This window comes from Diadema antillarum, unplaced genomic scaffold, assembly GCF_040938485.1.
Source record: "Diadema antillarum isolate AM-2024a unplaced genomic scaffold, OU_Dant_1.0 seq00000160_RagTag, whole genome shotgun sequence".
NCBI lineage: Eukaryota > Metazoa > Echinodermata > Echinoidea > Diadematoida > Diadematidae > Diadema > Diadema antillarum.
In genome coordinates this window covers 1,910,601-2,054,779 of record NW_027271231.1, presented here as the reverse complement: position 1 = coordinate 2,054,779, position 144,179 = coordinate 1,910,601, and the positions used below count along the sequence as shown (strand labels likewise).

Sequence of the window (144,179 nt, the reverse complement as noted above, 5' to 3'; positions counted from 1 at the left end):
CTCGGGCCCCATACCATCTGGTACCCGGGGCACCGGGGCCGGGGCTCCGTGGGGACCGTCCAGCGCTGCAGCAGCCTCCGACTCGCTGATGCGGCCGTTCTCGTGGGGCGGGGCTACGTCCAGGGACTGCTGGCTGGAGACAGATCGTGGGGCATCCTGGGCAAAGTGGAATGATGGCATTATGATGATCACCACATAGCAACAAAGTTCACTTCCAAACTCATCATTCACTCACGGTCTGTCTTCTGGAAAGAATGATTCTTCCTTTGAGAATCAAACTCTAAACATTTATATCGTGTTAACATTTTTTCAGATCAGAGTTAACAGTGTTAACACCAGCTAAACTCACCGCTGATTCTTATTTGATCACTATGCTTGTGTTTGAATGTCATTAAGTAACCTCCACTTCATGATATATATTTCTGGTGTCTTTCAATGTTTTGCTTAAATGGTTTTCTTATTTGTAGTAACATAATTTCCCCATTTCAAACAGTAAAAGCATTGGCAGCTGCTTGTCCAGCACCCTACAGAATCATGATCACACACAATGTCTGTACATCTAATAAAGTCCACACTGGACTACCTGCCAACAAGTCTCCTTCCTTCCTTGTAAACCTTCCCATGCCAAACCAAAACAAAATAAAATAGAGAATGATGGCGTATTACATTTAGAAATGTCTGCTGTAAATATTACACAAATAGTGAAGGTTTATGAGTGCAATGGACAGAATATTTCATGAGGTGAAAGATGAAATGATCAGTCATTTCATCCTTTACTGAATGAAATGTTCCGTCCATTGCATGAATGAAAAACATTTATTATTTGTTTTATATAATGTCTAAAATAGATCCTTGTCATTTGATGTTTTATAAATTTAGAAACAAGAGAGAATGCTGTGTGGGATCTGAGATTGAGAGAGTGCTCACTGAGCTCTTTTATGCTGGCGCACTGGATCGCATACACACTGCAAACGCAAGCGGTTTACATGCGTAGTGTGCCGAGCTCTCGGTGTGCGTACAATGGAACAATGGAGCCACAATTGCACAAATAATGACATAACAGTAACATGAGACGAATGATCAATAGCAAATTGTTGTACCAATCAAATGACAAGGATCTATCTAGGTGTTATATAAACACTTATAATTTGTTGGGGGGGGGGAGGGGATGGGGAGGTAATACAAGCTCAAATGCTTGATCAATCAAACATAAAGACTGTCCATAAGTATACAGCAATTTAACAGGAAGTTCAACAATTTGACAGGAAGCACAACCCCAGTCTTCACCTCCTCATCATCCAGGTTAATATCAATGCCATCCAGGCCACTGGGCACTCTGCCTAGAGGGCGCTCTCTGGGTTCGTTGAATGGGGCTCCCTCTATTGACGCTGCAGCAGCGGCTGCTGAGCCGTTGTGCTGAGCCTGCTGCTGTGCATGCATGGATGCCTCTGCCTGTGTCACGAGGAATAGTCGTAAAACAGAGAAAAAATGAAAGCTCATTAGCAAGAAATTTGATATCACTCTCCAAAAAGAAAGAAAAATATTGAATGAATATTGGTGTTTGTGCATAGTGTTGGCAAGATCTATCCTTGTATGCTAACAGTAGCTATTCCGTATAATCCATGCTTGCTGGAAAGAAGTTTATTCTACCAAGAACGTTGTTATATGGGTATGACAGCTGATGAACAGATTTCTTCATCCTATCACTCATACTTATTGCAAATGAAGTGACTATGTGTGTATAAGGTTGGTACATTTAAATAATTGATTGTTCTTTTGCTCATTCCTTTACTGTAATCATTGATCGTGATTTCAGCCACTCATGAATCTGTCTTTCAAGTCCTAATTCACAAAATGTTGCAATTGCCAAAAAATATAAGGCATACAGAGTTTGTTATGATCAATACAAAAACATCAATTGTTCTAATAGACAGCATCACAGCACTGACTTCATGAATGAAACTAACCTGAGAGGCCAGCTCGGGTGGCGGTCCCTTGGGGACGGGGTCGGCAAAGGGAGGGTCAAGGGCCGGCTGTGGCTGGGGCTGTGGCTGGCGAGACTGGGCTATCAGGAGGTCAGGTTGACTAGCAGCACCTGGGTCACAAGAGGAAGAAAATGGGCATGTCCGCAACCTTCCAATTAATGGCTTTGTCGTACGATGGTACATCTATTTGAAATATACTCAGCAGAGGTGAGGTGAAGCATATTCTGATACCGAGTCAACAGCCTCTAATTACGATGCAGGGGAAATACATCACCAGCTGCAGTCATAGCACTTCATAAATTTACAAGATTTAGCATGAAAATATGTGTCCAAATGCAAAGCAATAACCTTTTTTTTTAGTTCATTTTCTATGACCAGTTACTTTTCACTGAAATTACTATAGGAATCGTTAATATCAGCAAAGGGTTGAAATAACTTTGTAGAAATTGGTTGAGAGTATTTATTCAAATTTCAAAGTCTTAGCCCGTTGAGGACGGGCTGATTTTGCTACAACACATATTTCCCATAGACACTTGCCCAAGAATACTTGGGACTCATCCTCAACGAGTTTAAAGATCCAGTAGCATGGGGAGGCTGTGCGGTGGGAAGGTTGGCTGAATCTATCTTCATTCGCTGTCCATTGGGGTATATTCATAATAACAACACTTGCACAGGCCTGCTGGGATAAAAGTGCCGGTCAGCAAATATGTACATTGAAGCGCACATTCATCGGTAACATTCGACTCCAGTTTAGATTCTCCAGCTGCGTGTGGGCAGTGTACAATTTGTTACGGAGATTCCCAAATATATCCAAGTCAGGCCAGCCTTCCAATTTGGTGGTATCCCACACTACTGGGTCTTTGATTCTCATCAGTGCACTTTGTTTGTGAAGGGCAGCAAATTCTCCCGGCAGTAAAATATCAAAAAAGCATCATGGAAATCATAAAGCTACAATTCAAGCTACAAGAAACCATTGGAGCAAATCCACCCAAATTAAAAGTGCATATAGTCATCACACAAATTGTACATGTACATAGAAATGACATCCAAATCTCCTCTAGTTACAGTCCTCACCCATGGAGAACGTTGCCCATGGCGACGGACTCGCCTCCACACCAGCTCCTGGTAGTTGTTGGCTGAGCTCAGGTGGGGCGGGCGTGGCACCCTCAAACCCCCCAAAGTCATCCCAATCATCCTCTTCTACTCCTCCAGCTACTCCACCCTGGTTGTTGTTGGCAGCTCCACCCTGAGAATCAATATGGCAAGAAAAATGAAATGTTGATTCAAAGACATGCAGTAACTACAATGCCTGTCTGCCTGCCTGCCTTGCCTTTTAGTACAGTTGAACCTCTCTTATCCGGCCTCCCTTTATCCGGATCTCTCTATTATACGGACGCAATCTCGCCGTGATTTTTTAAAATAATTACGGGAGGAAAGGGGGATTCCCAACTCCTTGAGAACTCCTACACAAACACACATGAATTACATATTAATTCCAACATGATTACACATTACATCAAATTTCCCTCCAAATCGCTTACCTTCAGACATTTTAACACCCCCAAACATCCCCAAATCATCGCAAGAACATGGACAGATTATGTGCTCGAGTCCTGTCATATCGCATTGCCACATATATGTCCATACACGGCCGTTGATATGACTAGATAGACATGCATTGTTTCGAGTCATTGGCTGAGCAACGAATGACATTGAACACTCAAAAATTGTTCACACACAGTACACACACAAAGAGAGAGAGGGAGACCATCTAACAATGGCGACCTACAGTCGACTTTGCCGAGCCGTGATGATCAAATTTTGAAGCGTAGTTTCGTCGACTCGTACTGTTTATTTTCAAGATCTACTTGATACATTTCTTAATAATTATTTAGGTAAATCATCCCAAGAATTTATAAAAGAAAACAATTTCATTCTTGCAAACACGAACCTCTATTTTGGGGTCTGTTACTGAGTGTAACAATGAAAAGGTTGCAGTATACACATTACTACATGTGGTACTACAATGGGCTACATTAGTACATGTGTATGTATATGTACATGTATAAAGCATTGAGTCTCCCGTATCCGGCCAAATCCCTTATCCGGATGAGCCCCGGTCCCGACTTGTCCGGATACGAGGTTCAACTGTAGTTACATTTTTCTTTTTCTTTTTGGACTGTAGAACCCTCTACCAATAAAGTGGGATGAAAGTGACAAATGAGAGGATAGACCTGGAAGCCCAGATGTTGCTACACATCAATCTTTTAGAATCTTTGGTAAAGGTATGGGTAAAAGAGTTTGGACAAAATTCTCTGTGCATAGAAGTATTAAAGTAAAAACATAATGGGAGTGTAGACAGGAGCATAGAACACATGACATATTATCATCCCCATGCCATAGGCCATTGATTCAAATTTTGAAGACAGGTTGCAGCTTTGTATCAAAAAATAAAGTAGACTTTCAACTGCTTGACCCATTAACGTGTAACAATGAAAAGCACATGACAGTGCAGTGACTACAATAAACATTACAGTGTAATGTTGAGTGACTTTTGGGAGAGGTTGCTTGTTTCTCTTCAGAACTATTAGTATTAGGTGGGGTTCTACTAAACTCACTCCCTCAACCTGGACTAGATTATGAAGGTGTTCAGCCTAGATTCTGATTTGTTTCCCTTCCTCTATCGTACATAGAATAGAGCTTATAGGCCTGACACAGACATGACGCAGTGGTAGATCTAAACTTTTCAGCCGCCCCTGTGCCTGCCATGCAGGGCAAGGGCCCTGCACGATTAAATCTGTCTGGATCTGGATCTGGATGGTTTTGTCAGCAAAATGTCCTCAGCAGACACATCCATGCTAACTTGCCCTTGATGATAATATGATGTGAGATTTAGAACTAAATGTAGTTAATTTTTGTTGACTTTGATCTGCTGTAGGGCCTAAATTGAATACTTCCAAAAAAGGGAGGGAAGATAGTTCCAGTCCTTCACAGTGATTATGAAGTCCCGGCCGGCAGGCCCACGCCCAGCGACCATGGCCCATGCAAGTTATTAATGGTCAGGCGCTAGTGTACTTTTGCACCCGTTTGTCAAATGATCTCCAAACATGCACAAACTCACTCTAAATATCCAACAGCCTTGAATACTTGCATCTGAGTGATATCCAAGTGCAGTAGAAAAGGAATTTTCACCGTTTTGACACTTTATCACTTGTCGGATTATGTTGATCGCAGCTAGTTCCCTCCATAACTGCATTGCACAGGCAGGAGCAGACAGCACAGCACGGTGTACAAATCACGTTTACGCACGGCAGTGAGCTGCGATTGATCTGAATGTAGCTACATATAGCAATTACAGAGCAAGTTCTCCTATGGTATCTTTAAAAAGATAATACTTTTTCCGCCTTTCTCTCATCTTGTACCGAGTCGCGGTCTAGCGATTGATGATTGGGGTTGTTCGTGCTGAGTGAGTGTGTGTGTGTGTGTGTGTGTGTGTGTGCGTGTGTGTGTGCGTGTTTGTATATGTGAATGAAAGAAGATTGTGAAAAATGTGGTTATAGGACAAGGGTGAAATAATATAAAGCCCATAAGGCTAGGAAAAAGGGGAAAAAGGAAATAAAAAATATTTAAAAAACTGGGAAAAAATGAAACAAAAGATTCACAATACAGAGAGTACACTGAAAGATAATGGAAGGAATGAAGAGAAACTTGAATTATAAAGGAAGGCAAGGGAGAGATGGATATGTTTGAAAAGAAAAGAGGAAAGCAAAGAGAAAACTACAGGGGACAGAAAAAGCACTGGGTGAGTAATGAGAGATGAATCAAAACTGGATGAAGGCAAAGATGAATAGGAAGGAAAGAGAGAATTATACAGGCTGAAAAGGAAATAATGAAAAAATTCATTAGAACGACACAAAAGACAGAGATATTGTAGAGGATAGAAAGGAAAGACCCTTGTAGTTGGAGGGAAAAACAACCCATGAAGTAAACAAAGAACAGTTGGGCAGAAGCTAGTACAATAGAGAGGAAATTGAGAAAGTTAAACAAGAGGAAAACCACAAAGAAATGATTGACAGGGAGGAAAGACAAATTTAGCTGTAGCTTCTAACTAAAATTGAAAGAAAAGATAGGAAAAAAAAAGCAAGATATAAGTGGTAGCACACACTCGCGTGCACGCGCTCGCCCGTTTTGAAGCTCCAACCGGGCCAATGCAAGATTTGGCCAAGGAAAAGAGAAAAACAAATTCTAGCTTTTCAACGGCACCATAGAAAAACCCGCTGTGTGGCTATATTCAGACCAAATGATCAACCCTAAGTGCAAGCGCTGAACGTATTCATACTGTGCTTGTGTACAGAGCAGCATTTCAAGCAATCAAGATTTTCCAATGATTTTCCAACATTTGTAGATACTAAAAGCGTTAAAACTTAACTTCTATTCGACTTTGGAAACCCCGATGCATGCATTTTAGGTTACTGAATAACAAGGGTGAGTTTGTGCATGTTTGGAGATCATTTGACAAACAGGTGCGACAGTACACTAGCGCCAATGGCTATGGATCCATTACTATATGCAGGCTTTTTCAGCCACCGTATTCAGATGAAGTATCTCAGTGTTTCTGTCGACGTTAGTTGGCTGGATGGGATCATCGTAATCATGGATGACTACGTTGAATACCGGGTTCGTGTGCATGGTGCGTCAGTTTGTAGACATCACATAGATCTAGAGATCTAGAGGTCTAGATCTATCTATTTTGTGAAAAGGACCGGTCATCTTTAACAGTTTATATTAGCACTGTAATAATTGTGTGGTCTTCGGGTTTTCTGATTTTCTGTACGTCAGACTCCTAACTACCAAGGTCGGGTCCCACTCTAACATGTTGGACTACTTGTATGCTCTGCAATCTTCATGTACAATGGTATGTTACGAGAGACACAGTGAAATGTGGCTGTGTTTGGATGAGAGATTTACATTGTGATGTAGGCCTGCACGATAAATCTGACAAGTTTTAACCTGTGCGCAGAGAAACTTTGAAAATCAGGTGCATTTGGTTGGAGCAGAAACCAAACACCGTTGACTCAAATGTTCACTAGAATATCTAATTTAGTCAAGTGTTTACCATGGGGGAGGGGGGGGGGGGGTTGAAGGAAGATTGAGCAAATTTGATTTGAAGTTTGGACCTTGTGTCTCTGTTCATACATGGTTCCGACGGGACACACATCAGCAACAGATACCCAGTAGTGACAGATGTACATTGCACTATATGATACAGTTTGCAGTGTGAGAGATGGAGAGCGGAGCGGCGCGGTGAATAATAAATAGAACCCTACTCATAGTCCCATACACGCTTTGTCCTGTTTGTGAATTTTTACTTCACGGCAACTCACCTCTGCTCCACCACCAGGAAAGTGTGCCCAATTATCTGCCATAATGTGTACGTAGCTTGGTCTTTCACAGCTAAAACTAATGCCTCCTGAGCAAACTGTGGAACACACTAATGGTCATTTCTGTCAAAACATGAATTTGGGCGAGATGTCAACATACACAGTCCGTAGACAAGACACGACAGCCGCGGCACAGCTTCTAGATGGTCCTGTTCAATAGAGGGCGCCCTAGGAGTGCGCTTTGCAGGCACTTTGATGGACGAAGTGTAAAATCTCCGTCGCCAGAAAAAATGAGGCACACATTTATTTTCTTACCTCAGACTACCTACGACAAAATAATATGAATTTTCGAGCCACCTAACCATGAATTACAGTGATCCATTAAAATGTGTGACAATTCAATAAAAACTCTTTATCTTTCAAGTTTATTGTAGCAGGACACGTATTGATCGCGGGCCAAATACCTCGCTAATGTGTACCAGCAATGAAAATAATCGATTAGGCGATTGTTATTTGAATACTAGGGATAAATGGTCAGAAAAATTATTGAGAATATTTTTGCCCCAGACCTATCAATTAGATCTGAGTCTCGGAAGTGATTTTTTATTTGAACAAGCCTCACATACCTGTAATCTTTTTTGGAAAGAAGTATTCACAGCTTACGGTGATTTACTTTCAGTTTATTGTAATCATTTTCACTGCCAACCTTTGTGAAAAAATGATATAATTACTGTAAAGAATGTGTCGTTTTTTAAACGAAAATGTTATGAAAAAGGAATTCGCTTTGTTAATGATTTGTTAGATGAAAAAGGAAATGTATTATCATTTACTGCTTTTGTGAGGAAATAGGATGTTAATGTTAATTTTTTAGATTATTTTGGAATATGTCAAGTGGTTATGAAAAGCAGGTTGTGATAGAGGTATGAGTCATATGGAAAAGTTTTGTCAACCAATATACCCGATATTTTAGATTTGGTTATTAAACAACGTAAAGGATGTTTGCATATTTATGCTGTTTTGTTAGAGAATAGGGTACATGCATATCAATGTAAAGGATCTTTAAAATGGCAACAATTAATACAACATGAGGAAAAGAAATGACAATCTTTCTCGTTGGCCCCGTTCACGAGCATGACCTATATATGGTAATTTACGATGGTTTCAGTATAGTTAATAGAATTTTATATACAAATAAGATGTTGAATAGAATTGGGCTGGTTGAAAGATAAGAATGTTCGTTTTGTAATGTGTATGTTGAGACTCTAATACATTTTTTGAGTGAATGTCAATATGTCGATAGATTGTGGGTTGAAGTAAGAGAATGGATTAATGATAACGCTGGGTTAGAAATAACATTTACGACGGAAAATAAATTATTTCGTTTTTGGGTATTAACAATTTGGCATTGAATTGTATTACTATGCTTGTGAGATACGAAATATATTTGTTAAATGAAAAGAATAATACCTCGTTTTGGTTTATGTTAAGATAGTATAAGGGAATATTATGATAAGGAAAAATTTATTGCAAAAAATAATCTTAAGTTGCAAGGGTTTCAGAAAAAAATGGTGTCTGTTTAGACACCTGTTCTCTTGATATGTATTATATGATTGTCTGAGTCACGATATTTAATTCTCTGTTTTTCAAAGTATTTCATTTGAAATATCATGATGTATTATGTGTTCAGATGAATATATATTTGATGTAGAGTAATAGATATCAAAGTGGAAACCCTCCCCCCCCCAAAAAAAAAAAAATAATAAAAAATAAAAAATACCTCGCTCCCGACCCCGCAGCAGCTGTGGAACGTTGGTTCTAAAAAGAAAAAAAAAATGAGACAAAACATGAAACAAAAACAAAAGCAAAAACAAAAAAAGTAGAGAACATAAATGGATTCGAACAGATCTGTGCGGCGCAAATTAGATAATTTCTGCTTTGGGTTAAAACAGGCAGCCATAGGTTTATTGTATTCTAACTTTATCAAAACATTGCGTGAATGCAGTGTCTTATATGACGTGATATCAGGAAAATGATACCACCCGGCTACATAATGCTTGTAGCTTCAAGTGAGTATGTTTTATTTTGGCCTATGGGCATGTTGGCAAATCTTGAAATTTCCGGAACGGAAGAGTCAAAACCTTTTGCAAGCCTAATTGTTTTGTTGGAGGGTCCACGTCAAGTTCAAATCAACTTTATAAAACTATACACTACAAAAAGTCTAGGCACATACTTGAAATTTCATTTCATTCCTTTATTTGTCCAAATTATGTATTTTAAAAAATGGCATGGAAAATTGGTTTTGTCACATATTTTTCATGGACACATCTTGACAACAGATTTATACACAACAAATCACATTACATGCAACAGCGAATGAATACAGAAAAAGATGTCTTCAAACTCAGACAAAGAATAAAAGAAAATGACACTGGATGTATAGGGGCCTACGTATATTGCTGATTTATAACAATTCTCCAATAAGTGACGGGAAAGACATAATTATCATTAATTTTGTTTATTTCAAAAAGGGATATTCGATATTCATTTGCACACTAAAACAGGTCAATGATAGACATGTGAGGCGATGAAATAACCACAATACCCTTACATTTGCCCAGAGACTGGATTTGAACAAAATAATTAGGCTTTCATCAATGTCACGTTTCTCAGGCGTGGTTAATCGAATCAACATGCAACATCACGACTATTGTATTGCAGGATTAATCATTATGCAGTCATTTTATTTCAAACATATTTTAACATGCAAGTCACTGTAAGCTTTAACAAATAGATAAAACTTAGGCAAACACAATGACAGATATTTCATTAAAATCAGACCTGAATGAGAAGTTGTGGAACTTTTAAGTTTCACACGTTTTCAAAAATTGGTGATACAACCCTTGTATCACTTTTGTCATAAGACATAATCATAATATATATCACACTGTCCAAGTCAGAGGTCTTACAATGTCATCTTATACCTGAAGTTTCCCATTGGAAAGTGAATACACATTCTTTTTTTCTTCTTACACGAAATCAAGCGATAGAAATAAGACGTATAAGACCAAAGCATCAAATTATGCTATCTTTTTAAAAAACCATTTTAAAAACCTTGACTTTGAGGAAGAAGGGTCTTCAATATCATGTCATATTCATGTGCAAGTACAATAAAAGAGTTATGACGTCATCGCCTCTGCATGTTTGCACTTATTATATCCAGTAGGCCAACATGATCAAGGCGATTTCAGAGTTAGTGATAGTTCATGTGTGTGACAAAGGAAAGGACCTATACTTTTGAAAATCGAATACATTTTTGTTGGGTATCTAATGAATCTCATAAAGCAGAGAGTTTCTTTTTCTTTGGTGGGTGTGGATTGAGGTGGTAAAATGCGTAGCTAAAGCGCTTTGATACAATGTCATTGGTGAGAAACACACACAGCATCGACAATCTAGTCATCATTACACTGTTATCATCATTGTCATTATCATAATGAATATATTTTTCCCGTCCAATTTCACGGGTTTGTCATTCACTTTCATAATAACAAGGCAGACTTCATGCATTTTCGTCAAAATACTCATGCATCGGAATACTTGTAGTGTCACTCAAAATTGTTTTTGTTCTTCAAACCGATTTCGCTTACGCATTCTCATTTTCTACAGAGGTTATTATTCAGATTGATTCGTCTCTATATACCATCAAAACTGTCGCCAGCTTGTTGATTACGTTTTAAAATCGGATATATATGGACAGACCAGTTCATAATAGCATTCACTTAAGATATGTGAATGTGTCCATTGAAAATGACATTACCTACTTGTATTGTATAAATGTTGAAACATATACGAGACGTACAAGAGTATTTATGTCAACATCACCCATTATACTGTGACCAATATAGTGTCGTCATACCAATGCAGGGCCTATACACGGCGAGGTGCTTGAACATGCCAAACCCATAGACGGAATTGAATATCAAATTCAGAACTATTTGTAATGTATAAGATCAAGCTATTCAGCACCCCCCCCCCTGCTTTGATGAGAACAATCTCGGGCGGAACTTTCAGAGAATCAAGAGTTTTGTGATTTTTTTTCCTCCGATTCCCCCCCCCCCCATATTTTCTTTGAAGAGCCCAAAACAACTCCAGCCCCGGTTCCGCGGCCCCTATAATGATCACGATTATAAAAAGTTGAAATTCAACAAAGATCACAACTTACAGCGTGATGATCATGATGAACAGAATGATTCATATTGAAGATCATCCCAAATGTTGAACGAAAAGAAAGATTTTCAGATTAAAAAAAGAAAGAAAGAAAATGATGGTGATGAAATTAAAGATAAAGAGTATAAAAGTTTCATTCAATGTTTAAATGGGTAAAATCACTCTTGTTTACAATGCAACGTAATGCATGTGCCTATATTTCAACATCAAAATGCACAAAATTGTGACATGGGATTTTTCGAAAACGAAACTGAAAGTTGAAGGTCCAAAGATTAGTCGGAAAGCACAGGGTGGAAATCCATGCCAAAAAACACGAATGCTTAGGTATATCTAAAATTGAACGATTTGTAACCTAAGACTGACTGAGTTTGAAGAGAGTATAGTTTGACCAAAGTCATTCCGTCGCGATTGGCAAACACATGGTTTATGTCACTAGTACTATTATTGTTATCATCATGCTTTCTTTTTTGATACTATCATTGTCATTTAAATCATTATCATTATGATGATATGCTGTTAATATTATGAATATACTTCAAGATTACAATCAACTGAAAGGGAAGAGATATATTCCACTGCTGACTATCAAATATTTGCATTTTGGGAGACCTATTGAAAAGTATAGACACCTATATGAATACAAAAGATAAATAAGGAAAAAAAGTAGCGAAAAGTAGACAGAATAAAGGAGCAAAAAAACAAAATAAAACAACTTGTGACCACAAAGATTGTGGAATGAAAGCTAAACAGAGTGAGTGTGACGTGATCAACCGAACTGAGCTCCCATAGACTCTTTCATGGACTCCTACTATACCATGGAGAAGACGTGGCGCAGATAATCAGAATGATTGAAAAGCGCCAATAAACACCACCACCACCAACAACAACAACTAAACAAAAACGTTAACAACAACAAAAATACTTATTTGGTAACATTAATTTATCCAAAAAACCTTTATCCCATAACCATTCTTTTGTTTGTTACTCCAAAATTCAGTGCTAAGAATAGGGGTATATATGGTGTTTTTTTTAAATCATTTTTATTTCCGACTCACCACGTAAATTAAGAGAAGATCAGTGTGCATTATTGCAGACTTGGGGTTTATGATGTTGTGTTAGCATCATCTCTGAAATTTGCTTTGTATAGGTGCCACTTTAAAATGACCTCAGTCTGTGTGTGCAACTTTGAGAAAATTTGAAATATTAATACTTTTCTCATGTTACATGTCCGATATTGACGAAACTTTTATCATTCGTTGAGTTTAGATTTTACAGCACTCATTCAAAAGCCTTCGTGAACATGGGGTCGACTTATCCCTGTAAACACGGGATAAGTGTATATAACCGGGAATGCGGAAAATGACAGTACTACAATGTATATCTTTATATATGCTACTTTGCATGATATGTTTAGTACACGTACATTCTTTGTTGAAAATGAAATGAAATGAAAAATATCGCAACCATTTTATCTACATGAAAAAAACCCCAGATATATCTATTTTACCAACTTGAGATATATGAGATGGAATCTGCTGAAAAACGAAGAAAATATGTCTATAATTTTGATATCTTCAAAAATATTTATAATCAGGTAGCGTCTGTAGTATCATAGAAAAGATGTTATTTTTCTCTATCTGTTGGAGACCTTATACTTAAAAAGCCTTCACAATGACGGTTTTTTCGCATTTAAAGGATCTTCTGTACAAGTGCTACTTTGAAAACCAAGAATACCATACACTTTTAGTTGCAGATCGTTATTGCCATTGTTCATACGTGATGCATGAACCGGAGATCAGTGGCATGAACGTTTTTCTGTAGATAAAGTAGTTTGTAAGAATTTCAACAGCTATGGGATAATCACCGCGATTACTTTTATTCTTTCTCTCCTTTTTTTTTTCTATATCGTTTGGTTTTTCCGAAAATGTTATTTGGCAGTTCATCTGTGACACATAATGACGAAATAATGATTACTGAGTACAGTACTACCGACAGTAACAATCGTATTACATATTCCGACCGGTGGTTCACGCACGCATGAAGCACGCATGCATGCCTTGGAAAGAGAAAAGGGCGTGGAAACACGTGTGTCGAACGACGATTCAATCGGTCAAAGTTCAGTTTTGCTATGAATATTCATAAAAGTCTAATTCAATATGGCTATCAATTTGGTGTAGCTTCATTTTTAGAATAAATTTTACCTTTAAAAAATTTTAAATAAATAAGTTGATATTGATAATGTCAAAATTTATTCAAAGTATTTATATTTTTGTTATAAAAACTGTAAAAAGATATTATTTGTGTCCTAAACATGTTAAAAAACGCACTCTTAGTACACGTATGGTTATTATAATTATATGCTAATGTAGCTATCTGGTTAAAAAAAAAAGAAAAAAAAAGACGTCCAAGGGAAAGCAGTCTTCTCGGGAAATTTCACTGGGATTTTGGATGTTGAGGACTATCAAAACATTTTACATCATCCTTTCGTTCCGAGAATAACTTACCTCTAGTATTCACCAGAAAAGGTTCTGTTTACGGCCGTGGAGAAAGCAGCGTTCACCAAATCCGGTAAGCGTTACCAGGGGGACTGCACTGCACTGGCAGTGGTACGGTAACCCGGGGAAGGGCAAGTAGCGCATAGCGGGACAGTGACCAACCGTCTCAGACAATGAGCTGAGCCGTACTTCGTGTGTAGCTACTAGCTACAATTGTACAACTGTAGCTAGCTACACATGTAGGCCTACCAAATACTAGTAGCAGACAGACAGACCTGGCCCTGCGTCTGCTGCTGTCGACCTGTCTGACATGAAAAAAAAAAAAAGAAAGAAAGAAAGGCCTAGTAATAGAGACAAAAGTTTACATGTTGCCCATGTGTCCTCTCTATTGTCTGTATTGACAAAGTCAGATTTCATGTAATCTGTGACGTGTGTTGAACATTGAATTGTTGATACCATTTGCCATTGAATCATGCCAACTTAAATTACTGTCACTGTCACTTCACTGTCAGTGCAGTGTCAATGACATTGTCAAACATAGGGCCATGCCCATCATAGCCAGTCTGATTGACTGATGTGATGTCACCATGGTCACTGATGATGTGTAAACCTGAAGTGTTCTACTACACTACTGTCACTAGCTACGAGGTCGGAGGTCTCTAGACTCTAGTCTAGGCCGGTCTCTCTGGACACTATAGTATATGTACCACTACTTTTGTAGCCATGTTAATAGATCTCAATTGATTCCTCAGTGATAACCAAATTGCACCAAAGAGCAGTAGCAGCACTGCAACAGTTAACAGGTTACTCTAGCAGGAGACGCTAAACTAGCTAGTTAGTAGTAAGCCTGCCAGTAAAGTTTATAAATTCGGTCACCGACCGGAATTCGGTCACTTATCACTAATCACAAGCCAGCAAGTTCTACTGTCACAACACACGCAAATCACATCATTTCACTGTGACTTACCCGCACTCTCATTCACAACAGGAAAGTCCCTAAGTATTGCTAAGTCCCCTCCAAAAATCCATCCAGAATCCCAAATTCCACCGTCAAAAGTGCAGAATCGGCGCGACTTTTCCAAAGCGCGCGCGAATGGAAGCCCAGTTAATGGGTCGCCAGAAAAGCACTAAAAACTGAGAAATAGATAATTTTTTTGCTTATCGCACACTCAGAGTGTGATGGTATCTGCAAAAACGCAAAAGAAAAAAAACATTTCCGTATGTGCCGATGCCGTGACTCGATGTACAAGGGTTGAACAGGCCCGGCTATACGGTGCAATTAACTCCACGAAAAGGGGTGTAAGCTTCTGACTTCGTATACAGTCATCGAAGCACCGTGTGGAGCGAAGGACAAAAAAATCTTAAAAGTTCACCTCCTCGTATCTCCCTCATTTTACCACATTAAACTTCACACATACATGTACATGCAGGGTTCGAAATTGGCGATGGTCCGCTGGCCATTGGCCACCCAAATCACGTCAGACTAGCTAAAAATCATAAAATTCTGAAGTTACTAGTCCGTCTGGCTAGCCAAAATATTGCTTCAGTGTCAAAATTGATTCTAAGTAGTCCGCCTGGCTAGTTAAAAAAAGTGCGACCCCTGACATGTATATCTGATGGATATATCATCCTTCATATGATTTTGGGGCGAAAATACCGAGTATCTTTTGAGATATGTGTATTTCTCTGTTTGAGTCGACCATAGGAAAGGGTTATGATTCATTTCCCGACATAAGTCTGCACCTGCATGAATGTGCATTTGATTAACATATTGCTAGTCTGTATACACCAGACTCACTACCTGCGAAGTTTTGTGTTTGCGCAATTAGTAGTTAGGTGAAAATGAGAGCAAAAAAAAAAAACAACCTAATTTTTTAGAGAAAATACTGATGGACATTCATAACTAGATCATCATCCTACGCATGCGTTTTCTACTGGTTAGCACACGCTTAGCCAATCAGCGGTGTCAAGTTCGGCACACAGTGACAGGTTCGGTTTTCGGTCCACAGGGTGGTGAGTGGGCAATTAGAGACAAACCCTGCAATGTGCTTCAACTGCTTCATGCAGCACGAAAACCAATACATCGGACTGCGTACTGATTACGCTATGGATTCTACGTAGGTCAAAAGTGACAGTGATCTCGTTTTTTTTTCCCGACATAACCATGCGCCAAATGATACAGAAAAGATATTTTGAACACAGTATGGATATACTACCATAAGTTACTACCATAAGTCATATACCGAAGTTTCATTTTTGGGCAGTGAAGGAAAATGTGAGAAAATAACACTTGTTTAGAAACCAAATTTTCCGTTTTGGAAGCTAAGTTTCGATGTTATTTTCACAGGGTCATCCTTAAAAAATCCAAAATAACTAACATTGCAAGTTAGAGAATAGTTTCTCCTTCAATTTACTGTATAATATTTGGTGGCTTCTGAGGTGAGATATTGCGATTGTCCTGCAACACTTCCACAGCGGTTTTGCGTACACAAGCTGTTTACTTTATGCGAATGAGGCTTCGAGGTCATATGCTTTTGGCAAGTTAATTGCACCGTATCGCATTTTTGTGCCAACAAGGTAGTGCACGGCGCATTTTGTAGCGGCCTTGAAAACGCATTGACTTCGTATGCACATATCGTTTGACCGAATTCTGATCGCTGTGACTGTATTCTGGGGGATTTTCAAGGTGATATATTTTGCGATTTTGTGAAAATCTATGAGACATTTATCAAAATGAAAATTGCGATTAAAGAAATTTGATATATTTCACATATCGCTGTATACATAATGTACCAAGGTATGTATGTATTATTTTAGTTTTAGGAATATTGCAGAAAAGCTTAAATGACCGAATGCTAGGGGTTTTACCCTGCACTCATGTAAATTTGAAATGAACCAAATCGGTTTCTGGGAAGCATTGCCATTGATATCCATGTCAACTTGCATGTCGTTCAAAATAATTTACTCTTCGCGAGCTTTTCGGTGTACATAAAATCTGAAACTAAAACATTGTACGAATGTAGATTTACATTGCAGTACGTGTATTTACTATAAAAACCAGGAATGTTCGTGTGCATTGGTAAAATACTTTTAAAGTCTATTTTGCTTCACAAGTTATTACCCTTCCAGGGCAGTGTGACCCATTACTTTTTCTGCACATACTAGAACTATAGAAACTGATGTATCTGGTAAGTTGCTGGCTTCACGAGTAGCAAAAACCACTTGTTACAATGCACACTTATCATGTCTTACTTCCTTAGTATAAAGACCTTAAAGATTATCTCCTGATGAAAATCAGTGAGTTGCTGCTTACCCTCTGGCAGCAAGATGACACACAAGTTTCTATATAAAACTATTTGATTTTTCAAGTACACATTCATGAGTGACCAAGACATGACAACAGAATATTCAATAACGACAATGATAAAAATAAGATTGTGTGGCCCTGTTGTTCATCTTCATCATCAAGGTACATAAACTAGTTCACAGTTCCATTTTGCGAGTAACATGTGCAGAAAAGGTTATTTAAGTCACTGAGATACTCTATTGCATCCATGATGTAATGATCATTTACTGTAAAAGTGGAAATTTTTGTGGTTTGGAAATTTTCGCACATTTTGTGCAACCAGACGCTAACGCGAAAATAAAGGCACATGAATACTTTTGCATGCCATACAACTGTATGTTCCAATTGTGTCCTGATTCCGCGGAATTAAGAAATTCATCTAACCTTGCTGGGCGTGAAAAATTACGCGCTCGAAAATATCTACCTTTACATTGCTTGCTAGCACATCCACCTTACAGCAAACCTTGTGTGCCCCTTTTTTGGCAATATTGGTAGAAAAAAGTACTTGTAAAATGCATGAATTCAGTGCACATCAATGGAATGGATGCCTGCTGGACCATTCTGGTCACCTAGGCACTGTTTCATGAAAGTTGTTAGACCTGATAAGTTGTCATTCTCTGACAGTCATCATATTAACAGTTAGTGACCAGAGCTCCTCAGCCAGTCAAACCAAGGATTTTACTAAAATTATCAGAGAGTGACAACTTGTCAGGGTTGACAACTTTCATGAAATGGTGCCCTGGCTTTTATGGAAGTTCATTCTTTCTTTGAACATGAATTCCAAAATTAGTTTCCATGGGCAAGCTTATGAGTTATAGGGTACAATATGCTGCTTTGAAAACAAGTGACGTGCCTAACCAGCTGAGGAAAAATAGAGGTAATTTTACCTTCAAGTGATGTACACATGAGCTGATTGTGAACTGGCATACATACTGTTGTATTGCTTTAAAAAATTCTGTTCAGTGTCGTTGATGTATTATTATTATATCTGTGTTTTTTGTCAAAATTTGTTGCTGGATCTCTGCAGCACATTTCTTTGACATGTGCAGGGGATTCTTCTGGTAGCTTATTGTTTCTCTGTATAGTGAATCAAGAGAACAGAAGAGATACAAAATATGTTTTACACTCAGTTTGTGCTCAGTATGTGCATTGATAATTCTAAGAACATTTGTACATGTAATCACTATTTTAAAGAGATGCACTGAATTTTCATTGCAATGTGTAAAGCTTGAATTACACTTGTATGCATTCTCTGAAGAGAAACATTGAAAGAGAAAGTGCAACAATAAAAAAAAAAAATGTCTAAGTGCTACAGGCATCCCCTACTCTTTGGAGTACACTATTCCAAAGGTCATATAAAAAAGGTCATAAAATGCACAGAAGGACATTTCTCTTTAAAGTCCACACCACTGTTTACTAAATGCTAGTTTATATTTAATGCACCTGTAAGCTTATTGCATATACTGTAAGAGTTGACATTTTTGTGGTGTGGAAATTTTTGTGCATTTTGCTCGACCATAGGCTACAGTTGCGCAAAAACAAAAGCACACAAATATCCTTTTGCTTGTTATGTACCACTATGTGTATGTAATGTCTTGATTCCGTTGAATGAAAAACATGTGAAAATCTTCTTACTCGCAGCAGAGCACAAAAAAATAACTCACATGAAAATATCCACCTTTGCAGTATAGTGTGCTAGTTATGCACTCTTCACTAGCAAATGGTTATCAAACAGCAACAAAAAGGAACCTACTCTCCATATAATTTGTATGCACTGGACTTGTGCTGTTGCTGCCTGGTTATTTGTATGTATTTTATCTCTTATGGCAAACAGACGTGACATCTCTTAGCGCTTTGTATTCAGTGGAAATGGCACTCTAAGCATATCAATCTATACACTATATGAAAGTACCATTGCTGTAAATGTGCCTGGATTGTAATCCATTATTTTTTTAATTTTTTTTTTATTCAAGTTCCATATTCCACATTCCATATTCAGGTTTCATATTCCATTTGATTTTGGAGTAAAATATGTATAACACAACATTCAATTTTAGACATAATTTCACAAATGTATAAGGACATGTAATAAAATTATGTGTAAGTATGAGGAACCTACTAAAAAATTATTGGATTGCATTCATGCTTCTGTTTTTCCATTTGGAAAATCTTGTTTAACAGATTTTGTTGTCCTGCTCAAGGGTTTTTGTTTTTCTAATCAAGTTTTACTTGATTTTACAAGTAGATGCATGTTAGTCCTCTAAATGGCGAGGCCTTTAAAACACAAATCAATTTGAAAACATGAGCTTTAGATTGACCTTGCTTTCAATTTTCTTTGCAATCAATGATGTCGGGATACATTAAGAGCCATCATAGGTAACATGAAGTGCATGGCGATATCAAGTATGAGATCAAAGTCCATTCAGTAGAAAATGAATCTTGCTGCCTATTGCATTGTAATTAGCAAAATTTTGTTTCTAAATCCATGTCATGTACAGTAAGGTTTAATACAAATGTTGGACAGCTACAGAAAGTCGTTCTTTATACTTTGTGATGCCAGGAAGGCGTACTTGTAGTAGTGCTATATTTTAAAAATGAAAGAAAAGTAAGGATGCAGAGTAAAATATCAAAATCTTTGAAGACAGTTTGGTCCATGCAATTTACAATTGTACAATAGACTATGTGTACAATTTGCCAGTACAGATCATATTTTGTGTGGCTGTGTTCATTTCATTGAAGGAAAAAGAGAAATATGAGGGAAGCATTGTTAGCAGATGCTATGTAGCTTCTTACAGGAAACAAATATAATGACATCTTTTATATCCTGTGTCCACTATTTTCTTGTTTGAACTGCATACATGCACTTTGTCATTTCTACCCAACCTTCTTTTTTTTAAAAAAAAAAAGCAAAGATATTGATTCTTTTAGATACTTTTAGTATCTGTTATTTCCCGAAAGAAGTTGTTTTACTCTTCCAGTATACACAGTGTCGGGGCAATTAAATTCAGATTTTAAATTTCTTTAAAATATTTTAGAGTTACCTTTGTCAACAGATAGAAAATTCCTGCTTCTTTTGGTGATAAGTATGCAACAAATTCACTGCATATTTCTACAAAATTGTTGCAATTAAAAATTTATGCTAATACTAATGATAGTAAAAATGTCTATTCATAGAAATCAGCAAACTTGAGGATGTAAGAGCTAGATTATGCACATATCATATATGCCAGGTACTTGTCAAGAGTATAAGTGCTGGTAGTGGTACACAAGCAATTCTGTTTTTTTTTCCCCTTCTTCTAACAGACAAGGATATTGCAAGGCTAAGCCTACGATGATGAAGCAGCCAGACTTTGAGGTTTCTGATTACTCTGTGTACGGTTTATTGTCAGCTCACACAACACTAGATTTTAGCCTAATTTCAAGACTCTCTCATAAGATATTGCAGCATTTTGATTTTTCTCTTTTAAAAAAAAGTAAGATTAGATTTAAAAAAAGAAATTGGAATCATTAAAAAAAATCATAAAAAACAGACTTGGAGTGGTAAGAAAGTTACTGAATCTGAAATTTTCACATTTAACACTGAATAGTGATGATGGCCTTAAAGATAATAAAAAGTTTTGGTACCTCAAAAGCTTCCCTGAATTTCCTTGTCTTGGTCTGTGTTTCAGGTTAAAGTACGTTGTCTGTGAGAATTACTCGCCCAAAAGTGCTCTCATGTCTTAGTAATCATGCAATAATGGTTTCGTACCAGAGCCGACGCTGACCAGCGTCGATAAATATTGTACGAAACCACTGACTGCGACCAGCAGCGTGCAGCCCATTGTACGCATAGCTAACTGCGACCAGCAGCCCCATACGCATAGCGTAATGGGGCTTCGCATTGTAGCATTCAGGATCATGACAGAATTAGTATCGCGGGTAAATGTCAACTTAAAATCCACAAATTTCTTCGATTTGAAGACTTACCAATTAAGTTGAAGTATTGAAAACAGGCTTCGAACAACGTTTGTTTCTGCCAATAGTCCCTTTCTGTTCGAATTGATGACTGAATGTGACTCGGTCGAGAGGACCTTGGGAGAGCTACATACACTGGATACCATGGCCAGCGCATGCGCACACAAACATCTTATCCGTTCATGGATTTGAAATTTGTGTGCACAGATGTGTTCGCATGCAATGGCTGTAGTATTCAGTGTACTGTATGTAGCTCTCCTAAGGTCCTGTCGACCGAGTCACATTCAGTCATCAATTCGAACAGAAAGGGACTATAGGCAGAACCAAACGTTGCCCGAAGCCTGTTTTCAATACTTCAAGTTAATTGGTAAGTCTTCAAATTGAAGAATTTATGGGATTTTAAGTTGACATTTACCCTGCGATACTAAATCTGTCATGATCCTGAATGCTACAATGCGAAGCTCGATTACGCTATGCGTATGGGACTGCTGGTCGCTATGCGTATGGGGCTGCTGATCGCAGTTAATTGCATGATTACTAAGACATGAGAGCACTTTGGGGCGAGTAAGTCTCACAGTGTTAGTTATATGAAAGGTACTTTAACCTGAAACACAAACTAAGACAAGGAAATTCAAGGACACTTTTGAGGTACCAAAACGTTTTATTATCTTTAACCCCATGTTGTGTACATCAAGTGAGCTGATGATGTCATCACCTCGACTCTTCACTCCACCCTGAACTATCTTAAAGGTCTTGTTTACCTTTGGGAGCAGTGATTTAAAAAATGTTCAAGATATCACTTTTGCTGCATATGTGTAGATCAGTTGTATCGCAAAACATCCTACCATATATATAGTTTTTTTCTTTTGGAATAAAGCCTAACTGTATAAGGAGATATCGCTATTTTTCTCATTAAACTATATATAACTTTAGATGGTTTAGTCTGGAAGCATTTTTGTTTTAATTATTCACATTTTGTATGTTTAACAATACTTAACATTGGTTGTTTCCATCCCTAACTCACATTTTAGAACTATTTTGAAGCACTAGTGCTGGGTTTTTGTTTCATCTGCAATGATATATCATATGGTAAATTAATGATATGGTAAATTATGCCTAAACTCTCACACTGTAGAGGTAGAAGCAAGGCCACTTATACATAGATCTATGACTGAAGGATGACACCTAGGCCTTGATACCATTAGTAAACAGAGGACAGCTAGCTGAATAAACAAGTCTGAAGGTGCAACTATATTAATGGGACCTGTGTAATGATGGTATAGGCTAAAGCATGCCCTCGAATTAGTAGATAAGAATATGTTGTTAAAAAAAATAGCAACAGCAACCCTTTCCCCTTGTAAGCAAAAGTATCACAACAAACCTGTGATGTACACTGTAAGGTCACTTAAATCTATAACGGAAGAATGATACAAGCCTTGAGAGCATTAGTAAACAGAGAACAACCATGCTGGATAGACACGTCTGCGATAGGACCCATGATATAGTATAGGCTAAAGCATGCCCTCGAATAAGTAGTAGTAAGAGTATGGTCAAAAAGTCTTGCCTGTCACAGAGGAATACCAAAGATACATGATACAAATCACTGGGAGACTCGTTGGGGTGTTCACTTGTTACATAACCTCATCTTATTTGTATGTTGGTGCTGTTACATAGCATCACCATTTGTAAGAAAGGGTGAAACATTGGGATAACCACAACTTTGTTATTGTACGTCTGATTCTGATGAACCTTTTGTCATTTGGTAGCTTTGTTTTTATTAGACTGTTTATTAAAGTGAGCTTAAATGCTGTGTGGATTTGCACTTTCAAGTATACTCAGTAGTTATGCAAAGATGATACAGCTTGTATCCTGTATGGCTGTTCTGTTTCGTAGCTCTCAAAGAAAACAGTTTACTATATCAAATATCAAACTAGTGTAGTAGCTTTCAAGTGAGGCGAAATAGGGTTCCACAGAGATTGATTATCAGAGGAATATAAACAATTGAAAAATAAAAACAACAACTAAGCATGTCATTGAAGTTCAGAAGTTGGCATTCCATATCCCATAGAAACTGGTCACATCTCTCTGATGATTACTATTAGACCTTAACGTCACGCTTTTCTGCTGCCAAATTTTACAGAGATATGAAAAAAAAAACCAGCCCCAAAACAGAGTGACGCAAGACAGTTTAAGAAACTGACAAATAAACAAAGCTTGGTTGTGAGGATATTATTATTATTCATTATCTAAATCCTCTATCTTGACCATAGACATGTTTTCAGTTCGTACTTGATAATGAAGACCAAAATAGTTCCAGGTGCCTATTCTTGGCCATACGCAAACAGACAGGTCTTCATTTAATAGAAAATTAAGCACACATTTGGACTATTTTTATCCTTCTCAAGCTATTTGTGGCTTTTTTAACTGGAACAGATATGTGTAATCCTGCTTTAATTTCCACTGAAATCTTCTTAGTCTGTTATTAAGTCTGTCTCCTGTGACTCAAACCTATTGGTACCAGTTTACTCTTGTGTTTACCTTACCCAAACATTCCCCTGTGGATTTCACAAGGAATTAGTGTAAACCACAAAGGTGTGAGAAGCGTTTCCATTGGTCAGCATCTACCCACACATCAGTGTGGCCATTTGATTGGTCGAAATGACCGGAATTCAATGATATGGATACGATGAGTTTTTTTTTTCTTGTTCATTTTCATAGCAACTGCATTTAATCGGCAATGAATCGGATATGGAGTATTTGTTTTGCTTAAAAAAGATCCACTATGCAAAACTCCTGTGCCCCTACCCCCCCCCCCCCCCCCCCCCCCGAAGAAAAAAAAAATCCTTGTAAATAACACATGGCGGGTAACTTGCTTAAATACTGCTCCAGGTTCAGCTTGTATCAGATGTGAATGCCACTGCATTGCTTGACGGATAATAATCGTTGTATGTGAAGATTTCTGTCAACTGAGGCATTATTGTGCCACAAATCCCTTTTGTGGAAACAATTTGACTGTTCTTCGAGGAAGTCAAGTGCTGAAATATTTTGCTTGTGCTACATCAATACGAGAGACTCTTAACTGACAACGCTGCATATCACCCATCTCCTCTTGCTTGCTATTTGTGGAAATAGTCTATTCTTGAGCTTGTAGATCAAAATGCCGTGCTTTGATGACAATACTCCTGTCTGTGCCCCCCTAGATGGGGACCGCACATCAGGGGCTCCTGGTATGGTTCAGGTCTCCAGTGAGGAGTTTGCTATGGTAAGCAGCCAGAAAATGGTGAATTGCTGAAAGTTGTTTATTTCTTGTGTTCTTTTTCATGGCCAGTTCTTGTTGCCATAGTTTGGTCTGTTCATATGTGATATTAACCACTGTAATAAAAAACCCACACCAAGATTCAACCTCCCATGCCAAAATTTGACTGCACGCAAAAGCATAGGTTTTACATGTACATCTGTAGCCGGCAGTTTAATTTTGGATGGTGTTACAGTTGAATATGGGTGGATTGCTTTACTCTTTCTGTTGTATCTCATTCCCATCTTATATTTGCACTTTTTACACAAAGGATATTCATACTATATAGCAACCTTGAAGCTTGTCTGTGGTTTGCCTTGGTGCTTGAAATTTCAGACACACTGATTTACTCTTGAGAAACAGTCCTTCTTTTTAAGATTGTCAAGAGAAATTAAAGATGCTGAAAAATTATCTACTATACAAAAAGGCTTAAAATGGAGCTCCTTACTAGTTGTCGTCAGTTTCGTTGAAACAAACCTCCATATTGGCTGGTTTATTGTTTCTTTGATTCCAGTGCATAGGTAATACTAACACTGTCAAAAGAATACACTTGAGATATTACACACATTATTAGCCATGCGTTTCGTTGTTTATGCACTTGGGGCTTGTCAATGTGCTGTGGTGCATGCCTGAAGCATATAACATCATCGATCTTTATAAAGGTCATACATTGAATACATCTCAAAGCATGTACATTGTACCCAGGTGATTTTGTGTATTGTGTAATCAGGAGACCCCCAAGACATATATTTGATCACACATTATATCTCACATCAGAAGAGACACAGTGTAGAGAAAGAGAGAGAGAGAGAGAGAACACAAAAAAATGATAGCCAGTCTCTTTGCTATTTGCCAAGAAATATGTTCTGCTGCGCAGCACGTTACCACTTACTATTGTTGCATCATAAAACTTATATATCTTTATACTGACACTGGACACTAATGGTAAAGAAAGCAATTGTAAAGCAATCAATGGTTTGTAATGAAAATTACATTTTAGATGTTATTTCAGCATTACTTCAAATATTTCTTATAATCCTTTTAATACCTCAAACGATATTGTATATTTGCATTCCTGAAACAGACAACTCTTCAGAGCAACTATCCCAACTGGAACAGGTTCCAAAGAGTGTGTGTGTTATAGTCAACATGTGTCATATTCTTATTTCCTGACTATTTTTATTCCCCTCTGCTGTTCTGTACCTCGAGTAACAGAGACCATGCATTTTCTGGCAATTTTTTGCAGAAGCTAAGCGCCCCAACCACCACCGGCGGCATGGCCCACTGCTCCATTGCCGACTTCTACGCTGGCAAGACCCTAATGGTCACCGGCTCCACAGGTTTCATTGGCAAGGTGATGCTGGAGAAGCTAATGAGATGCTGTCCTGACATCAAGAAGGTTTTCCTCCTCATCCGGCCCAAGTCTGGCCAACGAGCGGCAGCTCGCATTGACGAGATTACCTCAGGCATGGTATGCATCCAAATTATTAGTGTGGCATGAGTAGAAATCAAAACATTTTTTATCATGACCAATCTTATTTTGTTGTCAATTGCTCAGAACTAGACACAAATGAAATAAAATCTTGGTTACTTTTGAATATTTGAAAAATATTTGCCCTTCAAACCTCATTGAGAACATTTGAATATTCAGCATGTTGATTCAGATGAAAACGTTAATGAAATTTGATGCACATTTTTTTTTGTCCTGGCATATGTATAACTTTGATAGTGCCAATGACACTAGCCATCTGTCAGTGATCATCTGCAAAAGAAAGAAAAGTTAAAAAAAAAGGATGTACACAGTCCATTTCTTATAATTTGTTCTTATATCTGGGGTGTTAAACCCTTTCTGTCTGGAACTTTACAGTTGTTTGACAATGTCCGAGCTGCCCAGCCAAACTTCAAGTCCAAACTAGTCCCCATTGAGAGTGATCTGACTGAACCAGATCTGTTGCTCAGTGAAGCGGACGTCAAACTTCTACAAGAAGAGGTGGAACTTGTGTTCCATGTCGCTGCAACCGTCAGATTTGATGAGAAGCTGTCGTAAGTCCATCTTTACTCACTTGTTTTATAGGAGAAGTAAAACTTACAAAATATGGAATAGGATGGTCACACATTTAAATTCCATGTATTTTCATTAGTGCTGTCTTCGCACTTGGAATAAATTCCATGTGTTCTGTGAAACTTTGAAAAAATTTCTGTAATTTGATGTATCTGGCAAATAATAGCAAGAATCTCATTCAGTGTATAATTTATCTACCAAAAAATCAATTAAAATGACACAAACTTTAAACATATCAAACTTCCAATTAAATGTAAAGTAAGATTAATGATAGCATGAACTCATATGGGAAAAAAAAAACAAATTTCTTCGAAAAACTCTTTGTGAGCAGCTAGGTAGTAAAGGTAACCTCCAGTACGGAGAATATCATTCTATTGAAACAGTTTAAAGTCCAAAAATCTTTCCATTTCTTTGATCGTATGTTTTGTAGACACTTTCCAATCATATGTCTGGCTCGGGCTATAACACGCAAAAGATATAATGTCAAATATTTGCACACTCTTGAACTGTGATACCGGCTTTGACATTGCCGAAAATGAAGTGACAAGCAACCTAAGTTTGTGACTGTAAAATCGGAGAATCAGTGCCAAAGCAATTTCAGAATGTAATATAAAGTTCGTTCCACCTCCATGCACTTCACACCCACTCATAAATGCGGTAATGATCATACTATGTACTATATAAACCAGGCTGATTTCGTCTTTTGAGGAGATATAACGTTGAAGTCAGTGACATAATTTGAGGCAGCAGTGTACAGAGGTTGTAAAAAGAAGCAATTGAAGGACTCTGGTCATATTCTGGTCTATTACTTTATTTCCACGGTTATGTTTCTCCAATAATTTCAGTATAGGTACAGCTGTAGGATGTCAGTGAACCTCTTCCACTCCCAATACAGTCTGCTCTATCATTGCCATGCCAGGCAAGGCTGAATATACACTAAAACAAAAGAAAAGGAAAAAAAAGATGTTAGTGTTTTAATACCCATGTAAATCAACTCTCATTCAATGCAAGGATTCTGAATGCTGCTTCTAAATATCTGTACCCCTACAATCTTAAATCTGAAATCAATGATTAACTGCTGAGATGAGATAGGCAGTTATTCTGTAATCTGTGGATTTGTGCAGAACTCATACCATCATGCCAAAGTAGAGTTCACACAGAATGCGGACACAGGTAAATGTCTATGGACAATAATGTCAGAGGTCTGTCTTTCATCCACTCTGTTAAAGGCACAGATCAAAGACCACTGTTGGAGGAAAAAGAAGAAAGGAAAGGTTGAATAATGGAAAGGTTCATTATCTTTTTACACTTATCGATGACTGTAGATGACCTTCAGAAAAGCTAAGAAAGGGTCAAGAATCTCGAGTGATTCAATCGTGCAGCTATGGAATCACAAAGGGAACAAAGTCTGATTTTCTGTTATTTGCTTTTCAGCTATGTGTATGTGTAGTGCTAATATGACTTACATAATCATGGATAAATTCGGAGAGATTAGAAAACCTTTAGTGTGCCTATTTCAAGCCATCGTGCAAGTGCATGTGTTCACAGATACTGTAACTGGTAGATAGTACTACACCTACTGTATATGCCATATATTTAGCGAGTCAGAATTTTCGCGAATCGGGACCTCCCGACGATTTTGCGAGTGGTTAAATTGGCGATTGTGGAGTACAATGCTGAAGAGAAAAATGTATGTAAATACGTGCCCGTCACATTCATATCGGGATCAGAGTCAATATTTTCGCGTGTCTTTAAATTTGTGAATAGTGTCCGACTCACGAAATTACAAAAATAAAAACCTCGCAAAATATTTGGCGTATACAGTACATTGGAATGATCCCCGGAAGTGTGACATGGAAGGTTGAAAGAGAAAGGAAAAGAAATACCCCCTTCCCATTAGGATTGTATCTTTTGTGCATACATTTTAGAATAAAAGACAGCAAATTTAGTTCTGTAGAATTGATAATGACTCAAACTTGTTTTTTGTGTGTTTATTGTCTTGAAGGTTGTCGTTGAGACTCAACGTTCATGCTACAAGGAAAGTCATTCAGCTGTGCAGGGGAATGAAGAAATTGCAGGTAACAAAATTGGCAAGTTTAGCATTGACAGGGATATTTGCACCGAGGAGAAAGTATTTTTCCATGGAAACTTATGTTCAGGCAACATATTGGTGAAATTCTGGACAAATTCTAATGAAAGGGATGAGTTTTTGCTGTCTTGATGTCAGTGGCTATGAAAATAAATCTCTCTAGGTCATGACATTTTGGCAATTGAGTAGTTTTTCCTCTATCTACTCTGCCCTGAGAGTTTATTATCAGAGATTTATTCTAATTTACAAGTGTACATGATGGAATAGACTTACAATTCTACATTTGAGAATGAGCAAGAATGCAGTGTATGCTTGTATGTATAAACATTCATTTCAAGTGTTCCCACCACAATAAGGAGGATGTCATACCCCCTACTGAACGGACATAAAATGTTTTCTTGCTAGGTAGTGTAACAACTTCAGTGGGTTGGAAAATGGATATAAACTATGGACTGCTTGTGCCATCGTGAGTGTTAGTGAAAACAGTATTAAGGACAAACCTTTACTGCCGTATGGCGGACTTGAACGGGCCCTGGGATGATCTCCAGTGGAAGTTTTACTGGTATGGTTACTACATGTAAGTTTACTCTAAAGTGAGGGGCATTGTGAAAACTCACAATCTTGACAAATTTTGTACGGATTAGGTTTGATATAAGTATGAATAGTGATTTTAGATTTGTACGCTCTTGTGAAATTTTTCTTTCAAGGTACTGCAACATGTCTCGACTGCCTACGCCAACTGTGACAGATCAAAGATTGACGAGGTTGTGTACCCACCACCTGTCGACCCATACAAGATTCTAGATGCTGTCGAGTAAGTCTTCCAGAGATTGTTGCCTCTGTAGTCCTCTTCCTCCTCTTTTTTGTACTTCTGTTCCTTGTCCTTGTCCTCCTTGTCCTTCTTCTCCTCCTCCCCTTCCTCTTCCTTCTCTTTCCTCCTTCCTCCCTCCTCATCCTCTACTATAGAAGTAATAGCTGACACAGATGTCAGAAATATGGAGAATCAAATTTATGCAATATTGTTGATGCTGTTTAAGTACTACAGGTAAGTACAATGATTTGTGGAAAAAATACTATCATCTTCTCCTCAGTTGTGCTCAAATGGAAGAATAAAGTCAACATAAGTTTCAACATGGAGGGTATCAAAGTTTGTGCTTGCTAATTGACATCTTTTATATTGCTTTTACAAAGGCTTGCATAAGTTTAAATGAAGAAAAGTTCTTCCTTTTAGGAAATTATGTTTAAATGATTAAAAAAGAAAGGTCATATGATCTATGGCATTACATTTAAGAGATTTTGATGTGTCATAATATTTACAATTTTGTGTAAAAGATATTGTGCAAGTTCAGGTATTATGCTTCTTTTTGGCAGCAGTGTAATGTTGTATATGGTTTCTCTTGTCTTTTGTGATGAAATGTGAGACTACATCAAAAGTCCTGTCATTTCTCAAAAGCTGTATGTATAAAGTACAAGAACGGTGCTTTTGTTATTATAAACCAGAAATGCATGCGAAAGTTCTTGTCTACACTATATGTGTTGAATGCCAGTGGCCATTCATGTAAATGTCATGCTGCAAAAATATCTTGCTTTACAGCATTTCTTTGTGGCGGAATGGTTTGTTTGTGCTAGAAACTTTAAAAGTGCATTTTGTCTGTTTGCTCCTGATGTACCAGATGGATGTCAGAGGACATGATACAAACATTAACGCCCAAGCTGCTGGGGAAGCGGCCCAACACATACACCTTCACCAAGGCCCTGGCTGAATACATTGTGGTGGAGGAGGGCAGGGGGTTGCCAATTTGCATCACACGACCATCGATCGTTGGAGCATCGTGGAAAGAACCTTTCCCTGTAAGTTTTGAAAAGGGATTATTGTGTTTAGAAAGAGATCAACGTGTTAATATTACTATTCGGTGCACAAAAATAAAAGTGTTTACAGGAATTTGTTACTTTGCTGGATTTCTTGTTCACATTGTGGTAAATCAGTATGAAAATTGAAGGTATAATCAATTTGTTGGTACAACCCCCAATTTCCAGCATATTATGGACAGTGTTTTTGCATTCTTTTTTGACATATTTTCATCAAAACCTGTCACTCCCATACCTTTGTCCAGTAAACTTCATTGTAAAACCAGGAATGAGTACTGGTTGAAAATCGCCTGTTACTGTAAGAATGTAGTGTGTCATATTCATGTTTAGTGAGAACTTCATTCAAGGAAACATCAAATCATTCATGTGGGTCCAATTCTTCTTCTTTTCCAGGGATGGATTGACAACTTCAATGGACCAAGTGGAATATTCATAGCTGTAAGTAATGTGTTACTTGATTGATATATTGGAAAGGGAGGAGAGACCTAAACATGCAGTGTGTACAATGATGACAGTGATTAAAGTGAAGATGTCTTCACATTCTTTAAAGCAAACTTAATGCTCTTAGTAGCATCATTAACCATGCTACTAGTCTTCGCTAGATTGTCTTCGCAATTCAAAATATCAGATGTTGAGAATGGGACTCCATTATGATGGCTTTGTTAGAGGGGGGAGGGGGGGAAGAAATAATCTCTCTCATGTACCAACTAACAACTTTGCATTTGTTTTAAACATATCACTGTCTTTAACATATAACTTGATTAGATTTGAAGCTTACTTATTTGATTTTGATAATCTGTTATAATGTTGATATTGATACCAGGATCTTCTGCTGGGGGTACATCTTTTCTTGAATACTTTTATTTTTAATTGCAGACTGTTTCAGAGGTTTGCTGTGTACTTGGTACTCACAAGTGTCTGATGAGACTTCTCATAACTTTTTTTTCAATCCCACCTCAGGTTGGCAAGGGACTCCTGCGTATGATGATAGGCGATGCTGAAGCCATTGTGGATATCTCACCTGTGGACTTTGTGGTCAACATGATGATCGCAGCAACATGGCACACAGGAGTTCAAAAGTGAGTGATTTTGTTTAACATAAACTAGACATCAGACCACAGTCAGCTGGATTATATTACATTACGGCGATATAAGATATTGCTCTATGGGAATATGTGAATGTCAATTTTTTATCATTTGGTGGGGGGGGGGGGGTAGAAGATATGGAAATATAGAAATTAAAGAGTGAAAAATAGGATGATCTGTTGTTTTATTGCCTCCCTTCTGTTTGTGTGTCTGATTAATTTTGAATATGATATCTGGTTCAGTGGATGCTATTTAAGTAGGAGATGTAAATGGATAAAGATATCAGAATTATCTTTGTAATCAACATTTTGAAGAAAAAAAAAAACAAACAAACACTACATTAGCAATAATATTCTGCAGTTGTTGCTGAGTATGAGTGGGATATAAAAGTGAACACCACATTGTATTATGTTGGCTTGGGTTTTTTTTTGCCCGAGTAAAAAAATTTCTGAAGTACCATCCATCGATTCTGATGTTGCTGAGCAAATAAAGGACATTATAAATGAACATGTCTGTATGTTATACCATCTCTTTCAACAGACCTCCCTCAATCCCAGTGTACAATTGTGTCACAAGCCCAGTGAACCCAGCGCGATGGAGTGCTGTAGGTGAGAGATTGTAGTCTAAATACCCTAGTCTATTTGCTGATGATTTGATGGTGTTTGTAACATTTAAAGGAGAATGAAGCCTAAATATATATAATCTTTGTATTGTTTTCCATACACGATGTCAAGAACTGTAGTAGTCACATCCAGCAATGGCTGCATCCAAAACCTTAACAATTCAAAACTTTTGAACAAATTGTAGGATTTTCCTCAAACTTCAATGATGTGTTCTACTAATGATGTTTGTAACATACAACCTAAGTTGCAAAATGTTTTGTGAACAGTAATATATGTTCAGAAGGCTCTTGCTACCTTCTTAATTGCAGAGGAAAATATTGCTACTGTTTTATATAATATACATCAGTGGAGTATATCTTCGAGAGAGAAATAATTTTCTTTTGCACTTCTGTGACAGAAATTGTTCCAGACCTGTACAACAGGATTCCGCTGGAGAAGGTGTTCAGACGGCCCAGTGCATGCCTCACCAAGAATCCGTAAGAGTCACTCTAATCCTCATCATAATCCTCGTCACCAATTCACTCTTGATTTGCTGCTTCTGTTCTGTGCCAATTTATGAGCAGTTTATGAAAATGTATGGAATGTCTGTACAGAGAACTACATGTATTCTGGCCAATTAAACTTTTGTTTTAACATTATTATTATTCATTGTAGTTTTGCTGAGGAAGAAAAGCAGTAGATTTTAAAACTTACAACAATGGTGAAAGATGTTCATCTCGAGATTCTTTCAATTAAGCAGTTATTGGGTTAGCTAGATATATTGATATTGGTTGTGTATAACTGTAAAGAGGCAGTTGAGTTCATTTATATATCTGCAACTTGCTTTATGTTTAGCTGTTGCTACAAAGAATGTTATGAGCATGTGAAGCAGTCTTAATAGAATTGAGTCAATGAAATTGATGATGTGTGTGCATGGTCCTCAGGTTTGTCAACTCCTGTCTCACATATTTTTCTACCTTTTCATCCAGGATGGCCTTTGAGTACTTCAACATGGTTGGTGCCAAAATCCCTGCCTATCTCATCGACTGCTACCTGAGGCTTCGAGGCAAGAAACCTATGTAAGTCGATGACTTTCAGAGGGCATAACATCACATAACAACATTTGCATGTTTGCATATGGGGTGATATTTTCATTATCAGTTACAAAATGCTGCGAGGCATCAGTCGTACATTAACCAGGACATACTGATAGTTATTTCTGTAATATCAAAACAACTCATTATCTTACATATGGCAAAATAAAATTTGTTAACAGTACACATAATTTCTCACAGATTGTATTATCCTGTGGTTTAAACATCTATATAGGGTTTAATTTGGATCATGTGTTAGAGTACAAATGTGTAAGTGTGTGAAAATTCTTGGAATTAAAAAAAAAAAAAACATACAGAGAAGACCAAGATATTTCTATGCTAAACATGGACTTAATGCCATAAGATACTTGACTCTCAAGCAAGCTCACTGAAGACAGAGTAATGATTCAAATAATTGCAGCTGTATCACAACTGTTACCATGAAAACTAATCAGTGTATCACATCTATTGCTAGCAGCTTATATTATGGGATCATGGCAGAAGATGCTTATATTCTGAATATATTTCCTTTTGTCTGAATGATGTAGCACTGAAATTACTTTTTATCTATTGTTTTCACCATCTTGTTCTTGTTATTTTCAGGATGGCAAGAATGAACTCAAAGATCACTAAGATGGCGCACACACTCAAGTACTTCACTACCAACACGTGGGAGTGGACCAATCAGAACACAGCAGCCCTCTCAGCGGCCATGAGTGAGGAAGATAGAAAGGTTAGTCCTCACTCCCTCTTAATAGCCCCCTCTTTCCCTTTGCTCCTTGCTGGCATCGTTTTTAGGCCCTACGTATGGGGCTCAATCTTTGACTGCAATTATCTGAAGTCATTCGCTACGGTGTCACTAACAACTACTGTAAAACGAAGAATGCTCATGTGCATTTTAATTTCGGGAATTTGGTGAGAGCCAAGATTCACGAAATTAAAATGCACGCAAAGGCTCTTGTCTACACTGTATGCATTGAATGCCAGAGGCACTTGGTGAAAATTTCATGCCGTGAAAAAGGCTTTCCGTTCAATTCACTAAAATTGCATGCCACAAAAAATGTCATGTGTTTCAGTATGCTGCCAATATTTAGTATTTGGCATGCTAAGTGAGTCTAAACTTTCCCCAATTTTTAACCAAAATATGATGTGTGCCTACAAATAATGTTTTTGACTGTGCATCAGCATGCTTTTTGATATGGAGAGGCTGGTAGCCCAACTGTGTGCAAAACATAGATGTCACTTTTTTGCACTTTAAAAGCTCAAGCTAAGTGACTTTTGTAATACATTTGGGTTTATTTCTGATGTGAACCTGATATAGTGTGTGACATTGACTACTTTATCCTGATATCATCGCTATTTTTTTTTTTTGGGGGGGGGGGTGGGGATTGACCCCTGCAAATGGTTCAATATCAGCCAATTGTATGTTACTTATGCTTGAATATCAAATATGGGCACTTGGTCTCTCACTAACTCGATGTATTTTTTGTTTGTCCTATCTTTTTGTTGTGATCTTTGTGATCTATCCTATAAAATGTTATTGTGATGATTCTCCGTGTAGACATACTTCATTGACGTGAGGCCGCTCCACTGGCCGTCTTACCTGGAGGCTTACTGCCTGGGCACCAAGCGATTTGTCCTCAACGAAGATATGAACAGCCTCCCTTCAGCTAGAGGACACATCAGGATGTGAGTATTTTACATGGGATAAAGACATGTTGAAAGATGGAGTGGGTTTGAACAACAATGCCACTACACAGCTATTTAATGCCATTGTGCCATTTACGTCATTTAGAATGTAAAATGCTGTATTATTTCCCATTTTTCCAACAAAGTGGAAGCATGGTCCTCAGTGCTTTGCTTTGTACTTTGCAGGAGAATCTACAGTTCTTACACACTGTTGTAAAGAGACATAGTCATTTCTTCAACAGAGTCCAGAAAGATCACATTTGAGTCCTTCTTCCATATTTCAAGACAAATTTTGAGAATGATGGGATTGATGTTTTGATGAGGTGGCCAACAGAAGCTAGTTTTCACCACCAATTAGATACCATACTTCTCAGTTTGTAAACACGCAAATAACAAGAATACAACTTTCAGATTTTTTGTCTTGATTTCAAGATTTTATGCCCTGTTTCATATACGGTCAACCTCTCCTAAGTCGAATCTATTTGGATTGAAGAAATAGCTTGAACTTAGAAAAAATTCGACTTATGAGGGATTAAAATCAGTAGAATATAAAGAGAAGAAGACTTGAAAAGACCTTCGACTTGGGGATTATTTGACTAAAGCGAGGTCGACTATAGCAAGGTTGACTGTATTTGACTGCTATTGTCACAGACAGCAACACTAGTAGATTTGCTCGGCAGTGCTTAGATACTCTTAGCTCTTTTCACTTCATTCTGCAGTGTGAATACAGAAACAGAAGGTTGCGTTACTTCCCTCTGATGATGAGGTACTGCATATGCTGTATATATAGCAAGTCCAATTTTTCATGAATTGGGACTTCTGACATTTTAGTGTCTGGTTAAATTTACAGATGTGGAGTACAGCAATGGATGAAGAAATGTACACCTTTACGTCGTAATCATGTTGAGAAAAGAGTTGATATTTCTGTATATTTTAGATTCGCAAAAAGCACCCGAATTCACCAAAAAAACAAAAACAAAAACAAAAACCAGAGCGCTTCATTGTTTATCCCTCTCCCTACCAGAATCTCAAATACCATAAACTTTGTACATTCCCTCCATTTTCCTATAAGCAGTAGTTTGGTAAGGGCTTACATCACCAGAGGCAAATTTTTATATCATTTGTGTCTTCTCCCACAGGCTTCGCAACATCCGCTGGATGTTCAACACCTTCCTCCTCGTGATCATCTGGAGGTTCCTCATCGCCCGATCCCAGCTGGCGCGCAACCTGTGGGCCTTCGTCATGAACATCTTTTTCCGCTTCCTGCGCTATTGTCGTGTTACCAGCACCATTGCCCGTGTCCACTGAAAGACAACTTTGCCCCCATGCCGCATGGAACCGTTTTGCAGGGGAAGACCGTCTTTCGACCTCCAGCTTCTTTCTGGTAACGCAACTCTGGTGTCGGGTTGGTGTGGTAGCACCAAACTGTTTCGTAGAGGGCAGGTGGAAAACCCACACGACTTTGCTTAAAGTCATTGCACTCTTCATTCTGGCCCTTCTTTCTCTTTATGTCAGTGTTGTGAGTGACACGATGGAATTGTTGCTGTTGTCGTCTAGTCGTCCTGAAGCTTGGTTTGTTTGCATGTGTTAGTCTCAGTGTCCAGACTGTTTTATAAAAACAGTGAAGTGCAATCTACAGATTTAGTAGGATGCAGTTTTCTTGTGTATTTATATCAAATTATATTCTGCATCTTTTCTATGTCAAAGACACATACTTTATGAATATCATTTGGCTCGCAGGCATGCACCGTCTTGTTTTTCTTTACAAGTTTGAGGAAGATGTCTCAGAAGTGATGAAGCTTTGAGAGAGTTAAAACAAAAATGCCAAATAAATGTCTTGTGTTTAGATTTGTGCATATTGTAATCTGTAATTCCTCGTATTTTAAGATGAATTTATGCTTTTGAACTCCTAAAACAGATTTCAGGCACATAAATCAATCCACGGCAGGTTTCTGTCTGATGACTAGATAAAGAAATTTCTTCAAATGTGTGTTTGACGAACTACTAAGCAAGTTTGGTTCTTTTTTCTATCAACCCATTCTATGTTGGTTGGTTGTTTGTATTTTGTGTAATCATTTGTATTTTATGCATATTGTCTCTCTCAAAAGATGAGAAAGTTGTTTGATTTATATCATGCTGTCTTGCAGCCAAAAGTATTGGAAAATGATAAAATATCTGCAAAGAGCTATTCATTTTTTTCTTTTTATATTCCTTTGTTTTTACCTGATGGTGCATGGCAAAAGGTTGGACAGACTTTGTACATTATGCCAACCCATTATAAGTAGATATTTCTATCCTATCATTATGTTCTCCATTGAGGAGTGCAATGGCTGTGATGTGACACATTTATGTAAGGTGGTTCTGGCTGGTCTGTACATGACGAGCACTGGTATAGCAGTGCCCTGACGACTGACAGATTACCTGGAAACCTTGCTCTTCTTGGAATTGGAAGAATGGAAAGGGACAAGCTGTGCACAATGAGAAACTTTCTGGTCATTTAATTTTGCTTGTCGTGCATTTTCTGAGTGTCTGAATCAATCCATATGGCCATCATGCAAGACACATCTCCCTCTGGCCTTTGTGGAGACTCTTTAAGTAATGTTTGCTGGTGACAATTTGTTAATTGCAATAGATAGAGAAAGAAAACACTTCTTTTCTTTTCATTTTAGTAAATGGTTCAAAAAATGCTAAGAATCCATCATGTTTGATATATGCAGGCAAAAAAAAAAGGTACAGTCATAGATTACCCAAGTATCGTGTGTGTTTCTGTTTTGTTTCGAGTTGATACTGTGAACTTTGCACTCTAATATTTTAGAGCTATTCAAAGTGTGTGGTTTGATAAGTCTGGATGTGAAATGGCCAGAATGGCGACAATCTGTGTTAGCTTTTCTTGATGTCAACAGGCCCTGGAATTGAATTCCAGAACAAGTCTATAAATACTGACCTTTTGTTGGTTGGTTTAGGACTTGGGCGTGTTTTGTGAGAGTTATGGTCGGTGTATTGAATGTGAGAGTGAAAATGGAAGCACAGCCGTGATTGTACTAGGTTGAGCTATTGGTGTCCACTTTGTGAGGATCTTTGACTTCAAGCCCATTGATTAAGGATGGATGAATGTAAAACTTGTACAGAGTAATATATTTTCCCCTCATTTCCTCTGTAAATAGTGTACATAAACCGAAGGTTGACTGTCGCGGGTCAGTCTAAATGTAGCAACTTCAATTAGCAGCCATTGTATGTACTTGTATATAAGTACTGTGTGATGAAAAGAGTACAGTGTTTAACAAAGCATGATTTTTTCTTATATCCGATCAAGGGTGTAATATATCATTTGCTGTGTAGTTCATGGCATATCAATGCAATTGTTGTACTTTGTACTCCATCAAATTGATGTATTTAATATGCAATGCATATTATTTGTGGAAAGATAGTGTAAGTCATCACCATAGGCAAACAGAACCCAGTGTAACTGAACAGATGTGTACAACCTCTTGCACATATTATAGCAACCGCTGTTTGGAAAGATAAACAACCGCAGACTTTGCCAATATATCTACACATTCCATGTATGTCTAAAATATAGCTTCTGAGGCATTGAGTGATATGAAAGATTAAAAGTTTAACCCATGTTTTGCCAAGTCTGTTTATATTTATGGAGTGCCATATGGGTGTATCCTCCTATACTATAGTAGCATGTGACAATCATTATTTTACACCTGTGTATGCCATGATGGTGCTGGCGGTTGTAATTCAGTAGACTCACTATCACAGACTCGCAACTGTCACAGACAGATTCTATTTACAGTGGCCATTGTATCATGTGGATTACAGTGTGCACACAGATGGCACAAATGTATACTGTATTCATAGCTCGCTCCATTCACAAGAAGAACTGTGAATGGAGTCACTATGCTGGGATTTAACCCCCTCAGTACCACTACCAATGAAGTTCATTGCTATTCCATAGGGTATGGCTGTCAGTTGTAACAACTGAGTTAAACACTGGTCTTTACCATCAAGAGAAGTCATACGCTAATTGATTAGCATCTCGATTCTAGCTTACCATCTTTCTTGTGCACTCATGGTGCTAGTTTTGAATATGGATATTAAAAGATTTGAGTGTCCAGTCAGCCAAGCACATTATGGCAATTTAAATCCATGTTTCTATGCCTCAATCCCTCCCTTGATAGCCTCATAGTTAATGTGGTGGTATACCCTTCACCTGGTAATTTCATGTGCATGTGTTTACAGCAATGCATTGATATTATGGGGTAGTTCTTGTGATCGATTCCTGTCTGTCAAATTTCAGCCAAAATATACCTGCAATCCAATGCATGCATGACCTGAGGCCATTTGTCGCACAACACGTTATTCTAATAGTAGTCAGTGAAGTGGTACACAATGAAGTACAATCTTACAATGAAGTACACTCTGCTCAAGTAAAGATTTCAAGTAAATTGTATTCCAAGGCGTAGACAACTTTAATCTTTCTTTTCTTCAAATGAAATAGATGTGAGTGATGTTCACTTGATACAGTTGCATTGTTCTGAAAAGGTTGATGATTAAGAAGGGAATCAGCACAAACATGTAACATTCATTGGATGAATGATTTTACTTGTCAAAAGACCAAGGGGCACGTTTAATTCAGAGAGAGCAAATAACAAGAATTTTTTTTTCTGTGACCTGTTTGACAAAGATGTTCATATCTTGAGTTTCAAAGTGTCAGCGTCCAACGGTGTCATCGTAAAGTGAAGAGTGCAATTGCTCCTCTGCATGTTTATTGATGCAATATCTGCCTTCTCTCACTGTGACATGGAGGACATCGTGGCACAATTTATGATTCAATGGAGAAACTGGCTACCTAAGCAAATAATCAGTCTGTGTGAATAAAGTTTTGTGACCAATTTCATTTGTCACAAGTGGCATCTTTTGAAATAAAACTGCATGCTCAGATACATGTATTTGCCTCAAACTCTCATACATGTATTTGCCTCAAACTCTCATACTATTAAATGATACTACATGTACTTTTTATAGCAAGGCTTTTCAGTGGTACAAACATAATTATACCAATAGGGCTGGACGTTTCTTGACTTAGCTCTCCATTGTGTATTGTAGTGATTGACTACATTATAAGTGCAGTTTCACTAATATGAAGAATATGAGAAAGCAGAATTTATTTGCTATTTGGTTACTAAAGATCAGTATTCATTTAATGCAGTTTTAAGTACGGTGTAAGGCTACCCTGAAACTAGAAACAAATATAGCTACTATTGATTAGCGGTCATTTTGAATGTGAAATGAATGTTGAACTTCATTCGTTTTTAATATAGTATATATACAATGTACAAAATCTGATAGGAAATATGAAAATAAATGCATTCTCAACTTATAACTTGCCTGAGTGTATACTGACCATTTTCTTGAACTGATGTCTCTATGTACCATCTCATGTACTGTGTGCATGTGGGCAAGACAGTGTATATTAATATACAAATAATGAATGTTTATGAGTGAAATGGACAATATTTCATGAGGTGAAAGATGAATGATCCTCTCAACTTGGCTGTGCCTCGTTGAATGGATCAATAATTTCATCTTTCACCGAATTAAATACTGTAAAAGTGGTTTCTTTCGCGTACAGAAACTTTCGCGGTTTCCATCGGTGCCGACTTTTTCGCGTGTGTTTAAATTCGCGCTCGGTAATGATAGAGTTGTAACAAGCCACGAGTTCGAAACATTTTCGCGTGATGTTAAATTCGCGGTTCAACCTCAAAGCGCGAAAAGCGCGAAAATAAAACCACCGCGAAATAAACCACTTATACAGTATTCTGTCCATTGCACAAATGAAAAACATTATTTGTTTTATATAACATCTAAAATATATCCTTGTCATTTGATGTCTTATGAATTCAGAAACAAGAGAGAATGTGCGAGATCTGAGATCGAGAGAATGCTCACAGAGCGCTTTATGCTAGCCGCTGTCCGTTAATATGCTTGATCACATGCACACTATAAACACAAGCGTTTTACGTAATATGTAGTGTGCAGGGCTCTCGGCGTGCGTGCAATTAAGCAAATTGCATGGATCCAAGATTGCACCGTTAAATGGAGCCACAACTGCGCGAATGATGACATAATAATGGTGCAAATGATCGATATCAAACAACCAATCAAATGACAAGATCTATTTAGGTGTTATATGATACATGATAATGTTCACATGTGGAGGGTTGCATGAAAGTACAAAACCTACACATAATTCTATGAATTAAATTTTTTTTTTTTTCTGGTAAACGAAGAAGCCATCATAGAGCATTTCATATACATGTACATACAGTGGCGGATCCAGGCGGGGGCGCACTGGGTGCACGCCCCCCTTTACTTCTTGTTAAAACAAAAAATTAAAAAAACAGGGGCGCATGCGCCCCCCCCCCCCTTCACGGAATCCCTGGATCCGCCCCTGTAATAAACATATAGTATAGAAATATTTCCATACAGATGGGGGGGGGGGGGGGGGGGGGGGAGGGGCGGCATTTCATGAAGTGTTTTGTCAGACAAATTTGCTCTCAGCCAATCGGATGCAAGGATTTTAGTAGCCTATATAACAGTTTGTCAGAAAAAATACCTGACAAAACACACTTCATCATGAATTAATGCCACCGAGCAGGGCACCTTTTCATGAAAGATGTCAGTGTCCAATTTCAGTAAAATTCGTGGTTTTGATTGGCTGAGAAGTACTGGTCACTGACTGTTTATATATACGTTGTTGTCAGAACTGACAATTTGTCAGGGCTGTCAAGTTTCATGAACCGGTGCCCAGTGCTCATGACAGAGTTGATAATGCAACAACTCGAGAGACGTGATCCGAATTTATGCAATGAATGCAAGGCCAAGTTTGAAGCTGTAAATGGATGGGTACATAGCTTTGTTTTTTTTTTGATATCTCAGCCATTTCAAAACTGATTTTCATTAAATAAACTTTTAATTCCTCTTAGAATAAGTAGAATCCCTATAGTTCTGGTCGAGATGGGGATTCAGGTTTCAACTTTTTGTGAGATAATTAGAAACCATGTTTATGAAATATATTAAAGAGCATACCATTCTAAGAGGATCTAAATATCTATTTGATGAAAATCAGGGTTGAAATGGCTGAGATATATGCAAAACAAAATGGTCCTAATAAAAGATGTTGTCCCACCTTTTATCAGGACCTCTTTGTTTCACTTTGTTTTTGGATATCTCAGCCATTTCCAAACCGATGTAGAATTCTATATCAAATAAACTTTCAATTCCTCTTAGAATTGTATGCATTAGTCCGGAAAGTGCATTATTACCTAAATGAGGTAGTTTTGAAGGGCAATTGTAGTTGGTATTTTGATCGGTCGTCAAGGTCAGTGGGCAATATTAGTGGGTATCACCCTTCTTCGAGGTTTCGCCATTCACTTTACATGTAAACATTCCGGTCAATCACAAACAGGAGACATTCACAAATCCGGGACATACGCACCGCAGAAGAACGCCAATAAATCAACTCATACAAGGTCGACCTCTTCCAGCAGCACTACGCGTCAAACAATGATGAGTCCATTTGTGCTCAATAACTGTACATATATGACTATCATCAGGATAGGGTCCTATTACCACTCTCCAAATTGAAACAGAAGCAAAAACAAAGTGTAAATAGTTCAGAGGTTTTTAGTTCGCCTGTTATAACTACTCAGTACATAATATGTATCTTGGAAGTTGGAGTTGAATGACGTACATTGATGAACAATTATTATCCATACAGAGGATTTTTAGAGCCCAAATACAAGTGTTATTTTGTCGACGCACCTCATAACCTCCGACCCACTTAGAAAGTTTGTTGTACTCGACCAATAATTTTGGCCGAGGCGACCAATATTTAAAATATTGGAGGGCAAGAGGGGATTCCCCAAAGTTTTTTATAAACTGCACCGTGATTGGTTGAGATATATACGCGATGACCTGAAATATGAAGTAAAAACGTCTGTGATTGGTCAATCATGAATTAACTAGAATATCGTTTCTTCTAAAATTCTGTGTTTATACAAACAAATTTCATATGTCAATTAGTTGAAATTGTTTTTCACACAATTTTTCAAAATATCACTTTCATAACAGGAAGTTAAATTTAGGTTTGATGAAAACAAGTTGCATTTTTTTTTTTGTGCATGCAGGCGCATGGCGACGATTGATCTGCAGCTCTGCATGCTCAGCGCTACTGCTAGATAGCACGCGCGCGATATAATGTAGCCGGCCGCCGCCGCTGCGCTTGCATTTGCATGCGCGATATGCATATTACAGTTACTGTACATTTACGTAAGTGTGTACAAGTACGTTATATACAGCACAGTAGGACTAGTTGTGGTAGTAGTAGCCTAATTCGATCTTTCACGATCTACGGTAGATGTGACGTGAATTGTTTCTGAGATCTCGGATACAAATACATCTAATTCTGGTCTAAATTAGCTAGATATCGGTCTAACAGTAACATGACGGCTACCTTGGATGATAGATCACTGTTTTATCAGAGACTGAAGTGGATTAACTTGCACTGAAGAGTGTACATGTACCATACCCCATGTCAGGATCACTACACAGTAGGAACAGCACTCGGAGTCGGAGACAGAAAGGGTAGGACTAAGTGAAAACATTCTTTGCTAAAATCCTCTGTAGGATAATAATGATGATATTGAATGTCCTATTTTCGATTAATACAAGGAAATATTGGACTCGCTAAGCAAAATATTGGACTCGTCTTCGACTCGTCCAATATTTGTGCATAGCTCGTCCAATATTTCCTTGTATTAATCTCAAGGCCATCCAATATCATATAATTATTTTGCAACTATTCGACATGTTGGTGATGATCTACAGGTAAGTCAATTGTGGTTTGATCTATATCATAGTGTATAGCCGTATTCACATATTTTCCAAATTTACCCAGGGGATAGACCATAATTATGATATCGACTGGCCTCGATATTGACTGGCCTTGATATTGATGGGCATTGCCCTCGTCTTTGACTCGGGCAATATTCTTTCAGTTTGGGCAATATTTTCTGGTATCTCCCTCAAGGCCAGTCAATATTATGTAATGATTGCCCATTTGATATTACATATGAGTGGTTTCTATTCATCTCACCAAAAGTTAGACCTGAATTCCCATAGTCTAAACCCAAACTATACCATGCATCTCTATATCATGCGATGTCAGGCAATCGCCTGCGATGGATGAAAAATCGCAGATCTCCTAACACTGCGCCATTATCATGGCAATCGGCTGCGATGCGATGCGATGCGATACCATATCGCAAGAAATCGCACAGGCGCGCGCTGCTTGCATTCTCCATGATCCAACACGTAGTTTGCTACTCGTGCCTTTTTGCGGTATCACAGCTGTATAAAGCCGCATTATGCATTGGTCTATGGCTCGGCAGGAACTTTCTGGAGATATAACAAGGGTTCGTATTCGTTCTGCGTACGAGATTTGGATTAAGAAAAGAGACGAGTTTGTGAGAAAACACAAAATGTGTGTGAATTATAACCAGAAGTTCGCGTTGCGCTTGATTTCACTGCACACCGACATACTGTGAATAATGTGCACACGTATGCAATGCAATGGTGGTGATGTTGCAGCTAGCTGCAGCTGGGTCCCAGTCCAGCCTCCGCCGGCCGCGGCCGCCCCAGCGACGGCGCGGCGCATCGTCTGCACCTCGCACACGCAGAATCCGAACGTGTACGATCTGGCCGATCATTATGGATATGGAGTGTTAGTCCTGTCGAGAAATTCGCTGCAGGCGTACTTGTACAAATAGTGGGAACGCAAACGGGCATCAGCAAACAGGAAATGTTTCCCCTGTGATGACCACGCCCACGCACGTGCACCGATCACTGCTGTATCTGATTGCTGGCAATGACAACTAGCTAAAACCACACATTACAATGAACACTTACTTTTTCCAATAAAGATATTTAAAAAAAATGTCTCCTGATATGATTTATAAGCACCAGCACTGCACTGTTTACCCTTTGGCTCTAGCAGCATAATGACACACAAGTTTCTATACACATGTGTGTGTCATAACTAACGTTAGAATCTATCTGATTGTTCAAGTATCTACGTACATTGACCGAAAGATCGGTCTGTATCTGTCCGTCGGGGAATGTTCCGCTGAGACTGCGTCTGGCTTCACGGATCCCCTCCGTATACAGACCGAAGTCAATGATTGCGGCTCCTGTGTGGAGCAGTCGCGCACAGATCAAACGTTACGATAAACCAAATTTCAGACAGCTTTTTTACGTTCAAACAAGTTTGACATGACATGACACATTATGCAGCAATATTTGGGATAAATTTCTCAATTGTGCAATTGAAATACTCACATAAACTCGGTTATAACGCAGACATTTTATCGATATCGCAACATCGCCGTTCGCAAGCTGTAAGTCGCCATTTTGAATGTGTAAGCCAATCACATGCGAGGTACTTGTTTTAGTAAAACAAACACGTAGAAACTACCTCGCATGTGATTGGCTAATAGATTCATAGTGTATGTTTCTGCAGTTTGAACGTGACGACGCGACAGGCTGTGACGTTGAAAATTCTACTAAAATTTTGGATTATTCATTAATCTGGTGAGTTTAATGTATTCTTAAAAAGCTAATTTCACTATACAAGCTTAAATTTGCCGACCTAGGGCCGTGAATTAGACGCAATCGAGAAGGGTGAGGTACCTCACCCAATTTTCCATAGAGACAGTGGTTAAGAACATCCACACAGCAATGGGTACTGCAACCTTCCGTCTGTCTACGGAGGACAGCGTTAATGGCAAAATATAAAGAGTCCTCCGGACAGACGGATCTTTCTGTCTACTACGTACATAGCCATAGCATAGGTCCTAACGTAACACAACGTTTTAAATAGGCCTATTCTAATTTCTACACATTTATGGTTGGTCGCTGATGACGAAGACATGACAAAATAGTTTGTAGCAATAACCATTTGATAAAAAAAGACACAAGGTAGTTTGTGTGGCCCTGTAGAACTTGCGAGGTAGACCGATCAGATTGCTCAAAAAAACTCTGCAAAAGGTTTGATCTGTATTGTGACACAAACTTGTTGAACACCAGCCCTGTCGCTGTACACAAGTACAAGTGTCACGGCGTCTGGTCGGGATAGTGCAGTGCATTCTTGGACACGTGTAGTGTGTTCTGGCAGCTTCTTGTTTCTTTATAATTATGGTGAATCACGAGAACAGGATAGAACTATATTACACTTTTAGTTTGTGCCCACTACACGCATTAACCTACCTGTTTAAGGAAAGTTTGTTCCCTCTTGACTTGTGTTTGAGCAGCCAAAATGCTGCTCATCTTTAAGGCAAATCTCTGGATTCCTGCACTCTAAAAGCAAAATCATGTGTGGTACGGTACCAGTACATTCACAAAACCTTCATTTTTTTTTCACTTCTTTACTAATTCAATACAAAAAGAAAATTCAATGTACTATTTTTTCTAGCATAAGAAAGCTTGTGTATTAGGGAATGCACATTCATCTAAAAAGTTTCACTTTATTTCAGCCATAGCACTATAATTATATGCCCAAAATATGGATTCCCTTTTGTAAGTCACTATACCACCTTTCCCTTGTACTCATATGCAAGCGCGCCAGAACACTTGGTTTTTGGGGGGCAAAATCTTGATGGGGGCACATTATGTGACGGTGTGAAATCCTCGGCGAGGGAGCAAAGTGACCGAGCGGGGGTACCACAGTAGGGACTTTTTGTAAAAACAGAGTACAAGGTTGCATTTATAGAGCATTTAAAAGCAAATTTATATAGGAAATTACAAAAAGTGGAAAATTTTAGTGCGAAGGACTATGATTATAACATACAGGGGTACATTTGTGTGACAGTGTAAGATCCTCGGCGAGGGAGCGAAGCAACCGAGCAGGGAGAGGGTGTGGGAGGGGGATATCCCCCTCCTACGGTAGGGACTTTTTTAAAAAACAGAGTACAAAAGTCGCGTTTATAGAGCATTTAAAAGCAAATTTCTAGGAAATTAAACATAGTGAAAAAAAAATGTAGTGCGAAGGACTATGATTATAACATACGGGGGTACCGGTACATTTTTATGTGACGGTGTGAGATCCTCGGCGAGGGAGCGAAGCGACCGAGCAGGGGGAGGGTGTGGGAGGGGGGATACCCCCTCCCACGGTAGGGACTGTTTGTAAAAACGGAGTACAAAAGTTGCGTTAATAGAGCATTTAAAAGTAAATTTCTAGAAAATTAAACATAGTGAAAAAACAGTGCGAAGGACTATGATTATAACATATACGGGGTACATTTATGTGACGGTGTGAGATCCTCGGCGAGGGGAGGGGGGTATCCCCCTCCACGGTACCCGGTAGGGACTTTTTGTAAAAACAGAGTACAAAAGTCGCGTAAATAGAGCATTTCAAAGCAAATTTCTAGGGAATTAAACATGGCGAAAAAAAATTAGTGTGAAGGACTACAATCACAACATACGGGGGTACAATATGTGATGGTGTGAGATCCTCAGCGAGGGTGTTGGAGGGGGTATCACGGGAGGGACTTTTTGTAAAAACAGATAGTAAAAGTCGCGTTTACAGAACATTTTAATTCAAATTTCTAGGGAATTAAACGTAGTAAAACAAACATCACTGCGAAAGACTATCATATCTTACGAAAACTGCTCATTTTACTATATATGTACGGGCAGAGCGAGCGAGCCACTTTCACTTTGCCATTCGTCTGAAATGTATTCATTAAAAGCTTAAACGTGGTCGCATTGTTCGAGCAATAAAAATTATTCTTATATCGCTAAAAAGCATGGAAGAAAGGGGAAAATGTAAGGTTTACTAAAGGTATGTTTCAGGGGGCACACTCGAGGACGTGAAGCTACCGTCTATACACTAAATTTACTCATATGCAAATGTTAGTGTATAGATATTAATAATGAATTATGATTTTTGCCCTGTTAGGGGCAAAAATTTTGCATTTTCAGTTATGAAATTGACAACTTTTAGACAAGAAAAGTGCCTTTATTGTTCATTTTGGTCTTTAAATGATTGATCGATTGTTAATCTGTTACAGGAGGCACTTTTTTTTTTGGGGGGGGGGGGGGGGGGCAAAGACTCATTTTGCCCCCCCCCCCCCAATTTTTTTTTTTTCGGTGCCCTTGCTCATATGTCTCTATGTAGAATATAGGTAGAGATAAATTTTAGTCCCTCTCCATACCTACAACACATGCACTGTGGGTATTGGATTAAGAAGGGGGCCAAGCAGTGTCCATGCATCTATTGTGACCATGAAGTTTATGGCCAAGCAATGGCCATGTGTCTATTGTGACCCTGAAGTTTGTAGCTAGCCATATCCAACTCAAGCCCTGGTCACAACTCGCCGTGCGTGCTTTTCGTCCGTACGTTCTTGGCGGAGGCCACGGCATTCACGTTTTTTCTAAAAATGTGGGGAGGAAGTGACTAGCGCAGGGAGGAAGTACGTCAACGCACGACACTCGCACGGTTGCGCAGGGTGTAAGTACGTGGCCCACACGCCACGCCTGGCCATGAGGGGTTACGTGCATCGTACGTTGTGCACGTGGTAAGTGAGTTGTACGTGCTTACAACTTACAATCTGCGTGCGATGGCCACGTTCTCTTGCGGAGGCTGTAATTACACGTGCTGCTCACATACGGTATCCCTACTCTGTCTCATGTTGTAAGTGCGTGCAAGTGCGATAATCTTTTTTCCCGTCAGATGTTAGGGGTATAGGCCTAATTATAGGACCATCTTCCGAGGTTCTTCAGATGTATAATCACACGTCTTCTCCATACATGTAAATAGTAGTTTAACCTTCTGTGTGTCATATTTATTTTATGTCTAAAGGTTTTAATATTTTTTTGAAAGAAAATGAGATTGAAATAAATGAACTAAATGAAATATATGAAATGTGTGCATATTTGACTCACTGACAGAGAAAGGGTTAATAGGCTATAATTATCAGGTATAGGTCATAGGTTACATCACATATAAAATGGCATTGTATTACCTGATGTAGGCTAATAGGCTACTGTCAATATCAGGTATACAATGACATTGTATAACATTATCTTGGTTGAAACATCCTAACACATTGGCACTGGAGGTGAGATGCATTTTATTTGCTGTTATGAAGTCTACCATCTTTATACCCAGTTTCAGAGGTGGTGGCATTTCAGCCATGGAGGCATTTTTGAGCTAGATTTATCAGCATAGATTTATCGGTGCCAGGTAAAAATGGCAGAGGTAAAAATGGCAGGGGTAAAAATGGCAGAGGTAAAAATGGCAGAGGTAAAAATGGCAGGGGTAAAAATGGCAGAGGTAAAAATGGCAGGGGTAAAAATGGCAGGGGTAAAAATGGCAGGGGTAAAAATGGCAGGGGTAAAAATGGCAGAGGTAAAAATGGCAGGGGTAAAAATGGCAGAGGTAAAAATGGCAGGGGTAAAAATGGCAGAGGTAAAAATGGCAGAGGTAAAAATGGCAGAGGTAAAAATGGCAGAGGTAAAAATGGCAGAGGTAAAAATGGCAGGGGTAAAAATGGCAGAGGTAAAAATGGCAGGGGTAAAAATGGCAGAGGTAAAAATGGCAGGGGTAGAAATGGCAGAGGTAAAAATGGCAGGGGTAAAAATGGCAGAGGTAAAAATGGCAGGGGTAAAAATAGCAGAGGCAAAAATGGCAGAGGTAAAAATGGCAGGGGTAAAAATGGCAGAGGTAAAAATGGCAGGGGTAGAAATGGCAGAGGTAAATATGGCAGAGGTAAAAATGGCAGAGGTAAAATGTTAGAAGTAATGAGAGCGATTTCGTCAGAGATAAGCGTATGAAGAGGTTTTGAATGATAACCTAGCCAGATCAAACTGTTATCGAATTATCAAATCCAAACTGCAGATTTGAAGAAAGTTTATTGGATTATGTTTTAAAAAGATTATAGCACTCTCATTCTGAGTTTGAATCAAGTGCAGTGGTGTAATCTGTCTGTTCAGAGGAATGATAAACCAGCGGAGAGCCTAGTAGGCCTTTGGGAAATTATTTTTATTATTCAGTATTATTATTATCATTATTATTATTGTTATCTATCATTATAAGGGGGTTGCAACAATGCTGCAAAGCCCTTAAACAGTATAATCCTACATTGTTTCGCCCAATGAAGTTATCACACACACACACACACACACACACACACGCACGAACCCACTTTTGGTATAAACACATACTTCTATACGCAGATATACACATGTACATACTCTTACATACACACCCTTACAAAAACGAATTCCGCTCACGTCCAGGCTATTGTCATTATATATATATAAATATATATTCTCATTATTTTTCATTTTTTGAACTGTTTAGTGTAAAGAAGTGAAGGAGACATAGTCGAGGCAAACCGTTAAATTGTCATCTGTTCTATATGTTATTTTCTCACATTCATGTTTGGTAGGAGTCTATCTATCTCACAAGGCCTGATCGCGACATAATGTACAAGTAAAAATACAAAAAGCAAAAAAAAAAAAAAAAAAAAAAACTACAGCAGATGTACCGGCAGACATAAGTAAGCTCTTGCAAAACATTTTATTACATTATTACAAGTATCACATGACGCAAAAACAAATATCTCGAAGTTTAATGAACACTTTGTGGTCATTTTACAAACTTATGCCTATTAAAACTGGAGAGGAACATTAGCAATAGACTGTTCTAGTGAGAGTAAAAACCGATAGTTTGCCATTGGATTTCTTTCAACATACTAATGTTGAACGAATCCGCAGGCGAAAAAATGTAAATGTTTGATGCCTCTCAAACTTAGCTGTTGCCCCAAAGCATGGGTGTAAATCCCGGAACACACCAGAATCAGGTCAATAGCACCATTAGACCCTGAGATAATGGCAACTGTAGATTTCAAATGGCGACCATTTTGAAATTCAATATGGCGGAAAGAGAGAATTCCAAGTGGCCCAATATCTGAAAATGTTTGCAATATGTTAATGTACATTTTGTGCTAAATTTGGTGCTTGTATCCCAAAATGCACGATAGGTTTGCTAAGCTGCCCCACTAAGAGTATTTTATAGTGATACCCCAAAACATTTTCGTGTCATTAATCATTTCTTTAACCCCTAATTTTTGGGGAGCGGGACATCAAGCGGGGAGAAATGAGACAACCTGGAAAGAAATTGGATAACCATCATGACCAAAGTAGGATTTACATGTGCCGTGGGGATAAATGTAACACTGCCCTGTTAGATTTCTCCCAGTGGTAACAGAAACAGTAAAAGATCCCTGCCAATTTTTCATACCTGCATGTTTGTTATCAAGCAATTTTATTTTCAGAAGTTTGCACACTGATATTAAAATACCTATATTAAAATAGTGTAGGACCCCCCAGATCTAAAGTAAGTTTGATATTTTACTGACAAGATACCTGTAGAGCTGTATAGTGGTTAATATGTCCATTTTCAGGTGTACCGAGGCTCATCTTTTTACTGATATAATTGGATTGTTGACTGGCCGAGCATTTTTCAAGTTACATGAGTGTCACATAATTCTCGTGTCCCATTTCTCCCCGGTCTCCCCCGTGCTTTATTTCAGAAGGCACGAAAAGCGCGTATTGCGAGAAAGGTGTCAGAAACATGAAGAAAAAAAATCTGTCACTTTTACCTCGTCCTTTTGCATTTCAACGACTAAATTTTTATCAATGGCATTTTTATCTCTAGCATTTTGACCTTTGACATTTCGACCACTGACAACTTTACCTCTGACATTTTTACCACTGACATAATTATTTACCTCTGACATTACCCCTGCCATTTGTACCTCTGCCATTTTTACCCCTGCCATTTTTACCTCTGCCATTTTTACCCCTGCCATTTTTACCCCTGCCATTTTTACCTGTGCCATTTTTACCTCTGCCATTTTTACCCCTGCCATTTTTACCCCTGCCATTTTTACCCCTGCCATTTTTACCCCTGCCATTTTTACCTCTGCCATTTTTACCTCTGCCATTTTTACCCCTGCCATTTTTACCCCTGCCATTTTTACCCCTGTCATTTTTACCTCTGCCATTTTACCTCTGCCATTTTTACCCCTGCCATTTTTACCCCTGCCATTTTTACCCCTGCCATTTTTACCCCTGCCATTTTTACCTCTGCCATTTTTACCTCTGCCATTTTTACCCCTGCCATTTTTACCTCTGCCATTTTTACACCGAACCGATTTATCAGCATATTACTAGAACGATGAATGTAGGCCTATGGTTTTGCAGTTTTATCTGAGTCTGAAGGTGTCACGTTTGCAATTAAGGCCCTATGGTAATACTGTCACAGAAATTTCTTCCTTGCTTAATTACAAAATATGCACATTCTCAATTTCAGAGAATGGTGCTGACTTTATCACTGTTCTGCATACACAATGATGGTCAATGCCTTTTAACCACGCTTGTGCAGCTCTTAAATGTAACAATTTTTCAAAACTCCAAAAACCTGGTCACTTCATGTACTGACCACTTAGAGCTCAAGATTTCTATATGCTTTGCTTATTCAAGCAGTTTTTGACGTTGTCTTATGTGCCCTTTCTAGTGATATAACAATCATTTTTTCTGTGTATGCGATTTTTTGATCCCATAATCCTTACAGGACATTTCTGCCCAGTAGGTGAAATAGAACAGTATGAATATATAATTGCCAACATCAGGACATCTTGGAGACGAAATGATGATACTCTTCCGTCGGCTCGGCTCATGTACATTGCAGAAATCACTGCGCACAACTTGCGTTTTAAGTGCGGAGCAGGTGCTTATTCGGCAAGTTCGGTACGGTCTGCGTGCTCTATTGAACAGTTGAACTCAGGGAAGTGTCGAAAAAGCACGGGCTGTGCACTTATTACGTGCTCAACACGTACGTGCTACGTGCGCCGTCCGTCGAGCAAGTGACGGTGGGAAAATTTTAAAAGACGCACGGAGTCAGTGCATTGTACGCACGTTCGCTGTAGAGGGCACGTACGTTGCCCGCACTTAGGGTGAATCCGTAGCCCAAACGCAGCAAAAGTTCCTCGTGTCCTAAAAGTGCTACGGCGTGTCTGCGTGCTCCAAAATCCGTACTGAGGCGGTACTTACTACGTACGGATCCCCAAATTTTGCCCACGTTTTTGCAAGTAGACAGCACGCACTTGCAAGTACGGCGAGTTGTGACCACGGCTTCAGGAGACAAAGAGCTGTCCCCTTACCCACGCTGGCCATGGCATTGACATTGTCCTCATACCCCCATTTTGCTATGTGAGCTTGTGACTGGAAGGTGTACAACTCCAGCACTCCAGTTGTGATAATTTGCTCAGTCATGTTTGTGGAGGTCAAGAGAACCTGTAGTTCGGTTATGTTAGTGGCATCTTCTGCCCTCTTTTGTTAGAGTTGATTTTATACCCCCCCCCAAAAAAAAATAATAATAAAAATAAATAAAATAAAGTGGGCCTTATACCCAACAGTGATGAGATCCCAAACTTGAACTTTGCCCAAGATATTTTATTTGAATTGCAACCTACTTACAATTGCTTGACTTTGCCTCTTTGAGAGAGTACCAGAAGATGGAATATATCGCCCCCCTCCCCCCCATGTGTCAGTTGAAACAGGTCAAGGAAATGTGTACTTTTCATAAAAATAAAAATATGCAGGATTCTCTTTCGTTTGATTATTCAGGCATTAGGCCCCCTACTTATTTTCCTAATCCTTTACCTCAAATGATAATGTATTTGCAATCCAGATACACACAACTCTTCTGAACAATCCCAACTGGAAATGGTTCCAAAGAGTGTGTTTGTTGTATTCAACATGTGTCATGCTCTCTTTTCCTGACTTTTTAGTTGTTGTCTGTTCTGTTCCTCAAGTGACAGAATGCATGCATTTTTTGCAATTTTTTATTATTTTTTATTTCAGAAGCTAAGCACCCCAACCACCACAGGCGGCATGGCCCACTGCTCCATCGCCGACTTCTACGCTGGCAAGACCCTGATGGTTACCGGCTCCACAGGTTTCATTGGCAAGGTGATGCTGGAGAAGCTAATGAGATGCTGTCCTGACATCAAGAAGGTTTTCCTCCTCATCCGGCCCAAGTCTGGCCAACGGGCGGCAGCTCGCATTGACGAGATTACCTCCTGCGTGGTATGCATCCAAATTATTACTGTGGCATTAGTATAAATCAAGATATATAGTTCATCATCACCAATCACATTTTGCAGTCATTATTACTTACAATCAGACAGAAAGGAAATAAAGGGTAACAATGTTTCACAACTTTGGTAAAGGTCATGACATTCAAAGTTTGGGTACTTTTAAATACCGGTATTTGAAGGATATTTATTCTTACAAACCTAATTGAGAACACTGAAAAGATTTAGCCGGTTTATTCACGTGAAAATGTTACTGAAATTAGTTTTGATGCTCATATTTTCTTGTCTTGGCATGTGTTTATCTCAGATAGTGCCAGTAACACAAACATATGTTAGCGTATCTGCCAGTGATGAAATGGTTTATTGTCATCTGCAAAAGAAAGAAAAAGTTGAAAAAACTGTTGCAAGTTAATTGTACACAGTCCATTTCTTGCACATACTTTGTTTTTATTTCTCTGGAGATTTGCCCTTTCTGTCTGGAACTTTGCAGTTGTTTGACAATGTCCGAGCTGCCCAGCCAAACTTCAAGTCCAAACTAGTCCCCATAGAGAGTGATCTGACTGAACCAGATCTGTTGCTCAGTGAAGCGGACATCAAACTTCTACAAGAGGAGGTAGAACTTGTGTTCCATCTCGCTGCAACCGTCCGATTCGATGAGAAGTTGTCGTAAGTCTATTTAACTCGCATGTTGGGCAAGCAAGCTTGCAAAATATGAACAGGATGCTTACATGTTTAAAATCCATGTAGTTTTCAGCAATGCTGTTGGAATAAAGTCAATGCATTTTTGTGAGACTTTCAACAAATTCATGTATTTTTGACATGCCCTGCAGTCAGAGATTGAATCTCGTTCACTTGTATTATACAGGTATATTAATCAGCCAAGGAATTGATTACAATGATGCAAACTTGATTGATAAAACTTCCAATTACATGTACAGTTACATTAATTTTAGCATGAACTCATATTAAAGAAGTTTGCATTTCTTTGAAAAACTCTTTTTAAGCAGCCAGAATTATAGTAAAGGTAATTTCCAGTATGGAGAAGATCATTCTATGGAAACAGTTGAAGTCTAATAATCTTATTTCATTGATTGTACATTTTGTATCTAGCTCAGGGTATAACACATAAAATTATTATATACCCCCACTCTTGAAATGTGATTACGGCTTTGACACTGTAGAAAATGAAATGACAATCAATATCTGGTTTATCACTCCAATTTTACTTTTCTCCAATAATTTGCAGTATACATCATAAATACTTTTAAATTTACCATGCAGACTACCCTGTCATTGCCATGGCAGGCAAGCCTGAAGTAGCACAGTGATTAACTTGGAGTTGTCCTTTCAATTTTTGTGTTGCACTCAATTAATTCTATAAAGACAATCCAGTACAATAGATGACATCATACATGTCTGGTGCCCATTCAAATCAACTCTCATTCAATATAAATATTCTGCCCCTGAATATCTGCACCTCCACAATCTTATATTCATTCAGGATAGGCAGTTGCTCTGTGATCTTCGGATTAGTGCAGAACTCGAAGTTATTGTACCAATGCAGACTTCACACAATGGGGACATAGGTGGATGTCTTTGAACGATAAAGTCTTTGATCTGTCTTTCATCCACTTTGTTAAAGGCATAGAGCAATGACCACTGTTGAAAAAAAAAAATATACAAAAACAAGAAAAGATTGAATGATGGAAAAGTTCGTTACCTTTTTACACTCACTGAGGAAAGTCGATGACCTTCAAAAAATCTGGCTAAGACAAGATAAAGAATCTTGACTGACTCAATCTTGCTGCTATGGAATCACAAAGGAAACAAAGTTTAATTTTCCATCGTTTGCTGTTCAGCTATGTGTATGTGTAGTGCTATCATGGCTTACATAAACATGGATGAGTGTAGAGAGACCAGAAAACCTTTGATGTGCCAATTTCAAGCCAGCATGTAATTACACATGTTCAAATGCTGTAATTTGCAAAAAATAGTTGTAGTAATGATCCCCAAAATATTACATGCTGAAGAAATTGAGAGAGTGAAGGAAAAGATATGCCCCCTCCCCACTAGGATTTGATCTTTTGTATGTTTCTTTTTCAAGCAAAGACAGCAAATTTTGACCAGCAGAATTGTTTATGATGTAAATTTGTTTTTCTTATGGTTTATTGTCTTGAAGGTTGTCGTTGAGACTCAACGTTCATGCTACGAGGAAAATCATTCAGCTGTGCAGGGGAATGAAGAAATTACAGGTAAATGGAATATAAAACAAGTTAAGTGTTGACAGGAAAATTTGCATCAAGGAGAAAGATTTTTTCCAAGGAAAGCATTATGCACAGGCAACATATTGTTGAAATTGTTAACAATTCTTATGAAAGAGAAGATTGAATTTTCTCTGTCAAGTTGTCAGTGGCTGTGAAAGTAAAGCCCTTTACTTAGGTCATGCGGAGTTTGACTATTCTTGAATATATTTTCTTATCTGCTTTGCATAAAGAGTAACATTAGAAATTGATTTGAATTTACATGATGGAATAGTCTTGCAATTCTATTTTGGAGGATGAGCAAGAATGCATTGTATGTACTTGTATGTATAAACATTCATTTCAAGTACTAGTATTGCCACCATGATTTATAAAGGATGCCATACCACAACTGAATGGATCTTCATACGTTCTTTTACATTTGCTCATGCAGAGAGCATTCAAAAAGGCCGTTGGCAGGTTTTGCAGTTTGTTTGTTTGTTTTTTTTTCATCTCGCCATTTCTCCCCCTTGAACAAGACTAGGAGAGCTTTGCACTAGCAGCTGTAACAGCATCAATAGGTTGAGATTTGGGATAGACACTTATAAATGCTTGTGTCATACGTATTAGTGAAAACAGTGTAAAGAACAAACCTTAACTGCCTTACAGCCGACTTGAGCTGGTCTTAGTGGAAGGCTTTTTGACATGGTTTAATACTGTGTTTGCTCCAAAGTGAGGGGAATTACGGAAACTCACAATCTTATCAAAATTGTGTGGATTAGTTTCAATAGGCATTAAGTGATCTGAGATGTTTACACTCTTGCTATATCTTTTTTTGAAGGTACTGCAACATGTCTCTACCGCCTACGCTAACTGTGACAGATCAAAGATTGACGAGGTTGTGTACCCACCACCAGTTGACCCATACAAGATTCTTGATGCTGTCGAGTGAGTCTTCCAGAGATTGTTGCATTTATAATCATCCTCCTCCCCTTTTAGTCCTTCTATTCCTCCTCCTCCTCCTCCTCCTCTTCCTCCTCCTTCTCCCCTCCCCCTCCTCCTTCTACTCCTTCTACTCCTACTCCTTGATGCTGTTGAGTGAGTCTTCTAGAGATCGTTGCCTTTGCAGTCCTTCCCCTCCTCCTCCTCTTCATCTTCTTCTTCCTCCTCCTTCTCTTCCTCCTCCTCCTCTTCCTACTCCTTTCCTCCTCCTCTTCTTTTTCTTCTTCTTTCCCCTCCTCTTCTTCCTCCTCTTCCCCTCCTCGTCTTCTTCTTCTCCTCCTCCTCCTCCTCTTTTTCCTTCTCCTCTTCCTCCTTCTTCCTCCTCCTTCTTATCCTCGTCCTTCTTCTACTCCTTCATGCTATCAAGTGAGTCTTCCAGAGATCATTGCCTTTGTAGCATCTCCCTCCTCCTCTTCATCTTCTTCCTCTTCCTTCTCCTCCTCCTCCTTCTCCTCCTCCTCCTCCTCTTCCTCCTCCTCCTCCTCTTCTTCCTCTTCGTTCTCCTCCTCCTCCTCCTCTTTTTCCTCTTCCTCCCCTTCTCCCCTCCCCTCTTCCTTCTTCTACTTCTTGATGCTATCAAATGAGTCTTCCAGAGATCATTTCCTTTGTAGTCCTCTTTCTCTTAATCCTCCTCCTCCGCCTCTTCTTCTTCTTCTTCTTCCTCCCCCTCCTCCTCACCATCTTCTACCAACTACTACAGAATTATCTCAACAAGGATCAAGCTGTGGAATCTTAAGTTGTAGCGATGTACACTCTAATATTAGTAGGTACTATGGAGAATCTAATTTATACAATTGTTAATGCAATATAGGTAATACAGGTGAGTACAATATTTGCAAACATCATTCTCTACAATTTTTCATGCTTGTGTGAGAGAAAAAGGGGAGAAGATTTGAACAAAGAGGGTATGAAATTTTGCGCTAAGCTGTTTATGCCTTTAATATGCCTGTAATAGGCTTGCACAACTTGTTTAAATGAAGGAAAGTTTGTTCTTTTTGGGTTGCATGTACCAGTCTTTAAAAAAAGAGAAACAAACCCAATCTCATGATATATGGCACTGTGTTTGAGGAATTTGGATCATGGTTGTGTCACAATATCCTGTTAGAAAATAATGATGCCATGTTCAAATTTTAGTGGTCTTTTTGGTAGCAGTGTCATCTGACTAATGAATAAAGTTGTATTTATGTTCTCTTGATTTAAGCTATGAAATATGTGACTACAGCAAAGTATACTGTCATATCTCAAAAACTGCAGTTATGAAGTACATGTACAGTGCTATTTCTTTATCAGAGAATGGTTCGTGATTAAAAAAAAACAACTTTAAAAGTGCATTTTGTCTCTTCACTCCTGATGTACCAGATGGATGTCGGAGGACATGGTGGAGATGTTAACGCCCAAGCTGCTTGGGAAGCGGCCCAACACATACACCTTCACCAAGGCCCTGGCTGAATACATTGTGGTGGAGGAGGGCAGGGGGTTGCCAATTTGCATCACACGACCGTCGATCGTTGTAGCATCGTGGAAAGAACCTTTTCCTGTAAGTCTTGAAAATTGATCAATGTGTTTATAATGCTACTTGGTGCACAAAAATTGAAGTGTTTAAAGGAATTTGTAACTTTGCTCGATTTCTTTTCGTAGAGAGCTACACTTGCTGCACTAGCTTCTCATCTCACAGCTAATAAATATGATTTAAGCTCGTGCTAATTGCATACAAGGCACTCACTAGCCAAGGCCCTAGTTGCATTGCTTAACTAAATTAAATTAAATTGAATTAAATCTCACAGAACCCTTAATCTGTGCAGTTCTTAAGATGCCCTTCTCTTACAAATCCCATTATGTAAAACAAAGATCACATCAGGAGACCCATGGACCTACCACACACTTGGACATTCATCGCTCGTTATTTGATTCGTTCACCTGTTTCTGCCAAAAGCGTTACAAAAAACATTTTGAACATGCTTTCCTGCTTTGATCCAGTCTTTTCCACCGACAGCCAGCCTAGATAAAAACAAGACGGCACTTTGAGAAATCTAAAAACTACATGCGCAGAAGATGATAACTCTCTTAAATAAAAAAGATGGATGTGCATTTGTAGTGTATATTGCGAAATCATCGCTTAAGCAATTGCATTTGCAAAAAACAAGTACTTTACAAGAGAAAGTAATTAGAATTAGGCAGGTTGACTGTGCTTTGTAATCTATTTTTTTCCCATTTGTCGCACATTGTTTCAGAGTAAACATGGACGGTAACAGGAGACGACATGCTTGTCTCGCTATTCAGGGACATTACATGCGTAGCCGCAAGTGTTCACTTCAGTAATTACCAATTTTGTGACACAAAATTGTCCTTGTTTGAGGTTTGCTGCTCCCCATCATTGATGTTTATTCAAAGGCAGTTGAATCTGAAAAGGCACCTCAGCCAAATAGGACCGAAATGAGGGAAAATGGTTCTTTTGTCAGTGACAATGCACAATTACACAATTGTCATTGTTCAAACGTCTAAATGTACTCATTAAGATGCACATATTCAGGTGGCGGTGGTGATGATGGGATCAAAAAAGACCTTTGTTCACAGTCCATGCATGTGGTAGGTCCATATAGGAGACCAAGCATTTGTCTGTAGCAGCTCCCAAACTGAGGAATACATGTAACTTACCATTAGAAATCAGGAAATCCTGAATTGCAGTGTCAGTAAAACCCTTTTTTTCCATTTAATTGTGCATTATTGTTAAGCACATCAGAAGGTCTTTCATCATAGGAGAATGTATTATTGACTGAGAACCAAAAGCGCTTTATTGCAAGGGAGGGGGGATATTTAGTTATTGGTACTGTATGAGCTGAAATTTTCGCGTACAGATATTTTCGCGAATTGCTACTTGGAGGACATTTTAGCGTGTTGTTAATTTCGCGGTTGTGAAGGTCTAACTGAATTTACTTATTAGCGCGTTGTTATTTTTGCATGTTGTTATTTTCACGGTTCAAAGGCGATTCGCGAAATTCGCGAAAATAAAACCACCGCGAAAATTTCAGCTCGTACAATATCTCATTGTAGAGCTTGATCTCCTCTTTAAATTATTTTCATTTCATTAAGATGTTGAAAATCAAAACCACAAGGGCACTATTTAGCCCAATATTTGGAACAATAGACAGTCATTCTACCCTTTTTTGATTTATTAAAATTTTTGTTTCATGAAAATTGATTATTTCATTTTTATTTCTTAATACTACATGCTGAAATCTTAGAATGTGGTAGCAGCCTTCTAGTTCTCAGCTGATGATATGTGAATGATATACAATGTAGGTTCTGTGCTTTATAAATTGATATCATATGGCGATCTGTGACTGATCTCTGATCACTTTCTGTATTTTCTTTCTTGTTTATATCATTTTTTTTTTCAATTCTTGTGTCGAGGTTGACTCAAAAGGTTCTTCGATTTTCAACTTCAAACTTGCGTTGTATATGTATCTTGCCCTAAATACAATCAGTCTAATGTCGTGATCTAAAACCACGTTCTCAATATATCTCCTTAACGAAATGGAAAGTTTCAATGAAATTTACATGTCATGTAGTTCAAGTCAAGCTCTACCCATTCATGTCATTAAAATAAATTTTTTGCAGTGATGAACGCACGCGTAAACATGCATTAAAATTTTAACGTACCCCAATCATCAAGCTCTGATTTTCAGCCAGATTTCAGTATGTTGTAGCTTGTTAAATTCTCTTTCAGGTACATAACCTCCGATTTTAAATTGGATGACGTCATCACCTCGAAAAAAATTGATTGAAGGTAACCTTGTCAAATTTGACCATTTTAAATGTGCAGACCATATTTCTCAAAATGCCTATTGACGTGATTGTGTTTATCAAGCACCAGCTCACTTATCCTTCCTTGAATTTCTCCCAAACTTTGATGTGTTGTAGCTAGCATTTTGCACTATCGGAAATGTGCCCCCCTTTTTTTTTATTGGATGTTGGGATCATGTTGAAAAAAATCGGTCGAAAGTGAAACCTGGCTTTAATTGTAGGGAGATATTGTGCAATTGCCGTCATCTGCTCCTGGCCTCCAGCTCATATTCAAGCATTGGGTTTGTCAGTTTCTGTGCTGTCTCATCGGCTGATGTTTATAAAGAATGTTACTGTGGAGTACAAGCCGGTGGTGAAAGAGACTTGTGCAGGATTCGCAAGTGAGGGTTGGTGCAGATCGAGGATGTTGGAGACGCTCTTTTCTTCTTCTGCGCTTTATCTCCTTGTTCTCCGTTCTGTTAGAAGGAGCTGGTTCCATTACAGATGGCAGTTCTCCACACTGTCCTGTCCATGGTAATCTGTTCCCATGAGGAGAGCTGGATGTTAGTTTGAGCCAGGGTCTATTTGAGCTGATCTCTAAAATGGAATTTTAGCCCTCCTCTGGTCATGTTCCAGTTGTAAGTTCTCTGTAGAGCATGATCTTTCAGGGACGGGAGGGCTACATATGCTGAATATGACCTACCCAGCGGAGACAATGGCGAAGAATGGGGGCTTCCGTGCTTGGTAGTACGATGTGGCTAAGAACCTCATTGTTGGTAATGTGATCTTCCCATCCAATATTGAGGATCTGTCTAGCTTGGATTGCTTGGAGTGTTCAAGGTGCTTGATATCATGGTGGTACAACGTCCAGGTCTCACAAGCATAGAGAAGAGTAGATAGGACACTTGCATGGAAGACTATGATCTTTGTCGGGGTGGTCAATATGTGATTGAGGGAAACACATCTTCTGAGTCTACTGAAGGCGGAGTGGGCTGCCTTGATCTGATTCTCCACATCCTTTTCACATGTGGTGATGTTTGAAAGAATGCTTCCAAGATAATAGATGTGTTCAACTTCTTCTAGGGCTTGGTCATTGATGCTGATGTTTTTGGGTGGATAGTCTAGGGTGTGGTCATTAATGCTGATGTTTGTGGGTGGACAGTCTAGGGTGTGGTCATTGATGCTGATGTTTGTGGGTGGACAGTCTAGGGTGTGGTCATTGGTGCTGATGTGTGTGGGTGGACAGTCTAGGGTGTGGTCATTGGTGCTGATGTTTGTGGGTGGACAGTCTAGGGTGTGGTCATTGATGCTGATGTTTGTGGGTGGACAGTCTAGGGTGTGGTCATTGGTGCTGATGTGTGTGGGTGGACAGTCTAGGGTGTGGTCATTGGTGCTGATGTTTGTGGGTGGACAGTCTAGGGTGTGGTCATTGATGCTGATGTTTTAGGGTGGACAGTTGTCCTGGCCTGGTGCAGGTTGGATCAGGGTCTTGGTCTTTAAAGGCAATGGCTAGTAACTGATCAGTGGCAATCAGTGGGAATAGTGGGGGATGATTGTTCCAATCCTTGTGGGATTCATCCCAAAGCATCCGTAAGCCACATCGTAAAAGTGACCTGGGATGAAAGTTGTCTGTACCAGACTTGAAACGCGTGATGCATTCATCTTGTCTATCCCTGGATCTTGTCAGGACGTGACTGAGGGTGTGCCAGTGTTTGGACTGGGGGTGTTTCCAGGTCGTCTTCTGTCGCGTAGGGAGACAAAATAGGGAATTGGCAATGAAGAGTTCCTATTCAGCGCAAAGGTCTAGGAGGAGCTGACCATTGGCATTGCACTTCCCAATGCTGTTATGAACAAGAATGCCATTCCACAGACAGTGATCATGACCGACTCTGGCATTAAAGTCTCTTTAATAGCACACTGAGTTTGTCAAGTGCTGAGACTATTCAATAGTACGATCCAGCAAGTTGTAGAACAAGGCCTTGACATCATCTACAGATGTGAGGGTAGGGGCCTACACTGAAATCAGCATATAGGAATCTGTCTCGAATGAGTGTGATTCAAACAGCGATTAGGCATTCACTGACGGCAATTGGGACAAGTCTGTGTTGGTCTGCAAGTTGCGTTTTGATGCCAAAGCCAACTCCATGGATGCATGGTTTATTACGATTTTCCCCTTTCCAAAAGATGGTGTATGTGGAACCAGCTTATCTGATGTTGTCCTCTCTGGGTAGCCTAGTCTTGCTTAAGGCTGCTACGTTGATGTTGAAATGGGCAAGTTCTTTGCAGAGGAGGGCTGTACGTCGCCCCGGGCATTTGATTTCGTGTCACTCGTGCCGTGGAGAGTACGGATATTCCAGGTCCAAGAGTGAAAGGTTTTAAAAGAAAAAATTGAGGTGTTGATGATGAATGCACAGTATGTATCGTGTGTGTAAAGAGGTGTGTGATAGAGAGACACCTTATTGGTGTAAATGTGGAACCTACATTGTATCCTGCTTGAGGTCCGGGGGTTTGAGGCTCATGGGTTGTTTTCTTTTGTTTTCCCCCTGCATTTTCCCCCTTTTCTTGAGTTACATCTCATTTTCCATTCGAAACTATATTTTTTCAAATTTTTTGTTGAGAGTTTTTTGTTAATTCTACTTTTCAGCGTAACCTTATTTTTTCTTTTTTTCTGCCACTTTATTTGCAAAACCTCAAGAACAGCAGGCCCTATCATCCCCATATTTTGCACACTTATGTTTAATCATATAATAGCATAACAACTGCATGCTTTGTCAGACACCATCTCGGCTGTGGTCATCCAGAATCTTTAGATAATGCATGCCCTATTGCTCCCATCAATACACATAGACCGTGTTACATGGATCATTTCATGAAATGATGACTTTTTTGCTCAGATCTTGATTGTGCAAAACTAGGTTCAGAGGTGAAAAATACTTCATTCTTTATTGTGTTTTAGTATATACCATATCTCCCCCTTTTATTGCTCACATATAGACCGTGTTACATGTGCCAGATCATTTCATATATATTTATGAAATGATCCATGTTTTTGCTTTTGTTTTCATTTCATAATATTTTTTTTTGCACAAATATCACCCTAGCTGTGCAAATTAGTAAAGCGCTTGCCTTATCACCCCCATATTTTGCACACACATGATTAATAATAATAATAATAATGATTATTTATATAGTGCTATATCCACTGAAGTGCTCAAAGTGCTTAGAAGTGAAAATGGATCTGTGTTTATGTTATGGTTGTGTTTTATTTTACTTGAGTCATTTCATGAAATACCGACCTCTTGAGCTGATTCTGTCTGGGCTATGTGAATTATGGTCAGAGCTCAGAATAATTTCTGCATGTAATGGATCACTTGATTTGTCAGTCTTGACAAGTTTCTAGATCTGGTTATTTTTATCATTATTTTGTCATTCCATGTCCACCTTGTGGTAAGTCGAAAGTATGATTTTTTTTTTTTTTTTTTTTTGAGGGGGGGGGGGGGGAACAACATCCAAATGGCAGGATATGATTTGGACAGTGTTTTTGTATTCTTTTTGTTTACAATCCTTTTGGCATATTTTTGTCAAAAAAATCAAACAAACAAACAAACAAACAAACTTTCAGCCAGTCACTACCATACCCTTGTCCAGAAAACTCTACTGTGGATACAAGAATGAGTACTGGATAAAAAGAGCCTGTTGTTACTGTATTAAAAATGTTGTGCATCACATTTATGTTTGGTGAGAACCTAATCCGAAGGAAACCTCAACTCATTCATGTGGATTAAATTCTTCCTGCTTTTCAGGGATGGATTGACAACTTCAATGGACCAAGTGGACTTTTCATTGCTGTAAGTAATGCAAGGTTTGATTAATTGATTTGATTTACTGATTGAAAGAGAGAGTGAAAAAGAAAGGCATAAAGGAGATATTGGTGGACAAATTGAGAAAAAACCCCAGCAGAGATATACATGTAGATAGATGGGTATAGAAAAATATTTGTGACCCTGCACCACAAAAGAAACAAAAAGTCGCCAGACATGAAATTTTAGTTAAGGGCATATTCTGAACGAGCAGAGTTTAAGCTTCGAAATGATGTATAACTCAAATCAAATGGACTTTCCTAACCTATCTAGATATTGGAAAGAAAGCACACACTCAGGAAAAGTATGAACTGAGAAAAGAGGCTCTGAAATACAGTGTCTATTCAAGCGCTTAATCTTTACGAAGCCGTGCTGGCTGTGCGATGAATGGGACAAAAAACAGGATGTAAACCACTGGAGTAGCAACAATGAAGGGATTTTCAGATCAAACTGAAATTATGCCTTATTAACACACTCTGTCCTAAATTAATGCCAACTTTCAAAGCAATAGCATCATCCTTTCAAAAGTTATAGGAGTTGAAAGTGGAGAGTGTGTACAAGGTTTTTAAGAGATGAAAAGAGGACTCTAAAGACACACTTCATCACATTATTTTGCCAAAAAATGTTTGAGATAAACTGATAGAAAACACACTTTCCTGCCCGTTTTATGAGCCCAAATTTCAGCATAATGTAGAAGAAGACTTGCTCTTTCAGAAAATATGAAAAAGTCAAGATCGGCTCGGTTGACCAATTTCACCTGTTTTTAGTCCTCACACAAAATCAGTGTGTGCGACTTTATGTTCGTTTTGTGATGCACGGTCACATATTTGAAAATGGACAAGAGACATAAACATTCAACATGTGCAGTGATGATAGTGATTGTGATCATGACTGATGATAATTACTGTTAATTGGGAATGTTCACATGCATTCTAATTTTGTGAATTTTGCAAGAGCCAAGATTTGTTAAATTATATGCACATGAAAGTTTTTGTCTACACTGTATGAATTGAATGCCAGTGGCAATTCGCGAAAATTTCATGCTGTGCAAAAGGCTGTTGGCTCCAATTTGTGAAAATTTATTGCTGCGAATACAAATCTTGCTCTACAGTACAACAATGTTGATGATGTCTTTGTATTGTTTATTGCAAACTTGAATGCTCAGTGGATGTGTATTAGTTAACTTTAGTACAGATCCATATCAAGTTAGGTTCAATGAGCATTTCAGTGAAGCATAATGCTGATAATATAACTCCATTATATTTGCCTTGTTTAAGAAAAGAAAAATCTTTTACAGCTTTGGATTGGTTTTAATCATATCATGCTCTTGAACATACAACTTGAATATATTTAAAGTGGATTTTTATTTAATTTCCGATAATCTGTTGTGTAATGTTGATTTTGATACCAGGATCTTTTGCTGGAGACACATCTTTCCTTACATCCATCTTTTAATAGATAGCAGTATAGACGAAGGTATGCTGCAATCTTTATATATCGATACTCCACAGTGTCTGATGAGACTTCTCATAACTCTGTTTTCAATCCCACCTCAGGTTGGCAAGGGACTCCTGCGTATGATGATAGGTGATGTTGAAGCCATCGTTGATTTCTCACCAGTGGACTTTGTGGTCAACATGATGATTGCAGCAACATGGCAGACGGGAGTTCAAAAGTGAGTGATGTGTAGCCCTGCAGCGTTTGTCGTCGACAATTTGTTTTTCTCAGTTTATCATAAACTAGACATCTTTTGTCAGATCACAGTCAGCTAGATTATATTGCCTGAATGCTGGATGAAATAATTCACTTTGAGCATAATCATATGAACATCATTTTGTTGTCATTCTGATGGATATGTAGAAATAGTTGATCAAATAGTAAAGGAAGCGAAAATATCGTCATTGTTGTGTTGCCATGCTGAATGGCCTGTGTGATCTTTTACAGTCAAACCTGTTTTAGCAACCACCTGTCTATAGCGGCCACCTGCCGTAGGCCCTATATGACCACTAGAAACAATTCCCTTCAAGAGAAAAAGCATGTTAAAGAACCTGTCTATGGTGGCCACCTGTCTATAATGGTCACCTTTTTTCATCTCCCTTGGGTGGCCGCTATTGACAGGTTTGACAGTAGATCATTGTCATGATTCTGTTCAAGTGAGCATGATTAATTTTGAGTATGATTTGTGGTCCAGTTGATGCTCCATGAATAGGAAGTGTAAATACATGAAGATGATATTAGAATTAATCTTGTAATTAAATATATTAACAATGATATTCTACAGTGTCTAGCAGGGTTCAATGACTGTGATATTTATGTTAGCACCAGAAATGTAATGTTGTTATTGTTTCTTTCTTGCACAAGTAGAGAAATTTATGAAGTACCATGAGTCCTTGAATATGGTGTTGCTGAGCAAGGGACATTATTAATGAATATCTCTGTGTATTGTACCATCTCTTTCTACAGACCTCCCTCAATCCCAGTGTATCATTGTGTCACAAGCCCAGTGAACCCAGCCCACATGAGTACTATAAGTGAGTGACTGCAGTGAAAATTAATTAATTAATTAATTCATTCCAGGGGTGGATCCAGGAATTCCGTAAGGGGGGGGGGGGTGAGCAAAAAATATCTCTGGTGCCACTTCCAGGTTTAATCAGCTGACAAGCAAAAAGAAAAAAAGGGGGCCTCTGTGCCGAGGGGGAGTACTCGCCTGGTGCACCCTCCTGTATCTGCCACTGCATTCATCCATCCATCCATCCATCCATCTATCCAGTCAGTCAGTCAGTCAGTCAGTCAATCAGTCAGTCAGTCAATTAATCAGTCAGTCAGTCAGTCAATCAGTCAGTCAGTCAATCAGTCAGTCAATCAATCAGTCAGTCAGTCAGTCAGTCTGTCAATCAGTCAGTTAGTCAGTCAATCAGTCAGTCAGTCAATCAGTCAGTCAGTCAGTCAGTCAATCAGTCAGCCAATTAGTCAGTCAGTCAATTAATCAGTCAGTCAGTCAGTCAATCAGTCAGTCAATCAGTCAGTCAATCAGTCAGTCAATCAATCAGTCAGTCAGTCAGTCAGTCTGTCAATCAGTCAGTTAGTCAGTCAATCAGTCAGTCAGTCAATCAGTCAGTCAGTCAGTCAATCAGTCAGCCAATTAGTCAGTCAGTCAATTAATCAGTCAGTCAGTCAGTCAATCAGTCAGTCAATCAGTCAGTCAATCAGTCAGTCAATCAGTCAGTCAATCAATCAGTCAGTCAGTCAGTCAGTCAGTCAATCAGTCAGTCAGTCAATCAGTCAGTCAGTCAGTCAGTCAATCAGTCAGCCAATTAGTCAGTCAGTCAATTAATCAGTCAGTCAGTCAGTCAATCAGTCAGTCAATCAGTCAGTCAATCAGTCAGTCAATCAATCAGTCAGTCAGTCAGTCAGTCTGTCAATCAATCAGTCAGTTAGTCAGTCAGTCAATCAGTCAATCAGTCAGTCAGTCAGTCAGTCAATCAGTCAGTCAGTCAATCAGTCAGTCAGTTAGTCAGTCAGTCAGTTAATCAGTCAGTCAGTCAGTCAATCAGTCAGTCAATCAGTCAGTCAATCAATCAGTCAGTCAGTCAATCAGTCAGTCAGTTAGTCAGTCAGTCAGTCAATCATTCAGCCAGTCAGTCAGTCAGTCAATCAGTCAGCCAATTAGTCAGTCAGTCAGTTAATCAGTCAGTCAGTCAGTCAATCAGTCAGTCAATCAGTCAGTCAATCAGTCAGTCAATCAGTCAGCCAGTCAGTCAATCAGTCAGTCAGTTAGTCAGTCAGTCAATCAGTCATTCAGTCAATCAGTCAATCAGTCAGTCAATCAGTCAGTCAGTCAGTCATGCATTCATTCATTCATTCATTCATTCATTCACCTTTGATATTTCTCCTTTTCCAGCAGAAGCATATATTTTACTGGTATTATTATAAGCTCCTCAGGTCATAGCATGGAGTTAAGATCCCTTCAGCAACTAATATCAACCATGCCCCAAAAAGCAGTCCATGTCTGCATATTACAAAGTCAAATGCATGAATTACATCACAATGTATCATAAAGTAAGTGTACACCAGGTTAAAAAAAAAAAAAAGTGTATACCAGGTAAGTTTGCAAAATATTGAAAGTAAGCCTCACTCCATTGGCTAATGATTTGATGTTTTTTTTTTTATTGAAGAGGAACATATTACTACCGTTTAGTATAGAAGCTGTAAGTGGAGTAGTGCATTTTCTTTTAGAGAAATAATTTTGTTTGTACTTTGGCAGAAATGGTTCCGGACCTGTACAACAGGGTTCCACTGGAGAAGGTGTTCAGACGGCCCAGTGCAGGCTTCACCATGAACCCGTAAGAATCATCATAATCTCCGTAACCAATATACTCTTCGTTTGCTGCAAACTCGCTTCTGTTGTGCACCAATTTATAAGCAATTTTATACAAATGTTAGAAATATCTATATAGATATCTAAATATATTTTGCTCAGTGAAACATTTATTTGGCTTGATCATCATTATCCTTGTGGATTTGCAGACAAAGAAAAGCAATAACTTTTTTATATAACAGCAGAGAAAAAATGTACATCTATAGATTCTGGCAATTGATATACAATTATTGTGTGAGCTGAGTTTGTGGTTGTGTGTTGTTAGGGGGCAGTAGAGTTTAATTCTATCTTGTTCTTTGTTTAGATATTACTACAAATGATGTTGGCAAGTGAGCCACTCTTAAGGACCAATCCACCTTCATACACATGGGAACTGAGAGAATGCAGCAATATATTAGTAGAACACATCAGTGAAAATTTGTGGAAAATTGGACAATCCTTTCAAAAGTTGTAAATGTTGAAGCCTCAGTGCCACCATCATTGGATGAGAAGATTACTATAGCTTGTGATGTCACATGTGTAGAATGATATAAAGAAAATATTTAAGCAATAAACATATTTACAATTTTCTCTCATGATATTAGAAGAGCACTTGATTTGTCATTTCCCTCTTTTAGAAGGCAGAGGGTATAATATTACCTTTAACATACATCAGTGTGCTGTGAATGATGGGATATAAAATCTTGAGCTTATTTTGTCAACTGTTCACACCGTCACCGCGGGGCAAATTAGCATGTTAATTCAGAAATAAGCAAAAGATTTCTTGGGTTTAGCGTTGCGCTACCATAGGTACTGACCGCACTAATTTGTGGGCTTTTTGTGTCCACATGTGCAAAAAACTTGAGCTTGCAATCGCACTGCAAATCTCGAGCTTTGTAACCTGTTAATTTATGTACGTGTGAATCCCCCTTTTGTGTTGTGAGCAGAGCTACCAAGTCTCCCTGACTCTATAGAAGACTCTCTGAAAACTAAAATATCTCTCCATGTCCCAACAATTGAATATCAAAGTTTCCTTGCATTGGGATTTATTTCTTGCCTATTGAGATACAGGTAGCACACAAGTATCTCTTGGGCATCTTTCTGGAATCTCCTGATTTTGATGTGTGAATGCTGGCAGCCCAGCATGTGTGTAGACAGTTCTCAGGTTTGCCACTGATGGACAAATTGCCGTACATCGACGTAAATAAGCACAGTAGTGATCAGTGTTTGAGTAGTAGCCATGATGAAAGAAATCATGGCCATACAAGAGGTTGTAGGTTCAAATCCGGCACAAGTATGTATGCCCATGATTTTTTATATTTTTTTATCATGGCTACTACTAAAACACCGATCAATTTAGTGTTCTTTTATGTCGATTTAAGGCAATTTGTCAATCAGTTGCAATACAAACAACTTGATGCAGAATTTCTTCAATCTAAATAATTACATAGTGGCTGCTGCTTACTGTAAGGATAAGAACCAACATTTGCTGTTTAGCGGAAGCTCGGTGGTCTAGTGGATGAGATGCCTGTCCGGAGATCAGGAGGTCGCAGGTTTGAATCCTGCTCGAGTATGTACGCCCATGATTTTTTTCCTCATGGATACTACTAAAACACTTATCATTTCAGTGCTTATTGATGTCGGGCAATTTGTCATTCACTTGCAATGAAACAATTCAGTGCAATAATGCCATAAATTTGAGTTCTCATGTTTGTTGACATTTGTTTCACATATTTTTTTTTCCTTTTTTTATCTAGGATGACCTTTGAGTACTTCAACATGGTTGGTGCCAAAATCCCTGCCTATCTCATCGACTGCTACCTGAGGCTAAGGGGCAAGAAACCTATGTAAGTCTGCGGCTTCAAAGGGCTTTACATAAGATAACGTTTACATATATGCGTATAATGTGACATTTTCATCATCAGTTACAAAGGCCTGTGAGACATCAGTTGTTCATTTACCAAGACACACTGATAGTTATTGCTTTAATATTTGGATCTTGTGTAACTGTAGAAATATGTAAGAGTATAGAAATTACTGGGATCGAGAAGGATCATACTCACGGAGAAAATCAAGAGATTTCTGTGCTAAACTGGGTTTATGTTATAAAGCACCTGGCTCTTTTGCAGTCTTACTGCTAAAGACAGTAATAATTCACATTATTTGTTGCACAGCTGTTACCATAGAAACTAATCTTTGTGTGTCACAATTATTGTGAGCTGTTTTATGGTATGGAATCATAAAATGATGCTTATATTCTAAAATATATGCTGATTTTTTTTTTCTTTATTTTGTGTAAATTATATGTGACAGTGCACCACAAAACGAACAAAAAGTCGCACCCTTTGATTTTAACTGAGGACTCAAAAAAGGTGAAACGGGTCAACCAAGTCAATATTAAGTTTTTCATATTTTCTGAAGGAGCTACCCTTCTTCTACATTATTCTTTATTCAATATTAAGTTTGGGATCATAGAATGGATGGGAAAATGCATTTTCAGCAGTTTTTCTACAACCCTTTTTTTGTAGAGTAGTGAGATCAGGTATGTATTAGAGGCCCCTTTTCATTTCTTGATAATCCTTTGCACACTCTTCACTTTCAAGTCTGATAACTTTTGAAGGGATAATGCTACTGCTTTGAAAGTTGGCATTAATCATGGACAGAATGTGTTAATAGAGCATGCTCAATTTCAATTTAATCTAATAATACCTTCATTGTTGTTGCTCCAGTGGTTTACATCCTGTTTTTTTGTCCCATTCATTGCACAGCTAGCATGGTTTGGTAAAGATTAAGCGCTTGGTAGACAGATAGACCCTGCATGTACTTCAGAGCCTTTTTTCTCGGTTCACATTTTTCCAGAGTCTACTTTCTTTCCAATATTTAGATGGGTTAGGAGAGTCCATTTCAATGGAGCTATACCGTATGTCCCAAAAAAAATTACAACGGGGCCCTACGCAATGATATCTTTAAAAATATTGCATCAATCTAAATACAAATTCAAGGTATGAAACTATAACTCATTGCCCACATCATACAGAAAACCCCATTCGATTTGGTTAAGCGGTCACAGAAAAATGTAGATTGTTGTAAAGCATGTCATGAGTCTAATTTTTCCAATTTTAGCAATTCAATGCTCCAGTGTGTGAATAATAGACAGAACTTGGACAAAAGAGATTCCCGACATCCTCTACAAAATTCCTAATTTCTCTTTGACCACTGAAGCAAATCGAATGGGGTTTTCTGTAAGATGTGGGCAATGAGTTATAGTCTCATACCCTGAATTTGTATTTAGATTGATTCACTATTTTCAAAGATATCATTGCGGGGGGTCCCGTTGTAATTTTTTTTGGGACATACTGTATATCATTGTAAAGCTTAGAATCTGCTCTTTCAGAATCTGCCCTTAGCTAAAAATCTGTGTCTGGTGACTTTTTGTTGGTTTTGTGGTGCAGGGTCACATATAGCATTATCATGTTTTCTATTGATCTCACCTGCCTTTTCTTTTTATTTTCAGGATGGCAAGATTGAACTCAAAGATCAGGAAGATGGTGCACACACTCAAGTACTTCACTACCAACATGTGGGAGTGGACCAATCAGAACACAGCAGCCCTCTCAGCTGCCATGAGTGAGGAAGATAGAAAGGTTAGTCCTCACTCCCTCTTAACCCCCTCTTTCCTTTCACTCCTCACTGGATTTGTTTCGTAGCCCATAGTAGAAGGTTCAATCTTGGATGACAATTGTATTAGCTGATGTCATTTGACTCCCTCCCATCTTTCCTCCGTGAAATAGACAAACTGGATCACGTCAAAGCCTCACTCAAAACTCACATTTTCCACCAGGCATTCAATTGCTAAATCTCTTGGAGCAGTTTGCACCTTTGAATGTTTCTATAACAGATATATGGCACTATGCAAATGCTGTGGATCATCATCATCATCATTTGGATCTGGTGATACTGCCCACTGTCTTTTTCAACACTATTTAATTTGTGTTTTAATTTAGCACGTTTAGTGAGTTCAAGTTTCCTAGTTTTGAACCAAAATGAGTTATGTTTGCCTTCAAATTATATTTTTGACTGTGCCTTATGTCTTGTGATCTGCAGAGGTTTGTAGCCCTACTGTGTAGAAAACATAGATGCTACTTTTTTGCACTTACTAATGTGTGCTTAAAGGCATAATTTAGCGTTTGCAGATGAAACAAAACCCAGCAATAGTGCTTTAAAATAGTTTTGAAATGTGAGTTAGGGATAGAAACAACCACTGTAAAAATTGGAATCCGTATAATCGATGTTAAGTATGGTTAGGTACACAAAATGTGAACTATAGTTATAATAGAAATGTTTCCAGACTAAACCTTCTACAGTTATGGTTTGTTAAACCTAACTTACCTGGGCTATTTAGCGAGCTTGAATTCCTGGGGGGGGGGGGCCATTATGGCCCCCCTTCAGATCTCGGCCGTTGATCGCGCAATCGTCACAAAATTTTGCATGAACATAAAGCCGGATGTAATCTACAAGACTGTTAAGTTAAATTTTCAAAAAAATTGTATTTTCTTTTTTAAGTTAATTAATTGTGCAAATACAGTAAACCTCGCATGAGTCGAAGCTCTCGGGACTGACAAAAATGCGTCGACTTAAGTTTTTTTTTTTTTTTTTAATGTTCCATATTCCACATTTCAACAAATACATAAAACATAAACATCACAATACAAAAGCCTGGATGAATTGTCAAGTACAGCTTATAAGACAATAAAACATGTGAAATATGAGGAATCTACATAGAAGCATTGCTTGTAGGGTGTAGATTCCCATATGCGGATGTGAGATTATTTCTTACTTGGTTATGTAATTAAGGGAATGACAATTTGTGAATTGGAGAAATATAAACGCCAAAAAGTAAAAAGAAAAAGAAAAAAACAAAGAAAACAATGTCCGCGGCACAGACTTCTTGAGAGTTGCGTGATCACCCGAGCGAGGTACAAGTCAGATGCAGTATACAATAGCAGAGATACCAAATGTGTACAAAGGAAGTTCAGGAGATAATACAGAAATCACGAGCGAGGCACATGTTACATAATCGATAATGTCAGTAATGTGAAGTATGAACAGAGTGAAATTGAAAGTGCAATTATTGAAAGTGAAATTAAGTGAAATTCGACTCTCGCGAGAGTCAATTTTTTTTTTGACTCACAGTTATGTACATGTATTATAGTTCATTTGCATGCATGTGTGTGTGTGTGTGTGTGTGTGCGTGCGTGTGTGTGTTTGCATTCAAATTTGTCTGTTCTTGAAGATACTGTTCTTATTTTGTTCTAAATTGAACATGGAATTTGTATCAATACTAGCAGTTAAACGTAGTTCTGAGAATATCTGCGCTAATGTGGCAATGTGCATGTGCTATGTCTGTGGTGCAACATAGGTAGCCATCTCTGTCAACCTACCCTGAGACAAACACTCTCCCAGGCCCATCCCACCTCCATTGAACAAAACTATACAGCCAGCCGGGCACGCACAAACAAGCTCTGCCCACTTGGCCTGTCACTAAAATATTAAAGCAGCGATTGGTTGATCAAGGAGTTCTGGCTTGACATGGATAAAGTATGGATGTGCTGTGTGTATGTATAAAGTATATGGATCGATGTGCTGTGTGTATACATGTATACATGTGTATATGTATTCAACATGCGTGCAGAGCAGTACGGTGAGTGTGCATGCTTACCTGCAGCAGGCCAGGGACGTGGTTCTGCGACATGCCAATTTTTTTTGTTCTCCTCTAAATGTAATGAGAATGCCAGACAAATCTTCTTCGGCTCAAGTGATGGAAACTACGTGTATTTTGTACAAAAGGGACTGAATGTTTTACTTCGACACAGCCGAAATTCGACTCTCGTACTTCGGCTTATCCAAATATTTCTTAGAGAAAATACATAGGGAAAAATCGGGACTTTTTATTTTGCTTCGAGTGAAGTGATTTTCGACTCACTCGATGTCGACTTATCCGAGGTTTACTGTATATGCAAAAAGCCTCATTTTCGTCTTTAATTGGCTTACAAAAGCTCATGGAATGCTGATTTTTGGTGTAAATATTCCTAGTGACATTCCGAACATTTGTGCGTAAAAGAAATTTCAGTATCAAAATTGATTTCTTATGTTATTGTTTTATCAATTTTTTATGTATTTCCTCGTTTTTTCGAACATTTTTTTTGGTTGTTTTTTTCAACAGAATTTGTCATACACATTTTTTGAAGCATGATTATACTAATATAAATTGATTTCAGCCATTAGAAACAAAAATATGAATCTTTATATGAACTAATTGAAAAAACACAATTTGTATTGACTTTGTACACAAAATCACGTTTTTGAGCAATTTTGGGGTTGAGGAAAATTTTTTGAAGGAGCCAGGCTTTGGAACGGTATGCCTGGGCGCGACAAATTTGGTCTCAAAAGTTGCGCGAGACTTGAAAGTAAAAAGTCAGCGAGCGGCGCGGTCAAAAAGATTTGCGCGCCGGAATGGTTGCGGAATTCGTCGAGGGCGGGGCCATTATGCCCCCCCCCCCCCCCCCCCCCCCCAGTAAGTTAGGGTTAAAGGGATGATACAGTTTTGGTGGAGGTGAGAATTGGGCTTTTAAATTTTTGCGAGATACCAAGAAAACACTTATGAAATAGTACAGAGCATACCATTTTAAGAGGAATTCAAAGTTTACTTGATGGAAATCGGGTTTGGAATGACGGAAACATCCAAAAACAATGTAAAACAAAGCGATCGTGTGAAAGTGTGGGTCCCACACTTTATTAGAATCGCTCTTTTTGGATATCTCGGCTATTTCAAAACCAATTTTCATCAAATAAACGTTGAATTCCTCATAAAATTACATGCTCTTTCATATTTCATAAGAGGTTTTTCATTATCTCACCAAAAAATGTTAGAAATCTGAAGTTAGGTCTCAACCGAAACTGTACAATCCCTTTAAGAAGATTGCTGATAATCTCCTTATATTTTAGGCTTTATTGCAAAAAATTTACAGCTGTATATGGTAGAATGTTTTGTGATACAACAGACCTACACATATGCATCAAATGTGATATCTTGACAATCTTTTATATCACTGCTCCCAAAGGTAAAGTGGACTTTTAAAAGCGTGAACTTCGTTGAAATACAATGTATATTTGGGTTTGTATTTCTAAAACTGAATCTGAAATTACGTGTGAAAATGATTATTTTCTCCTGATGCCATTTCAAGTTTTTATGTGACAGACTCAGGCAGATTTATTATTCTCGTCCAAAATTTATGCTACTAATTTTTGAAGATTGAACATTTGCAGTTTGTTTACTGTCAAGATGGATTTTGTGCTTGACGTACATCTTCACCTATGATCTTTGCAATCTACCGTATGTCCCAAAACAATTACAACGGGACCCTCCGCAATGATAACTTTAAAAATAGTGAATCAATCCAAATACAATTTCAGGGTATGAAACTATAACTCATTGCCCACATCTTACAGAAAACCCCATTCGATCTGCTTCAGTGGTCAAAGAGAAATAAGGAATTTTGTAGAGTGTGTCAAGAATCTCTTCCCTCCAAGTTCTGTCTATTATGTTCACACACAAGAGCATCCAAGTGCTAAACTCGGAAGAATCAGACTCATGACATGCTTTACAACAATCCACATTTCACTCTCTGTGACTGCTTAACCAAATTGAATAGGGTTTTTTGCAAAATAGAGCTAAGATGTTATATTCTAAGACCCTGAAGTAGCATGTAAACAATTTAATCACATTGGATGTTATCAATGCGAAAATCTGATTGTAATTTTTTGGGGGGACATAATGTATAAAGCTTTCTTGTGGTATTCTCTCTTCAGACGTACTTCATCGACGTCAGGCCGCTTCACTGGCCATCTTACCTGGAGGCTTTCTGCGTGGGGACCAAACGATTTGTCCTCAATGAAGATATGAACAGCCTCCCTTCAGCCAGAGGACACATCAGGATGTGAGTATTTTACATGGAATGAAAACATGTTGAAAGATGGAGTGAGTTTCAATGTCACTACTCAGCAGCAATATATCAGTGATAGTCTAGGCACAATCGTCCATCTACAAGGAAAGCTACAACCATTTGATGCCAGTGTGCCATCTACGTTATTTTAATATGTTGTAAAATGCTGCTCAACTGCCAGTTTTCCCAACAAAATGGAAGAATTGTCCTCAATCCCCTGGAAAACATTTGCTAGAGAATCTACAGTTCTTTCACACTATTCAAGAGAGACAAATTTATACCTCCAACCAAGGTTGCATTTATCAACTCACTTCTGGCACAGAATTAGGGTTTCCAAACAACTTTCAGGGAATCTTGGGCAATTGATAAACGCAAAGCTGTTTTGATTATGGAGTTAGAAATGCATTTCTGAAATGCTGAAAAAGTACCATCACAAACGCATTTGAGCCAGAATTGCGTTGCTGAAGAGTTGATAAATGCAAAGTTGTTTCGCTCGGCCACGCCAACCACTTCCAACTACACATGTTCGCTCCTTGGGTCAAACTGCACATTGGAGCAATGCAGTGACAAGGCCTTCCTCCCTCTCGACTCACGACAGAGTTGATGAAGGCAACATCTTGAGAAATGCAACCCGAAAGGCATTTGCAAAGGCTGTTGATAGTTGGTACTGAAACATGTTTCAAACATGAAGAAGTTGATCAACACAGCCAGAGTCCATACAAGTCATATTTGAGTCTTATGCTTTCTATTTTTCAAGGCTAATAGTGAGATTGATGTAATGTTTTGTTCAGGTAACTGTCAGTAGCTAGTTTTCAGCACTAGTAGGATAATGTGCTTCTCTGATTGCTGACATTCAAATGCTAGAAATGCATCTTCCTGATTTATCATGTGATTTTGATATTTTATGCCTTTTTTCATTCATTTGACTGCTATTATCGAAGACAGTATAACTGTGTGGTCAGTTCACTCCACAGTGGGTAAATAGATTTTCTCAGCTCATTTTTTTTTTTCATTTTGCAGTTGGAATAAAGTATTAAAAGGATGTGTTACTGCCTCTGATGATGAGGTACTGTATACGCCGTATATTCGGCAGGTCTAATTTTCTGCAAATCAGGACTTCCTGACATTTTAGCGACTGATTAAATTTGCACTCATGAGCACAGCAATGGATTGAGATATCTACGAATACATGTTGAGTTCATGTCAAGATCAGAGTTAAAGGTAAAACATAGTTCTACTACGCCTGCAGAAAAGTCGAATTTTGCTCCAAAATGTACAAGTACGCGCATACAAAATGAATGTGCGCCTACAGGTTTGTATGTATAGAATATGGCGCTCACGAATTGCGTGTAAATTGTCTGAAATAGGGCCGAGTTGTCCCTGAGACCGAGTTAGCCTGGATTATTCTAGAATAAAAGTCGGTATACTGACTTTTATTTTTGACCTCAAAATACTCCAAAACAACTCATCATCCCGGCAACTTGCGTCAGCAAGGTATGAAAGTTTCTTGGTAGACTCTTTCGATATATTGCAAGCAAATATGAAATGGTGCAAGACGGGTTCTCAAACCCTTACAAGAACTATGTTTTCACTGTAGAAGCACCCAACTCGCAAAAATGCTTGAGCGCAAAATGTATGCCATCTCCAGTAATCATATGAATGATGGTTGTGAGAGCTGCATTGTTTATCCCTTTCTGTACCAGATTCTCAAATTCCATGTATTTCATACAGCTCCTCCAGGTTCGTATACGCAGTAGCTTAAAGGGCTTACATCACCGAGGCAAACTTTTGTGTCATTCTGGTCTTCTCTCACAGGCTTCGCAACATCCGCTGGATGTTCAACACCTTCCTCCTCGTGATCATCTGGAGGTTCCTCCTCGCCCGATCCCAGCTGGCGCGCAACCTGTGGGCTTTCATCATGAACATCTTTTTCCACTTCCTGCGCTACTGTCGTGTTACGAGCACCGTCGCCAGTGGCCACTGAAAGACAACTTTGCCCCCCACTGCGTGGAAACGGCCGTGATGTTCAGTGGGGGAAGACTGTCTCCATCTTCTTTCTGGTAACGCAACTCTGGTGTCGGGTTGGTGTGGTAAAGCCAAACTGTTTCATAGAGGGCAGATGGAAAACCCACAGACTCTGCTTAAGGTTATGGCTCTTCATTCTGCCCTTCTTTATTTATATCTTAATCTATATCTTCTTTTCGCTTTATCTACTTTACCCCCTTATGGTTACAATTTATTTAAGACACATTAAATCAAGCTGGTGTATTCGATGTTTGGCTAGGCCAATATGAAAATCCTGGATTGGGCTTAAATGTTACGTAATTCTGTGCTAAAATTAAGAGTGATATTTTTAGTCAGAAATAGGGAGTTGCAGTGTGGTCAAATCGTATTTGCACAAATTATAGAATGTTTAAAAGCAACCATGAAATTGAAAACTACCTATCCACCCTAAATAAACCTGATGCTTTTACTTTTATGCAGATTTTGGTGTAGATAACATAAATTAACTATAAAAAAAGGTCAATTTAATACGAACACATCACATTGTGGTATGCAGTGCACACTCTGCTTGTCTTCTCACATAGGTGATGAATTTCACTATATTTTTGTTTGCCCTTATTTTCAAAGGGAGAGACATACATATCAGCCTCAAGAGTTCTGTAAGATAAGGTTTCCAAGTGCTTTGCACATGTCAGAACTTTTTGATACTAGAAACTCTTCTCAGTTGAAGAATTTAGCAAGATTTACAAATCATGTTGCAATTTTCGAAAAATTCTAAAAAAAGAAAAATGTTCAAGCACCACAGAGGGTACAAGTAGAGTTGGACCTACACATACTTGTAGGGATAGAATAGCAAAACAGCCTGGTTTGTTCAGCTTGTAAAAGCCTATTGTAATTATGTGTGAAGGTTGTGTATGTAAAGGGCCAAGATTTTTGGTCGATGTTTTATTCTTACATGCATTGTATAATTTTTTTTTCTTTTCCTTTTACTCATGTGTGTACTCTCATACATTATATTATCTTTTTCATACCTTTGCATCATTATGTATAATCTACAAGAATTATATTCTAATGGCTGTTATACTAATACTGTTACTTATATTCCATGTTTGTTTGTTCTCTCATAACCCGAGAGGGGGTCAAAAGAGTAAAAATATTCTACAATTTCTCCTAATATGTCAATGTCCTAAATGATACATTGGAACCAGTTACTGTTTCTATTGTTGCCGTCTAGTCATCCTCCTCCTCCTCCTCCTCCTCCTCTTCTTCTTCTTCTTCTTCTTCTTCTTCTTCTTCTTCTTCTTCTTCTTCTTCGTCTTCTTCATCATCTTTTTCTTATGGTTAAGTCTGCCTCCTTCAATTAGCTGAAGATTCTTGCAGACTGTAACTTACTTTGTTGACAGCTGTTAGTCTCTGTGTCCAGACTGTTTTATAAAAACAGGGAAGTGCAATCTACAAATTCAGTAGGATGCAGTTTTAATGTGTATTTATATCAATTTATATTCTGCATCATATCTATGATGTCAAAGACTTGAGCAATGCAAGAATATGAACAGATTACTTTACAAATATCATGTGCCTTGCAGGAATGTATCATCTTGTTTTTCTGTAACTACATTGTTTAAGGAAGATGTCTCATGAGTGAAGGAGCTTTGAGAGAGTTTAAAACAATAATGCCATATAAATGTCTTGTGTCTAGATTTATGTACATGGGTGCTGTAGAGTACTGTTATGTGTTGCTTGAAGGTTTAGAGTAGAGTACTGTTATCTATGATTTCTTCTTTTTCAACATTGATTTGTTTTTGAAGTCTTATGAACAGATTTAGACACAGATATCTATCCACAGCAGGCTCTTGTGGAATGAATAGATGATGAAATTTCTACATATGTAGATATATGTATTTCTTCAAATTTAGATATTTGTCTATCTAAAAAGATGAGGAAGATGTTGGATTTATATTTTGCTCTCTTGCAGCCAAAAGTATTAGGTTTTTCTCCCTTTTTTTCTGAATATTTTGTTGTTTTGTGTGCTGGCACAAGGAAAAGTTTGACATACTTGATTCATTATCCCAATCCAATCCTAGTAGATATTTCTATCCTATCATCATGTTCTCCATTGAGGAGTGCAATGGCTGTGATGTGACACATTTATGTAAGGTGGTTCTGGCTGGTTTGTACATGACGAGCACTGGTATAGCAGTGCCCTGACAACTGTCAGATTACCTGGAAACTTTGCTTCCCTTGGAATTGGAAGAATGGAAAGCAAATTAGCTGCACACGAATGAGAAACTTTCTGACCATTTAATGTAAAAAAAAAAAATCAAAAATCAAAAATGTTCAGATGAAAGAAGAAACCACAGTACTCATGAGAAATATATAATCATGTGCATAATACATACATATATTTCATGGTATATCATGGTATACAGGTGGAGGAGAGACATAAACGAAATTCATTCTTTTCCTTCACTCTGTTTTTTTTTTCCGCTCTCTTTTTCTCTTTAACAGGTGAGCTTACTTGTGTTTGTCTGTCCGTCTGTTTGTTTGTTTGTTTGTATAAGTCTGTACGTGTGTGCACTTTTTTTTATGTATACTGCATATCTAAGGAACTTGCTTCCTTGATATTATTTAGTTGTTTTCTTTGTCCATGAGAAGACTGCAAAATACAAGCTTGGCTTTTCAGCACGTCTTTTCCATTTCCTGCAACTTTGATTTTAATTCAGTTTCATCTGCTTATGTGATGCGTAGTATTGTTAATTTCGCGTATTTTTCTTTGTTACTTGTACTTGTTAATTGTATGGATATTGTGTTATTTTGGGTATGTAAATGTTTTGCATTGTTGGAAATGAAATGAATTAAATGAAAAAGAAATGAAGGGACAAGAATCATACCCCTTGGAATTGCTGGTTTAAAGTTCACCAACTTTTTTGATAATTTCATAGCAATTGGTAGGCAAGAAATAATGAACTATCAGGAGATGTCTGTAAATACTGAGTAAAATGGGCATTTCCCGCATCTGTGCTAGAGGCAAGATGATGACCCATCTCAACAAAGTACATGTTTTAATTCTTTTGTGATTTGACTCGATCATTTTCCAACTCATTATCAATGTATGAATTGCATGTACCATTATGGGATTTTTTTTTTTTTAACTCAGTATATGAAATGTTAACTGTATTCCAGGGAACATTTATATCAATTTTATGTGATTCAATTTTCTGTGAGTAATGAAGTTTTTCAGGAATGTCGTATCACTGAGGTAAATTTATTTTTATAATAAAGGTATTTTGAGTACTTACGTTGTGATAATGATTTACTCTTCAGATCAAATTTATATGATTTATTACGGGTGTTTATGGGTTGCATTTTGCCTTTGGTTATCCAAGGTTTTGTTTTATGCCTCCGCCACGAAGTGGTGCCGGAAGCATTATGATTTTGGGTTGTCTGTCCTTCCATCTGTAATGAATTTTGTGGTCAGGGTATCCTAATGAGACTTGGTATGTATATGCATGAGTGGATGAAGTTGTGCCTATTAACTTTTGGGTGCACATGCATGCTCAGGGTCAATGGTCAAAAGTCAAATGCTCAAAATTTCACTATTTCCCCCATATCTATGCAATGACTAAAGGTATTTTCTCTAAACTTGGAAATTTTAGGGTCATTGGGTCAAGGGTCAAAGGCCAGGTCAAACAATTAACAATTCACTATTTAAAACTGAAATTAAACTTTTTCCCCATACTTTGACAAGTACCGTACTCAATATATAAACTTGTTAAAGGGTCGAAAGTCAAGTAAAAGTCCTCAAATGCCCAAATACATGCTCTCTTAGAAAATATAGCCATTCATCCAATTAAACCTAGTTTAAGGAAAGTGACCATTCAACATATTTGTGACAAACATGTCATTTTAATATTTTGCCAATTATGTGAAACTGTCATCACCCATTGTCAAGATGTACTATAGACCTATTAGGAGAATCATGCTTTATGGCAGAGGCATACCAGTTGCCATAGCGTCGCCATAGCAACATTTCTTGTTCCTATTTGTTTTTATAAGGGTTAGTCGTATATTTTTCTCGTGTAAGTCGATTAACCTTGATATAAATACTGTATATCATAGGCACTGTGGGTATTGGACTCATGAAACACCTCTGACTAGCCTTCATTTACCAGATCAGAAATTTAACGTGTGATATTCGAGGGGTTTCTTTGTATACGTTTGTTTATGCCGTGGTATAGGTGGAGTAGAATTATGTAACTGAGCAGTGATAAGGAACATTGATATATGATATGATATGTCATAATACACAAGTCTGTTATAACAGGTGTCATGAGTTATGTTTGAGAATACATGTATGTTGTTAAGGAAGGTTTGTGATGAAGTCAAAATGCAAGTTGCGCTGGAGATGTGCGAGTGAAGAACAAACGAATGAATGATACTAGCAATGTCTGCGAGGTATTTGTGTCCATTTTCAATAAATCAATGAAATCATATAGTCGCCCATTATATAAATGTGCCTTATGTTCACGTGAAGTGTAATTTTGTCTCAATTTTATTAACCAAAAAAAAGTTATCTGCAGGATTACAGGGTGGTTTATAAGTTTTACCTCAGACAATGATTATTCTTTTTGTGTTTTTGGACTATTTCAATAAATAATCATTTGCTCCTCTCAATCTGTAGATCTGTTCTTAATTTAAAATCATGCTGAGAATGAATGTAAACCGCAACAGGCAGACACTGATGATGTGGTGTGCTAAATACAGGTAATGAATTGTGTTAAACCAGGTTTCCGTGATTCCTATAATTGAAAAAGTATATATATATATATATATACACACACACACACATATATATATATATATATATATATATATATATATATATATATATATATATATATATATATACATATACATATATATATATATGTAACGAAGAATAAACCGGTAATGCAATATTTCGCCAATATAGAGTTTATTGAGCAATAAACTATATTGGCGAAATATTGCATTACCGGTTTATTCTTCGTTACATTGGAGCCAATACGTGAATTCGCAACATGTTTTTACACACACACACACACACACACACACACACACACATATATATATATATATATATATATATATATATATATATATATTACAGATGACAGCAATAATTCTACGGAATCAAAGTTTTTATTGAGACTTCTCTCGTTTATATGAACTAAACTAGAAATATCTAAATCATATTTGTGATTATGCAAGGAATTAAATCTATCATTGAATTCTTCTAATGAGTCTAGGGCAATATCATTATCCCCTGGGCAATTACCCCAGACCCTTCCCGTGACCCTAACCGTTATCCTCATCCTGAACCTAATCCCAACCCTAACCCAAATTCTAACTTTAAAACCTAACCCTAACCCTAATCTTTACTCTAACCATGCCACTAACCAGTATTTAGCCGGGGGTAATTGCGCTAATACTCTTCTAATGTGTAATAATCACCCGAATGATTTACAACATTTTGATCAGATGTATGATTAGAATTCATTTAGTGTAGTGGAATACACAGAAATGTTGTTAATTGGGAAAGAATATATAAAAGAAAGGTAGGAACTCGTTGCTCCAGAACACTATTAGAAAGAAAGCTGAAGGAAGAGAGAAAATTCGGGAAAGAAATGAAGGTAATATGATTTTACAATAACATATACATGTAGTTAATAAAAAAACAACACAACATAGAAACACATAATATAGGCCTATATACCTATCATGAATTCCTACATACAAAACTAAGACTTGCGTTATACATAAATAAATTATATTACGTGGGAGTCGAAACAAAGTGAACAGAGCTCCCACTGGCGAAAAAGAAGTTTCACAATCAAATCGTCGTACTGTGTATGAATGAGTGGCAAAAAAAAATGTGGTGCCACGTTCTCTATTCCTGAAACCTAAGTCAGCGGGATAGTATTGATGTTCATTATCCTCGCTATCAATTTATTCTTCTGTCTTCCTTTTCCGTCTTCTTCTTATCTCTTCTTCTTCTTCTCCTTCCTCTTATTTCATTTTCTTCTTCTCTTTATGATCATTATGAAAATTGCTGCTATTATTGTTATCATTTTTGTTCTCATTCTATCATTAGGGTCTATGTACTCATGGTCACCATCATATTTTTCATTTTTATGCTTTAGCATTTTTTCATTACTCATAATCATGTAGAGACAATATTTCTACGTTGAAGAAAAAACCGGTTTAAATTGAACTGCATAATACCCTTCAGCAAAGAAGGAGAGTTGGAAGTTTGTGCAGTGGGCTCCCATTATAACGAAGTCCACGGGACCGGCAGTTTTCTTCCGTTATATCAAATTTTGTTATAACCGAAGAAATAAACAATAAAAATAATATGGATTTTGTGATTGCACAGCACGAAAAAAATAATGCAAATTATGATGTTAATCTTCACATTTTATTATATTGACCAAGGATATTAGTCATAGTCCAAAGGTATAGAATATCCTAGGTTAGTCATACTATCTATCGAACTAAAATCTAAATAGGGGGCTTACACCCTCAAAATCGGCGTGACCTAAGGAATACACTATGGTCATCCGTATATTTCGGAGCAAATCAACCTGGCGGAAGTGTAAAAATCCTTACTTTTGATTCACTTCAAAAAGAAAAAAAAATGATAATCCGAGAGCCAAATTAAATTTGCAAAATAAAAATGTAGAGGCCCCGTGCTTCTGACCAATGAGTCAAAAGGGAATATCAAGGTCTGAAGGTGGCAGGGCAACGACCGGCCTGCTGTCAGTCAGGAATGGGACTTTTGTTGTAAAATTAGTAGCACACATTATTATACATACATAATTATGATGAACGTGCAAATTGAAAGAATTAATTTCATAACCAAAACATTTACTTTTTAACGTTAAGTTTCACGTGAAAAAGGTGCATATTTATAACACTCATTATTGACAAAGATGGTGCCATCTGAGGGATAGACTATGGATGGCTATATACACTTGGATAGTACACTTCAAGCTATGTTTAAGACCTTACCCCGACAGCACTCTAGGACAACGTCCAGAGAACAAAATTGTTTGATTCGAGTGGTAACACTGTAGGAGAGAGCGCCGTAACACCTTTCCGGGCAAGCTACGCGGGCTTGTTGCGTGTATCAATTTTCCAGCACGCAGGTTAATTTTCTGCGGGCGGACAAGGATTTAGGCGAGTTTCGCGTGCGTTTTACCTGCTGGACGTGTGCTACTATACCTTCAACTCACGTTCTAGTTACGGGCAAGTTGCGTGGAAGTTGCCTGCGAGGTGCTACCGCTACGGCCCTTCTACTGTTGTTCTGCGTGGACATCAGCGGGCAACCCCCGCGACTCACCCGGAACAAATTTGAGCTTGCTCAAGGACCCGTCACATCTTACAGGGGGACTTGCTTGTGACTTGCGGGGAAGAATTTTTGCTACCTGGATGTCCCCGCAGATGGCCAGCACAGTGACAGTAGGCCTACCTAGCACGTAGTCGCCCGCAGTTGTGCACGCAAGTCCGATTTACCCGCAGCCAAGTTTTGAGCATGCTCAAAACTTGTTCCGGGTGAAGTCACAGGCATTGTCAGCAGATGTCCACGCAAACGACATTCTACGAGCATAATACGGGTGTTTTACTGGCAAGGAACGGTGCCGATACTGCCAACATCCGTGTACCTGGTCAGTTTTGCAGGCGTTGAGAGAGATTTACGAGCAAATTGCGTGCATGCTGAGGGTCAGTTACTGCCATTCTACTAGTCAGTTGAGAGTCAGCTGCGGCCAGGTGATAACATTCTCTGGGACATCTGCCAAATAAATAGTCCTTCAGAGGAATTCCTTCACTGATTGTCAGCCCCCCCCCCCCCCCCCCCACGCGCCTGCCACGCAGGTCACAGAACTTAAGTAGCACGCGTCCAGGAGGTAAGACGCATGCAAAACTCGCCCAAATCCTTGTCGGCCCTCAGAAATTGTCCTGTATGCTGGAAAATCAACACACGCAACAAGCCCGCGTAGCTTGCCCGGAAAGGTGTGACAGGGCCTAAACATTGCTGCGGGTAAATAGGATTTGCGTGCGCACCTCCGGGCAACTACGGCGAGATACGTGCTAGGTACTGTCATGTGCGGGCCATCTGCGGGTATCTCCGGGTAGCAAAAGTGACAGGGCTTCAAACACTTTTCGGTATATAGGTTTCCACGAAGGAGGTGCGTCCACTGATGCGATTACTGTACCCAGCCCACCGGCCAGTTCGGAGTTCGCTCATGCATGTACACATGGAGCGAAAAAAATATATACCTTTCTTTTTTTTCAGTTGGTTGGGCACTTGTTTACATGATGCATATGCTTGCCTTACATAACAATTTATGGAATTCATCAATCATGTTCAGCCAAAGATCAACTTGCGTAGATCTGACCAGAATGGTCCACTTGGGAAAGCATCCATTTCATTATTTTGCATCAATTAAACATATCATTACTCTTTTTCTGTTGATGTTGTCAAATACCACTTCTACAGCCAGGTGGATGTGCTCGTGAGCACTATCTTTAAGGATTACTTGAATAATCGTGACATCACAGATGGTTAATCTCAGTCAGTTTAAAATCCAATCATTCCCTGTTGGAACAATGACCTTTTTCCGAGTAACATTTTGCGGGGACTGTTTTAACAGGCAGGGTAAAAAGATTACCCAGACGCTACCCGGACGTTCTCGCGGTAACTCTAGTTGGGAAGGCTTTGTAAAATCGGGGCTTAAGAAAACTATTCTACACCCTGCACCTTCCAGGCGAGCGAGCACCTCTAAAAGGTGCAACATTGTACCCTCAAAGGCACGAACCAGCCCGAAAGGTAAGGAGATGACAATATAGTCCATGGGCCAAGACCCGAAAAATGGGTTGTTGGTACCATCTGAGGTGGCACAACCTTTTTGGTGTCATTTTGTTTGTCGGGCATAGATATGCTTATCAAGCTATGATAGCATTTCCAAATGAGTAGCTTAGTCATAATAAATGAATTTTTAACCAATTTGGTCTCGTATTTATATCCCTATACTTCTGAATCGAAAGTAAACCGCTATACAAAGAAGAGCACTGCCTTCTGTATGTCCACAGGTGTTCTGTTGTAAACGCGGTGCGCTTAGTCTTTATTCAAGGCAGCGAAGGGAATATCCAAAGAGTTATGATGTCCACAGCTGTCACGCGGTGCGCTTAGTTCTTTATCTAGACCAATGTACCGTTATCATATCTAAAGTTCCTCATAAAAGGGATTATCTATAGTGTTTTTATACTACCCTATCAACAAATACATCCGTTTTAAACAAAAATCACTCTGTTCATTTACAATATCATTCATTATAATGTATCGTAGTGTACTGGTACATTGTTTTTGCATTATCTTATATTGTTGGAGGGAAATAACGCGACATTGGCGTGGTATCAGCGTTTTCACCGTAGCGTTTTCACCGGAAAATGATAAGATTTAAAAATACGGTAAAATTCACTAGGAATTGCTTTTGTTGTTGTTGTTGTTGTTTTTAGATAAAAGGATATACACTGTATCATACGCTTTGGATATTCCCTTCGCTGTCTAGAATAAAGACTAAGCGCTGTGGACATCATAACCTTTGGATATTCCCTTCGCTGCCTTGAATAAAGAATAAGCGCACCGCGTTTACAACAGAACACCTGTGAACATACCATAGAGCTGCATTTTACAGCTCTGTGGAACATACAGAAGGCAGTGCTCTTCTTTGTATGGCGGTTAGTTTCGATTCAGAAGTATAGGGATATAACAACGAGACCAAATTGGTTAAAAATTCATTTACTATGACTAAGCTACTCATTTGGGAATGCTATCATAGCTTGATAAGCATATCTATGCCCGACAAACAAAATGACACCAAAAAGGTTTTGCCACCTCAGATGGTACCAATATCTGGCCTGGCCCATGGACTAATAAGCCAGTTCGGAGATAGCTCGTAAGTGCGCATTGGTACAACATAACTGACCTCTCTTTTTCTTGTTGGTTAGGCGCTTCACTCGTTTCAAAGCGACGTAATGCATGAACTTGCCCAACATAGCAATTCATAGAACTCATTTTCAAACAAAGAGTGAACCTACGTAGACCCGCTGACCAGCATGGTTCGTCAATCAACACTGTGGGTAGCATCTATTTCACTGTTTTGCATTGAATGCTTTAACAAACTGTATCTTTATCAATCTTGCCAAATACTATAGATAGGCTTGCTGTCAAGTGGATCCCCTGGCAATCACCATTTATAACGTTAAAGCGGGGTTCCCACTATCGTGCGATCCATTGCGAACGTCACGATTGGACATTCGTAACTGATCGTGGAAAATTTGTTGAACTCGTCTGAAATTTCACGTTTGGATACGAGGTTATGCGAGTCAATACGTGTTGGTACGCTTGGATGCGATATGGTCACGATTGGTCTATTTCAAGCGATACGATTTGTCACGATCTGGTCTGCCGTTCAAATACGATCCGACAGGATTGTCCTGATTGAGTTCACGATTGGTACCGATCTAACATGACCATTACGATCAGGATCTCCGATCTGGTACGTGCAGCAACGTACTGATACGTTCCAATACGAATACCGCGAACCAATACGGGCTGCTGAGATAAGATACGATATTTTTTACGATCGGGATCAGAAGCGACCCCCATTTAAGGCGCGATTGGACCCGAATGGAAATATTATAGTCCGGCTGACGATGGATTGCATTGTTTCCCTTAAATTATGCAGAGTAATTAGGCCTATTAATTCTATCCATAACCATTGATGATGGCAAGGCTTGACAGGTTGACGATGATGACAACGTAACCTTTGCAGTATTGCTAATGACGATTATGTTATCAGAGAGAAAGCAGCACCCAGGCCAGCCATAACCTCAGATATTCCCTCATCTAATATCAATCGTATAAAAATTAATAGATTATTAATTGTTAAAAACGATATGCTCACCCTCCCCCCTCAAAAAAAAAAGAAATAACGAACCCAAATAAATTAGATCAGATGATTGCCCCTCTTCCCCAGAAAAAAACAAACAAACAGCAAGACAAAATGACCTTTCTCTCCAACACATGAAGAAAATAATTATAATTTTTTATGATGAAATGGAAGCTAAGAAAGAGGATGGGATCATTTTGAATGTTATACAACATAGTATTATGTGTTATTTACGCTCGATATAAGAAAGTTGGCCGAATGGATAGTATTGCTTATGTGATGTTCGATTTCATATTCGCAAAGTGTATGTATCATATGCCTTTTTATTTCAAAATGTCGTTATCTCATGGGTTATTAAAAGTTTGGTTTATTCGGCTTGAGTTAGTGTTTTACTTAACAATGTTTAACATAACTGATACACACACATAACAGAAAAGTGACTCCCTAATCAAAATGATGTCACTTTTTAACAAAAAAGGAGGTTTTACGCAAAATTATTTCGCAGGAGTATATTGCTACACTTATTGAATAGCTAACTGTGAAAAATAATAAGAGTGATCTTCATTGTCATAATCATACGAGTGATCTCACATCCACGACAATGGTCACTTTTACATTTACAGTAATAGTGAGAGTTGAAAATAACCATTTTCCTCTAAAAATGTGCTCTACCAAACATACACTAAAAGACATTGAAAAGTGTCAAAATAGATGTAAAGGGGTCAAACGATGGCTGATGAAACAACTCATTACTATGTACAATACACAAACAGCAGGATACTGCACCCCCCAAAAATACTCTGTAATATACTTTTAAAAATTAACCATTTGCCTTCGATATGTACCCATTCAAGCACGATTCATTAAATTATTCTCATCTTTGTACTGACGTTAGTCAATACGTGCAGACATACAATTGCCATTTTATTTTTGCTCATTTTTTGCTTTCGTTACAAAAGTTATCCCATATCCTGTTTTGTGTGTCTGTATAATGGTAATAGCAACTCATTAATGAAAACATCATGAACATAATGTATGAAAACATCTAAAAATCTGTAATACAACTTTCATTTTATGAAATCATTAAAAAAAAATGATTTTGATAATGTACCTTAAAAGTTACGACAATTAAACCCCACACCGTCATACAATTTACCGTTTGGAAATAATAATCTAAAGATGCAGGCTACCACCTATCAGAATACAAAATAAATCAATTTATGAGTAAAATAAGGGCAAATGGGCAAAAAATAATAATTATTATAAGCGGAAGTGAAGTGAAAAAGTCGATCCCGATCAACACGATTAAGAAACGCGATTAGAAGAGATTTGCTGCGTTTGGATACGATCCTAGACGATCTGATGCGATGATCACGATCAAAAACTAATCGTGTTAATCGTAGAAAATTTTTTAACCGTCCAAAATTTTCCTACGATTAACGCGATTGCCACGATTGACCTTAAGATCTGATACAATCTGATAAGACCATCACGCTTGCTGCACGATTAAGACCACGATATCAATCGCGGCGCCAATCGTGATAGTGGGAACCCCGCTTTAAGCTTTAAGCGGGGTTCCCACTATCACGATTGGCGCCACGATTGATATCGTGGTCTTAATCGTGAAGCAATCGTGGTGATCTTATCAGATCGCATTAGATTGTATCAGATCTTGAGGTCAATCGTGGCTATCACGCACTGGCGTAGCCAGGGGGGGGCGATGGGGGCGGTCGCCCCCCCTAAGATTTGGACCGGGGATTTGGGAGGCGGAAAAAAAAATGCGTGTATACTGTATGCATGCACATGAAGCGGATCTCCTTTGCAACCTTTCATCAAATAAGATATTTTTTTTTAATATTTCACTCAAAGTGTGCACCAGATCGTTGAATTTCAATTCAAAATATGCAAAATCTCTCGTGCTTGGGACGGGGTATCCCCCTCCCAAACCCTCCCCCTCTGTGCCTCTTTCCCTAGCTAAGTACACTTTTTAGATTTACAAAAAATTCTGAATAATTCTGGGTGCAGAAGACTTATATTCCGAAAACTGAAGGTTCCCTCATGTATAAGGGGAATTTCCCTTTTAATCGACCCTTTCCTCCCTCAGCCCACCCCCCATCAGTTTGTGTGTGTGTGTGTGTGTGTGTGATTTCCCAAATGTTGCTTCCATCAAATATGCGTTTGCGAGATATCTCAATTTGAACCTTAAAAAGATAAAAGCTCCATCGGAAGGGAAGGGTGGAGATAATACTCGCCCACGCCTTCTCCCTGCTCGCCCCCCCCCCCCCCCGCCATGCAAAGAAGTAGATTGTGGCTATACCCAGATCGCTTTATTTCAATTCTAAAAACGCAAAAGCTCCGCGAGCGGGAGGGGGAATCCCCCTTCCCCTAAGCTCTACCTCACTAGACTTTATACATACGCACAGATGGTGCACATTCGGAATAAGAGCTAAATTCCGTGATTTTAACACTTCGATGAAAAAGTATTGCACCAAAAATTTGCACCAGATCGCTGAATTTCAGGTCTGAAAACGCAAAATCACCTTCGTGTGGGAGGGGATATGCCCCTATCTACACCCTCGTGTGCATGCTTTTTCTGTTTGATTGCTGAACAGACAGCGTTCATGATATTCAGTGTAAGAATATACAAGAAGACTAGTGTATTTAAATTATACCATTTTATAGGCAAATTGTTCAATAATAATCTACACTAAAATATACTGCAACCTTATTAAACAAGTGGGACTGTTTCAACTCGTCAAAACACGCAAAAACATGCATCAAATTGCACCATTTGCAACATCAAAATGCAAAAAGTTCTTACCGTGGGAGGGGGGACACCCCCCTCCCACACCCTCCCCTACCCCCTCGTTCGCTCCACTCGCTCGGGTTAAGTCGCGTTCATGATATTCAGTGAAAAGAATTTATACAAGAAGTGTATTGGAATTATACCATTTTATAGGCAAATTGGTCAATAATAATCTACACTAAAATATACTTGTACTGCTACCTTCAACAAGTGGGACTGTTTCACGTCAATAAAACGCGCAAAAACATGCTTCAAATTGCACCATTTGCAAAATCAAAATGCAAAAAGTTCTTACCGTGGGAGGGGGGACACCCCCCTCCCACACCCTCCCCTCCCCCCTCGCTCGCTCCGCTCGCTCGGGTTCAGTCGCGTTCATGATATTCAGTGAACAGAATTAATACAAGAAGTGTATTGGAATTATACCATTTTATAGGCAAATTGGTCAATAATAATCTACACTAAAATATACTGCTACCTTAAACAAATGGGACTGTTTCACGTCGATAAAACGCGCAAAAACATGCATCAAATTGCACCATTTGCAACATCAAAATGCAAAAAAGTTCTTATACCGTGGGAGGGGGACACCCCCCTCCCACACCCTCCCCTCCCCCTCGCTCGCTCCACTCGCTTGGGTTCAGTCGCGTTCATGATATTCAGTGAAAAGAATTAATACAAGAAGTGTATCTAAATTATATCATTTTATATAGGCAAATTGTTCAATAATAATCTACACTCAAATATACTGTTACCTTAAACAAATGGGACTGTTTCACGTCGATAAAACGCGCAAAAACATGCATCAAATTGCACCATTTGCAACATCAGAATGCAAAAAGTTCTTACCGTGGGAGGGGGGACACCCCCCTCCCACGCCCTCCCCTATACCCACACGCTCGCTCCGCTCGCTCGGGTTCAGTCGCGTTCATAATATTCAGTAAAAAGAATTGATACAAGAAGTGTATCTAACTTATACCATTTTATAGGCAAATTGTTCAATAATAATCGACATCAAAACAAACTGCTACCATAAACAAGTGGGACTGTTTCACGTCGATAAAACGCGCAAAAACATGCATCAAATTGCACCATTTGCAACATCAAAATGCAAAAAGTTCTTACTGTGGGAGGGGGGACACCCCCCTCCCACACCCTCCCCTACCCCCTCGCTCGCTCCGCTCGCCCGGGCTCAGTCGCGTTCATGATATTCAGTGAAAAGAATTAATACAAGAAGTGTATCTAAATTATATCATTTTATAGGCAAATTGTTCAATGATAATCTACATCAAAATAAACTGCTACCATAAACAAGTGGGACTGTTTCACGTCGATAAAACGCGCAAAAACATGCATCAAATTGCACCATTTACAACATCCAAATGCAAAAAGTTCTTACCGTGGGAGGGGGGACACCCCCCTCCCACACCCTCCCCCCCCTCGCTCGCTCCGCTCGCTCGGGCTCGGTCGCTTCGCTCCCTCGCAGACTAACCGCCCCCCCTAAGATGAAATCCTGGCTACGCCGTTGCAATATCACGTTAATCGTAGAGAAATTTTGGACGGTTCAAAAATTTTCTATGATTAACACGATTAATTTGGGATCGTGATCATCGCATCAGATTGTCTTGGATCGTATCAAAACGCAGCAAATCTTATCTAATCGAGCTTCTTAATCGTGTTGATCGGAATCGGCTTTTTCACTATCTTCTGCTTATTTTGCACATTTGCCCACATTTTACTCGCAAATCGTATATTATTTTGTATTCCGCGAGGTTGAATAAGGGAGTGGTGGCACAATTACATATGAAATAACAACACTACTGAAACATCCACAAGAAGCAGAATTTTCCACATACCCCACAAAGTAAATTTTGTGACTTTTGAAAAGTGACCATTGTCGTGGATGTAAGGTCACTCATGCATGACTAAAAAATCAATGTCATTATTTTTCACATAGAAGTTAGTCAATAAGTGTACCAATACCCCTGCGAAATAAGTTTGCTTAAAACATTTTTGTTCGTTAAAAAGTTATCTTTCTGTTGTGTGTGTATGTCGGTTTTGTTAAACACTGTCACGGTTTTGACTGTTCAATAAAACAATAAATCAAGCCCAACCGACCAAACTTTCAATACCCCTTGAGATAACGACATTTTAAGATAGAAATGCATAATAAGTATTATGATACATAATATGCGAATATGAAATCAAACACACAAGCAATGCTATCAGTTCGCCCAACTTTCTTATATTGAGCGTAAATAACACATATTATGCTAGCATTCAAACAGATCCCATCCTCTTCTTTAGCTTCAATTTCATTTTCTTCATGTATTTCCAAAGAAAGGTGAAAACATTTTTCTTTATCTTTTTTTTTCAGGAGAAGATGGGGCTATGATCTGATCTTTTGAATTCGTTTTTTTTTTTTGGGGGGGGGGGGGGAGGATGAGCACGTCGATTCGATAATCTATTGATTTCTTTAGGTTAACTTAGAGGAGGGACTATCTGAGGTTGTGGCTGGCCTAGGTGATGCTTTCTATCTGATGATAACGTAATCGTCATTCGCAATACTACAAAGGTCACGTTCTCATCATCCTCAACATGTCAACCCTTGCCATCATTAAAGGTTGTGGATAGTAGGCCTAATCACTCTGCAGGAGTTGAGGAAACAATGAAATCCATCGAGTCATCCGGACTATAATATTCCCATTCGGGTCCAATCGCACCTTAAACGGGGGTCGCTTTTGATACCGATTGTGAAAAATACCGTATCTTATCTCAACAGCCCGCATTGATTCGCGGTATTCGTATTGGAACGTATCAGAACGTAGCTGCACGCACCAAATCGGGGATCCCGATCGTAATGATAGTGGTAGATCGGAACCAATCATGGACTCAATCGGGACAATCCTATCGGATCGCATTTGAACGGGAGATCAGATCGTGAAAGATCGTATTGCTTGAAATAGACCAATCGTGACCATATCGCATCCAAGCGAAGCAACACGTATTGACTCGCATAACCTCGTACCCAAACGTGAAATGTCAGACGAGTTCAACGAAACTTCCACGATCAGTTACGAATGTCCAATCGTAGCGTTCGTAATAGATCGTACGATAGTGGGAACCCCGCTTTACAATATATAAATAATCATAACATCACAGATGCTTATCTCAGTGAATTTAAACACCAACAAGTCTGTTAGTACAAATGGCTTTTTTTTTCCTGCTCATGCTCAAACTGGAACCCCGAACTGGCTTAGCCAGTTAAAAATAGCGATGTTGCATTACTCGAGACAAATTCGTTGCCAAGTTTTACGCTAGGCCGTATAACACATGACACCGTACGTACGTGTCATTATGTTTTACATGTTAATTCTAACACTTCAATATGATTTGTGAGTGGCGGGTATGCTAGTAATAGACCGGTTCTGTAATGTATTTACATTAATTTTTATACGTGCTTTGTTAAAAAAAATTGCCCTTAAAACAAACCTTGCCGGAGACTTGCCCTAGCTAGCAACAATTGAGCAAATTCCCGCCTATGGAACTTAATGGGAGGGAGCAGGTGAATGACATATTCCGGTACTAGGCTGCCATAGAAAAAGAAACATCCATACATAAAAAGTAATAAAGTTTATTGTAGAAATGTTCTATTGACACGCTTTTCCATTTCAAGGCCAGGGTGGCGCATTCCCTAAACTATACTGACAAGGAGAGTGTAATATTTTGCATTTCAATGAACATGTGCTTCGGAGCAAAAAGGCCTGTTAATATCACTGACTATCAATGCCACGTACAACGTGCAAAATAGACGGACATTTTGTGGATAAAGCACTTTACACTTGGACAGCACTTAAATTTTGTTTTCTTTTCCGTGGGCAAGATGACAGCAGACTATGGGCACTCGAGCCAAGAACCAAAGAGCAAGAGAAACAGATGAGTATACAATGAATGCTCTGTAGTCTTTAGTTCAGCCTAAATTGTGATAATATCGTTGGGACCTTATTGTAGGCCTATATGGTGTACCTGCTCAGCTGCTTCTCCACTGCAAAAATTGAAATATATGACGCTGATATATGTCGGAAATGTCGGGTATACATCCTCATACTGTATGCCAGCAGTGTAGTGATGATTAAAGGTTGCGAGGAATAGGTTTGGAATGGGATCTACAATTATAATGATTATCCCGAATGGGATTCTGTCGGCAGTACAAACTATTTTCCATCAAAATAATGGAGAAATAAATGAACTTGTACATATAGTACAATGTACATTTAATCCAACTGAATCTGTTCTAATGGACAGAAATCGCATGATCCTTTTGCGTTTCAATCCCTCCGAAATGTCACGAAATACCAAAATATCAAAAGGCCGGTCTTTCTTAGTGCATGTTATACTGACTGTCTGGTTCCATGTCTGTGTAACTGGGATTAATGATTTCCATGTAAAATGCTGAATTCCATAGTATTAATGGTGCTCAATACGGACAACATCGCGTAGTCGTGTTCTCCATAAAAAGACACCTATTCTGAGCCACATTTTTATACCATCCAAGGGTGCGATAAAAAGTGAAGGAGGTACCTACTTTTTATCCCATTCTACATCTATAGACCTAAAGTTAGTACAACATGTCTGAACGAAGCTTACAGCTATTCTGCTACTGTGCTAATTCTCATCCAAGCCTGTTCAGCAGGTATCTGATGTTTGATAGTTTTTAACGTTTTTCATTTCATTGCCAAACTTTACCGTGGACGGTAGATGCTCGTTTACTGTTAACTCCTTGGAATATCCTAACAAGTGGATTATTGATTATTTTTTTTGTATCTAACTGGATCGTTTCGCGCAATGGTTGTCGTAAACACTTAATATCAATAATGGTCACCAGTCCTGATAATCTAATGATATGCAATACATGTCTATAGAGGGCGGTTTTGAATTTCACTTTCGACAGACGACGGCAACGTGATTCTCCCATCATGAGCTGTTATGACAAATGCAGTAAACAAGGGGTCGAGAGTTTCGCGGCTGGATCTTACTGACTGCCTGTGGCGGATTTTGACATTAAAGATCAGTCAGTGTTCACAGCTATGAATTAGAATGTTATTCTTAGGTCGACAGCAGTTCGCAGAGAAAAGCGCGGGCATCCTTGCCCGGCGAATAACAAAAGCGCGCCGTCTGCAACTCTGTAGCCTCTTCAATCAGAAAGCCATTGAAGATGCACCTGCATGCTCTGACCTTATCACTGCTTGTGCAATTCACATCATTCTATTCACAGCTACACATTATCACGTACAGTTGCCATCTTCGAGATTTCAATGAAGGGGACCTTAGTTTGTCATTAGGCAGACGTAGTATCACCCCTCCCTTCCACTTCTCGATACTACCGACTACAGTCAGAATTCGCCAAGTCACAAGCACTTGAAATCACTCCCCCCCCCCCCCCCCCCCCCCCGCATCCCTTCCCCTTCTGTCGGGAAAAGCTTACACGCACGCTTTTGCGACTAACGACTTTGTAGTCTTTTTTTCTTCTTCAAAATATGTGAATATGAAGTATATTATACACACACACATGCAAATCTATCAGGTACGTACACAAATTACACATGACATGAATTAAAAAAAAGGGGAAATGCTACAGTCGGTTATCCATAACAACTATGTTTAAGATGTATTAAATCGGTAATCAAAACCCCTGTAATAATAACAATGGTAATTATAACAATAATGATAATGATAATAATAATAATAATAATAATAATAATAATAATAATAATAATAATAACAACAACAACAATAATAATGATAATAATAATAAGAAGAATAGTAACAATAATAATGATAACGATAATGATACTACTACTACTACTACTAGTACTACTTCTACTACTACTACTAACTATTACTACTACTACTACTACTAACAATAATTAAAACAAGGTCTTACTTTTATCTTAGGGTAGCCTCTTCAGTGTTGCCACTGCTCTACCAGAGGGCCCTGACCCCTATCCCCAAATGAAAGTTTCAGTCCTACAGGTTATAACAGTAGGCCAATAATTTCGCGGAAATGGTGCAATTTTTTTCTTCTGATTTTTTTTAAATTTATAATTAGAACAGCATAAAGAAGTTGTCTGCACATTGCTAGTAGTGTGCAGATTTAAGGAAGCCCCGTGAGATGATGAGGTCAGCACCTCACTTCATTTGCATTTGACTCTGTTTAAACCTTTAACATAATTTATAAAAACATATCTAATATACAGTGCATTCCCGTTATCACGAACACGATTGCAACGGAGTAAAAATTCTGGTCCCAACATTACATCCGCTCTATATTTTTTATTGTTCATTTGTTCAGTTATAACGCAATTTCGATATAACGAAAGAAAACTGCTGGTCCCGAGAACTCCGTTATAACGGGAGTCTACTGCACAAAACGTTATATGTAATACAAATAAAACCCGAACATTTCATGCCTTCTCTATTCAAGTAACATTTTCAACTACATAGGAGACTTTTACAATTTGTGTAATTATGCTCTATTCATTTAAGCCAGCTCGAACTTAGAGTGGAATGTTACTTTAAAGAAATATCCCCTGAAACCGAAAACGAGATAAAAAAGACTACAATAAAAATCGAGTAGCCTTGCGGGCAGTGGTCATATCAGCCTCAGAAAAGACTTGGTGAGATAACACGCATCATGGTTTCATTATACCCCCATGCCAAATCTATATCTATATCTATTATATATATATTTTTTTTTTCTTCTTCTTCTTCTTCTTCTTCTTCTTTTTGTTCTCTCATCGGTCACTCATCAGAAGCTAAGTTTGTTGCTTCCGGCCACCCACCGAAGTCTATCGGATTGAAGTCTGATGGATCCGACTTGGTTGGTCGACTATCAGGCGAGTTTCAGACGTGTGACAGATGATCTTCATCGGACCAGGGAGGTGGCTCTCTTCCATCTCACAGATCGGATCACCGCCCAACATGTCTGACACGTTGGGTAATCTGTGTCACTGCGACACAGGAGGCCTTATATACCCCCATTCCACGAGTGATCCTTATCGGACGATCTTGCCTAATCGGATCACCGCCCGACATGTCTGACACTGACCTGATATTCGACCAATACAATTCGGATTCATCGAACTGCGATCCGATACGCTTCGGTCGGTGGCCGAAAGCGATAAACTTTGCTTCCGATGAGTGACCAATGACAGAAAATCTCTGTACAATGGGGGTATTAGTTAGTATTACTTTAATTAAAGGTAAAGAAGGGGGAGCGTTATACATGTACACTGTAGTTTTATGTATTGTTTGTGTTTCGTTGTCTTTGTGTGTGCTTATGGGTATTTTATCAATTGTGATTATTTGTATTTATTTGAGAGCAGAGTGTTCATCTGCCACTTAGCTTTCTCTTCCAGAAGAGAGAGAGAGAGAGAAACAGACAGACAGACAGACAGAGGGGGAGAGGGGGAGAAGGAGAGAGAGAGAGAGAAGATAGGGACAGACAGACATATTGATAGAAAACCGATGGATTCACCATGACAACATTTAATTGCAATGTGCCATTAACTAATTAGATAAACTGAAGTTCAAGTCTTATGTACTAAGTAGCCAAATATCATTATCAACGACATTATAATGTCTAGTACTGCGTCATGCGACCACTGTAACCATAAAACCGTGCCTCTATGACCAAGACCACAGGGATAGCCACTGCCCAGATAAACAGTAATTAGTTTAAGAAAATTCATCATTGCCTAACTCTATTAAAAAAAAAAGATCACCGAGAAACCCAAACGTTGGTGCTATTTGAGCAAACAACAATTATAAGAGGTTTAATAGGTTTCTGTCCGCTGTCCTTTGTTTACATTTACTTTCATTTGCATTAACTATCCACAATGATAACTTCCGGCATCATATTTTTTCCTAGATCTTCACCCCCTGAAGTAATCATTTTTCTTTTTATTTTTACTGATCCATTCATACTCCATTTTCTATCATTTGTCTTCATCTGCGATGCCTTTGTTTTCCTATTAAAAGTTATACCTTTAAATGTCCATAGGCCTAATATATGTGTGTGTATTACGTTCGTAAATATCTGATTTCTAAAATGTTAGTAGAAAATAAGTGCAAAACTCAAACCTCGAAGAAATTATTGTAAAGAATGCTAGAACAAGGCAACGCTCTGAAAAACAAATATAGCCAAACGAAATACATTGCTGTAGATATTTCGATTTCGATTTCGATTTATTTTCATATTATTTCTCGATGAAAAAATACATCAAATATAACAAAATTAAATGAAGTACATAATATCAAGCTGGAGACATACATAAAATATTGCAAATATATAAAACATATAGTGGTCGATCTATGACGTTTTGAATCTGTGAATGGATGCTAAAGAAATATGAAGGAACCTACTTAAAAGCGAGCTTGTTGAGCGTAGGTCCCAGTTAAAATCGAGTTAAAGATTAAGATGGGGAGCACGGGTACAACAATGACCGAAACATTGCCCGGAGGATCACGACATTAACACACACACACACACACACACACACACACACACACACACACACACACACACACACACACACACACACACACACAAACCTAACAAAACAAATCACAAAACCCCCAAAACAAACAAAATGCGAAACAAATAGTTATAATATCTATTTTTTCGTTTCAGGGACCAACAATTGATCAGCACAGAAAGCCAAGACTTTCGGTGTTACAGAATCATCAAGTTTTGTCACTGTGGAAAGCAGAAAAGCCCTCAGAACTTCAATTTTTTACGAGCATGTATCATACAGATGGAAAGGGTATGATCAGATCTTTGTTCTGAAATAACGGCGTTATATTTGCAACACGCTTTTAGAAAACGATTCATCGCTGGAAGTGCTTCAAGGCATTTTTGTTTTGTTTTGTCTGTTAATTCTTGCTTGAAGGTCGGTCGTGTTGTATTACCTTTTTTTTTTCCTTTTTCTTTTTTTTTAGCCATAGAAAGCTCTTGGCTCACAAAACTACTCTCCATTCATGCTGTCATTGCACGATATGTCAGAACTCCGTCGATGACAAAATGAGTATTGATGAGGATAGGAAACTATTTGTGCACATGTATGCTGCCACGACAAAACACTTCAGACTGCCGATCGCAATCATAGCTGAACTGGTAGAGGCGAAAAGCCTTCATCATCGCGTCATTTACTGCGTCATCTTTACGTCACAAAAAGACGCAATGATGTCAGAATGCCTCGAGTGCATTTCGTCCCGTGAAGATGAGTATCAAAGGGATTGTCGTTCGGCTGGTACTGATGAATGTTTTTCCCACTGTGAAATCCCCGGGATTATTTGTAACGTGAAAACAGCAATAGCAACAACAACAACAAAAGGATGGCTGCAGGCAAGTGTTTCTTGTAAAGAAAGAAAGCAAGAAAATAAAAAACACACGACAAAAATTAGAAAAGCAAGCATCCTGTTCTGGTATTTTGTAACAGGTCTCGAAACTAATGCAATCTGAAGAAATCCAACGATCGAAAGAATTAAGTTTTACATAGATCTTACCATTTCATCCTTCTCGTATAAAAGGGGGAGGGGAGTTGGAATGATTTTGGGGGATATCATTCATTATGCAAGGTATTTCTATATAATTCTATGAACGATATCAGTATAATGGTTTATTTCTGATTGTGATAATTAATTTTGAGCGTTATTTGGTACCGATTTGTAAACAAAAGGAGAATCTGGATAGCCCTTCAGTAATTTCGTATACATTGTATACCCATCTTCATTCATTTCATTTCATGTCATTTCCAACAATACAAAACATACACATAATGGCACAATATCAATGCAATGTAGTAACGAAGAAAAATCCTGTAAATACAATAACAATAATGCGCATCATTTTCTGATAATACCGACTTAAAATCAAAATTGCCGGAAATGCAGGAGACATGCTGAAAAGCCAAGCTTGTATTTTGCAGTTTCCTCGTGGACAATATAAGTAATTACTGAACAGTACTAATAACACCAAGGAGGTGAATTGCTTAAATAAAGAAAGAAAAAAAGAAGAGAAAAACGAACACATATACCTTTACAAGCAAGCAAGCAAACAAACAGACACACACACACGAGGAAACTTACTTCCTTGATAATATCAAAAGAATACATTCTGTGAAGGCTTCTGCATGCCTAGAGATGATATCTGTTGGCTCTGATATGTAGTAAACCCTGCTGGAAAGAACACAGTGTCCCACCGTGTGTTCACAGTGTGTTCACAGTGTGTTCACATAGTCGACAATGTAAAAACGAAGATGATTTCACACTGCATGAGTGTGGTTTTTCAGACAGAGTTCACATTATTTCGTGTCTGTTTCACACTGTGAAGTGATGATTCACAGAGTGTTCACAATATTAAAACGCTTGAATTTAACAGTGTGAAGAGACTTCACACTGTGTTCACACTGTGGGACACTGTTCTTTCCAGTAGAGAAGGCTACGTCTGGACTGATTTGACGACACGAGTGGTTCTACCGGATGAGTGTAAGATTGATGTGCAATGCAGATTATTGGGTTGTGACGACAGTTTTGTTTTTGTTTTGCTTTCTTAATAAAGGCAAAGACGTAGATACAGGGAAATCATTAATATGCACCAACTCTAAATCGCAGTCCTTCTGTATTACTAAATGCTACTCCTATGATATACCCATAAGAAACCCACGAACTTTATCAAACCACAGTCAACGTGCAATTCGCAGATTTTCATATGCTCAAGACAACTTTTCCTCAATTATTCTTCCTGCTATTCTATGGTGTCGACTGTAGCAGTCAGAGTATTGGCATATAAAAAGATGAAAACATTGCCTCCTTTCTTGGAGGTAGTAATGCCCTTGCAATCGAATTAATCCTTGATATCTACGGCATCGATTATAATACACATATCCTCCATGTTCGTATAGACATGTTTAAAGTAAAATGACAATACATGTATCAGTTTGATAAGTAGAACATAATAGTCAAATACAGAATGGTAGCCTTTTCATAGAAATCAGAAAAGGCCCCTTTATCATTTGGCTTGGAAAGGTTTGAAACTTTAAAACAAGCTTGAACATAGTGTGGCAAGTTATTTTAAACTAAAAATTAGGGAATATTTGCACAGCGGAATAAATCAGAAATATAGACACAGCTAAATTAAATTTTTAATTCGGGACCATATGAATACCATGCACTTCCGCCCTGTCAATTCAGTTCAAGTTTGAAGTTCCGCCCAGTCAAGTTAAAGTTTCAAGTTTCAAGTCAAAGATCACCAGGGAAAGAAAGAATGAATGAAAACAAAAGCAATAACAATAAATTGAACTTTGAACCATGAGTCATATCAAGGATATATACCGTCTTGGTCAATTATCTCAGATCAAAGTACAGTAATATTTTTCTCTCTCTCCCCGTCTGTCTGTGTGTCTGCCTGTCTCTGTCTAGTCATAGCAAGGTATACAGAGTTCTGATAATGATAATTCGTTCCTTAATGGCATTCCACACTACACAAAGCGGGACTGTGTCCCCGTGTGAGTAATTTGTACGTGGAAGAATTTTTCCTGTTGTGTGAAATCTATTAGCAGACGACGTTTTCTCTTATCTTCAAAAAAATAAACCAACCCAGAAATATCGAGACTACTGAGCGCATCACTCAAACACTTCGCGGCCATCAGATTCGTATATCTATCTATCTATCTATCTATCTATCTATCTATCTATCTATCTATCTATCTATTTACCTGTCTATCTATCTATATTTCAGTCTATCCTTCGATCCATCCATCTATCCATCTATCTATCTATCTATCTATCCATCTATTTACCTGTCTGTCTATCTATATTACAGTCTATCCTTCGATCCATCCATCTATCCATCCATCTATCTATCTATCTATCTATCTATCTATCTATCTATCTATCTATATCTATCTATCTATATTATCTACCTATCTGTAGTATCATGTGAATATCTACCTGCATGTCTATCTTTCTATCTTATACTTATCTATCTACCTGCATGTCTATCTATTTTCTATCTATCTACTTATCTTTCTATGTGTCTATCTTTTTATATCTATCTATCTACATCTATCTATATCGATCTATCTCCTGTCTATCTAACTATTTTTCTATGTATCTACTTATCTATCTATTTATCTATCTGTCTGTCCATCTATCTCTATCTATGTTATTATATATTATCTACCTATCATCTGTCTGTCTATCTATCTATCTATCTACCCATTCATCTATCTATCAATCTACCCATTTATCTATCTATCTATTTATCTACCTACTTATCTATCTAAATATAGACATTATTATTTGTGAAAATGTACACATATTCATAAATCTGAACAAGATATCTTGCAAACTACGGGTACATGTACTCACTTTTAACGGACAGCATTCATGATTATCAATACCGAGAAAGTTTGCATTAGAAATCAAGAAAACGTACAGATATTTGATATACATGTACTTTTAACAAAATATACTTACCAGGTAAGGTTAGTTTTAATGTCAGTGACAACGTGATTGTTACCTTACTGTTATAGATATTTTATTTTTGTGAAATTTCTTGTCTTCTTTTGTACCATTGTCACTGAAAGAAAACATTTCAAGCTCCTTATCACCAACGATGTGTGGCAGTCATTTTATCGTCAGCAGTCTTCAGGAAAACGTTCCTTCCGAGAAAAAGTGAAATCAGTAGGCCTAACAATGAAAAATGTGAAAATATAATTTCACATGACGAATATTGCATTTTGGATTGCGTTTCTTAAAGCAGTAACAGTTAGTGATGTCTATAGCAAGCAGCCATGGGATCGACCCCTTCAAGTTTCTTAACATTTCGAATCTAATTAAGGACATCGCCACTGCTGCCTGCCAGGGGGATTCGAACAGGGAACCTCAAGATGGGGTGTTCGTTGCCTTGTCCACAGCAACACCAAGATCTCTTTACTCATGCGCGCAATCGAAGTCACAAACATGAAACTAGGATGATGACTTCGATGTCGTCATTGGATGCTGTATTACCAAACTTACCAGTTTTCGACGATCACACCTCCGTATAGGGATAAAATCATGCCTGCATTCTAATGATTTCTGTCAAATTTCCTCTGTGTATCTGTCTCTTGATCTACAGAGTGTTCACTGAAAAAAAAAGATCTGTGGGTAGGTCTACATCTTTCAAAGATTGCTACTTTTTCTGAGGAATGTACGAAACATCACATTGCTCCTTTGTTAAATCTCTCGATGCTGTATATATATACAGGTGTATAGTGTACGCCAAACTCTCCAATTTCCGTGTAGCTGTCCGTTATCTGATTTTAACTTGTCGTCGTCTACCTTTCACTCATTAGAAAAGCAATGCTAACGACAAGCAACGCCACCAGTTAAGCAGGGTCTATGAGCGCAGACTAGGGACATTCGCTTCATCTGTTGGCTTGAAGCGTGAAGAAAAGAAAGGAGAAAGATTTGTAAACATTATCGTTATTCATAATAAAGCTCCAGATCAGCCGCTTCGTTTTGCTGCACGCCACACTACTGACATGCTTCTGATTAAATATGTCCGAATTTTGTCGTATTGCAACAAAGGGTCCTTCCCTTCTTTTTATCTCCGACCACTTATGGAAATATTCCCCACATTATTTACCTTTCAGCTCAGTACATCAAACCCCCTCGCTAAAACTGTAGAGGGAATCATATCTTCAAATCATAATAATTTTGGCGAGATTCGTGCTGACTGCCGACTGTGTGCAGTCGAGGGAGGGTGGGAACGTGCATACCTTACCGCATACACAAACACACACACACATGCACACACAGAGAAAGACCGAGCATAGCATACACTCCATGCTTTCACACACTGGGCACACGCCTGCACATGCGAGTGATATCGAGGGCCGTGAGAACCGTACTTGAGAACAAGCCGCTGGCAGCCCGACGGATGCCAGCCTACACACTCTCGCATTGTTGCGTGTCGCGGGCTCTCTCGCCATTCAATCGCTAACATTCCCCGTTGCACGCATGTAGCCGTGTGGAAGCACCATCGCAGTACACCCGTGAACGCAAATACCGAATATCTTGCCTTTATTTCTCATTTCTACCAAGCGTACGGATCTCATCTCTGGATATCCATAAAACAGGATTACTCTGTCCAAACAGCTGTACGGATTTTCTTCAGTACCGAGAAAATCCACGGCAAAATTGTTGGGAATACTACTGGATTCGGACGGAATAGCTTGCAATGGGTTTCTGTGGGGATGAGGCTATCGTCTGGTGCTTCAAGTACATCTTAGTTGTCGCCTGCTGCATCACAAATCTGGTGAGTCATATTTGGTTGCCGGGAAATCTAGACAAATGTAGGGATGAAGTATATCAAGTTTCTCTGCTACATTTTATACCTTTCGATTACTTACGCTCGTTGCTCTTGCTTTACTTACATCGCCAAGTCTATTAGGTCAGAGATGTACTTGACCTCGCCAAAATTGAGGGCTCCTTGCTTAGATTGATCATCACTGCGAAGGAGGATAATAAAAGGAAGAGGGAACTGACCTCGTGGGGCATAAAACCCTTCGAGGGTGCAAAAAGTTCCTGATAACTCGACAGGATAGGGGACACCACAAATTGAACCTCCTTAATTGTATGTCTGATTGTCACTATGTGCAGGATAATACACTCGGATGCCTCACTAGTCTCACAGTATCGTAGCGAGCGGGTAAACTCCAAGATGATTATATAAAAAAAGAGTCGTATATACAATAAAACAATTCTTATTGGCGCTGGAAGCTCCCTAACGAGGGAGGAGTAAAAACCAAAACATGAAAATCTCCATCTAATAGCCTGGAGCCTCGGTAATATTTCCTTCCCGTCGTTGGCTAATTGTATGTAGATTCTCAAAACCCAATGCCTCGCTGACTATCAGCTCATGCGATGCTTTTGTTGTTGTTTTTTTTCACGTAGTGTTAATAGAGTGACATGTTTCGCAAGGAATGCGCCAGACATGATATCATAGACATTATCACGTATAAGTCAGTTCGTTCAACAAGGTAACTGTTCTAGCGAAACAATTATATTTATGGGAGATCAGAGCAACCTGCATGATTTCAATGCGAATGATTATCTTCGCCTCTTAGTTTCTCTATAGCTAATTTAGCTTCCATGCCTAACTATCGTCATCATTCTGTCAATAATTCACGAGAAGGCAAACACCAGAAAAAACAGTAAAAATTGAAATAATAAAGAAAAAGGTCATCGTGCTTTGGGGGAGAAGACGCACACTTATTAATCCCACGTCGTGCCATCGTAAAAGCGGCTTGCGCTCGGTTTCCATGGCAACCATTGCATCTCGCGCTGTGCTTTTTTCCTTTATATTCTTATCGCCTTTTCTTTCTTCACGAACGTTTTTATCTCCATTCATGAAGATGGCTTTTGCAGTCAATATTTGAAGATATGATATTGTTTCTAGGCATCAGAATATTAATTTTTCCACTTTTGCATCACCTAGAGCTGAAGAAGGAAAGAAGCAAAGCAAAGAGAAGACTAAACGTTTATTGGCACTGCTCCGATACCCAGTTACGAAACTTTGGACACCAGCATCTATCGTGAAGCATCAATCATTGAGTATGACAATGAAGACACCACGGTAATCAGTGGAGTGTGACACTAATCTTAGCTGCACCGCTGTAAAAACCTGAGGAAGATCGGAAAATCCCTTCGCATTCTTTAGTCAATTTAATGTCGCGAGATTTACAGAGCTACGTGTTAGGTCAACCACATCAATAGACAGAGAAATAGATACACAAGCGAGAGACTTCCAGGGCATAAAGAGAGACAATCGACAGATTTAGAAATGAAGAGACTGATGAACACGTAAAATTGCCGGATTGGAAGGAAGAAAGTAACCTTGATAGAGATCTTCAAAGAGCGGGAGAAATAAAGTACTAGTAGAGATAGAGATAGAGATCGAAAAGTATAGAAGGAGGGGACTTTATGTCAGATTTACAAAGTAAGCCAAAACAAACAGAACATTGTTATCCAGAACCTATAGGTAATACGCACAACACATTAGTCATTGGACGGAAACCCGTGTGAGTCGGAAGAGTCAGTCGGGACTTGGATATTGAAGATGACAAATGAGAGTCTTGAATTGAGGCTGTCACGTCATCCCAAGGTATCCACCCTCTATGGCCGCTTCCCATGGAGATTGATGTGTGAGTCGGGAGGAGGGGGAGGTGGGGGGGGGGGGGGGAGGGGAGGGTAAAGACTGCAATGGGGATGAGTGATTATTTTCCTCCAAATACAGTTTGATTTGGAGTCCGTGCAACCACGAAGACATGTCAAACATCATTTCGTGATAACGTCGCAAATAGCAACATCCAGGTGTTTTTTTTTCTTTTTTGCACTGTATCATATAAACTTCACGCAACTTAGCCGAGTTATGAGCTTATGAGTTTGCTTCATTAATATATTCACGAATAACATTTACGTGACGATGCTTTCATTTCATTTTAATGGTTGCCCCATAATTTCAAAACTGAAATTCAGCTCTTGTCATTAGACAATTAGAGGTTTTCAACGTTGAGTACCTCCAGACATCCTCGTGAAGAGAATAACAGTATATTTTGTATACTTTTTTTTTTCAAAATCACGAATGCATTTCGCACATTTCCATCATCACGTTGGCCAGTTAGTTGATGATATAATATAATATATATGTATTTTTTAATGTATATATCGTTACGAACAATATTCAAGCTTTTCATGGTTTCTGCACGGTTAAATTTGATTTGATGTGATTTGATGTGATTTGATGTGATTTGATTCATTGGTTTTCTGTGTGGCAGTGTATTACAATTCATTTTTTTTAGTAATACACTGTATCATGAAACACTATCGATATACATCATGGTACAACATAGCAGTTTAGCATGGTAAATGATTGTCTCGCAGTAGTGTAAATTAAACAATAATCAAAATAATATACTACAATGAATTTAATTGTGGAAACGTATTGATCAGTTTCTTTTGATAACGGCACTATACTTTGGTATAGTTTTCGTGTTTTTGTTGTTGTTAATTTCTGTTGTACACATAGCACAGTCTTCGTTTCTTATTTTTCATATTAATACGGGCGAGGGGGACGGGGTTTCCTTTAAAAGTCACCCTTCTCATACACGATGATTTGTTTTTGGTAAGTATTCTGTTTCCAGTAGGCCCCTATATTCTTATGTTTCAGGAAGTTTATCACTCAGCAACCTTGGCTCATCTCCTACAGACTCATACACCAATCTCCTAGGCAACCTAGGTAAGATGAGGACACAGGGAAAGGGGAAAGGATCAAGGTGGGGCTAGTGCTGTAAGGGTTCTAGATGATGCTAGTTTGGAGAGTTCTAGGTGTTGGGATGGTTTTGAGTGTTGTTTTTTTTCGGGAGGGTTCAACTTTTGGGTAAGGAATGTCGGATAGTTTTCGTGCTTGGCCCGTGCGAATGGTTTGGAGTCGGGCTTGATATAAAAAGGGGTTCTGAGGTGGCAAATATTGGTGAGGTTTGGGATGGGGCCTAAAGGGAGGGTATGGAGTGGTGGCTTGTGAAGAGGGTTTGGAGTGAATCTTGTGAGGATGGTTCCGGGATGAGGTTTGTCGGAGGGTTTGAGATGGCGGTGGGTTCTTTTGGAAGGCTTTGGGAAAGGGCTTATAAGGAAAGTTCCGGGTGGGGCTTGTTCAGAGGGTTTGGGAGTATAGGGCTTGATAGATTATGGGGCTCTGAGGTGGAGAATATTGGAAAGGGTTGGGTTGGGGCCTAATAGTGATGATTTGAAGTGGCATTTGTTTAGAGAGTTTAGAGTGGGCCTTGTGAAAATGGCTCTGAGGTGGGCTTAGTTGGGAGAGTTTTGCTATGGCTTGTTGAGAGGGTTTCAAGGGCTTGATGAAGGGATCGGAATTGGGTTTATCGGAAGAGTTTCGGGTAGTACTTATGATGTAGGAAGGGTTCCGGATGGAGCCTGTTGGGAGGGTTTAGAGTTGGACTTGAGGTGTGAAATATTGGATAGGTTTGGGCTTGGTCTATAGGGAGGGTTTGGAGTGGAACTGGTTTAGAGGGTGTGGAGTGGGACTTGTTGGCATGGTTGTGTGTTGGGTAGGGTCGATTGGAAGGGTTTTGGTGGGATTGATAGAAAGGTTCTGTTGGAAAGGGTTTGAGGTAAGGTTTATTGTAGGGAGGGTTTGAGACGAGTTTGGGTCGGGCTTAGGGGAGGTTTGGAATGGCACTTTGGGTTTACTGAGTATTTGAAAGATTTGGGTGGAGGTTGTTTGGAGGGTTTGGAGTAGGGCTTGGCATTAGGGGGTTCTGAAGTGGGGAATACTGGAAAGTTTGGGATGGGGTCTGTAGGAAAGGGTTTGTGGAGTGGAACCTGTTGAGAGGGTTTTGAGTTTGGTTTGCGAGGATGGTTCTGAATGGGTCAGGCTTGATAGAACGATTCTGGAGTGGGGTCTCTTGGAAGCGTTTTTGGTAGGGTTTATAGGGAGGATTTGGGGTCGGGTGGAATGGCATTTGTTGGGGAGGCTTGCACGGAGTGGATCTTGTGAGGATGGTTCTGGTATGAGGTTTGTTCGGAGGGTTATGGGTTATGGTAAGTTGGGAGGATTCATGGTGTTATTTGTAGTAAGGAGAGTTCAGGGTGAGGTTAATTGTGAATGCTAACTGTCCACCCACTTTGTTACTAGCCAGGTTCAGTTGGTGGAAATGTCACGAAATGACACAGAGGTCCAAGTTTTGCAACTTCCAACATGAATTAGATTTATGCTCACTGTGTAAAGCTGCACTCATCTTGTAAAGCTGCACTCATCTTTATTGGAGACATTTTTCGATATAGGCTTGGGTCATTTTATAGTAAAGCAGGAACTTTTTGAATAGGAACAACGCCTAACAGTATTGCTATGTGACAAGGAGGTGTGTGGGTGTGTGGGTGTGTGTGTGTGTGTATAAAAGGGATGGGGGGGGGGGGGTGAAGATGCACCTGATTTAATTGTCAGCTTTAGCCTCTTTAAGCACCCGAAAGCTGGACCGACTAACTCCTATACTCCAAAGACAGCCATGTCATCATATTCCGTAACACTAAACCAAGTCTCGTCTATTAGTTTGCTATTACTGGATATGGTAGATGACAACGTGATCTGCTGTCGATTCATTTTCACTGAATTGTCATTCATAACGCATATGCAAGTGAGTGCGTTCGTTTCTTCTCTTTTTCTTCCTTTTTGTGAAGAGGTGCGAAACTAGATATCTTTAGGAGCACCACGGAGATGACTGTACAGTATTACGCATACACTGAGACTTTGATGAATTATTGAGTTCTGGAACCACAATCGGCAAATCGTGCCTTAAGAACTCTGCTTTCAATCAATGCATTCAACGACCTTATGCGCGGGAAATCAAAGAAGGCTCAAGTCTCTAAAGTGCAAGGTTGGTTTCACGTACAATCGAAGTCTCTCACATCGATGTCGATCGCGTATTCAAACTTGTCTCTAGTTCGTCGCAGACGTTAATGGAATTATCGATTAACTCTCAATGCAGAGTGGAATGATTTCGCGCAACACACACACACACACACACACACACACACACACACACAAATGTGTATATTTGGTCAGCTTTGCCCATTATCTGATTTTATAAAAACATCAGCTGCGTGGATGTTTTGTAAAATTCAACTGATTTTTGGACTTCTTCTTTTTATTTCTGGTTATTGTCAGGATCGTTTTGCCATCGCTTCGTACTGAATTTCACGAGCAAAGTGGATTATCAGGTGTCAATATGATATTTCACAAAAGGTTTAGCAGCACATCATATTATATGCACGTAAGGGGACTTGACCATGCTAAGAGCTCTCAGTGAAGTTCATGCACCAGCATTAACTTCAGCCTAAAAGCCTTTTTTTTTTCTGCGGGTGAGAAGAGTTGCTTATAATCATGAGAAAACAGGAATCAACGCTCCCTGGCAAGGCGTGAAAGCCAGGGAACTCTGCTCCGCTCTGTCTCAACTTCACTTTTTGAACAATGAGTTATACGGGGATCAAGGTGCACCTCTCTGAATTTATCAGTGACACTGGAACAGAGGGTTGAAAATGAATTAGCATCTAACGTGCACATTTTGTATCTAGATCTATATTACCGTTTTATTTTTTTTAAATACTGAAACATCTGTGTAAATTCACTAAAAAGTGAGATAGAGTGGGATAAGGTAGAGATGGAGACAGTGTAATGAGGTAAGGGTGGGGTGAGGTATATAGGGGTGGATGAGGTGAGGTAGGGGTGATGGGTTAGAATAGGGTGGAGTGAGGCAGGTTCGGGGTTGGGTGAGGTTGGGTGGGATAGGGTGAGGAAGGGATGGGGGTGAATTAAAGGGTGGGGTTAGATAGGTGGGGTGAGGTAGATGGGTGAGGTTGGGGTTATTGAGGTAAGCTATAGGTGGGGGAGGGGGGGCTAGGAGTAGGTTGAGGTACGGGTGCGATTGAGGTAAGGGTTCAGTTCAGTTTAGGTCGGTTCAGTTTCATTTTTGCATTTCAATCTCAATACAGTGTAACAAACTTTAACAAAGTGTCGCTATAATGATTTTTAAAGAATTATATGCATCGATGTGCATTCTTCACTGGTTGAGGAAAGGGTGGGGAAGGGGGGGGGGGGCTGGGGTGAAGTAGTAGAGGTGATGTAGGGGTGGGGTAGGAAGAGGCAACCTGCTGCGAATGTCATCTTGTGTACTTTGTAACCCAAGAACAAGTATATGAAAAAACACCCATTACTTCCTGCTACTGAGGAAGTAGCGGAAATAAGCCCGACTGTTGTGTCAACGCAAAGACAGGTGCTCGAAAAAAAAAATGAGTAATGAAATATGTCAAGAAAAAATGTCACGTTGCGACATATTTGTTTTAGACGAAAGGTTAAGGGACTTCGTTTGCTCACCCTGGTACGGCGCGGAGAGAGAAAGAAAACGGGCAAGGTGATGGACTTACGCATATCAATATGATCACTTGGATAGTCTCTCGATTTTGTATCAGGAGTTCTTGGTACAAAAGTGCTTGTATTTAAGCGCAATTCCATCAAAATGTTCAAGTTCAAATTCAAATTCAACGTCAAATTTATTTCCACTTTTCGACAAAAGCATAACATACATCTCACTTTCTTTTGTGACAGAGAAATAATGGAAACAAGACAATGTGAATTGAACAGAGTAAACAATGTCGAAACTGAAATGATAAGATTTAGTAATAAGATGAAATGATAAAGTTAGGTCTATATAAAGAGTAAAATCAAACGAACAGAATTGTAGCGATTTCGTTAAAATCGGGCATGAAAGAATTCAACTAAAAAGTGATTTATCACCTCACAAAACTTAGCTTCCTCTTGCCTCTACAGAAGTCCTTTTTGTTTTGAATAAAAGAATTAGATTGCGTATTTTGACTTGAAATTAAGGAAAATTAATTGTATCTGCATCGAATGAATGTAGGCTGGTGATAAACCGTGGCAATTGTGATTTTGGGGGAAAGAGGCGGGTCTATAGGGCAATTACCCCCTAGGCAATTACCCCGGACCCTTTCCCTGACCCCAACCGTATTCCTATTCCTGAACGCAAGCCTAGCCCTAACCCAAGCTCTAACCCTTAACCTAACCCTAACCCTAATCTTTACTCTAACCTTACCACTAATCAGTATTTAGCCGGGGGGGGGGGGGGGGGGGGTAATTGCCCTGATACGGTAGTTTACTACATTATCGACGAAAATGTGATTTGTTAATTTATTTGTGCAAAAAACTTTTGGAGAGTTGTGAGCCTATGACGTCATCATCCTTCTTGAGTTAGACCGATATTACTATTCCGGACAAAATAATTTATTCAAAATTCGTTAACTTTCTTGCTTAAGGTCCAACATTAATGAAACGCCCACCATTTTGTTCATCTCACATTTCTCTATGTATGCCCTAAATGTAAACATTGTACTAGACTTATACAATTGTATACTCGGTTTGGTGTTCTCATTAGTATTTCCTGTAGTTGTGTGACATGAACTTTGTTTGCATGTTTATTCAATAATTCTGACGTTATGATAAGCATTTGTTAAGTGCAAAAACACTGCCAATCTGTACGAAGAAAACAAGCTGTTTGGGTATTACAAACGTCACACTCCTGTGGTGCTGTGTTCACTACGAGAATGTCATAGATCTCGGTAATGACAATCTGCCCACATGAGTAAGAAATTGCACACCTGAGCGCCATGCAAGTTTTCATTTCGATTGGCTTAAAAAATAAAAACGACTTCGACGTTGGGAAGTATAATTTTTTTATCACCATTTCGGTAATGCAGCAACAATAACTTTCATTGTTTTCAGGAGGTAATCAAGCAAACTTATCTAGATTTCCCACTTTATCAGTGTTTATAGAAACGGAGTGAATTTCTGTTATGCTATGTGAGAATTGGAACGAAATACGACTTATTCAAGTCCTTAAAAAATAATGATAGAAAAAAACCTTCCTTGTGTTTTCGTGGTTGAATCAAGACGTGTGTTCTCTCGAAATTGGGTTAGTATGCCGTGAATTAAACGCTGTTTGTGCAGTGTACGCTTATTTGATTGGATGAGTGGTCCACTGTAAAAGTGAGCTGGACAACATACGCAGAACTACCCTAAAAGAAAGGTCAGGTTTGTGTATACTGTGCATGGGCTGGGTAATCGAATCAGATCGGTTCAGGGCTTTGGACGCTCAAGACATCGAGGACGAAATGTTTGTGTACGGATCGCATCTATGTGGTCATGCTTGCACACTCCACAAAGCAAGTACAGTGTTTAAAGTGGAAACGATTTTCATGACGCCTGAATGTATGTATGACAACAATGGAAGCTTAACGTGTCTATGTGTAGTGTATAGTGGCACCCGCACAACCATGTGTTTGGTGACAAAAGGGATGCCATAATATTTCCCAGCGGAAGACTTGGGCCAATCGATAAGTCGATTTCTACAAGGTCACTCCTTTCGCCTGTCCTTCTACATGTTTTTCTCTGCGAGCTGTTTGTGTATTAGGTACTATAAGCACACTGTCCCATCGACAAGCCTGTGTGTATGTGATGTTCGTCATTTTTTAGTGATAGTTCTGATGTCAACAATCTCTATAAATCCCACGTTGTACCACCAAGGCTGGCTCTTGCTGTCTGCAAATACCAGCCATATCACTATTTTTTTTTTGCTTTTCCCCACCCCGTCACCAATCTCAGCCATCCGACGTAAATACACTGACAGGAGTTACAAGGCCGCCGTGTTTATCACGGTATATGATGTGTATCTAAACTGTCGCCACCATTCTAATTTTACATGACCTCAAGGTTAGTCAGTGTAAGGTCTGTAATCTCGAAAAAAAATGAATCAAAACAGTGAATGCATCCAAAGGCAAGTTCACAGTCGCTTCTGGCACATTGCTTCCCTCATTACCGCGGAATGTTATGGAATATATAGGGGCCTAACTATTGAATGATAAAATTCAATTCGATGCCGTGTTCAAGTCGGCTTGGATGAATGTCTTAAGGGCTTTTTACACTTGTGTTTCTTAACCCCGGACTTTCTCTGACCCAGGACTATCGTTAGCCCCGTACCAATTTTTTCAGCTTTTTACACTCGCCAATTAGTCCCGTACTATCTCTTGTCCGGGGCTAAGGAGAAAACTGACCTTTTTACACTCGTATTTCTTAGCCCCGGACTTTCCAAACCACATGAATATTCATAATTACGCTGTGTACTGTACACGTACACGCACGCACCGGCAGCACTTGATTACCTCGTTTCTGATTGGTCAGTGAGGGTCGGACTTCGTCTCCGTCGCTTAGCCCAGGATTATTTTTTCGTTCTGTTTACACTCACTTGCTTGGCACCGCAATTGCGGTGCTAGCCCCTGCTATTTTGCAGGGCCAGATAGTACCGTACTATCGGTGGGGCTAGCCCACTTTGGCAAAAACGAGTGTAAACAGAAAGTGGGCTAAGGATAGTCCCGTACCAACGGTGGGGCTAAGGCCCCCCTTAGCCCCACCGTTGGTCCGGGGCTAAGTCCGGGGCTAAGTGTAAAAAGCCCTTTAGAGTCCAGTCAGATGAGAATATATGGCAGGGATTTTATCAAAATCGGAACCGAAATAAGTAAATCATGGGACTATCCACATATTTACAGGGAAGAGTGATATTATTAGCAACAGCATAATTATGCAAATTAGATCAGGTAGTAGACTGTCTTCGCAATTTTCCTTTTTTGGGCATGAAATGAAAAAGAAAAACTTTACATCTCTCGCATCAAATTTCATCATGTGCTGCAGTGACTGAGCAATGATAACCTTTAGAAGAGGGGTTGTTATCAACAATTCTTTGTCAACCCAAATCAAGGTTTTTGTGGTATGATTTTAATGATATTTTGAGAGTTTTACTGCAATAATGGCATCATAATCTCAGGTACTTTTCATGAATAAAGTGCTTACAAGCACTTATTACTATTCGGTGAGATCATGTGAAGATTACAAGACCATATAACTTCTTTATTTTTCTGTCTGATTTTACTGGATTTTGTAGCATTCTGCTCGTGCGATATTATTTATTTAGTTGAGTCAACTTGGACATGAATGATTTGCGCTTTAACGTCTCTACTATCGGCAAAGTGTTTGTATACAACGTCAATGTGTGCGTGGGAGGGTTATAGATAATGCAGCCATACATTTGCGGTTGTAATAGCGGCAAATGCATCAGGCACTGAAAAAAATCGAGTGACTGGGTTTCTTTTTTTTTTTAAACTCATGTTTTCCCGTAACAGTAACAGGAATGCTAGAAATAAAACCATTTCCAAATGGTATACCAGTGTGGTGATATTTGTTTTTGTCTAAAAATATCATGATAATGACAACGTAATCACTTTTTTCCCCTGCTTGCTAGAGTTTTTTTTTCTTATATTTGAACACCATCACACAGCTCAGCCAGAAAATTCGACAATTTGTAAATAAAGAAACATCATCTCTTTCTTACACCTTGAAGGTAATCACCTTCCATAATGATTCGATATGTAGCCTACCCGTTCAAGAGCTTAACGTGCAGAAATTTTACTCAATGAATTGCCGTCAAAATTTCAGCTGACTCTAATAAATCCATACACATTTTTCATTCCTTTCACACTATCTTACCATGAATCTGAACACGTTTCAAATCTTCCACTTTCTAAATTGAGAGACTACAGTATAATAAGACCTCACGTTGAATGTTCCGCTTTGCATATACAGTGCGTATAAAAAAAAGGTAATCCAACTTTGGAGGGCTACTATTTTACAATTGTCAGCTATGGAGAGCGCAATTTTAGTTTCGAGGAATGGGCAACTCTTCCTCTTTCCATTGATACCTAATTGTGTTGACAAACATTTTTGCATGACTGAGCACACAAACTTTAAAGGCAACAATGACAGAATGCACCTTTTCCAAGTTTACGTGTTACTGTGAAGGAACAATGCATGTCTCACTGCGTGGATGAGGTCTGTCAATGAATGTGGTCGACTGCAGGTTCGTGTCTAGAGTTTCTTTTAACCTTTTGTGGTTCATAACCTTCAACATGGCCACGTTGTCGATAACTTGGGCCTTCCATTAAACGCTGAACCATTATCCATTTTCTCTCTTCATATTCAAGACCTTGTTTGTCGCTGCGAGATATGTGTTGAATATAAACAGAGAAAAATTGACTGTGTGGGTTGGCATCTGTGGGAGTTACCAAGTTATTGAACAGTTGAACATGTTAAAGTTAATGAACCATAAAATGTTAGGAAAAATAACCTTAAACACACACACTAAACACAAACCTGCATTTATACAGGCTGGCCTATTTGACCACTTTCATTGACAGATCTCATCCATGCAGTGAGACATGCATTGTTCCTTCACAATAGCACGTACACTTGGAAAAAGTGCAATTTGTTATTGTTGTCTTTAAAGTTAATGTGCTCAGTCATGCATGACATTTGTCAACATAATTTGGTACCAATGGAAAGAGGAAAAGTTCCTCTTTCCTCACAACCAGCATTGTGCTCTTCATAGCTGATAATTATGAAATAGTAGCTCTCCAAAGTTGGATTACTTTTTTTTTGATACGCACTGTATACCGTCTGTAAACGAGAACGATGTACATGATGTATAAGGTGCATTGTGGTGCATCGAATACAATGTGTACTCTCCAATTTGTGCTCAGACCTATGCTACCTTCCGGAGTACGGTTACTTTATGAAAACGATTCCAAAACAATATTGTGAACCCGAGGGACGAGCAGGGCGATACCTGATCTGAACCCAGTCCCAACACGTGCTGTTTGCCCCTCAATTCGCCATTTTTAGGCAGACAGCCAATTCAGATTTCATGGAAACATGAAAGCTGGTTGCGAAGAAAAAATTGATTTTTTTTTTTTTTTTGAGGATATCAAAGTCAAAAGAGACTTTGACTTTGCTCATCCAGATGGCATGGAAAATGCCATCTATTTGCCTCAGAGATTTCTCCGAAGTATAGGTCAATGTAATGTATACATTTTATTGAGGAAAAAAAAATTAAAGTCCCTATTTGTATACTATTTATATAGTAAACAGTTTCGTTGTATTTTGTTCCGTTTTGCTCGTCAAGCTTAGCTTATGATGATGGTCCCCTGCATTTCATTTTTATCATTTCCTATTGCTTCCTTTCATATATGATATTCGTTCTTGAAAAAAAAAAAGAAAATGTATGTAAGATCCAAACGTTACGAATATTAGCTGTGTAAATGACTATGTAAGTAGTTTGTTGATTTGTTGATTTGTATTGATTTTGAAATGCAGAAATAACAACTGAACTGAACTGAACTGAACTGAAATTGAAATTAAAACCTAAAATTTTAGCGATTCATAACTTTTAAGCGTATGTCAACCGTTTGCTCACACTTAGGATTATATATATATATATATATATATGAACATATATAAATATATATATATATATATTTAGGTATATATATATATATATATGAACATATATAAATATATATATATATATATATATATATATATATATATATATTTAGGTATATATATATATATATATATATATATATGTGTGTGTGTGTGTGTGTGTGTGCGCGCGTGTGTGTGAATTCATTCTGAATATTCTGAATCCTCTTTAATTGGGGGAAATTCCCCTCTATAATTGCTTGATTACTTTGTAAGGCATGCCACACAAAGCTGTATACTCCCACGTTTTCTTACACACACCACAGGATTAACTGGACTGTGACCAGGAGTGGGAGGGGGCTGACGTCATCTTCTAGGTCATAATTACGAGGGAAATCATTTCCATTATCCATGCTTAACGGTGCATGTCATAACTGCGTTATTTTAAAGGGGGGGGGGGGGATACGCCCAAACATTGAACATAAACGCAAAAGTCAATGACCCGACTTAAAATAACACTTCATGCGCTTTGTTTTCAAAGCCATTCAAAGCCATTTGTGTAAAGGCCTACAGCGCTTTTCATTCACCAACTCTTCCAATATTTGCAAAATGCCTCAGATGCTAATTTGAATCAGATCAAGTTCAAGAGACAAAATTGCCACGATAATCTGCCCATTTCTTAAATCACGTGACTTTCATTTGCATATTGATGTTAATTGTTTTTTTTTGTCAGTCGTTTCACCACAAAATTGTGTTTTTTCCTCGCGGAATAAGATGAGATTTTCCTTATAGTAAGCAAGTAAACCATCACACCATCAATTAAGATTACTGTCATTGTTTGAGGAATTATAATGTGTTCGTTATGGTGCAATGTTAAAGGTCAATATCATTTATTCAACAACAACTAGGCCTATGGTAGTAATAGTACTGCATGTGAATGATTATTATAGTCCAATAACAATATTTAACCCTGATTTTGTGTCTATGTGTGTATCTGGTCGGATATTACGACCTTTCAGTTATTGTAATGTGAAATATTTGCGTGTCACTGTGTAAGGTGCGACAAACAGCAGTATACCTATTTTCTGCACAATCTACATACAACGACCACTTTGCGCTTTCATACAAAATATAACTTAGGCATAAAGCTTTGACTATGCTTTGCCGCGCAAAGTTACGTCTCTTAAATTCTACATCATCTTTTTGACAAGTTTGGGGATTTTCCTGATATTTTCAAATCTTGATAGCAGTGATTCAGAATAGAGCCAATAATACACTGATATTCACTTTGCAGGTACCTGCATAATGCAATGGCATGCACGAAGCACTAGCAGGTCTTTGATACGATGTGGTATTCATTGTATTTTCCGCATTGTGCTGGGATATGTTGACACACGCTTTCGTTTCGTGCCGCAGTTATATCGTTCTTTGTTGCCATGTTTGATGAGAAGCTAGGGACTGATCATGGTTTAATGGTCTCAAGTCACGATCCTCACCTTAAACACCAGGCCTAAAAAATTGAATTTTTGCAATTTGGAGCCACATTACATGATTATAATTATCAGTCTCACAGTCATACATCTTATATGTTTGAAATATCTGCAGTTTTGTTCGATCTTTTATTCTTTGTTCTTTGCTCTAACTAAACGACATAACCATGATCATGAATTTAATACAGAAGTTAGCATTTTTGTTTTAAGATCGACATAACGTTTTGTCACCAAAATAAAGGTCGGCTTCTGGTGGAGCAAGAAAAAAAAAGGTTTAAGATTAGATATATTACGCAGTCTTGCAAACATACTAAAAAACAAAACAAAGTAAAACAAAAAGAAACAAATGAGATATTTTCCCACATATTCGTTACGTCAGCGGCCATTGATAAAACGCATAACGTCATCCAGCAAATGATCTCAATCTCATCGCAATCCCAGTATATCATTCTCTTGGGGTTATCTCCCACTTGACTTCTCATTTGACTGGTGAGGCCCGATTTTGATAAAAACCTCTGCCATTCTGTTCCTTTGTTTATTAGATACTCTTGTTATCTCATAACTTCGTCATGTTAGGTCTAGTCCGTCGCCTAGGATGACTGTCAGAGGGCTTCCATGACATTTGCGCCCATGCAATATCTGCACGCTATTAATTCCAAAATTAAGATTCTACCCACAAACATAAACTTGACCCCTAATCCTTCTTCTCACATCAAATCAAACTTAAAACCCTATCACAACCCTACCCCTAACCCTAAGTCCTTGGAGAAAATAACACCGGAACAGCAAATGTCGTGTCACCGCACACACTATATACAGATAACAGTAAAATACGGCAAAACTATTACACGTATATACAGTATGTGATATCATTTATTGTGTCGTGCTCCTCAACATTCGTACGTAATAAAAATCCTCTGATATTGCTGTATACTGTTTAAAGAAAACATTGGGCAAATGTTGTGCTAGAAATCGCTGATGTAGTGCTTTAAACCACGCTCATCAGCGGTGCCAGCACCCACAGGAGGTAAATCTGTCGGGACGAGGAAGAAATCCGTAATTGAGATCAGATTAAACCGGGAAGCTAGTATAGGCTCCCCGTGTAGCTCACAGCTGGGCGAAATACTAGCGAGTGTGATATGGATCCATCATCATTAATGTCATTTACATCGCCGCACGATGAGCTGTTGGTATTTTTAAGCCACTTAAAGGGATACTTCTATACTTACCTCTGTCTGCTTGTCAATAGACTAGTTTATCATTTGCATTAAAAGATTCGGATCTTTAAAACCAAGGTTATTATCTACAAACGCAAAGCTTTTCTGATTTTGGCCCTATAAGCACATAGCAAGAAGTAATTGTTTGCATTCCTAGATATAGTTGATAGGCATATGATAATAATTATATATGGTATCTGCGTTGTGAATGAATTAACATGCTTTCGGTTTATCTTGTACTCCGCTTAGTCGGGAGAGAAATGCTCTGCCAGACACCACCCGAAAGCGGAGACTACTGTATATCTACATAATCATATCTAGTAGAAAAATGTGAATGGAATAGTGAAGGATGTTGTTTATATCATTTTCGTTCTGTTTATTCACTTATTAATTTGTGAGCACTTATTTAGTAGCTATTGAATTAAGATGTTAATCTATCATTCCAAAAGTGAAATCACACGCCCGACCGGTTGCGGACTATCACAACCAATATGATTATTTTACCAACGCCCTTGATGGGAGACTATGACTCTGTATTCACATCCAATGGTTTTACGTCTATTAAACATTTTCTTGTAATCATATTATCTTATATCAATGCTTATCTGAACAGAATCTGTAATCGCCACCATTAGGATTGCGCCGTGATTAAACACAGCGTTATTCTCTTCTTATGTCCGCCAAATTTGTTTATGCATTTTCCTAACACCATCTCAACCAAAACTATATCCCTTTGTAGTTATCAGGGGACATAACGACATCCAGGTTGCTTAAAGTCAAACATTTTAATTCTGTATAGGGGTCACCCCACGCTATTTTGAGTAGTATATGGTTATAATTTTCACTGATGATAATAATAATAATAGTGATGATGACGATGATAATCACTGCTACTCTGACATGAACGATGAATTTTCAGATAATAGTCTTGATTTCATATCTTGAGTAGTTATGGATGAATCATTGCATTTCAAGCTAAAAAAGAATGTCAGGTAATAATATCTCATGACCATATCAACCGCAGCTCTCCTACCACTCAGATGACAATTATAAAAGTGCCTAATGAACGCCATTTTTAAATGGCTATCAAACGTTTCATAGTTCAGTGTATCATCATTTGATTCATTTTGATGTGATTTATCGATGTCTATATCAGCGTACATAAATCGTAGTACAAATTTTCATGTGATCGCAGGGAATGCATTTGAGTGATATAAACTAATACTAACTTGCAACAAACGAAGCCATTACGTTTAATTATGCAATATAGATGCAAGAAAGGGTTGATGTGCTTACAGCCCTGAGACAAACTCTAGTTAGACGGTGGATTTCCTATGACAAAATTCAATTTTCACAGATCACCCGCTTGAGTTTCTCTGCGTTCGTGGAATACAGCTTTGTTCATTCATTCATTCTCATTCTTCTTCTGATGAATGGGATATCCACAGAGGAATAGCGACATACTGTAATTTCAATGGGTCGAAAAAAAAAACTCGTCACTTGTGAGTATTTATCTATTCTAATTCTACCAGTAGTGAAAAGAATTCAGCCTGCTTCTGACTCAGACAGTCAATTTGTTTCATGGCTCTCTAACATCGTAACATTTATTCGTTCTTGGGGAAATATAAGAGCGGTTTGGCCTCAAATCGCACCATTAATCACACCCTTCCGATCTCCCCTCCCACCTCAAGTGAAGACTTTAGTGTCCTCTCTGTATGAGAGAAAAAAAAAAGATAAGCTCTTTCCGTCTCCGTCTATTGAATGGACATGGAGCTTCAAGGTATTTGAATGGGTGACAGTAATATGCATGCATGAGTGCTGAGTGTTAAAGCAGCTTTTCCGCGGGAAGGGCTTGTAACAGACAAGATTTCGTTGCATATTTCAATTTGCAAAAGCTTGGGCCCTTGATTGTACGCAGTGATACATACAAAAGGCCGACGAACGACAGATTACTGATAGTCTCATTTTTGCAGACCTCAATGTTCATTCATCGAGTGTGGGTCATATTTTGTTGCTGATGGCTGCTCACTGTCATAGAGTTAATCATTGATGGATGTGTCGGTGGGGCCTCGAAGCGAGTGGGCTGAATTTGTCAACTGATGTGAATATTTGATGAGCAGCTAGGGTAGTAAAATGTAAACATTCAGCATTTTAAATGAATAAAGATATGTGCAGTGGCGCACAGTAGTCGTTATGCTGAACACTCTCGATCATGCCATTCATGTGCCAATTTCTAACGAAACTCACTCGCCGTAGTCCCAACTGTTGATGTTTTACTTTCGTCTATTAAGTGATTCGTCTCTTATATTTGATAAAGCCTTACTTGTTCTCTTTGAATGCCCATAAAGGTTAGTTTTGAATTGCTTAGATACTTTCAGTTGCGTGGCTATTAAAGCCGGATAGGACAGCAATACTTAAGATCTATTCCTCTCTGTGTATATTGACTGGTATATGGCATAATAAAGCCCGTACATCTATCCTATACTGTATGTGCATAATTATTATGTGGATCTTATTTATATGTCCATACCCAGTCTATACCCAGACTATAAATCGTATTCACCTCTCTGCATGTCCATCAATTTATCCTTCTCCTTCCTCTCTCTCTCTCCCCCCCCCCTCTCTCTCTCTCTCTCTCTCTCTCTCTCTCTCTCTCTATATATATATATATATATATATATATATCCCTCTCTGCATGATTCATATAATATATGATTATTTAAGTATTATGAAACAAACATATGCATACATACATGTATATTTTCATTCATTCAATCCTTCATTCATTCATTTTCAAACAGAAACAGAAATGCCCATACACGCATATATATGTACCTAACCTATCTATTTTTTAACTGAAGTTGAATGAATGAATTACATTTGCACTTTGCAATATACAATAAACAAAATTTGTAAGTTTGCAAAATATCTAAAGTATATGGAAATGATGGAAATTGGAAATTTCTCTGTAAAGGCGTCCAATATCTCCACATATTCAGTCCTTTCCATGATTACCAATCCGTCTGTATAGATCTCTTTGTTTTAGCCTGTTGATCTGTCTATCCAGGGAAAAACAAAACTAGCTCTTTGGTTAACAATGTCTCCATTTAGCTACATGATAACCTTGTGGGCCCTTATACATAACATCAGCCTTGTAATACATAATATCAATAATATAATCCGTAGGCCCTATTTGCTGTTTACTGTGATACTATATACTGAAAAACCCCAAACAAACATGATTCATGTATGAAATAATGTTGAAGAAAATAAATCAAACAAACAAACCTCATCAACCCCTCTATATCCTATATCGTACCTAAACCGAAATGTTGTGTACAAAAGTGTAGTTCATAGTAGGTCTTGATACAGTTCGTATCAGTTAAACAACATTTTTCTTCAAAGAACACTCAGCTTTCGAACTTTCAATTTGGTATATATCATGAATTCGTGATTAGCTATTCCTTGCATAATTATTCGCAGTGTTTATTAGTAATCAACTAAATTCACGAAGTTAATCATCATTATACACATTTATATGTGTAATAATTTATGTTATTCATCGTATTTCTAATTATACACGCACTTAATTTCGTATGATTTGATTTACTGTTTCAGTCTGTTTGAACTCCATGCAACATTCAATACGTCATTCATAGGAGGTTGCATGTGGATAAATTGTATACAATGTTACACATGTCGAGGTATATGTAACAAATGACAAAATCAATCAGGAGGGTTCCCAGTTCATGAACGTGACTTGAATTAAGTTTTTATTGATTGTGCATACATTTCCAGCTGAGTGGTGTTTCATTATGCCCACAGTTCTTCTTGGAGTATTCTTCATTACAGTTTAATTAATAATCATGCTCTCCGTGAGAGCGGAGATTACCCAATTTACGACAGAGCGCAATGAAGGAGGTGAAAAATTACTATTCCAATCATTAGAAATGTTCATTCAAATCCTGACTAGTTATGGGGTGTAGTAAATCTCATTAACTGTTTATTTGTTTACTGAAGGTATTTCATTTAGTGTAAAAATAGTTTTTTGCTAAGCTGGTCATTGTTAACACTCATTGTACGTTTGTCCTGATAAATCATTCTTTTTGACATCATAACAATCCCACTATTTACTGTCCGTTCATTAAGTGACTCTAGCACTATACACATCGATCCCTGCACTGTGACGAACATTTACCTCGCGCCTAATTCAATCAATCATGTAAGTTTTTTTGAAAATATATTATTTCACACTTTTATAAGGCAAATAACCAATAAATCTGCTAAAACAAAAGTATTGCAGTGATATCACATTAAGGATTGTACAAGTTACCGAACTCAGTGTAGACAACAGTCACTGTTACGCTGACAGCTAAAGGGCAATGCCCTTTGTAGAAATGATAGGGGCCCTACATATTATGACTACGAAAGCAAGACGGATCAAGAAGGTACGCCGTACCTCCTTGGACAAAAAAAAAATGTTCAATTTGAAAGTAGACACACAGGAGTCACAGTAAGGAGGTACGAGAGTACGAGAATACCTCCTTGGTCACACGCAGATCGAGCTATAATAATCACAATATCACAGGAAACATTGGAACTGGTTGAACAACGTTTTATTATCGGATTGCCTTTGATATGTTTGTACTTCTTGTGTGTATTTGTTTATCTACTTTAGTTTATTCATTACTTTTTTTTTGGGGGGGGGCTGGTAAAGGTGACTTTTTCTGAAAAAATGACGGTCTTTCATCGCAGATGGTTTTGATGTTACTGCCTTACATGGCACAGAGGGGAGTTTTTATTCGTAAAAACTAAGGCTTCATTTCGTTTATTTCATTTCCAAGAAAATATAATCGCAATGAAAATGTTAATGCCTAAAATTACTACAATAACACAAAAACACACCGACAATGTAATCGAGGAAAATATTGTGCACTGAAATGTATAGTAGATGTTGTGACTTGTATGTCAAATATCGAATCAAAGTTGTTGGAAATGGAAAAGATTTTAATGAGTAGATGCGTGCATTTTGCAAAATATATGATTTGTTACAGCATCAGCATCATGTATAATATTCTGTCGTATACCAAAACATAACATATCCTTACAGGAGGTACTACTATCACACACACACACACACACACACACACACACACACATATATACATATATATATATATAATATAATTATGTATAGTTGGTTTTTTCGGGGGGGGGGGGGGTAGGGGTGTGGATGGTCATGGGTGGTAACGAGTATTTATACCTTCAACATGCTTCGGCCCCTCCACATCCTGATGGTAAATTGAGACAATTTTCTATTGCGATTGAATATTTTTATCAGAAAGGCAAACAAACAGAATATAATATGACAAGGTTGCATTATCATGTCAAACCAGAAGGGCGTTAACAAAAATGGTTTTGCTTCCAGAGGAATTTTGTTTTCTAACAAATCTTTGAACATCAAATGTGTCGGCATATAAACAATTTACTGAATGCTTAGATGAACATTTGCGCAAGTACAATCAGTTCAGGTCAATTCAATACAATCTGTTTTCTATTTTCTTCCACGCAGGACATGATATAAGACAATTACAAATGATCTGGAGTAAACAGTGGTTGACTGGAAGATGAAATTTAGTGGTAATTAACAAAATAAAATGCTTTGCAAATTAAAAACATGTTTACATAGTTTCAAACCAAACTTGTTTCATTTTCTACCAGTGCTTGTATATTGAAATGAAATAAAATAAAATGAAATGAATGAATTGCCTATACAGTTCAAACAATTGACAATAGAAAATCGAAAAAGAAATTAACATATCAAAATGAACAAAGTAATGACGAATAAGGCATGTATGATACTGAAAATAAAATTGTTTCATCCAAGGACGATTCGCCGAGCATCGTAACGAGGAAGCGCTGGTTACAAGTTTAGTTACTATTCGGATGCATTAAAAACATTATGTACTATCACTTCCAAGAAATTCTTCACTCCTCTTCCTCCCAACTGACTTTAGACAAGTTGGTACTACTGTTACACACTTTCTTTTTGTTGGGGGGGGGGGGGGGGGTCCGGGAATGTTTTGCCATGAAGCACCCGTAGATAAAAATAAGCACCATTAGATACCATGAAGCACCAGAAGATTCTATAAAGCACCATTAGATGCCATGAAGCACCAGAAGATTCTATAAAGCACCATTAGATGCCATGAAGCACCAGAAGATTCCACAAAGCACCATTAGACGCCATGAAGCACCAGAAGATTCCATAAAGCACCATTAGATGCCATGAAGCAGCACTGGATACCATGAAGTACCAGAAGATTCCATAAAGCACCATTAAATATAATGAAGCACCATGAGATATAAAAAAGCTTCACTAGATACGCCGTGAATCAACTCTAGATATACCATGAAGCACCACTAGAAACCACGAAGCGCCATTAGATATACACTGTACCATAAAATACCACTAGATACCATGAAACACCACTAGTGGCGCCATAAAGCGCCACCAGATACCACCACATGTATCAGAATGATGGCTAATAATTCTTGTTGTTGTATATCTACATCGAGCCTTATATTGGTAGTCACAACCAGCATGTTAACCCATCGCTGACGGGGAATCGGTGACGCCACGAATACGTATTACGTTTAAAGTAAAGATGTTGTATTTCTTGCAGGCGACTGGTGAAGAGTCTTCCCCCTTCCCCTTTTTTGGCTTCATATAAGAGGCTTTCAAAAGCTTTTGATCGCATGTGAATAAAGGTAATAAAACAAATGCATTCTCACCCACCCGTCGGACAACTCAATTTGTAATATCTTGACACGTCTTAATTTTTTCAACAGCAGAAACACGATGATTTTTCCCTGAAATATTTATGCAAAATGTGCTAGGAGCGACTGCCTGATAACAGCCATTTTTTCCCTTAACTTTTGTGACTGCAAATGTACATTGGGTTCCTGAGAGTCAATAGATTGACCACTGTATCATAATTACCTTTGCTTCACTAACAAGCAGCACAAATCAGAAAATAGCAAAATCACGCAAACAACCATCAAGCACACGGGAAACAAGGGGGAAATATGAAGAGACTGTACGTTTCGGCGTCTGTTGTGCTTTCTGCACATAATCGATGTATCGGAGTACATGTATAGCCATGAAAGTCAAAGCATTTTAAATCCACGCAGAGTTGTCTACCCCGATGGAATTTCATCTGAGCAAATCTTCCACGGTACGTCGCGCAGCGGGTCTGTCGATAGATGTCGATAATTTGATTAGCTCCGTAAGTGCACTCCCGCTACCGAGCGACTGTAGTAAGCTGGCGAGCGTCACCCGCACGCTCCTTCAAGCGCTGCACACTCCTTCAAGCGCTGCACAAAACCACCAAGAGCAGAAGCGCAGACGACAGCCTGGGCGAGATCGAATGGCGCCGTTTTAGAATGTTCGTCTTCTCTTCCTCCAGCGCCCTTTCACAACTGCACAGCGCGCCCTGTAGTTCCGCTCTCGTATGAAGATCAAGAAAAGCAACGTTTGGTAATTTTTCTGACGAGATAACGAAGCAAAGGAAAAGAAAATGAAAAAGAACGAAGAAGAAAAGAAAGTAAGGATGACAATGATCAAAATAATTAGAATTTCAATAGCACCAATCACACTTATTGTTTATCAAAAACACAGAATACCATATCACTACTACTATTACCAAAATATTTAAATACTACCACAATCTACTAGTACTACTTCTGCTGCTGCTACTACTACTACTACTACTACTACTACTACTACTACTACACTGTAGTACTACTAGGCCCTACTATTACATCACTAGGCCTACTGCTGCTACTACTACTACTGCTACTACTAACTACTACTACTATCACGACTATACAGCTACTACTACTAGTCCGGACTGCTACTACTACTACTACTGCTACTACTAACCACTATTACAACCTGTACTACTCCTGCTTCTACTAACTACTACTACTATTACGTGTTCAACCCCAACCCCATCCCGGTAGAGACATTAAGCAAAGTCCACATGATATGCTTTTCAAGCCCTTAAAAGGGGTCTTTTGAGGGTGATTTAAATGTAATGAATTTTGATAAATTTTGGCGAGCGAACGCAGCGAGCGAGCCGAAAATGTGTGTATTTCAGCTGACAAAACATGGAATTCTTGTCATTTTTTGCTTATCAAATCGTACAATTCTAATCAAGATAGTGACGGCCTTATAGATAACGATTTATCTATACCAACAAATTGAGTACTTTAAAAAATATTCTAAACCAGCGGAGGGGCATTTCATGAAGCATTTTGTCCGACAACTTGGACAAAATTTGCTTTCAGCCAATCAGAAGCAAGGATTTCAGTAGCTTTTAACAGTTTGTCAGACGAAATATCTGACAAATTGCTTCATGAAATGCCCCCCCCCCCCCCATGTACGCGCGAGTGAGCCGAAATTTGTATATTTCCGCGTCATCATCATCACGTTTTGTTCTTATCTCCTTTTTAATTTTGATAAATTTTGGCGAGCGAGCGCAGCGAGCGAGCCGAAAAGTTTTGTATTTCAGCTTACAAAACATGGAACTCTTAATTGTCATTAATTAATTCCCGGTTAATTAATTCCCAATTCCCGGTAACCATCAATAGGCTCCGAAGGTCGATGGATGTCGGTCGCAGGCCACCACCGCTAAACAAGTAAGTTATGAGATTTTTGGTTTAAACTTTCTTTCCATCATCTTAATTGTCATGTTTTGCTTATCAAATCTTACAATTCTAATCAAGATACAATGTATAGTGACGGCCTTATAGATAACGATTTTTACCAACAAACTGAAGACTTGAAAAAATACTCTGAATTAGTACGAGCGAGTGAGCCGAAATTTGTATATTTCCGCGTCATCATCATCACGTTTTGTTCTTATCTCCTTTTTGTTTTGATAAATTTTGGCGAGCGAGCGCAGCGAGCGAGCCGAAAATTTTTGTATTTCAGCTTACAAAACATGGAACTCTTGTCATTTTTTGCTTATGAAATCTTACAATTCTAATCAAGATATAGTGACGGCCTTATAGATAACGATTTTTGCCAACAAAGTGAGGGCTTGAAGAAATACTCTAAATTAGTACGAGCGAGTGAGCCGAAATGTGTATATTTCCACGTCATCATTACGTTTTGTTTTTATCTTGTTTGATTTTTTTTGGCGCCCCCCCCCCCCGTATGTTCGGAACCGTTGGCGCCTTCTTTTGATCCAATTGGCGATCGCTTCAGAACGAAAGAAATTGCAGCCGCTGCTCAGTGAAACATTTTGTCTGCTAAATATAAAATGACATGTGTGAACACAATAGACATTGTCATTTTGTCCGCTTCATCATCACATTTTGTTCTTACCTTCTTCTTCTATATAAAATTTAGAGAGCGAGCGCAGCGAGCGAGCCGAAAATTGTATTTCAGCTTACATAACATGGAATTCTTGTGTGAACACAATAAATATTACTACTGACTTCATTGTTACTTATGATATTGTCTTATATACCCAGCATGGTATCAGTCTTGGGGTATCAGGGCCCGTTCTGAGAGCCTCTCTACTCCCCTACACATCCAGACACAATGTAGGTGAAAGAGAACGATGTTGCTAAGACATCTCATCCAAGGCTATCTATTATGGGCAGGAATCGAATGCATAAACTGATTTGGGAATGAGTTTTCTCAGTTGAAGAGTCCATAGCGCTCTCTTCCATATACTTACAGTACTACCTGGAGAGAGAGAGAGAGAGAGAGGGAGGGAGGGGGGGGGGGGGGGGGACTACAGTGTTTTGACCTCATTTGAACCTACAGACGAGAAGCTCCAGATCGTAAGCCCCCTATTTCCTGTCGCTGAGCTGCGGCACGGGAGCTGCGTCTTCCTTGAGTCGCCTTTGACTCAAATCTCTGGCCCCCGTCCATGCACCTGCGACTGATTAGGTGCTTCCATGGTGAAACTTCCAGGTGCAGTAAGATTCGATATCATCTTTAATTGAGGATATTTAAGTGCTGATGGTATTGATTGATTGTTGCTCTCGTGCCAGATAACGTCTGCAGGGAATTGAGAAATATTTCGTTCAGTCTATAGCAAGAATGTTGCATAAGAATAGCAACAATTTCTTCTTAACGCGTTGATTCATTTCGTAGTGTCAGCATTGATCTATTTCACATTGTTTCATTTCTTTTTTTATTTCATTTCTAACAAAAGTGAAATTGCAAATAAACATTTGAATACACATAATTACAGAAATCAATACAACATCGTAATCAAGGAAAATACTGTGAACTAAAATGCAATAGATTTGACTTTAATGACAAATACCGAATCAAAATTATTGGAAATAGAAGGGACTTCGAAAAAGCAGAGCTTGTAATTTGCGGTTACCTCACAAACAATAAGTAATGTCCAATTGCTGAACTAGCAAAACCAGGTAAATTGCCTTAAAAAGAAAAGAAAGACAAAAAGAAACACACACACACACACACACACACACACACACACACAAACACAAGGCAGTTCCTTCGTGGAAAAAAAGAAAAAAAATAGCATGGAAGAAATTTAACAGAGAGAGTCTATGGAGGGCAGGGAAAAGGAGCGAATGAATTGATTGATTCAAATTATAGGATAATTATGTATTGCATTTGTGATTAATTGTAACGGAAAATAATTCATGTAAGAACGCTGGTCTCCAATACAAAGTCTGAGTACTAATATGGTATATATACCCGATTACGAGAAGACATTGCACTGTACAGTGTGTCCCACAAAAAATGCTAACGGCAATCTATAGATGGTATAATATCAAAATTACAACATTATATTGTTTATAACTTTACACCCGTAAACTACAATAATTTTCTAAATCTGAATGAAATTTTATGTGATATGGTCCAATAATCACAAAGATATGAGAATTGTTTCATTACACATCAGGAAACCTCTCCATCCAAGTTTTGTATTAAGTAGTACATGTATGTGTAGTCAGGTTCAGCTAACAAGATTTGTTATCTATTCAAGTGGTGCAAATTATATCTATTCACGTTCAGCCACGGGCGTAAATCTGCGAAGATTTTCTTTTGTTCAGGACTTGGGGATGACCTGAAAAAAGAATTCATTTCCTTGTAGTTATTGTTTAGTTTAATTTTTGCGTTTGGTTAAAGATATAGTGTTTTAGTCATGGAAAAATGGCCAATAATTATGCTGATAAGAAAACAAAGAGTGGATGAAGCATTTCTGGATTTTATTTCAAACATCTTTCTTTTTTTTTTACACATAATTCATTTTTGCTTATGAAAAGAATAAATGTAAATACAAAAAACAACAATCCCGAAACTCTTCAAGATGAGATCATGGATTAAACAAAATATCAATTTATTTCCTTGTAGTTATTGTTTAGTATAATTTTTATATGTTTGATTAAAGATATTATGCCAATTTTCTTAAACCTTCATTTTTTAAAAACATTTTGTTTGATATGGGCCCACAAGTTGTGGGCCCCCCAAAAAAGGAAATAAGATAAGAGTGAATGTAGACGTAATTGGACTACGTACTTTATTCAACGTAATAACGAAACTTGGATTGAGAGGTTTTAGCAATGAAAGGAAGGCTCATACATAGTATCTCTGTGTTCAATGGACCATATCGCATAAAATTTACGCCAGTTGTATGAAATAAATGCTAGTTTATGATTATAAAATTGTATACAATATGATTTGGTGATTCTGAAATTATACTCATTTAGAGTGTCATTAGCATTTTTTTTTTGTGGGACACGCTGTATAGTATTACATTTAAAAAATAAATGGGGGAAGACTTATGATCAATGTCTGCAGAACGACAGTCGAGAATAATTACCGGCCTTACTTGTTACAGGCACGATCTTGGTAGGTAGAGAACTGAAATACAAAACGAAAAATCGAGAAATTATACGTCAGACAGCCGTAACGAGCTGCCATGTATATTTACTGCGTCTGGAAAGAGCTTGTCTCAGTAAAAATCGTTTGATATATCGAGTGTATTTGGCCATCAACGTGGGCATCATTAATACTGTAGAGCTTTAATCCAAGCCGAATCCCAGTTGATGGATGACGTTTGATTATCCCAGGGTATTACTTCTCCACTAATGTCTCGCCATTATTAGCTCCACGCATCCCTTCAGGAATCCCATAAAAATATCGCCTTGGCGCAGTTCAGCCCCAGTCACGTGGTGTCAAAGACTCGCTGCGTAATAATGCTCCGGGCAGACAACGCACCTATACCGTACGGCGCGTCACGGCACATAAATTTCATCATTCATCTCGCAGTGTTAGTGCGATCATGTTTTCCTGGATCACGCCACACTTTCTTTCTCCTTTAAAGGATTGTTTTTTTTTTTCTTTTCATCCCCCAGCCGATAATCTTGTGAGACTTCATGATGATCTGTACCACCTGCAGTTATAATGTTTATTTATGGGAGGGGGGGGGGACTTACAGAAAAAAGAGAAAGTCATGCATATGGATTCATGTAATCATGTCACGGCCTAGAGCGCAACATTCATCTCCAGTATATTCGAGCGGATCAATTATCAAGCGACCGCAGGACTAGTCATAAGCAAACTATAACTCAAAAATTTAGCCAACCCAAACATGTTTACATGATAATATTTAGTGACGCTCCTGACAAGTTGTTCGAACCAGCATTAGAACTTAGATGCATCCTGTTAGACGCCATGATAATATTTTCAAAGTTTATGGACCGACCCTTAGAAGACATGATGACGAGAATTAAATACTGCTTCTCAATAATAATGAATTACCACTCCCCGCATTAAAAGATGACAGAGATAATAAACCCAAATTCATATTTCTATTCTGCTGCCTTTTTTCCTTTTCTTTTTTTTTTTATCGCATGATTTATTTTCTTGCCTGTGTTATTTGTTCACACTAAAAAATAAAGGTTCAAATTTGCACCCTATTTGTCCCTATACCAGCACCATGGGGTGCACATTTGTACCTTTTATTATGCAAGTAGAAAATTAAATCTCTTGATATTTATATTCGTACCTACAAAGATGCGGACATATCCATTAGAGTGCAAGTTTGATCTTACGAATAAAACCTTGATACTCGTGGTCCAAATGTTTAATTCACAGTGTATTAATGTTTATGATGCATGTTTGCACCCTTGCTTAGCACAAAACTGAGGGTGCAAATTCGCACCCTGCAGATTCAAAATTCAGCGTATTGCACCTCTAAGGGTGTAAATTGCTAATTGCGGTGCAAAGTTGCACCCATTAGGATGGTTGTATAGGAACAATTTTGGGGTTCAAATTTGAACCCGTATTTCTTAGTGTGTATGCCATAATTACAAATTATTAATATTTGTATGCCAATAGTTGAAATCAATAAAACATTTAAATAAAAAAGAAATACAAACTTGAATTAAGACTGGATAACAAATACCGGTGACCACATTTTCACAAACAGTGCTTTCGTCGAAATGACATGCAAATAACAAAAGGTGACGAGTTTCACCTTCTCACAAGTCTTTCATTGATTTTAAATTCGTACACCAAGTTCACCACATTAAATTCATTTGTACATATATTTTGCATTGTACTTTATAGCTTGTACTCCTTTACAAATTGCTGAAACAACATTGTCAAATGCATACTTTTTGTACACTTCTCGTTGGATGGAAATAGAGTATAATTTAAATCGAATAGAATGGGAGTTTGGGGTTTTGTTTATAAGGGAATTATGAAAGTGTAAATTGCATCATTTGCATCTAATGATTCAAAGTAATTGTTGGATTTTTTGAGGGGGGGGGGGGGGCGTAGCGGCTATTATAGCTCACCGTGAAAGGGAATTTGATGCCATTTTGATGCCAATACTGTGCCTTCCTCATTACACAGGATGTTTTGCCCACTATGTCCCTCTTGAGCCCCGGGTATGAATGCTTACCTGGAGATCCTGGGGTAATTATATAGTGCATAGGGCTTTATGAAAGCGCCGTAATAATAACACGGAAGAGGCTCCCCGGGTAAAAGAGACGACCCTGTGATTATTATTGTAACGTATTCCATGTTAGATTTGTCTTATCTAATATTCCACTACATTCATCGACGTTACCTTTTAATTTTGGATACACTTGTATATTAGTTTCTGCCCGAATCGTTCATCGCCCCGTCGAGTATGAATGATCGCTATTGTCGAGCGAAGATCCGTGTGAATTAAAAGTGACGCGGAGCGGCTGTGACCGCGCACCGGTTTGCCGGGGTAAATCCCCCTAACTTCCGCCGGAAGATCACCCCACAGGAAATTTCATCTGACGTGACCCCTGGATGGCCTTGGCGTGGTGCTGAATGCAGTCACCCTGCAGTATACCGTCACTGATGTGCCAACATGACTGTTTCTACCAACCAAAAGAAAATTGGACCGTGTGTGGAATCAAATTGTCAAGCAGTAGTGGCCTCCGGAGCTCGGGGCAGATAGTAAAAATTTAAACCGTTGAAGATGAGTCCCGCGTACACTCGGGCAGGTGTCTATGGGAAATGCGTGTTATAGCAAAATTAGCCCGTCCTCAATGGGTTAAATATAAACCTCCCTGCACGCTCAACGCCAACAAGAGCTATGATTATCTCATAGAATCCTTACCAGAAATATACTAGGTGTTCAAAAAGAATCCCACTTTTGATCCTTAATAGTTCGACAACTATATAGATAACACTGACATTGATATTAGCATTAGTTGAAAAGTGTACAATTTTGTTGGAGGTAATTTAGAAATGAAAGTATAAATCAGTTTCATTAAATTCAAAATTTATTTTGAAGTTAGGGTTCAGATTTTGCTCTGTTTGCGACCCTCTGTACAAAACTATAATTTTGCACAGGCGTCAATTGTTGTGTGTGGGAGTGTGTAGTTAACGCCCAGACAATGGTCCTGAACAATGGCGCGAGGGTTTGAATGCTCTATTACATATTCATGAGAAAGTCCACTATCACAGCTAGTCTTTATTTATCCTGAAATGTAATGTATGCTGGCGCATGAAAACGTGTATTTACTTTTTTCATGTGCATGCATTTTACCCTTTACCATGAATTCAGACTAGCAGTGCCCAGGGCAATCCATCATGAATTATGAATAAAGCATTCATGTGCCTCAGAGCAAGAGACTAGAAGCCTAGTCAGCAGAGCTCTGAAAAAGTGGTATCCGTGGTATTCATGTCTATTGTTCAGGGTCGTAAGCACACACTCACATAAACATCATTGGTTCCTGTGTAAAGTTTTTTTTTTTTTTTGTACAGAAGGTTCAAATTTGATCAAAATCTGGAATTTAACTTTAAAATTCATCATGGATCTTATATGAAACTGATTCATGCCTTCATATTCAAATCACCTCTAAATAAATTGTACACTATTCAGCTATTACTCATATCAATGACAGTGGGAAATGTTTTTTTTTCCGGGTAAAATCTATAAGTATTAAAGGACAAGTTCACCTTCATATACATAAGGATTGAGAGAATGCAACAATATTAGTAGAACACATCAGTGAAAGTTTGAGGAAAATTGGACAATCCGTTCAAAAGTTATTATACGAATATTTTAAGTATCTGCGCAGTCACTGCTGGAAGAGAAGACTACTACAGTGTATAATGTCACATGCGTACAACTATGTAAGGAAAATAAAAAGAGAATTCCACAAAACTGTACTTTTTGAAGAAAGTGCACATTTCTTCGACTTGCTACTGACGTATGTTAAGGGTAATATTATTCCCCCTCCCTTCTGAAAGAGAGAAGTCGAGTGTTCTTTTGTTATGCGAGAAAAATAGAAATATGTTGAATTTTCTTTATTCTTTCTTTATATCGTTGTACTCATGTGACATCACAAGCTATAGTAGTCTTTTCATCCAGCCATGACTTAGCAGAAACTTCAGAAATTCATAACTTTTGAACGGATTGTCCGATTTTGCTCAAACTCTCACTGATGTGTTCTACTAATATTGCTGCATTCACTCAACCCACATGTCTATGAAGGTGAACTTGTCCTTTAAAAACAGAACGAAGCTCGAAATATTCTTGGCCATAGGACGCGTTCCTTGAATGCAAAGGGTCTGTCACCAAACGTTTACGTTACCCTCCTCCCCCCCCCCCCCCCCCCCCCCCTGTGCCCAATACCATGCGCAGTGAGATAGGACACAATTCCGTGACCCAGGTCAGACAAACACTTCGATAGACCCAGTAGACCTTGTATTATGTGCACTTCCATTGGCCTTGGTGTTGAGCTTCACTCCTACCATGGAGTTACTTTATAGTCCCTCCAGGCTCCTACTATATGCCACGCGCTGTCTTGAGTCAACCCTTCCTGTGCCAGTGAGTCAAATGTGCACAAATTCCACATACAAATACATGGACAAGGAGTTAATGTAGCCAATGGCGTATCTAGGGAAAACGGCGCCCGGGGCAAGCGCGAAAATTGCGCCTCTAATTTCTGAAAAAGACTAGTGTTCAACCCCAACCCCATCCCGGTAGAGACATTAAGCAAAGTCCACATGATATGCTTTTCAAGCCCTTAAAAGGGGTCTTTTGAGGGTGATTTAAATGTAATGAATTTTGATAAATTTTGGCGAGCGAACGCAGCGAGCGAGCCGAAAATGTGTGTATTTCAGCTGACAAAACATGGAATTCTTGTCATTTTTTGCTTATCAAATCGTACAATTCTAATCAAGATAGTGACGGCCTTATAGATAACGATTTATCTATACCAACAAATTGAGTACTTTAAAAAATATTCTAAACCAGCGGAGGGGCATTTCATGAAGCATTTTGTCCGACAACTTGGACAAAATTTGCTTTCAGCCAATCAGAAGCAAGGATTTCAGTAGCTTTTAACAGTTTGTCAGACGAAATATCTGACAAATTGCTTCATGAAATGCCCCCCCCCCCCCCCCATGTACGCGCGAGTGAGCCGAAATTTGTATATTTCCGCGTCATCATCATCACGTTTTGTTCTTATCTCCTTTTTAATTTTGATAAATTTTGGCGAGCGAGCGCAGCGAGCGAGCCGAAAAGTTTTGTATTTCAGCTTACAAAACATGGAACTCTTAATTGTCATTAATTAATTCCCGGTTAATTAATTCCCAATTCCCGGTAACCATCAATAGGCTCCGAAGGTCGATGGATGTCGGTCGCAGGCCACCACCGCTAAACAAGTAAGTTATGAGATTTTTGGTTTAAACTTTCTTTCCATCATCTTAATTGTCATGTTTTGCTTATCAAATCTTACAATTCTAATCAAGATACAATGTATAGTGACGGCCTTATAGATAACGATTTTTACCAACAAACTGAAGACTTGAAAAAATACTCTGAATTAGTACGAGCGAGTGAGCCGAAATTTGTATATTTCCGCGTCATCATCATCACGTTTTGTTCTTATCTCCTTTTTGTTTTGATAAATTTTGGCGAGCGAGCGCAGCGAGCGAGCCGAAAATTTTTGTATTTCAGCTTACAAAACATGGAACTCTTGTCATTTTTTGCTTATGAAATCTTACAATTCTAATCAAGATATAGTGACGGCCTTATAGATAACGATTTTTGCCAACAAAGTGAGGGCTTGAAGAAATACTCTAAATTAGTACGAGCGAGTGAGCCGAAATGTGTATATTTCCACGTCATCATTACGTTTTGTTTTTATCTTGTTTGATTTTTTTTGGCGCCCCCCCCCCCGTATGTTCGGAACCGTTGGCGCCTTCTTTTGATCCAATTGGCGATCGCTTCAGAACGAAAGAAATTGCAGCCGCTGCTCAGTGAAACATTTTGTCTGCTAAATATAAAATGACATGTGTGAACACAATAGACATTGTCATTTTGTCCGCTTCATCATCACATTTTGTTCTTACCTTCTTCTTCTATATAAAATTTAGAGAGCGAGCGCAGCGAGCGAGCCGAAAATTGTATTTCAGCTTACATAACATGGAATTCTTGTGTGAACACAATAAATATTGTCATTTTGTCCGAGTCATCGTTATGTTTTGTTTTTATCTTTTTTTTGATTTGGTTTTCTGCCCCCCCCCCACCATTCTTCCTCCCCCCCCCCCTTCCGGTGAGTTTCTTCTTCTTCTTCTTTTCTTTTTTCTTTTTTTTTCTTCTTCTTCTTCGTTTTTTTCTTGCGCCCCCAAGGAGCGGCGCCCGGGGCACGTGCCCCCCTTGCCCCCCCCCTAGATACGCCACTGAATGTAGCATGCAGAGGGTTAAATCGGTTTCGGTGAATCAAGGAGGTGAATCATGATCCGCTGTATACTAGACCGGGGCCCCTCGATTCACGACTTCATAGTCCAAGTCTTTGACTGAAAGTGCAGTGCCTCTACACGTTAATCTGCCTATTGTGATGGCGTAGAGTAATATCACACAAAACATAATGGCAGAAGTCTCTACAAAGTTGGACGTAATATCATAAAGTTTCGGAATTTTTAAGATTCCCATTATTCCAAGAAACATGATATTGACTGGAACCGAAAATAAATACAGATTAGGCGACTTTTTTATTAATGTAATCATTTAACAATCCTGTCGGTTTGGGCTTTATATGTGATATATCAGTAATGTGACCCCTGGATAGCCTTGGTGTAGTGCTGCAGCTGAATACAGCCACTCTGGCCGTATCGTAACTGTGGGCTGATCTGCCAACCTGACTGATACGACTACACCTATCTGCCTATAATTATATACAAACGAAAATTGGATTGAAATGAATAGAATGGGTGTAGAATCAAATTGTCAAGCAGTATAGTGGCCTCCCAATTTGCCCAAGCTCGGGGCATAGTACGGACTGTAATGACGGTTACAACTCGTTATTCCGAAGGTTCGTTATTCCGAAGGCTCTTCAGTCCGAAGATTCGTTATTCCGAAGGTTCGTTATTTCGAATTTCATTTTCGATTAACAAATCTTCGGATTAACGAACCTTCGGAATAACGAACAGCACCCTGTAATGACACCCCCTGCACGCTCAACGCGAAATGTCAGCAATAATCATATCATAGAATCCTTACCAGAAAATAAATGTATTAGGAAAACAAATAGACAATATTTATTATTTGTATTGCGCCTTTTCAACTGTGTCGAAGCGATTCGGTCAGCAGTAGGGTCAAAATATGTACAAACTTCCAGGCAGTGTCAGGGCACGCTTAATGAGTACACGTGGACATAATTATCTTGAAAAAAAAAAGAGACAAACATTGGATAAGAAATAAGGAAGGTACGACATTTTGAAATTTCACATTTTTTCGGAAAACATTTCTTGACCAGTCCTTATGAACATTCAAATGAACGGGTTGATGATGTTATATCCTCACAATCTTTCATGTATGTTATATGTATGAAATTTGGAATAATTGTTATTTCTAGCTAATACAAGTAAAAGCATGTTCCCATACCAAGATATCATTATTTTGTTCTTTTTTATTTGGGTGGTTGTAAGACAGGTTTTATATCCATACAGCTGAAATAAGAGATTTTTCTCAATTCTGTATATGAAATGAAAAAGAAATTATGAGAGCGCATGACTTTTGCATCAATGCTACACACATTTTCGACACCTGCGTCAAGTGAAACGAAATCTTTTATGACAAGTTTTATATTAATACAGCTGAAATATGAGATTTTTCTCAATTCTGTATTATGAAATAGATAAGAAATTGTGAGGGCGCAAGACTTTTGCATCATTGCTACACGCCTATTTTCGACACCTGCGTCAAGTGAAACGAAATGTTTTGTTCGAGGGCACACCCACCGGGCAGAATTTGATGCCAAGATCTCCCATTTACAAATCCCCTTTCCTCCTCTACTCCGATCTGCCCCATACCTCTCGTTATGATGGCTGAACCCTCTCTCCTTCCACTATGTTGAGAAATGTTGGAGAGATGCGGATATGTTTGTGATAACGAGCAAGATAAGCGCTCTCCACGTTGAAGGGATCGTATAGTATTGGTTAATACCTAACTTGAGGTTTCTAACATTTTTGTAAGATAATGCGAAACCTCTTATGAAACATGAAAGAGCATGACAACGTGTATTTGATGAAAATTGGTTTTGAAATGGCTGAGATATCAAAAACAGAGCAATCCTAATAAAAGGTGGGACCAACCTTGTATTATACGATCGCTTAGTTTTACTTTGTTTTTGTATGTCTCAGCCATTCCAAAACCGATTTTCATCAAATAAACTGTGAATTCCTCTTAGAATGGTATGCCCTGTACTATTTCACAAGTTGTTTCTTGGTATCTCGCAAAAAGTTAAAAGCCCAATCCTCATCTCCACCAATAATCACTGTTTTCATTCTCTCTTGTGTGAATAGGGAGCCTGCACAGTCCTTCTTCCAGAATCCTACTCCTTTCCCCGCGAAAACTCTCAGGGATTCCAGCGGAAGTCACTTAGATCTCTCAGGAAACTATTGGGCATTTATTATTAGATTGTGGATTTAACGTCGGCTAGACGAATTGCTAATTTGATGTACCTCTTTCGTGAAATGTAATATACAATTACAGATGATTGTGTTTTATCTACCTCATGTTTTTTTATTTCTTCTGAGAGTGTCAATCAATGTGGCCATGTTCGGCCGATAGCAAGGACTTTTAAAACTAGTTTCCTCATACGGTTGTCAACTCACGCATCACATTGACTGAAAACATAAAAATATACTGTATATATGCTTTCTAGGATCATTATTCAGGTGTTGTATTCTTCAATGCATCGCAGTATATTATAGCTACATTATTTTCGGAGCTTTCAAAAAGTGTTGGAGAACATTTCCCTAGTATTTCTGGGCACCCAGTTGGCTTCTACAAATTGAAAAAAAAAACAAACATATTCTTGATTTATTTTGAATATTTCAGGGTGACATGTTGTTCTTGGAAGAAACACAAATCATTTTTGGAAGTGATGGGAAATTTTTAGTGTCCCGCAGGGAGAGTGATTGTTTGTGACAGGTATGCATAGTGCGTAGGTAACT

General features: G+C 38.5%; 4 protein-coding genes across 4 annotated transcripts in view; 3 read left to right on the top strand and 1 right to left on the bottom strand.

The window, feature by feature from the left end:
• LOC139727946 (uncharacterized) overlaps positions 1 to 7,411 on the bottom strand; it is a 13,290-nt gene extending 5,879 nt beyond the window's left edge. The window contains exons 1-5 of the mRNA XM_071638918.1: positions 7,370 to 7,411; positions 3,060 to 3,231; positions 1,968 to 2,095; positions 1,288 to 1,452; positions 1 to 156 (exon numbers count right to left, since the gene is read on the bottom strand). The exon at positions 1 to 156 is cut by the window's left edge and continues 99 nt beyond it. Of these exons, the coding sequence (XP_071495019.1) occupies positions 1 to 156; positions 1,288 to 1,452; positions 1,968 to 2,095; positions 3,060 to 3,231; positions 7,370 to 7,411 (663 nt within the window). The remainder of the gene's footprint in view (positions 157 to 1,287; positions 1,453 to 1,967; positions 2,096 to 3,059; positions 3,232 to 7,369) is intronic.
• An 18,536-nt stretch (positions 7,412 to 25,947) lies between these two features.
• LOC139727960 (fatty acyl-CoA reductase 1-like) lies at positions 25,948 to 40,525 on the top strand. Its single transcript, XM_071638931.1, has 13 exons — positions 25,948 to 26,151; positions 26,548 to 26,723; positions 28,748 to 28,820; positions 29,539 to 29,645; positions 30,505 to 30,682; positions 31,094 to 31,138; positions 31,661 to 31,779; positions 32,327 to 32,394; positions 32,807 to 32,885; positions 33,378 to 33,467; positions 34,086 to 34,215; positions 35,044 to 35,171; positions 36,311 to 40,525. The coding sequence occupies exons 1-13, from the start codon at positions 25,957 to 25,959 to the stop codon at positions 36,477 to 36,479; spliced, it is 1,557 nt and encodes a 518-aa protein (XP_071495032.1). The 5' UTR covers positions 25,948 to 25,956; the 3' UTR covers positions 36,480 to 40,525.
• Positions 40,526 to 54,175: 13,650 nt separating this feature from the next.
• LOC139727945 (fatty acyl-CoA reductase 1-like) lies at positions 54,176 to 79,632 on the top strand. The gene is made up of 13 exons (XM_071638917.1): positions 54,176 to 54,395; positions 54,894 to 55,069; positions 56,583 to 56,655; positions 57,485 to 57,591; positions 59,005 to 59,182; positions 65,232 to 65,276; positions 66,845 to 66,963; positions 67,752 to 67,819; positions 69,553 to 69,631; positions 71,403 to 71,492; positions 73,160 to 73,289; positions 77,515 to 77,642; positions 79,464 to 79,632. Exons 1-13 carry the CDS (start codon positions 54,201 to 54,203, stop codon positions 79,630 to 79,632), a joined length of 1,557 nt encoding a protein of 518 aa, XP_071495018.1. The 5' UTR covers positions 54,176 to 54,200.
• Positions 79,633 to 107,491: 27,859 nt separating this feature from the next.
• LOC139727911 (CD63 antigen-like) overlaps positions 107,492 to 144,179 on the top strand; it is a 192,776-nt gene continuing 156,088 nt past the window's right edge. The window contains exon 1 of the mRNA XM_071638882.1: positions 107,492 to 107,814. Within this exon, the coding sequence (XP_071494983.1) occupies positions 107,737 to 107,814 (78 nt within the window). The 5' untranslated portion in view covers positions 107,492 to 107,736. The remainder of the gene's footprint in view (positions 107,815 to 144,179) is intronic.

Bases quoted from the DNA above. Each gene is read 5' to 3' on its own strand.
- LOC139727960 (XM_071638931.1), top strand. From the start codon at position 25,957: ATGGCCCACTGCTCCATTGCCGACTTCTACGCTGGCAAGACCCTAATG. The intron at 30,683-31,093 runs GTAAGTTTTGAA...CTTCTTTTCCAG, and splicing joins CGTGGAAAGAACCTTTCCCT to GGATGGATTGACAACTTCAA. The intron at 35,172-36,310 runs GTGAGTATTTTA...CTTCTCCCACAG, and splicing joins GCTAGAGGACACATCAGGAT to GCTTCGCAACATCCGCTGGA.
- LOC139727945 (XM_071638917.1), top strand. From the start codon at position 54,201: ATGGCCCACTGCTCCATCGCCGACTTCTACGCTGGCAAGACCCTGATG. The intron at 54,396-54,893 runs GTATGCATCCAA...GGAACTTTGCAG, and splicing joins ACGAGATTACCTCCTGCGTG to TTGTTTGACAATGTCCGAGC. The intron at 55,070-56,582 runs GTAAGTCTATTT...ATTGTCTTGAAG, and splicing joins CGATTCGATGAGAAGTTGTC to GTTGTCGTTGAGACTCAACG.